This window comes from Sorex fumeus, unplaced genomic scaffold, assembly GCF_029834395.1.
Source record: "Sorex fumeus unplaced genomic scaffold, SorFum_2.1 ptg000051l, whole genome shotgun sequence".
Lineage (NCBI taxonomy): Eukaryota > Metazoa > Chordata > Mammalia > Eulipotyphla > Soricidae > Sorex > Sorex fumeus.
The window spans coordinates 38,917,647-39,039,542 of NW_026606108.1; the positions used below are offsets into that span (position 1 = coordinate 38,917,647).

The following is a 121,896-nucleotide window of genomic DNA, read 5'->3' on the forward strand; positions in this document are numbered from 1 at the left end:
GGGCTTGTGGGGGAGAATGCTGACCTGGGAAGACTAGGGGGGGGGGGGGTCTCTGTTCCTACAGACTAGCAGCCTTTTATCTTTCTCCCTCCCATCGCTCGCTTCTCTTTCCTCCCCTCCCTCCTGCCCTTGCTCTCTCCTTCCCTCGGTCCCACACCTAGCTCTGCCCTGTTTAGGGGCTGGTCTGTGCTAGGGGGTCAGTAGCTCCCCCCATGGTGTTTGCAGGACCATGTGGTTCTGAGAATCCAGCCCAGACCTCCTTTGTGCAGAGCATGTGTTACCCTGTGAACTATATCCCTGGCTCTCTCTCTCTCTCTCTCTCTCTCTCTCTCTCTTTCTCTCTCCCTCTCTCCCTCTCTCTCTCCCTCTCCTTTCTCTCTCCCCTTTTCTCTCTCTCCTTCTCCCTCTCTCTCCCCTTCTCTCTCTCTCTCTTCCCCCTTCTCTCTCTCTCTCTCTCTCTCTCTCTCTCCCTCTCTTCTCTCCCCTTTTCTCTCTCTCCCTCTCCTCTCTCTCTCCCCTTTTCCCTCTCTCCCTCTCCCTCTCTCTCCCCTTCTCTCTCTTCCCCCTTCTCTCTCTCTCTTTCTCTCTCTTTAAAAAATATTTCACTGTCATTGTCACTGTCTTCCCCTTGTTCATTGATTTGCTCGAGTGGGCCCAGTAACTCTTCATTGTGAGACTTGTTGTTACTGTGTTTGGCATATCGAATACATCATGGGTAGCTTGCCAGGCTTTGCCGTGCAGGCGAGCTACTCTTGGTAACTTGCCGGGCTCTCTGAGAGGGGTGGAGGAATCAAACCTGATCAGCCAGGTCGGCCGCATGCAAGGCAAACACCCTACCCGCTGTGCTATCACTCCAGCCCAAAAGAAATATTTATTTATATATTTTTTTGGGGGACCATGCTTAGTGATGCTCAAGGATTACTCCTAGCTCTCCATTCAAGAATCACTCCTGGTGGTGCTCAGAGAACCTTATGGGATGCTGGGGATTGAACCTGGGTGGGCCATGTGCAAGGCAAGTGTCCTCCCTGCTGTACCATCTCTCATTCTTTTCTTACTTGTTTTTGGACCACACTTGGCAGTGCTGGGGATAAGTAGGGCTACTCCTAGTATGATGCTGTGGAATCGCTCTCAGTGGACTCAGGGCCAGTGGACTCAGGTGCAGGGGTCACTCTGAGGGTGTACACTCCAGTTCATTAAAACCATTCATTCTTTAGATCAGTGTTTCTCAACCAGGGGACATATGCTACCCTCACCCCTGTGGGGGCCCCCAGGATATTCCAAGGGGCCACAGGTGAAAAATCCTGTAAATGGGGGTGCCATGCACAAGACCAGGGACCATATGGAAGGATGGTGGGGGTGGGGTGGGGGAGAAGTGGTTGCTGGTCTGAGGGAAGCCTTGAAAAACAGGTGCTTGGGCCAGAGTGATGGTACAGAGAATAGGGGCTTTGCCTTGCATGTGATCAACCTGGAATCGATGCTTGGTATCCCCTATGATCCTTCAAACACCTCCAGGAGTGATTCCTGAGTGCAGAGCCAGGAGTAACCCCTGAGCATCATTGGGTGTAGCTAGAAAGAAGAAAACTGCTCAGACCACCTCTCAGCCCAATTCTGGGGTGCTCGTCTTGGGATTATTTCTCTGGGAAGTGGGGCCAAGAGACAGCCAATGGGAGTTGTGACTTGGCTTTGTTTCCTATGTGGGGGTCCCAGATGATGGAAATGGAATCTCTGGGACGACCTTTAAAAATGAGGAGTACTGGGTCTCTGAGTACCCAGCCCCCCTCACTGGTGTCGGGCAGGGCTGGCAGAAGTAACCAGCACTGTGGGAAAGCGGATGTCAGAGGAGAAACAGCACAGCCCCTCAAAGGCTCTAGTTTGGCTGAATGACTGCCCAGGGGTTCAAAAGCCCCTTTATGGGGAGATGTGGACAAACCCAGTTTAGGAGGGTGGCCTTTGGGTTCTCATACCTTCCTCTACATTTTCCAGTAGCCCCAGGGATGAGTGACAGAGTCAATGGTTTGGGGTGCCCAAGGGGAAAGAAACTCCTCAACTTTGTATGGAAGCCCTTACCTGTCCCTCTGGTATTGGGAGCTCGTCATTTTTATTTTATTTTATTTTATTTTTTGCTTTTTGGGTAACATCCAGCAATGCTCAGGGGTTGCTCCTTGCTCTGTACTCAGGAACTACTCTGGGCAGTGCTTGGGGGATTATATGGGATGCCGGGGATTGAACCTGGGTTGGCCGAGGGCCCACTGTCCTATCGCTCTGACCCCTGGAGTTCACCCATCTTAAAAAAACAAACAACTTTTGTTTTTGGGATACTCCTGGCTTGGGAGTGGCAGTTCTTGGGGTGCTTTGCGGTGCTGGGGGGTGGGAACCAGGGCCTCCTGTGTGGAGAGGACGCACACAGCATCCTGAGCTCTCTCCGGTCTGACCACCTATATGGAGTGGGAGACTGGTCAGTCAGTGTGTCATGCATAGTGCTATGGGCCATGTCCTTCCCCCCCAAAATATATCCTCAGGGAAGCTCTGGAGGGGCCTACCCTCAAGAGAGGGTGGCTATATCTGTCACCAGCTGGTTCTCTCTCGACCGGGTAGGTGAGGCTTTGAGTGCTCACAGGAAAGACCCCTAATTTGGTCTGAGGGCGGGCGTGGTAGTACGGGAGGAGGGCGCTTGCCTTGCATGGCAGCTGTTGACCCCACCTGGATTCGATCGCCAGCACCCCACATAGTTCCCTGAGCATGGCCAAGAGTAATCCCTGAGCTCAGGTTCAGGAGTAAGCCCTGAGCATCGCTGGGTGTGGCTCCCAAAACAGCAAAAACAAAATGAAGATGCTCTTAGCCCCGAGAACAGAGGGCTGCTGGGGGACACGGCAGCTCCCTTTGTGCCCCACTGCTCTGTGGGCTGTGCTGGGGCCGCTCATTGGGTGCTCTTTTGTTTTGTTTTTGGGCCACTCCCAGCAGTGCTCAGGGCTTATTCCCGGCTCTGTGCTCAGGAATCACTCCTGGTGGGCTCAGGTGACCATGTGGGGTGCCAGGGATCAAACCCAGGTCAGTCACATGTGAGGCAAATCCCCTGTGCACTGGACTATGGCTCCAGTGCCCACAGGTTGTTCTCAGGGCTGGTGGCCTGGGCGGCGGGGAGTCCATTTCCCCCATTCTGGGCCCAGGCAGGGCCTGTGAGTCCCTGTGGGCATTTGGCTGCCCAGTGAGGGAAAAACCCAGGTGTGGGGCGGGACTCTTTGAACATGGTCCAACGGGGAAACTTCCCCTGCTGGGGAGGGAGGCTCAGAGGGGGAGATGGCTCAGAGGACCGGGGCGCCGCCTTGGTCCCTTTGTCCCTGAGCACTGGGGCAAAGTGCTGGGAGTATACACACCCTCCCCGCCCCTGCCCAAAAAAGGGAACAGTCTGCATGAGTGTTGGGGTGGGGGAGACAAGCTGACTTGGAGGAGAAACAAAAAGACCTCGGAATGCTTATAAACTCCTGGGTCTGGAGCTCTCCGCCTGTGCTCTGGGGCTTTGCTGGATCCTCCCCTCATGCCCCAGCTTCAGCCCTGCTAGTGGCCTAAGAGGTTAAAGTCCAGTTTTGCTGCAGGAGCTGGGGATAGGGGCACCAGTTGCCCGGCCCCTCCCTCGCACTCCGGAGCCTGGAGGCTTTGGCATGGCAACAACACGGCCTTTGTGTCTGTCTGCGGGGCCAGGCACGTCTGACCCAGCCTCGGCGGCTGCCGGTTTCAATGCCCTGTGATCCTGGCAGGATGGGGTGGGCAGGCGCCTCGAGGATCCCCAAGGTGACTGTGTTGTGTTTCCTGCGCCCCCGCCAGGGCTCCCCAGCAGAGGGTGTCTGTGTCCCTAGTTTGGGGGGGAGCTGTGTGGGGCTGGCAGGTAGGCGAGTGTGCGCACCAAGGTAGGAGGGCAGCGGGGTGGGAATTGGGGGCTTCTGAAGGCTCTGGTCTACCACTGCCCGTGCCTGCGGGGCGCCCCGGGGGGCTGCAAGCCCGAGGATGTGCTTCGAGGTGTGAGGGTCTGGGCTGAGCACGTGAGGGCCCCCCGGCCTGTGCAGAACAGAGCACGGCTGTCTCAGCCACGCCAACAAGAAGGCCTCTCTCTGCGCGCATAATGTCCCCTCTGTATTGTCTGCCACCACGGCCACCGGCGGGCAGCATTTAAGGTCCAAATCCTATTCACGCTGTGTGTGTGTGTGTGTGTGTGTGTGTGTGTGTGTGTGTGTGTGTGTGTGTGTTTTGGGGGAGGAACTCTCACTATTCCAGTTCTACGTGCTGGAGGGGGGTTGGGTTTGTGGGCGCTGCCCCTGCACCCTGACAGGGACAGACGAGGGAAGTCAGGGATTCCTTTGCCGGAACCCCCACCCCGAAGTCAGGTGCCCCCCCCCTCCATTCTGAGGCCTGGGGGCTGGAACCTCTTCAAAGGAACGAGTCCTGCTGGCCCCTTTTGGTCACGCCTGTCTCTGCTGACCCAGATGTTTCTTCACGGCTCCCCCTGGCCCTTCCTGCTCTGGAGACTGAGGCTAGTCGTCAGCCCTTTGTTCTTAGGGCTCCTTTAATGATTTAGAATTATCCAGAGCACAAAGAGCTTTTGTTTATGTGTGTTACAAGCGCTCCAGACTGGACTTACTAGAAATTAAAATTTGGGCTGGAGAGAAAACCCAAGGACAGGCTGAGCGCATGCTTTGCATGCGGAAGGGCCTGGGTTCAATTCCTGTCTTTCTATGCTCTGAGCCAGGTGTACTCTCCCGCCCATCAAAAAACAAAGTCAGGGACTGGAGTGATAGCACAGCGGGGAGGGCATTTGCTTGCATGCGGCCGACCCGGCTTCAATTCTCAGTATCCCATATGGTCCCCTGTGCACCACCAGGAGTAACCCCTGAGTACAGAGGCAGGAGTAACCCCTGTGCATCGCAGGGTGTGACACAAAAGCAAAATAAATAAAAAAATAAATAAAAAATAACCAAAATCAAACCAGTACTTATTTATTTATTTATTTTTGCTTTTTTGGGTTACACCTGACAATGCACAGGGGTTACTCCTGCCTCTGCACTCAGGAATTACTCCTGGCGGTACTGGAGGACCATATGGGATGCTGGGAATCAAACTGGGGTGGCTGCGTGCAAGGCACGCCCTACCCACTGTGCTATCACTCCAGCCCAAACCAGTTCCTTTATTAGAACAGAGATCGGACTGGAGAGAGTATTGACTGGAGGGAGGCTCTTGCTTGCATGCGGCTGCAGTAGCTGCAACTCTGGTTCAAATCCCATACTGCAGATAGTTCCCTGAGCACTACTGGGTGTGGCTCTGAACCCCAAACAGACAATAGCCAATAATTTACCATTTCAGTGTACTCATTGTTTTGAGTGATCAGGGTGGGGGTGAGTTGGGTTGGGGGGGCACTCCTGAAGCTACTCAGTGACTCAGCCAGAGACACAGTGCTAGGGGCATCAGGCCCTGCAAACCGGGACCTGGGGGGCTACACCTGCCCGTGCAGTGCTGGGAATCAGACTGGGGTCATTGCTGACTCATGACGCCCTGTTAATTAAAAATAAAAGTAGGGGATGGGGACAGTAGCTCAAAGCAGCACTACCTGGCATGCATAAGTCTGCTCTGGCATTGCCCAGCCCCCAGAGCACCAGGGCTGCCCTGATTATCCCCCAGCACTGCTTGGCCACAGCAGAAGCAGGTTGCCGAATCTACACGCTATTGCTGGAGTAATACGCAATTCTTGAGTTCCCTGAACATTTTTGGGAGGTCCCCACTCCTCAAAATAATTCAAAAAATGCAATAAAAATGGTAATTGTATTTTTTTTTGTTCTTTTGTTTTTTTTTGAGTCCCATATAGCAGTGCTCAGGCATTAATTCTAGCTCTGTGCTCGGGGATCACTCCTGGTAGGGCTCATAGGACTATATGTATGGGGTGCTGAGATTGAATCCGGGCCAGCAACATGCAAGGCAAGTGCCCTACCTGCTATACTATCTCTCCAGCTCCTCATTGCTTTTTAAGTTGTTGTTTGTTTTGGGGCCGTACCCAACAGTACTCAGGACTGAATCCTGGCTCATGCTTAGGGATCACTGTTGGTGCTGCCCAGGAGACTGTATGTGGTACCTGGGATTAAACTGGGGTCAGCCATGTGCAAGGGAAGCTCCTTAGACCTTGCACTGTCTCCCTGGCCACGTTGCTGTTTTTTTAAGATAGATTCTTAAAGGGGGCCAGAGAGATAGTGCAGTGGGTAGGTAGGGTGATTGCTTTGCATGTGGCACCCATATGGTCCCCTGAGCACTGCTAAGAGTAATCCTTATGGGACCAGAGAGATTGTACAGTGAGTAAGGTGCTCGCCTTGCATGTGGCTGACCTGGGTTCCATTTCTGGCGTTCTATATGGTCCCCAAAACCTGCTAGGAGTAACCTCTGAGTACCACCTGACGTGGCCCCAAACAAAAGCAACAAAATTGGTTTGCAGTTTTTGAGCCACACTGGGCAGTGCTTAGGAGTCATTCCCAGCACTGCTCAGAGGACCCTCCGTGGTGCTCAGGATTGAACCTGGGTGTGCCGTGTGCAAGGCAAACTCCTTACCTCCCATACTAGCTCTCTGGGTTCCATATTAATATAGATCAGGTCATAATTTTTTTAACAGTCTTTTATTTATTTATTTATTATTTTTTGCTATTTGGTGATGCACAGGGTTTACTCCTGGCTCTGCACGCAGGAATTACTGCTGGCTATGCTTGGGGGACCATATGGGATGCTGAGAATCGAACCTGGTTTGGCCGTGTGCAAGGCAGACACCCTACCTGCTGTGCTATCACTCCAGCCCGCCAGATGTATAATTTTTAAAACTATTTGTAGTACTAGAGATCAAACTAAATAATTTGGGAATGTGGGGGCATCCCTTGGAGGTCTGGAGGTCATTCCAGGTGACCCTGTCTGGCTATGCAGGCCCGATGGTAAAGCTTGGGCCCAGGGCTTCAGTACTATTCTGGACTGATCTGTCTGGAGGCCACCAGGGCTACATCCCGTGGTGCTCAGGGGGTCACGTGGTGTCAGGGATTGAACTCAGGACTCTGTATGACAGCCATGCACTGCAGCCCTTTCAGTCATCACCCTTCCCCCTAATTAAAATATATTTATCTTTATGAAAAAAAATTTTTTTGTTTTTGTTTGTTTTTGGGTCACACCCAGCGATGCACAGGGGTCACACCTGGCTCATGCACTCAGGAATTACTCCTGGCGGTGCTCAGGGGACCATATGGGATGCTTGGATTCGAACCCATGTCGGTTGCATGCAAAGCAAATGCCTTACCTGCTGTGCTATCATTCCCTTCCCGCTTATGAAAAAATTTTGGAACAAAATGAACAAGAGTTTTTTTTTTGCTTTTTGCCCTACCTGCTGTGCTATCGCTCCAGCCCCAAGAGCATCACTTTTGTGTGTGGGTTTTTTTTTTCTTTTTAGATCACACTCAGCAATGCTTAGGGGCAACTCCTGGCTCTGAACTCAGGAATTACTTCTGGCGGTGCTTGGAAGACACTATGGGATGCTGGAGATTGAACCTTGGTTGGCCACTTGCAAGGCAAATGCCCTCCCCACTGTATTATCACTCCAGTTCCCTTTTTTTTGTGTTTTTTTTTTCAGGGGCCATGTTCAGCATTGCTCAGGGCTTGCTCCCACCTCGGTCCTCAGGGGATGATCCCAGTGCTACTCAGGGAACTGTGTGGTCTAGGGGATGGATCAGGGCGCAGCCCTCTGAGCCATCTCCATGGCCCACGAGTGGCTCTCTTCTCACATTTTTGTGACTCTCATTAATATCTTACTTAATGGAGCAAATAGACCCCATGGGGTTGAATTCTCATGTCTGCTTTTGCTTTCAGTCTGCTGTGGTATTCTTGGCTTTTGTTGTTGAAGTATATACAGAAATTCTGGCCTCACACAGATTTCTAGTTGGAAAAGTAAGGAGTATGTTTATAGTCCTTTCAGATAACTTGATACAACACCAAAATGTGACAACAGTGCTGTTATTTTGGAGGGGTGGGGGTGAGGGAACATGGTGCTGGGGATTGAACCTGGGTTGGCTATGGGCAGGATAGGTGCTCTACTGTCTATACTATCTTTCAGGCCCTTGTTACCTTTTTTTTTTTTTTTTTTTCCAAGGGGTGTGATCCCCTCCTGGTGATTCTCAGCTAGCTGGGGTGGGGGTTCAGTGCGGGTTCGAGGGTGTGGTGTGTGCTGTGAGGTTGCTTGGCCTTAACCCTTGTGCTGTCTCTGGCCCGTACAGTACTAGTTTCTCAAAGTTAGTGGCTGTGTGGAATCTGAAACCTAGCAATGGACTTTTCATATTGTTTCATTAAAATTCATTTGTCTGTGGGGCTGGAGCAATAGCACAGCGGGTAGGGCGTTTGCCTTGCATGCAGCCAACATGGCTGATACAGGTTCGATTCCCAGCATCCAGTATGGTCCCCCGAGCACCACCAGGAGCAATTCCTGAGTGCATGAGCCAGGAGTAACCCCTGGGCATCGCCAGGTGTGACCCAAAAAGCAAAAAAAAAAAAAAAAAATTCATTTGTCTGTCTTGCCCTGTGAATGAACCTTTTGCCCATTCATGATTTTTTAAAATGTAGGAGGAGTATTGCTATTTATTCAGCCATTGATTAGGCTGATAAAATTGGGCATGAACTCCACCTTGCTTATGTTTTTTCCTTTGTTATAATTTTATTTATTGAATCACCGTGAGAGCAGTTACAAAGCTTTCAGGTTAAAGTCTTGGTCATACAATGATATACCCGTCCCTTCACCAGTGCCCATTTTCCACCACCAAAACCCCTAGTATACCCCCCATACCACACCCTCCCCCTACCTGTGGGGCAGATGATTTCTGCATTACTCTCTCTCTACTTTGATTGCATTCAATATTTCGACACCAGACACACCATTATTATTTGGGATTTTACCCCAACACTCAGATCTGCTGAAAAGGCAACAGTAGACAATTTGTTTTCTGTTGCTGGTTATGAATAACATCTGATGTCGTGCAGCTGCAGTAGTGGCCATACAATTTTGGAATTCCGAAATTTTAACAATTATATCTGGAGGGATTTCTGCCAAAACCTGCTGGGTTCTGAGATTTGTTTCTGAGTCTCTGGGATCATGGCCATTAAGCAGCTTGATCAGGAGCCAGAGAAGCCGTTTGTGGGCTGCGACTTGGGGTCTCATTGGGGTGGGGAGGACAGGGCCGGCTCCATCCTCATCCCATGAGGCCCTGCATGTCTTGTCATTGCGGGCCCAAACCTAACTATCCTATGACCTCTGGAGGATGGTGGCCACCGAGTTGCCAAGGGGGAGCAGGTGGAGGGACAACACCCTTTTTCCCCTGGGGTGGCCTGGCAACAGTAACGTACTGTGGGGTCCGGATGTATTTCTGCCAAAAGCTGCTGGGTTTCGAGATTTGTTTGAGTCTCTGGGATAATGGCCATTAAGCAGCTTGATCAGGAGCCAGAGAGGCTGTTCGTGGACGACGACTCAGGGTCTTGTTGGGGTGGAGAGGAAAGGGCTGGCTCTACCCCCATCCCATGAGTCCCTGTGTGTCTTGTCACTGTGGACCTAAACCTGACTGTCCAGTAGCCTCTGGAGGATGGCAGCCACCGAGCCACCAGGGCAAACAGGCCAAAGCACAAAACCTATTCCCACCTGGGGTGACCTGGCGCAGGTAACTTACTGCAGGGATCAGATGCATTTCTGCCAAAAGCCACTGGGTCCTGAGATTTGTTTCTGAGTCTCTGGGATCATGGCCGTTAAGCAGCTTGATCAGGAGCCAGACAGGCCATTTGTGGGTGGCTACTCGGGGTCTCGTTGGGGTGGGGAGGAAAGGACTGGCTCCACCCCCATCCCTCGAGGTCCTGCATGTCTCATCACTGCGAGCCCAAACCTGACTGTCTAATGGCCTCTGGAAGATGGCAGCCACTGAGCCGCCAAGGCGGAGCAGGTGGAGGGACAACACCTTTTCCCCCCTGGGGTGGCCCAACGACGGTAACCCATTGCAGGGACCGGACGCATCTCTGCCAAAAGCTGCATGGTTCCAAGATTTGTCTCTGAGTCTCTGGGTTCATGGCCGTTAAGCAGTTCGATCAGGAACCAGAGAGGCATTGCCTCCAATTATCTAGCTGAGCCAGAGGTGGTTTGTGGGTGTGTCTCCCACATACCTAACTTTTGGCCGTTTACTTTCTTGGTAGCCCAGCGGGTAGGGTGTTCGCCTTACACGCGGCCAACATGGCCGACCCGAGTTCGATTCCTCCGCCCCTCTCGGAGAGCCCGGCAAGCTACCGAGAGTATTCGATATGCCAGACACAGTAACAACAAAGTCTCCAATGGAGACGTTACTGGGCCCGCTCGAGCAAATCGACGATCAACGGGAGGGCCTTTACCTTTTACCTTTACCTTTACTTTCTTGGTAAACTTTGCCCCAAGTTTTTGGGGTCTGGCCAAAGACACAGCAGCAATTTTGGGGTATCTGGAAGTCTGAAGGTGCCATCAGGCTGCTGATGCACTCACCTCACAGGTACAGATTTACCTGCTGGTGGCACCATACCCCCCATTCATGATTTTATAACATCACGCATTGGTCATTTAGAAAGTATTGCTTCAATGAGTTATTCAGATCTCTTCAATATTAACACATTTCATTATGTTAAGTACATCCATTTGATTATCACCATCAATGTCAATAGAAGTGTACCAGGAAAGGAACCAGAGAAATATAACACAGGGGTTAAGGTGCTTGCCTTGCACATGCCTGACCCAGGTTCTATACCCAGAACTGCAGTGGTCCCCAGAGCCTGCCAGGGAGTGACCCCTGAGTACAGAGCCAGGATTTAGCTCTGAGCACTGCTGGCAATGGCTCAAAAACCAAAAAAAAAATAGAGAATAAATATACCGGGAGGAAGTACAGAAGCTTACTGGTATTGTACATACAAGCTTTCCAAAATTCAAATCTTCACTTACAAATAGGATTTTATCATTGGCAGCAAATACTGTTTGTTGTTTTCCTTGACATGGCAGGCTCACTTAATTATTTTTGAAAGACTATCTGCAAATATCCTAGTCAATATTTGTCAGTCTTTCTTGTCAAGAAAAATAATGGTTGGGGCTCGAGTGATAGGACAGTATAAAGGGTGTTGTTGCCTTGCACACAGCTGACCCGGGTTTGATTCCAACCACCCCATGTGGTCCCTTCTCCAGGAGTGATCCCTGAGCATCAAGCACTGAGCACTGTCAGGTGTGGTCCCAAAACAAAAAAAAAAAAAAAAGGAAAAAGGTAAAAGAGAAGAAACGGACAGTACAGCTAGTACAGCCTGTAACTCAGACAACTGCACAAATACTCTACCTGGGGTATCAGACATACTGTGGTGCCTTGTGGTAGTGCTGTGGAAGCGCTGGTTATGAATTTTGCACCCCCCATTCACAATGTGAAACAGATGTATATGTAGGGAGAAAGACTGGGGGGGGGGCACGCCGTTTTTACTGCTTCCCTTCAATCAGGACATTCTTAAGTGAGACCAACTTTTTAAGAATGAAAATTCCTCATGGTGATGACTGTAATGATTCCTTGGTACAATTGGTGCCCCTGTTTTGATTCATGCCAAGGCACTCGCAGTTCCCCCCTCCCCCAACTGTCCGTTGGTTGTGCTGTAATGACCAAGGATCATACACACGGGACCACGGTTCTCTGGGTGCTCCTTTAGCTGCAGTGCATGGCCTGTGCTCCTGCTCCTGGGAGGATACTGGGTTGCATCCCACAGTTATGGCTGTGCTCACCCACGGGCACGGGCGGGGGGAGGGTGCTGTGGTGCTCACACATATGTGTCCTGGGCCACTTTCTGACTGGGGCAATAGCACAACTTTTTCGTGATGCAGCTTAGCAGGGCGCAAACACACCTTTTCTGTGGTTTCTGCACATACCTGGCTGGGTCGGAGGTCACAGACGGTGTCTCTGCAGAGTCTAGGACAGCAGAGCTGCCGGGATGGTGCTCGGTTTGTCTGTGACAAGGGGGGTTTGAAGGCGTGGCATGACCAGACACTTGCAAGGCGGGTGCCCCAAGCCACTGTGTAGTTCTAACATAATTTCACTACTGCTTCTTGCCATCAGTTTATATGTAAAGAGTTAAGAGGTACCCGATGTCTTAGGGGACTGGAGAAATAGAGCAGGTAAGGTGCTTGCCTTGGATGCCATGGCAGACCTGGGCCCAGCCTCACCAGAAGTGAGAGCCAGGAGTAAGTCCTGAGCAGCACTGGCTGTGGTCCCCCAAACCTCCTCAAAAAAAAGTCTTACGGGCTGGAGAGATAATACAGGGTACCTGCCTAGCATGTCTCCTGGGTATTGCCCATGCAGCCTGGGGTTGCTCTGGTGACCCCCAGCACTACCACGCCCAAACAGCGCCTTATCCTCATACCCTCACTGTGTTTCCAGCCCGGTTAGCTGGGAATATCCAGGAAGATCCCCTAGGCCCCCTGAACACTGCTTGGAAGGGCCCCAAAGAAATAATGTCTTGGGGCTGGAGAGATAGCACAGTGGGTAGGACGTTTGCCTTGCACGCAGCCGACCCGGGTCCCAGCATCCCGTATGGTCCCCTGAGCACTGCCAGGAGTAACTCCTGAGTTCAGAGCCAGGAGTAACCCCTGTGCATCGTCAGGTGTGACCCAAAAAATGCAAAAAAAGAAAAAGAAATAATGTCTTGGTCTCATTAGTAATTCTGCCATCCTCCTCTGCGGAGGTCTCAGAGACTTCCGGCACCCATGGGCCCTACTCTGAGAACTGCTGCTCTCCTCGCTCTGTTCTGGGGGAAGGAGCCGTCGCACACCTGTGCCCCGGGTTAGGGCACTGTGCCCTAGCAGAGCCCCACATAGACCCTCATCTTTCATTTTAGTGCTGAAATGGGATTTTTTTTCCTGGCAGGAAGTGGGTAGGCTTCTCAGGGGAGGTGGCACTGAGAGGACGGCCAGGCGGAATGCCAAAGGTGGGGTGGGTCTTGGGAGTGTGTTGTGTAGGGCGCAGCTTTGGCAAAGGCCTGGGAAGAGGCAAGTCAGAGGGAACCAGTAACTCCTGGCCTTGAGCGCTGGTCCAGGACAGAGGCCCCCACTGGGCAATGTGGCTGAGAGGGATGAGTGGAAACACAGTGTGGCCTCCAGGAGACCTTCCCAACATGGCTGCCCTCTGGCCCGTGTCATCAGGACAGGGCTGACCAGAACCACCTGATGAGCCCGCCTTCCGTGGCCCTGTGGTGAAGGCTATGCAGTGTGGTCTGTTGTCCAGAACTTTTTTGTTTGTTTGCTTGTTTGGGGGTCACACCAAGCTGTGCTCAGAGAGCACGCCTGGGGAAGCTTAGGGGCTGTATGGGGTGCCGGGGTTGGAAGCCAGGTGGCCTCATGTACCTTAGTACACTGTGCTCTGGCCCCTGCTGCCAGCACTTTTGCTGGAAGCTTTCTCCATTGACAGGCAGTTTCTCTTCCTTTTTTTTTTTGGATCACACCTGGCGTTGCACAGGGGTTACTCCTGGCTCTGCACTCAGGAATTACTCCTGGCGGTGCTCAGGGGACCATATGGGATGCTGGGAATCGAACCTGGGTTGGCTGCGTGCAAGGCAAACGGCCTACCTGCTGTGCTATCGCTCTAGCCCCGAGTTTCTCTTCCTTTCATGGGGGCTGGGTGCTCCCTATCATTGCTCAGGTTGTCCAGAGGCCCCCCCGGCACTATTCTTCTGTTTGTGCTGGGGATATCACCCTGGCAGTGCTTCGGGGTCCCCAGGACTCTCCCTGGCCATGCTGGAGTGACCATGATGTGCTGGGGAGGGAACACGGCACTGACCCTTTGGTGTCTCCTGCCCCCACTTTCTTTCCTTCACTTTGGCTTTTGTGTTGATGGTGCCTGGTCACCACTCCCGGGGTCTTTCTTGTGCCAGGTATGAGGTGAGGGTGATGTGGACAGAGGTGACAGCCGAGGGAATAATTGGTTGGTCGTGTGGACTATTACTTTGAGGGCCTGAGCCCGAGTCCTGTGAAAGGGGGGCTATAGAACTGATCCTTGGAGACCACTGCCTCATACCCCCACCCAGGGCCTGGTCTGTCCTCTGCCCCCAATGTGTTGGCTCCACTCCTGGCCAGGTGTGGTGGTGGCAGCAGATGCATATCTCAGTGCCCATGTCAGACCCCCCTCACATCCAAGTACCAAGGAATGCAGAGCCTTCCTGTGCCATGGCCATATAGTGTGGTGACGGAAGTCCCCTGTGGGGGTGTTCATGCCAGGCTGCAGCAGGTTCTGCAGTGCAGATATGCAGAGCCCGTGTACCCTGCTGTGCACACACCTGGCTCACATGGATGTTTCTGTATATCTTTGGGGGGGGGTGTCACTGTGGAGGGTCTCACACGGATGTTTCTGTGTATCTTTGGGGGCTCTGGGTGTCACTGAGGAGGATGCATGTTGGTGGGAGGGTTTGTCAGTGTATATATTGGCCCCGTCCCAGAAGAAGGGCTGCTGCGCTGGGGGCTGAGCTGGGACAGGGTGCCCGCAGTCGGGAGGTCTGACCAGGCGCCAGCGTGTCCTCATCTGCTCAGAGAGCGTGACTAGCCCTGAAAGCGCCCTGTCCCTCTTCACCGTGGCCAGTCAGGGTGGGGGCTGGTGGGAGGCGGCTGAAGGGAATCAAAACAGCCCAGCCCGCCTCCCGCGCTTTGAGCACAGGGAAGGTGGCGCCGTGCCCTGTGCTTGGCTTCCTTAGGCCCTGGCACTTGGTGCTGTGGGGGCCAAGTGGGGTTGGGGGCAGGGGATCGGCATGCGTGTGCCACAGAGGCAGATTCCACCCAACCAAGTTGTTCTGGGGCTGCAGGGGCAGCAAGCAGGGGCCCCCTGTGAGCTGGGCCTGATGCCAGATTCATCACATGTGTCACGCATTCAGCAAATATTTATGGGCCCTGTGCTCCGTCCCAGGCCCTGCATTTGGTGCTGGCAACACAGCAATCATCTAAGTGACGGCTGGCAGGGAGGGGACCCCGGTCCACATCTGAAACTGGAACCCGGCCTTGTTCATGCAGTGGCTGTCCTGTGTGGCCCACAGGCCCACAGAGCTGGTGGGGATGGGGCCGCTTAAAGCTGGGCCAGCCCCTGAAGTTCCAGCCTTTTGGCTGAACAGGGTAGGTTGAAAAATGGTATAGGGGTCTCCTAGTTGTTCTGCAGGGAAGGCAGTTGCCTGGGGTGGTCCCCAAAAAGCCATGTGTAGATGTGGTGAGGTGGAGAGTGATGAAGTGGATCTAGTCTGGAGGGGGAGAGGGTGTGCCCGTGTGTCTCTGACTTGGGCCCAGGGAAACCCCTTCTCTGGCTCAGAGACCTGGAGTGGGGGTGGGAGCTGTTTTATTCTGAGCCTCAGTTTCTACCTCTGTAAAGTGGGTCCATAATTTGCTTTTCCTGCTGGGGCATGGTGCCCAGCACACAGTAGGGCAGCTGGGGTATGGGGTAGAGCTGGAGGCTGGCAGGGCCCCCCCAGGGCTCTCTGCTCAGCCCCGGAAGTGGGTGGGGGTGGGGAGGAGGAGGAGCAGCTGTGCCCGCGTCTCTCAGAGCAGCCGTATTTAGCCGTGGAGTCGGGATTGAAATATTCCTGAGGGAGAAGAACCCCGAGGCTTCGGGGCGGCAACAGCTCGTCAGTGGGGAGCGGGGAAGGGATGTTGTCACCATCTGCCTCGTGTCTGTCTGCGACTAAAATAATACTGGGGTGAGACTCGCCGCAGGCACGGGCCCAGCCGCAAGGTTCCCCGGAAGAGGGAGGGGCCGGGAGAAACTGGGCAGCTCGTTGGGGGATCAGCCTCGTGAGTGCTCCCCAGACCCGGCTGAGGTCAGCTCCGCAGGGAGCCGAAGCAGGTGCTGAGGTGCCCCGGAAAGCCAGGACAGCACCCGCAGTGAGACGAGAGGGACAGCCAGAATCGCTGGATTCCGCTTCCCTGAGCGGATCTGGAATATTGAAACCAGAAAACGTAGCAGGGAGCTATTTTAATTTCAGCCGACGTGTACGTTTTGGATCCACGGTTTACTGTGGTTTTTATTTTGAATCAAATATGGAGGCTGCTCCATCATCTCCCCCGAGCTCAGGGCTCTGGGGATGGGTGGGTGTGCCACCCACTGAACTCAGCAGTCACATGCCAACTGCCGGGGCACCATAGGGCCAGGGCAGGTGCCCCCTTGGGTCAGGACCTGGCCAAGAGCCTGACGCTTGGCTGCTGGGTAGCAAAGCAGCCACATCTGCTCTTTTGCTGTGGGTCTCCCCAGACAGGATCTGTTGGGTGTTTGTGTGTTTGCAGAGAGGAAGGACCGTGGCCTCAGCAGTTTATTTTCGCCGCACGGGCCCCCTGTGGCCCATTGCTGTGCGCTGATGCGGGGCAGGCCTGTCATTCAGCCCCTACTGTGTGCAAACCCGAGGGGCAGGCTGGCCCCGCTCTGGCATAAAGGCTTGAGAAGGCAGTCAGAGCTGAGGGGAGCAGCCCCAGTGCCAGGGAGGGTGCTGGAGGGTTCCGGACAGACGTCGCGGGAGAGCTTGGCTGTCATTGTGCAGGAGGTGACAGAAGCATTCAGCTTTGATGAGGAGGCAGGTGGTGACAGCAGAGGGGAGTGGGGAGGATGCCTAAGGACGTGTGTGCATGGACCCCCACTTGGTTGCCATCTCTGGGGTGTCTGTTAGCGTTGCAGTTGAATGGCTGGGGGGTGGGGAGCACTTCCTGGCTCCCAGACCCACACCCCCAGCTTGGGGTATGTTTATCCAGCTGAGGTCCTCAGCACCACCCCATGAGGTAGCTGCACTTAGCAGCATCCTTCCCAGATGAGGAAACTGAGACTCAGAGATGTCTGGTCACTGATGTAAGTGGGCGCAATGGGCCCGGGTTACTGTTGTAGTTGCCCTGCCCTGCGTCCTCCTGGAGCAGTGGGTGCCTCTGAGCACCCACTGCTTACAGGCCCTGTCTGGGCTTCCAGCTGCACACTCTGGAGTGTCCTCAGATGGCTGGGGTGGCTTATCTCCAGCTGGGCCCAGTGACTAAAGGAACCTCTCTTCAGGGTGGGTGAGTGGGAGGATGTGGGGAGAGTGGAGCAAGACAGCTCCTTTTCTGAGCCTCAGTTTCATCATCTGTGAGATGGGGCTGCAGCCCCTGCTGTGCAGGCTCCAAGTGAGGATCAAAGATGATGGGCTGGGGTCAGAGTGGTAGTATAGCAGGTAGGATATCTGCCTGGCAAATAGCTGACCTGGGTTCGATCCCTGGCATCCCATATAGTCCCTGAGCACTTTCAGAAGAAGTTCCTGAATGTAGAGCCAGGAGTGACCACACCTCACTGGGTGTGACCAAAGCCAAATGACAACAACAAACTAATGAGCCTGCCCTGGGGACTGAAGTGATAGTATTGCAGGTAGAGCCACCCCCCAGCCCATGCCAGGAGTGATCCCTGAGTGCAGAGCCAGGAGTAAGTCCTGAGCACCCTTGGGTGTGACCCCCAAAGAAAGAACAAATGGGCTGAGTGGAATGCTTTGGACACAGGAGGCTTGGAGGCTTGGGTTTGGATCCCCAACCGTCAAATAGTTCCCTGAGCATTGCCGGGAGTGCTGGGCATCCTGGACACCCTTGGGTGTAGCCCCCAGACAAAACAAGAAGTGCATGCATGGGATCTGCTCACAGGGGTGGAACACATGCCATGCATGAGAGAGGCCCCTAGGTAGATCCCTGCAGAGCAGCACACTATCAGCGGCACCTGCGTGCTCGACCACTAGGCCCCACTGCCAGTCTTAGTATTTTAGCAGTGGCTGACCCCCCACCCCACCCCCACAACAACACTGGGTATAACCCCTGTGAAAAAGTGAATATTGGGGACAGATCAAGAGTACAGTTGGGGGGGAGCCGCAGGGCCGTGCATGCAGCAGACCTCGGTTCCATCCCCGGTGTTTCCTGTGGTCCCTGAGCACTACCAGGAGTGATTCCTGAGTGCAGAGTCAGGGGTAAGCTCTGAATGCCACTGGGTGTGGCACAAAAACAAAGAGAGTACCCAGTTTCAGCCTGGAGGAAGGGGAGCCAGCTGGTCTCTCCTTCCAGACCCCCTTTCCGGGCAGGGAGTGGTGTGGAGAGAGGCAGCCTTGGGGAAGTGGGTTGGTGATGGCTGGAGTCCAACGGGGCCTAGAGCCGCTGCCCTGTGGGGCTCAGCCCACTGCCCTGTGTCCTGGGGCTTCTTATTTCCTCAGATCCTTAGAGGAGGGGCCATCCCCTGACACGGTCACTTCCTCCTCCCTAGCTTTTGAGGGCTGTGAGTCCCGAACGATGCGACAGGGGGAGGGTTCTCTTGGATGTGTGGCCAGGTGGCAGCCCCCTCCCCACTATTGATAAGTGCCGAGGAGGGGAGCGTGGGCACTGACAGCCTTGCCGGAGGGTCCCCACCCTCTGTCCACCTGATGACCATTCCTGCTACACATGGGCCTTGCCTGGGGCTGTTGTCCAGTGTGAGGGAGGATGGGGGCAGGGACAGAGCCTGAGGGACAAGCTGGGCGCCTGTAGTGTGTACAGGATGGGTGGAGGCTGCCCCCGTGTGAGTGGGAAGACCTGGGGGAGAAGGTGAGGTGTGTTTGCATGTATCCCAGTACGTAGGTGTGACTGGCCAGTCTGTTTCTGTGTGAATATCTGCTGTGTGACCAGGTGTGACTGGTATTTGAGGGGTGAGGGCGGAAGTGCTGCTGTTTGTGTGAAGGGCATGAGATGATGGACAGGAAAGGGGCAGGTGGCAGCCACCATCAGCCCTGTGATTTTTGTCCTTCCTGGGGCTTTGCTGGGCATGGCCTGGCACCCTGCCTGACTGCACTGGGACCACACAGCTGGAAGGAAGCCTGGTTTCGACTGACAAAAGATTGGAGCCCATGACGGGGGGGCAATAAGGGAGGCAGGGTGAGAAAATTTTGGGGGTGACAGACAGAGCTAGGTCCACGTTGCCCATATTTGGAGATTGAGGCTAAGTGTCGGTGCCTCCACCCTCAGCTTTCTTACTGGAACAATGAGAATTGCGAGTCCTGAGGTATACACAGAACATGACCCCCACATATCCCGCGGGCCTCCCTTCTCCTCCTGGCTTTGGGGAGTTGGCCAGCTGGAGGCCTGGGCTTCGGGCTGCCAGAGACAGGGGATGGGGAGCTGAGTGCTGCCCTCTGGGCCCCTGAGGGCCCAACCGACCCTGTTGTGCTCTTTCTATCGGAGGGACTCGTGTTGGTGTGGTGGGGGCTCCTGGGAGCATGGACTGGTGGGGTCCTCCTAGTGTTCCCGCATTCTGTGAGGCCATCACACCGGGCAGTGTTTCCCATGCCCCTCCTCCTTCCTGTGGTCAGAAACGGGGTTTGGGGACAGTCCTGCTGTCCCTTTTCCTGCCTCCATTTCTCCCTCAGCACCGGGTGGAGGACCAAGCGTCCCTGCTGCCAGGTCTACAGAGCTGGCCCGCTCCCCCGGAGGCCCACACCCGCTCGCCTGCAGAGCCGTGGCCTGGGCAGCTGTCCGGCTGAGCGGGTTAGCAACACAAGACAGATGGCGAGGGATTAGCTCAGCTTCTCAGAGCGCAGTGGCGGCGACGGCAGTGCGGGGGGGCTGCGGGGCTCTCATGCTCTCCCGTGTACATGCACACACACACACACACACACGCGCGCGCGCACGCACACTCTGCACCTTGGCTCCAAACTCTTACCCCAGCTAGGTTTGGTGAGTCGATGAGAACTGTGGGGTTTGGCAGTCTTGTCCCTGTCCCACTTGCCTCCTAGGACCAGAGGCTGAACCAGCTGGGCCTGGGAGAAGGCCCTGGTTGGCCTCTGCTGGACTCTCGCCCTGCTCCTAGGGTTTCTCTGCAGCTGCTGGCCCTGGGAATGGAGTGTCCGGGAGAGCATGGCGTTAGAGAGAAGCAGGCTGCATCCGGTCACACAGCCTTTGGTTTATCAGCAGAACTCTAGGGCACAGTATAGAGTGGAGTTTCTCAGATGGCCGGGCCCTTCTGTGGGTCTTGTGTGAACAAGGTGTGTTTGCCCCCACCTCGCTACTACCACCTAAGCCCCACTGGGTTGTGTGCATAAGCTGTCATTGGTACCACTGCCATGCACACAACTACAAAATCAACCTTCAAATATTCTATTTCTTTTTGTTTGTGGGACACATATGGTTGTGCTCAGGGCTTTTTTATGCCTCTGTGCTCAGGGATTACTCCTGGTGGATTTGGGGGACCATACGGGATGCTGGGGATTGAACCCGAGTCAGCTGCATGCAAGATGAGTGCCCTACCTGCTGTACTCTGGCTTTGATTCCCACTTCACATATACTGTCAAGCTCTGGCTGAGGTTGTTTGTAGTACAGGAACAGAGCTGTGTCCAGGCTGTGTCACTGGGAAAGCATGGAGGCGGGGTTAGAGCCCAGTGGAGTGAATTCTCTCACCTGCCTTCAAATTCACCACAGGCAACTGGTTGGGAGGCTTTCTCTTCAGCTCCAGCAACAGAATTGTCCCCTCTCACCACCCCCCTCTCCACCCCAGTCCTACCCTAGACACCCTCCCCTTCTCTCTGGCCTGAGTCATCTGTGCCGGGCCCCAGGAAGGGGTGTGGGCCAGGAAACTGGTCCAGATTTGCAAATGGCAACCTCTGGGGACCCCTTTCCCAGCATGGGCAGGAGGGGGAGGACTGGGTGGAGACTCCTGACAGAAACTGCTTCTCTGCTCATAGCTGCCAACATCCAGACCTTTCCTTCCTGCCCAGGAGTGACTCAGGGCCTACCGGGGCCAGGAGTACAGATTGAGGGGAGTATAGTACTGGGCTGGAGCGATTGCACAGCGGGTAGGGCGTTCGCCTTACACGCGGCCAACATGGCCGACCCGAGTTCGATTCCTCTGCCCCTCTCGGAGAGCCCGGCAAGAGAGTATTCGATATGCCAGACACAGTAACAACAAAGTCTCCAATGGAGACGTTACTGGGCCCACTCGAGCAAATAGTACTGTAGGATGGTCTGATCCCACTCTCTGTTTTTTAATTTTTATTAAAAAAATTTCTTTGGACCATACCCAGGAGTGCTCAGGGATCACTCCTGGCAAGGCTCAGGTGACTACATGGGGTGCCAGAGCACAAAACCAGGTTGGCCTATCCACTGTCTCACTCTCTGGGGGAGGAAGCTCAGAGGCTTCACACTGGAACTGAGATCCCACGGTGCTGTGTGCATACCTATTGGACCCAAAGGTCAGATTGGCCTGGGTTTCAGCACCAAAACCACTGGGCCTATCTTTGGATCTTCCTTATTGATGAGCTTGAACAACTTGGTGACATTACTGCAAGACTCTGTGTACAGCAGCTCCCTGTCCTTAAGCCAGACCATCCCTTCTCTCCTGCCTGCCTCCAGTAGGAAACGACCCAAGACCACACAACTGGGCATCTGGAGCAGAACGGGTGAAAGGGCCCTGGAAGAGACCTGAGACTTGGGCTCAAGGCGACAGTCTTCATCTGTCTGTCGCGCCCCTCAAGTCTGTCATCTGTGTCGTGAGGGTTTGTCAGGCCCACGCCTCAGCCTCCGGCATCCCATAGACCTTAGCCCTTCATGAATTTAAAGGGGTTCTCCCCATCTCTTTTCGGTGGGACTTGTGAGTTTTCCGAAGGTTTTAAAGGAACAGTCTGAAGAGGCACGGAGGAGCCAATCAGAGAGCCCATGTAAATGAGGGCTCTCTGATTGGCTCGATGATTGGCTGTCTCCTTCACGCCCTTTGCGAAACTTCAACTTCATCAACTCAGCAAAGATTTTTCCCTCCAGCTTCTCTCGCCCTGCAGGAGGCGGGGTTGGGTCATCCACGCCAGCCGCCTGCTGCGTGGTGCCTTGTCCCGTAGGGTGGCAAAGGGGCCTGTGTGTGTGTGTGTGTGTGTGTGTGTGTGTGTGTGTGAGCCAGGGCCACGTTGCAGTGGGCAGTGGGAGGGGTTTATTTTGGCACACAATACTCGTAAGGGGAGGGGGGCCGCGCCAGAAGCACGCCCCCTCCTCTTTGTAGGACCTCGGGCCGGCGGAGCTGGCTGCAGACCGCGGGTATCGAGCTAGGCTGGGCCGGGATCGATATCTGCCCGCTGGACTGATGCGCGGGGGAGTCAGCTCGACACGGCGAGGCAGAGATGGCTGGGCGAGCGCACCCCCCCACCCCACCCCACCGCCATCGCTTTGACCGGGAAGTGGTGCTGGACTGGAGGGCCAGGCCAAGGGGCAGCAATACCCACTCCCTCTCTCTGGACCGCAGCTCTCTGGGGAGTGGGAGGGCGGGCACAGGGTAGACCAGGGCGATGCCGAGCCCCCCCACAACGCCAGCACCCCCCACCCCCAGGCAGCTCACTGCTGTTGCTTCAGTACCTCGACCCCGCACTCTGTCCCTCCCTTCTTCCCTTTCTCTTTGTGCTCCTCCTCTCTGCAAACTGGGATTCTGCCCTCCTCCTCTCCCCTTCTCTCCTGGTGGGTGTCTCTATGTCTGTCTCTCCATCTCCACGTCTCCCATTTCTTTCTCGGCTTGCTCTGTCTCTAGCTGTCTCTGTCTGTCCCCCGGTCTTTGCTTAGGTGTCTCCTCGCATTTTTTGCTCTTTTTTTTTCCTTTCTTTGTCTGGCTCTCACTTGCTTCCCTCCCTTCAGCGTCCTCCGCCCCCCCACCCAGCCCCCCACACCTCACAGCCCTGTTTACGACATCCCCAGGGCTGGCAGGTGGGCGGGGCTGCAGCAGAGAGAGGGTGAGGGAGGGAGACTCAGCCTCCCCCCCAGCTGTTAACCTTCACGCTTCAGGCCTCTGCGGATGGCAGAGGAGGGGGAAAGCCCAGCTGCCAGCTTGGCGGAGGTGACCAGGCGGGGGCTGGAGGCTGCCCTCTCTCTGGGCTCCTCTCTGGGGAGACCTGGGGCCGGAAGGAGTGTGACAGAGGGCGCCTCTGGCAGAGAGACACTATTGGCAGATAAGTGGCCTCCCAAAGGCTTTTTTGCTGGCCGGGGCGGGTGCCCAAAGGGGATTCTGAGAGGCGCTGGCCTTGCCCGGGCCGGGCCGGACGTGGGGGCCGGTGTGAGAATCCCGCCCATCTGTGAGCCGGCCTCACGCCGTCAGACCCAATTTATCTCGCCGCCAAAGTTTCACAGCCATCTGCTCGAGTGGAACGGCTTCCAGCGCTGGCCCCACCGGGCCCCCCAGCCAGCGCGGGGATGTTTTCCAATACGGCAGGATCGCAGCGCCCCCACCCCAAAGCGAGGAGGGGGTGCGGGGAGAGGCGGCAGAGCGCGGTGCATGGGGCTGGCAGGCAGCCCTCTCCAGCGAGCGAGCCGACCCTGAATTTTAAGCGATTGATCAGGAAGCGCAGGCCGTTCCCATCACTTAGAGCAGCCAAATGCGACGGCGCAGGGATTTCAAGGGGCCTTTGCGGAGGCGGTAATGAGGTCACCGTCACCGCCGCCAGCCCGGGGCAGGAGGGGGCGAAGCCTGTGGGCACACGTGTGTACATGCCCTGCGGACCCAGCCACTCCTGTGCGCACGCCATCCGGGCTCCAGCACTGAGCAGGAGATCAGGGTCTTTGCCTTCACAAGCTGGTCACTGTGTAACCCCCCCCACCCCCACCCCAGTAAACCCCCGCTAACACACACCGTGCATCTCCAGGGCTTTCAGGAAGAGGAAGCTAGAACCTAGCATACCATGGCCCCTCCGGGCTCGCCTCAGATGCTGTATGTAGCACAGGAACCTCAACCCTTCCTGCTGTGTGCCCAAAATTACAGCGCTGGTGCGCAGGCCCATTGCTTGCTGTGACAGATGCCCCGCCCCTGTGGCACAGGTGTGTACATATGGACGGTACACCTGACCTCAATACTTCAGCAGCATCCATCCCCCATCCAGGGGCTCCCCAGCCCAGCACTCCTCCACGGGATGCTCACACATGCACCTCGCTATAAAGACCCCGAGCTGGCTTGCCAAGTCTGCGCTGGTGGCACCTCTGCCCGCCAGGCAGTGCGGGTGCAGACCTCAGAGAGAACAAAGGCCGCTGGGGTGGGAGGGAGAGAGGGGGGCTCAGTCCCCAGCCTCGTCCTCCTTGGCGATGCTCGTCTGTCTCGGCTCCACGGCCACCGCATCGAGCGGCTCTGATTGCCGAGTAAATCACTGAGATGATCTGAATAATTATCGTCTCCTGAAAAGAGAGAGAGGAAAAAAAAACAGGGGAATAAATAAACAGGAGAGAGCAGCCACCTGATTTCTCAGAGCTCTGGGTGGGGGATGCATCAGGATGGGTGTTAGTGGTCCCCTGGAGAGCCTCAGGTCTCCTTGGGATGCAGCACAGGTGGGGTGGGGGGCTCAGGAGAGTCCTTCCATGAGGCGCCATTTAGGGTCTGGTCCCCTCCATTTAAACCCCCTACCCCCTGGGTGAGTCAGGCGGCCCCCATGCCCTCCACACCCCCAGCCATACCCCATGTGGCCTCACTCAGCAACTCACACCTTTTGATCCCTTGGCTCTGTTTGAGCTCCTTCTTGTCTCCAGACCTTGGCTCCCAGCCCCTCAGCCCCTCCTCTCCCATCTACACCAGCTTGTCACTCCCATCTCTCCTTACTCAGGCTCCTTCCTGTGGGAGGTTCTTCCTGACTGCTCAGGTGCCCAGAAGCTCCCTGCCCATGTTTCAATGTCTGAGTCCATCCTACGTGACTGATGTTTAGGGGTGGTTGGGTGGGTGGGGTGTTCGCCTGGTCTCAGTTAGATAGAGGCTTTGGTGGGAAGAAGCTGTTTAAAAAAAATTTGGGGGGTGGGGTCACGTGCAGCTCTGCTCAGGTTTTTCTCCTGGCTCTGTACTCAGGGATCACACCTGATGGACTCGGGGAAGGTTTCTAGGGATCGAACCCTGGTCAGCCACGTGCAAGGTAAGTGCCTTACCTTCTATCTCTCAGGCCCCTAGAAGTCATGTTTTAGGTTTTTTTGTTTGTTTTTGGGCCATACCTGGCAATGCTTATGGGTTACTCCTGGCTTTGCACTCAGTGCTCAGGGGATCATAGGATACTGGGGATCGAACTCTGGTTGACCATATTATGTGCAAGGCAAATGCCCTCCATGCTGTACTGTCACTCCAGCCTGTCCTTCCTCAGAAGCAGTTTCAAAGAGAAGAGTTAAATAGAGCAGTTACGACCCTAACCCAAGAATTTCTGATGCTAAAGCTCCATGCTAGGGCTGGAGAAACAGCCTAGGAGTTAAGGTGCTAGTCCGCATATGGCTGACCCCGATCTGATCCTTGATACCTCATATGGTTTCCCCAAGCTCTGACAGAAGTGATCCCTGTGTGCAGAGTTATGAGTGAACCCTGAGCACAGCTAGGTGTGGCCAAAAAATCCCAAACATAAACAAAAGTAAAAAGTAGGGATCGGAACGCTAGTACAGTGGGTAGGGCATTTGCCTTGCAACGTGACCGTCCCGGGCTCAATCCCCAACATCTCATATGGTCCACCAAGTCTCACCAGAAGTAATACCCCTGAGTGTAGTGACAGGAATAACCCCTGAGCACTGCTGGGTGCAGCCCAAAAGGATTTTATAAGAAGTAAAAAGTGAAAGATAGGGGCTGAAGCAATAGCACAGTGGGTAGGGCATTTGCCTTGCATGTGGCTGACCTGGGTTCGATTCCCAGCATCCCAGATGGTCCCCTGAGCACTGCCAGGAGTAATTCCTGAGTGCAGAGCCAAGAGTAACCCCTGTGCATATCTGGGTGTGACCCAAAAAGAAAAAAAAAAGGTGAACGATATTCACTATGGACCCTGAAGCACCATGAGCTGTGTGCCCCTCCCACTCCCCCCGACAATCCTGTGTGGTAAATAATATTCTCCCCAGTGGGGGCCCTGAGGCCAGGTGAGAGTAAGAATCTGCCCTTGCTCCAGAGTTAGAATCTCCTCCCTTTCTGGAGCTTTTCTGTAGTCTCCCTCCATAGCCCCCCAGTTCCTACAGGCTGGAGGAGTTGCATTTTGGGTCCTAGCACCATGACGTAAATAACCCCATCTTGCCCATTCCTTCCCCTCCCACCACCCCACTCTTGTTTTCCTATCCTCAGGAGGGGTGCCATCCTGCCTTATGACCCCCAAACCCCCAGAGGGCATGACCTTCCCCACAGCCCCAACATCAAAGGAGGGGCAGCTCAGCCCTCCGCTGCTCCTGCGTGAAACGGTTCCAGATGTGGGGGGGCAGGGCCCTGCAGAGGCCTGAGTGAGGCCCTGGGACAGTTCAGGGCAGAGGCTGCCTGGGCCAACCTGGCAGTCAGCAGAGCCTGAAAGGGGGAGAAGCCTGGTGAGCTCTACTATGGGGGCGGGGGAGGGGCAGCCTCTGAGTCTGGGCCAGACCTGCTTCCCTGTCCCCAAGTCCTTTATTTTTTGCTTTTTTAAAGGGGGGGTCACACCCACGATGCACGGGGTTACTTTTGGCTCTGCACTCCACTCAGGAATTACTCCTGGCAGTGCTTTGGGGGACCATATGGGATACTGGGAATTGAACCCGGGTCGGCCGTGTGCAAGGCAAATGCCCGACCCACTGTGCTATTGCTCCAGCCCCTTCCCCAGGTTCTTTAAGCTGTGGAAGGAGACCTGGGACTCAGTGATCCAGAACAACGCTACTTCAACTTTTCCATATAAGACCCCTTTTTACACAGGGCATTTTTGTTATTCTTGGGCCATACCTGGCAGTGTTCAGGGTTTTTATTCCTGGCTCTGTTCTCAGGGATCGATCCTGGTGGGACTTGGGGGACCATATGGGATGCCAGGGATCAAACTTGGTTTGGCCATGTGCAAGGCAAGCGCTCTACCCGCTGTATCATAGTTCTGACCTCATGCCCAGGACATTTTTACGTGATCCTGGCTGTATCATGGTATAAAATTGGTACACAAACCAAACATTTATTCATAATAAGTTATAAAGAAATTTATTCTAAAACAAAAAAAATTTTAAGGTCACGTGCCCCATAGTTTAAGAAACCAGGATCTAGGGACTGGAGAGATAGTGCAGGAGTTAATATACTGGCTTAGCACGCAGAGTACTACCAGGAGTGATCCTGAGCACAGAGCCAGGGGTAACCCCATGGGCACTGTAGGGTGTGGCCCCAAACATCTGTGAAGTGGGAGTCCTTATGGCTTGTGTCTCATTGCATGCCTGTGAAGGTTCTCTGAGTTACTCCAGATGTGAAGTTGAACCCAGAGCCAAGCCCCTGACGTCTGCATCTCACTGTTGGCAGTTCAGGAGGGAGGGAGGGAGGGAGGGTCGCATCCTGATGAGGCAGGGTAGCCCCTTAACAACAGAGTGAGTGTCCAGCCTCTCTGCTCACGGTGGGGACAGTTGGCCTATTGCAGGTCCTCTGACTGCATTGAACATCTCCCCCCCTCCCCCCCTCCCCCCCCCCCCGCCCCACAACCCCTCCCTCGCCCATCTACCTCTTTCTACCAGAGGGGCTGGCTTTCACTTTCTCTCTGCCTACCCATGATTTCACCCATCCACGGTTCCCTTACATACTTACATACTGGGGGTCTCTCCCCCATAAGCTTATGCCCCACAACCGGTTCAACTCATCAGGTCCATGTATGTGATACTGACAAACATATGAACCTGGGCTCACAGCAGCAAGGAGATGGCGCAGAGGCAAAGGGATGAATGTGAGCCATGTGTGCACCCCCACTGAGTCCCCCTGCAAGCACTCATATATAGGGACCCTGCATGGCACATAAAGGTTCAGATAAGTATGTGCAGACTCACATTTGGCATTCACGGGAATCCACAGGCAGTGGTGCTCGCTACCCGACTCCCCCCCACCCACCCACACACATACAGGTACACAGAGAGACATGCGTGTGCTTGCACAGAAAGGCACATGCGTGCACGTCCACGCATAGGCACACCCCCGCACTTGCCCCCACCCCCGCAGGGAGCTGGCCGCCCGCCAAACTCCTCGCTTTCTGCTGGGTGTGCACAACCTTTCACAGCTCTAATTGAGTCGAGGGTGATTTATAACGCGGCAGCGCCCCTGCCCGAGTGGGCTTCCCCCTCCCGCTGCAGTCCTGGCCAGAGCCTTTGCCCCCCTACCCCCCATGCACAGGGTCACACACACACACACGCACACACACACACACACACACATACACACCAGGCCTCTTCAGGGAGAAAGGGACCTTTCCCTCTTCATCACAAACCCCTTTCTTTAGCCTTGCCATTCTCCCGAGCCAGGCACTGGGAGGTTTTGCCTCAGCCACCCGCCCCATCCCTAGTGCTGCTGTATATCTGGGCGGGCATGCCTCGCCTGGCTTTCCCAGCTGCCCAACGAGGCTCAGCCCAGGCCTGACTGCAGTTCCCCCGTGTGCCCTGAGCTGCAGCAGAGAAATGGGGTTTAGGCAGGAGAAAGGACTTCCTGAACGAGATGGGGTGGGCTCCGGCTAGCAGGGGCCGGGACTGCCCTGTGACAGAGAGCAGTTGGCTGCTGAGAATCGCGTTTCCTGCCCCTCCATCCTTTTGGATAACTGAGCTGACTGACCTCCCTCCCCAGCTGTCCTCATGGCCTGTGATTAATCGCATTAATTAGACCCTGAGGTTTGACTCATAAAGTACCCTTGTCCACCTAAGAAGGAGCTGTGGGGAGAGCCTTTGTCTTGGTGTGTGGGGAAGTACACACCCCTCACCTCTGACCTCAGCTCCAGCCATGGCCCAGGAGCTCAGCCTGAGAGCTATTTCCCAGCAGCCTCTAGTGCTGGAGGCCATCGCCAGCAATGCTAACCCGTTTGACAGTGAAGGCACCCCTGGCTGAGAGAGGCCACGTTCTTACCCACATTATCCACTTGGTTCGTAGTGGAGCTGAGATTTGAAGTCAGACAGCAGAGCAGAGCTGCCTCTCCAGTGGCTGCCCCACCCCTGCCCCAGCCAAGGTCACTCCAGGGGGGAGCAGGAGAAGCTCCTTGCAGGGCCAGCCATCTCCTTCCAGAATCCAGCCGACTTCCAACGTGAAGGGTTCACATTTGATTCAAGCGGGAGGGGCTCAGCCACAGAGAACTTGGCTTGCACGTGTGACATTCTGGGTTCAGTTCCTGGCCCTGCAAACACAACTGAACATCTAGACTTAAGAGGTAGCTTCCTGGCACTGGTGAGATTGGGAGACTTGAGGGTGTGTGTGTGGTGAAGGGCCGGCCCCTGTCTGGCCCTAGAGTCCACATGGCAATGGCTGTCAACAGTTCCTTACGTTTTACCTCTCGTGTGGAAGGGGAACCAGACCCCTTATTTTACAGATGAGTCGGATTCTAGCCATTTAGACTCCTACCCTGGCCTCAAGGGCACAGGTCAGTTGTCTCCCTACCATCCCCCCCGCCAATCCTCTGTCCTTAAGCTGATGTCCCAATGAGCCCTCCTGTCTGTAGTAGATAAGCCGGGATTCATGAGTGAGGGTGGCAAGAAGGTGGTCCCGAGGACCTGGAGCAAGTGGGGGGCAGAGAGTTTGGGGGGATATTTGCACATGGATGGATGTGTGCTTGCATCCAGGCTTGTGTGTGTATGTGGGTATGCAGATGTGGGTATATATGGGTATGGGTGTAGTATTTGTATGTGTGTATGTGCATGTGTGTAGTATTTGTGTGTGTGTAGTGTGTGCATGTGTGTAATGTGTATACATATATGTGTGTAGTGTGTGCATGTATGTAATGTGTATACATATATGTGTTCATGTATGTACATGTGTATATGTGTGCATGTGTATGCATGCATGTGTGTGTAGTGTATATGTGTGCATATGTGTATATGTGCATGTGTGCGTGTGTGTATAGTGTGAATATGTAGGTATGTGTTCATGTATGTGCATGTTGTATATGTGCATGTGTGCATGTATGCTGTGCACGTGTGCATGTGTACATGTGCACGTGTGTGAGCATGTGTGTAGTGCGTACATGTAGGTATGTGTTCATGGATGTGCATGCTGTATATGTTCATGTGTGTATGTGTGTAGTGTGTCTACAAGTGTACATGCATGTATGTATGTGTGCATGTGTGTAGTGTGTGTACATATATGTGTATTCATGTATGTTCATGTGTGTGCACATGCATGTGTATGTGTATTTTAGACTCTGGATTTGTGTAGCCTTCCTTGTTTGCCTACAGATTTCAGTGTGCTTTTCTTTGTCGGCATGGCCTTTGGGATACGTGTGTGTGTGTGTGTGTGTGTCCCTGTGTGTGCATCTTTGATAAGTGTGTCTCTGTCCCAGCTTTTGGATTTGTTTGAGCATTTCGGGAGAGCCCAGCTGGTTGTGTGTTCATGTGATTCTGGGCCTGTTTCTGTAAGTGACTCTAGATGTGAGCACTTAGGATGGGGTCTCTGTATGTGTGTGTGGGACTCTGGCAGGGATGGGGTGGGTCGGTGACAGTGTCACAGCCCAGTCCTGTGTGATTGTCCCAGCCCTGGCAAGATGGGCACACAATTCTCCAGTAATCAGGAAAACTATTTTAGTGTAATGTTTTTCAAAAATCACAGTGCGTAAAATCCGTGATGGAAAAAAAGGAAAGAACATTAGAGCCGGGATCAGCCCGTGTGCGCGTGTGCGTGACTGTGGCGGGTGCGCCCCCTCCCGCGCCGCCAGGTGAGCGCCACCCCCCAGCCCCCCCAGTCACGCTGCGCTGGGCTGAGCCGCGGTAATTTCCTAGTCGGCGGTGGCTTTGTGTGCACAGGCCGCAGTCTTGAGGGGCGGGGATGGAAGGGAGGGTTATTTCTCCCCCCCTTCCTTTTTATTGGGTCATTAACAACAGCCCGGGACTGCGCGGCCCCCACCCCCTTTCATGTCTGCCGAGTCTCCCCCATTATCTCCCTCCGCAGCCCGCCGAGTAATTCGATGCCAATCAGGTTTGGGGCTGCGGGATCAAAGAGCGGCCCGGGCCCCCGGGGAGCGGGCGGGAGACCCGGAGTCCGGGCCCCGCAGCCGGCCCAGCCCAGGGCCTTCACCAGGCCCAAAGGGGTGACAGTGGCAGCATCCCCTGATCCCCCAGGGCCACAGGTGTGTGCGGTGGCCCTGCAGGGCTAGGCCTGGTGGGGTGGGTGGCCCCCAGCAGGTTTGGGTGGGAATGTGGAGGGGGAAGTTCTGGCTCCCGCTGAGCTGGGCAAAGACTGGGCCTTATCCATGGGATGGGGAGCTCGTGGGTTCCGAACAGGGAGGAATATTCCAGTTGGCCTTTAAGATTGCTGCCAGCTGACTGCAGGCCCTGCTGGAAGGCCCATGAGCTGGTTCCCTGCTGCTCCACAGAGGGCGCTGATGCCCCCCTCACCTCCCTTCAGCAGAGCTACACCAGTCAGCACAGCACCAGACACCCAGGAAGTTGGTTATCCCTGGGGGGGTTCGTGTCCCAGATCACAGGCCCCTCCTTGCCTTATCATCCTGAGTTTGGGGCAAGTCTCCTGCCTCCACCCCTCTCCCCCTTGCCCAAATAAAACCTACCCTAGTCTCTCTGCAAAATGGACTTAAGGATTCTCCTTAGCTTGTCCCTGAAGAGTCAGTGAGTGAACGTAGCAACGAGTGACTTGAACTTGAAGTGCAAGATGAATGTTGCTATGTTGTTTTTATTATTTTTCCATTGGCCAAAGATGGGGAAACAGTGGTGGTGTCACCCCATTCCTGGAAGAGGTTGGAAAGCTGTCTTTACCCCCAAAGAAAATGCCAGTGTGTATTTAAAGTTTATTTATTATTTTTTTGGCGGGGAGGAGTGGGTTGGAGCCACAATCAGCGGTGATAAGGGTTTACTCCTGCCTCTATGCTCAGGGGTCACCGTGGCCGGGCCCTGGGGACCCTCTATGATGCTGGGGTGGGACTGGTATTGCTGTAGGCTGGGCAAGTGCCTTAACCCTGGTGCTATCTCTCTGGCTCCCCAGAATGCTGATGTTTTAGACAGTGATTATGGACAGAGTTGTTCTGCTACAGCCATTCCTGAGAGGGCAGAAGGAGACTTTTCTTTCTCAAATAGCACTGGGTTGTCACAACTCTAAATTCTCCAGGGCAGGAGTAATAGTGTAGCAGGTGGGGCGTTTGCCTTGCATGCAGCTGACCCAGGTTTGATCCCCAGCATCCCATATGGTCTCCAGAGAACCACCAGGAATGATTCCTGAAAGCAGAACCAGGAGTAATTGCTGAGCATTGCCGGGTATGACCCCAAAAAGGCAGTAAGTAAGTAAATAATAAATGTCTCTGGCCCAAGAATGTTTCATGCAAACCGTGACGTAGAGCATGTCTGCATCTGCCCTCTACCCACCCTGACCATCACATCGGGGCTCCAGTAAGCCAGGACCATTGGGGTTTGAGGTGGGGGGCGAGTGGGAGACCCTGAGCCTTTGGCTTCCTGCAGATGGTTTTCTGAGTACAGGGGGCTGCGCTTGCCTTGGGAGACAGTGTAGGAGGCCCACAGCGCACCCACAGTTGGGGGAGCTGGTGTAGTGAGCCTGCCTCCTGTCGGGATCTCTGTCCCCATGGGTGGGGCCCCATTGAGAAGAATGAGTGGAGGGTGACAGGTGGGGACCAGGCAGGAAGCACACATCTGCCATGTGTGTGAAGCCCAGAGGCACCAAGTGTTTGTGGGGGTGGGGCAGTCGAAAGGGGGGGTGAACCCCAAAGGGGCAAAACAGGAAGGAGCTTGGAGGTGATGCCAGGATGCTGCAGAATGGAGGTGAAGGCCTCCTAACCTCTCCCCGGGTCAGTGGGGAAGGTTAAGTGGGTGAGAGAAGAGGGGGGCTGGGCAGAGATGGGGGCGCTGTGGCCTCCGTACCCCTCAAAGCCCTGGTCTGGGCTTCAGGACCAAGTGGGCTGTGACGGGTCAGGCATCTGCCCTGCAGAGGGCGTTCTGGTGTCTCGGGTCAGGCAAGCTGCTTCCCTCTGGGCGGGCCCTCTGCTGGCCCCGCCTCTCTCCCACCTCCTTGTGGAGGTGTGTTGCTTCCCCCTTGCCATTGTCCTCCCGCCTGGGGGGTCTCTGCCTGGCCCGAGCTGGGTGCCTTTGTGTGTGTTGGAAGCGGGTGGTGGCCGCCCAGCACTCTGCAGATCCCAGCTGCCTCTGGACGCTGAAAAATCCAATTTTCTTCCTAATTGCCACCGCCCGCTCTCTCTCCTCGCAGCCTACTTCTGCTCGGCGGCGCCTCGTTCCCCCCACGCTCCCCCTGATCCAGCCCACCCCACGGCGGACGCTGCCCCCCCTCGCGGTCACCCGTGTCGGGACGCTCCATATATCATGTCCGCGGCCGGGAGGGGTGGGGGAGCGGACAGCCCCCGCCCTGGGCTCCCTGACGAAATCGTCCTTTTCCAGGCGGATGACAGGTTGTGGGAACAACAGCTTGAATTACGGAAAGAAGTTTCCCCACTGAGTTAATCTGCAGTGGCTGGAGGTGACCTTCTGGAGACGGCGATTAATCACGGGCCGTGCGGGCGCCGCGCCACGCCGGGCCCTTCGGGGGAATACTAATTCCACTACAAGATAAATCATAATTTGACAATAATCATCTGCCCTAATCACTCCAATTCTTCCGTTTAATTATTTGTATACACCATGTTTCTTCCGTGAGGACCCCATGTGCCCAAGGGTGGGGCGGGGCCAGCAGCTGGGCAGCGACCCCCTCTCCGGCCGCTCCCGTGGGCCTAGTCTGCGGGACCCTGACTCCGCTGCCGGGAGAATGCTCAGACGTGTATGTGACTGGAGGAAACTGAGGCCAGGCCAGCCCTAGCTTCCCCTGCAAGTCTGGGGTCAGCAGGATGAAGGCTGAGGCCCCAACCCCTCTTCGCGTCACCTCTATGCGCTACTTCCTGGCCTCATCCCCAGCGGCCGGTGGCATCGTGTCCCACTGCACGTTTGCCCATGTGGGTGGCTGCTTCTGCTGCCCTGGGTGTACCCTGCCATTCGGGATGCCAGGCCTGGCCTGGGCTGGTGGGCATCTGCCCCCACCTCTGGGGGCTGGCAGTGGGGGCGCATCTCTCTGGGAGTTGCTGGGGGCGCCTGCTCTCCCAGGGTAGTGGGGGCCCGCCTGGCCCCAACTCCACAGGAGGTGCTCAGTGATGTGATCCCACGGTCCTTCCTGTTGTGTCAGGGCCCAGCCCCAAGTGCCCTGTATCTCCCATATCCATTCTTCCTCCTGAATCCTGGGGTGCCCTGGGGTGGGCAGCTGGGGAGCTGCAGGCACCTCGTGCTGCCCCTTGACTCCTGGAAAGCAGAATGATTTCTCATTTCTCTTCCCAGCGGCCCTGGCTCCCCAGGAAGGCAGTGGGAGCTAGTGGTGAGATGGTATGGTGGGGGCGGGGACCCCTGATGTGGGAACGGAGAGGACACCTTTGTGGCCATGTGAGGGGGGCAGGGGGGAGGGCAGGAGGGAGGGCCAGGGTTCCCCAACTGAGGGCCAAAGGCTGGCTGAGAGGGGAAGGCAAGGAGATAATGAGCTGGGGTGTAGCTCACTCCTGCCCCAGCCTGCCCTCCAGGTACCAGCGGGGGCCCCTTTGCTCAGCTCGGGGAAGAAGAAAGTGAGGGAAGTTTGAGGGGACAGACAGCAAGGCGGAGTAGAGCCATGCGTGCTGGCCTGGGCTCTGCCCGCTTCCCCTCTCCCGGCCCACAGATGAGCCCACAGATGAGTTGAGGTCCAGGCCAGAGCTCATCTTGCTCCTGGCCAGGCCACTGCAGGAGGACCAGCGACTTCCTGGTCAGAGGGCCTGGAGAGGCTCTTGGGGAAGAGGAGCTGGCCCTGTGGTGCAGGGACGCGCCGGGAGCTCTGGCTGCTACTTCCCTCAGGCCTCTGTGGTGCATGCCCCTCCCAGCTCAGACCAGCTCTGGACCCTTCCGGCAAGTGCCTCCAGCAGCCCATCCCCGAGGAGGAACGCTGGGACAGGCCACCACCTGTCTGTCGCCACCACCTGGTGACTCCTGGACATATTGGCGTGCCTCCTGGGCAGTGGGGGCCAGGGGAGAGAAGTGGGCCCTTCTGAGCCTCAGTTTCCTTACCTGCATGCCACCGGTAATTGTAATACCTGACATCATAATTGTCACCTATTGTTAGGATATAGTGTCACATCACACAGTGAGGTCACAGCAGAATCAGCCAATTGTCACTTTTCTGGGGCTGGTCCCAAAGTTGCCTTTTGTGGCAGTCCAAGAGGGGCAGGGCAGATAGGCCTCTGTGTCCCCCCTCCCAGCTGGCGCTGGCCCCTCCCAGGAGGCTGACTGGGGAGGGGAGCAAAGGTTGGCAGGATGGGGGGAGAGGCCAGGGGAGAGCGGCTGAGTCTGGGGAGGGAGGGAGGAAGGGCGGGCAGTGGTGGTGCTATAAATACCTCCCAGGTAACAGGACCCGTAAATGAAGGGAGGGAATTAGTCACATTCCGTGGCGCCTTGGAGAGAGGACAGGGAGCAATGACCTGGATCCATGGAAGGGAAAAAATTAGGCTAACCTTGAAGGGGGGTGGCCAGGGGCTGGCGGCTGTGCCTCCTCTGAGGGGGCGCTGGACAGGATCTGCAGGGCCTCGCAGGAGGGGCGGAGGCGGCGCCCACTTCACAGGGCCAGGGCTCTTTCCCAGGGTTCCCTGCTGGGGCTCAGCCAAACACCCAGCCCTCTCGTGTGCGCGCGCACGCACGTGCGTGTGCTTGTGCATGTGTGTTCGTGCATATGTGTGTACATGTGTGTGTGCGTATGTATACATTCCGCCCAGGCTGCTGCAGCTGGGGCGCCTGTGTGTCTGCATCTGTGTGCACGTATGTGTGCGTGCGTATGTGTGTGAAACCCTAGTGTGTGCCGGTGGGGGGGCGTACCGGCTCCCTGCTGTTCCTTCATGTCACTCGCCTGGGTCATGGCTTGGTTATGGACCGTCATGGGCCCCTCCCAGGTGATGATGCCCAGGGATCCCTCCTGTGCTGCCCACCTGCTCACCCTTTCTGAGTCTTTCGGAGTGGAGCCCAGACCCTTGGGGCTGGGTGCTGAGCCCCAAGTGCTCCCACTGCTGTGACCCTCTCCCGGCTCTCCCCCCACCCCCGTGTGCTGCCTTTAGAGGCTCCTCTGGCCCCCCTGTTTCATTTGCTCCAAGCCCCAGCTTAACCCTGGGATTCTCTTGGCTGGGCTGTGTCTGCCTCATCTATGAACATTGATCCATCTGCCAGTATTGGGGGTTGCTGGTGGTGGGTGAGGTCCCAGTTGGGGTGGCTGGAGAGAGTATCCAGGCACATATTGGGGAACTGGGTTAGATTCACAGCACAACATGGTCTCTCAGGTACCAGTGAGTGCAGCAGTTGGGTGATTTTGGGTGATCCTCAGCACCCTGTGGCCCAGACAGCACCCCAACTTAAACCTTCTACATTGATCCAGCTGGTAGATTGGCAGAGTCATGGGGAAGCCGCCCCTCTCATCCCCCGAGAAAGCGCCAACTTGGTAGACCAGCTCTACCGGCCAAGTGGCCCTGGGTGAATGTACAGGTTCTCCTGCCTCAGTTTCCTCCCCCGCAGAAAGGGGCTCTGCAGCGCTTCCCCAGAGCCCCTTCCTGAGCGCACAGCCAGCAGGTGACTGGTCGGGGTCACTATATAGATCGATCGCACTGTCTGTGTCTGCCTCCGCTGTGGGCTGAGTTGGGGGGCGGGGGTGGCGCTGCGTCCCCGTGTGACTCCTCCGCAGCCGCAGTGGCCAGCTCGCGCCTGGCACCGAGACGGTCGGCAAATGTTTGCTGAATTAATGAGTGGGGGCTGCGGGGCGGCGGGGGCTGCAGTTCCGCCCGGGCTGCTGCAGCTGGGGCGCCTGTGTCCGTGTGTGCTGTGGGAGTGGGAGTCGGGAGGTGTCTGTGGATGGGGGCCTGGTATCAGTGTCCCGGGGGTCTGGCGGCGCCGTGGGCAGCCTGGCGCGCCCGCTCCCTGGGGTCCCCGCCGAGCGCCTGCCTGGCTGCGGGACCCCGTTGCCAGGAGCAGTCAGGATGCGGCAGCGTCTCCATGGCAACGCGGCATCGCGAGCCGCGCGCCGCCCTCCCCCGGCGCCCCGCAGTGGGCAGGAGGCCGAGGCTGGCAGCCCCTCCCGGCCCAGCAGCCAGCAAGCTGGGCCAGGAGGCTGAAGCCTGGTGGGAGGGACTGAGGAGGGGGCTCGGTATTTTTCTAGAGACGGGGGCTGACCCGCCTTTCCGCGCCCCTCCATGAGGGAGGCGGACAAGACAGAGACTGTGTCCTCTGAGCTCTGGCCATTACACCCCCCTCGCCCACTCCCTATTTCTGGCTCCCAAACTGGGCACAGGTCTTGGTGGGGGTAGCGCCGGCACTGGCCAGGAGTCATCTCTGAGCTAAGTCCCAGCTGTGGACGCAGCGGGGTGAGCAGGGCTGAGGGGCACCGAGGCACTGCGGGAAAGTGCCACGCTGGCTCAGAACCTGCCAGCATGCCGCCTTTTACCCAGAACCCGTGCGCGGTGGGCCCACTGACCCCCTCCCCGCATTTCCCACCCAGTGCAGTGTTCCCGGTACTCCTCCAGATCTTCCCACGGCTGCCCAGTGCTGCCAAGTACCCACTTGGTGTCTCCAGTATCCCCTGTGCCTGCCCACTGTATTCAGATAGCTTTTCAGCCTTTCCCAGTTGCCAGCCAGGGGCCATCTGGTGCCCTCCTTCCAGTTTAGACGTGATGCCCCTTCCCGCCCACTGCCCCCACTACCTGCCTCATCGTTTCTGGCTCTCTTCTGTTTCCACCAGTATGTTGCTGCACACCCCGGTGGGTACCTTCCCGGTACTTCTCTTCGCCCACGTACCCACCGCCCGCCCTTCCCTTCCTTCCGGTTAACTGCCCCCCTCTTAGCCTCCTGCCCTCTCAGGTCTCAGCCCCAGCTCAGCCAGACTGTAGTGCTCACGGTAGCCAGGAGGGGGCGCGCGAGCAGTTAGTCCAAGACCCAAGCAGGGGCGCGGCCAGGGTGGAGGTCGAGGGGCTGCATCCTAGGCCCTTTTCTTACAGAGCCTGCGCCCGGGCCCGCGGCCAGGGTCGGACTTCATTTCAGGGAAGTCTCTCGGTGGGAGTGACTGCATCCCACCCCTAATCCTCTTGTAGCCTCCCCTCCTGCAGTCGGAGAGGCTTCTGCTTTGGCGGGGGCGAGCGCCCTCTGGTGTCCGCGTAGCGACGCAGCTCCCTGGGCGCTCAGGCAGGGGTGGTGCTTTCATTCCGGGCCTTACGGAGTCCTAGTTTATGGGCATGGCTGTGTACTGGTGCACAGCGGGGGTAAGGGAGGGGGCTGTGGGTTACTGGCAACCCAGGTCCCTATCGTGGTCAGGCAGAGGGGCGAGTCTGGAATAAAAGGGACAAAAGGAGAACATTGGGGTATTTTTGAAACAGTCCCCCCAGAAACACAGCGAAGTCCTGAGGCCCCCTCTCCCCGCAGGGGTGACCTGGGTAACCCCTGGCACCACAAGGAGGCTAGAGCCCCACTATGTCCTTGATTGAGTCTCTTGCCAGGGTGGCTGAAAAATCACAGGGAAGGGCCATGGATCTCCTGAATACAGCTTGGAGGCTCCCCACCTCCCAACACAGAAAAGAAAAAAAAAAAAACAACACTGATAAGGGGGTTGGAATTGAGGACCCATGGTGGGGGATGTGGGAAGAGAATGGTATGGTGGTGACAGATCCCAGGTCTATGAGCTCCACTAGGGGTGCTGCCTGCAAAGGAGGTGGCGGTGGAACGCTGGCGGCTGGGTCCATTCCTGGCCTGGCAGCTCCCAGTCCTTAAAGACAATGGGGCCTTAACCACTATCTGCCTGCTGCCAACCTTCCCTCCAGCCTTCAGCAGCCCTGGGGTCACGGGACTTCCTCTTCTCTTTGTATCGGGATGATGGGTGGGACTGCGACAGGAGAGCCAGGTCAGACTTCTGCAGTCTCTCCTGGATTTGGGGGTCTTGGCCAACCTGGAGGAGCGTCAAAGGTCAGAGATGTGAGGATTTCCCCCTTTGGTTTGGGGGGCCATGACTGTCAGTGTGCAGGTTTTATTCCTGTCTCCACGTTCAGGCATCAGCCCTGGCTGGGCTTGAGGGATTGTGTGGGGTACGGAAGTCAGGCCGGACCTCTGCAAAGCCAGTGCCCTACCCTCTGTAATCGCTCTGACCTGCACCTGTGATGTTCTTTTTCTTTATATTTTGGGCCACACCTGGCAGTACTCAGAGGCTACCCCCAGTTCAGTGCTCAGAGGGTTCAGGGGTTGCTCTTGGAGGTCCTTGGGGGAACATGTGGTGCAGAGGCTGAAACCTGGGCTGCATGTGTTGCACACACATCAGCCCTCTAAGCTGTTTCCCTGGTCTCATAGTTTCCTTCCTACCCTTCATTATTATTATTATTATTATTATTTTGCTTTTTCGGTCACACCCGGCATTGCACAGGGGTTACTCCTGGCTCTGCACTCAGGAATTACTCCTGGCGGTGCTGGGGGACCCTATGGAATGCTGGGAATTGAACCCGGGTCGGCCTCATGCAAGGCAAATGCCCTACCCACTGTGCTATCGCGCCAACCCCTCATCATTATTATTGTGACGGGGGTCGCATGCACGCTTGGCTGTGGTGCACGTACGGCGAGGGCACACCTGGCATTGTGGACTTCTGCTGCAGTCTTACCCTGCAGGGACTGTGCTTGGCACATGTGGGTGGCACTGGGGATCATCCTAGAGACCTCAGACTATTTTTTTTTCTGTCACCAATTCGTTCACAGGTCCCCAGAGATGTGAACCTGTGCTAACGTCTAGTCTGGCATCAGGCTGGCAGACCTATGTGCAATGGGCAGTGTGTGAATACCCCTAGGTGCCGCCCCTCCTCATCCTTACTGTGTGACTGGGGACGTGGAGTCACCCAGAAAGTAAAGGAGGATTCCAGGGTCACCCAAAAGCCAGTGGATAGGTGGCAAACTGGTGCAGCAACAAACATTACTAGTCTGGTCTCAGATCTGACACACGCTGGGGGAGCCTGGGCAAATCCCCTCCCCGCCTTGTTTCTCTCTTCCTGCTTTTTGGTCACACCTGGCGGTGCTCAGGGCTTACTCCTGGCTCTGTGCTCAGGAGTCACTCCTGGCAGCATTTGGGGTGCCGGTGATTCAACCTGAGTCGGCTGCATGCAAGGCAAGCACATGACCCCGATGCTATGGCTACGACCCCTCTGCTTATTTCCTTTGTAAGCCTCAGTTTCTTTCTTTCTTTTTTTTTTTTTTTTTTTTTGCTTTTTTGGGTCACACCTGGCAATGCACAGGGGTTACTCCTGGCTCTGCACTCAGGAGTTACTCCTTGCGGTGCTCAGGGGACCATATGGGATGCTGGGAATCGAACCTGGGTCGGCTGCATGCAAGGCAAACACCATACCCGCTGTGCTATCTCTCCAGCCCCAAGCCTCAGTTTCTTCATTGCCATGTCGGGTATAAACTCTTCTCTGCTTTCAGGGTGCTCGGGGGGATGCAGAGCACAGCCATGAGCCTGGGGTCTGGTCCTGTTAGCCGAGAGCACTCCCTTTGTGCCAGTTGCTGAGCTGCTGCTCAGCACGCAGGTCTGAGAGGTTCTGATCCGAGATAGGCCGAAGCTTGCTGGCTCCAGGCTCCCCTCACGGAAGCAGTAAGATGCTGCTCCTCAGCAGGGGCAAGACCCGGGGAGTGGGGGGCACAGCTGCAGACCACCAGGGAGTGCTCCTGGAGCATCTCTGCTGGGGCCTGGCCGGGAGGCAGAGGGAGGATTCACATGACCTCGGACTCTTCCCGTGCAGGACTCCTGGTTCCTCAGGCCTAGAGCAGATTTCCGGCCACCGGGGAGGACGAGGGCGCCAGCTGACGGAGGAAGCATGTGTCGTGGCCTGGGCAGCTGGGCCTGGGGGTCTCGCCTTGGACCTGGGGCCTTTCCTGCAAAGGGACTGTCCGAGGGCAGGAAGGAAGGAAGTGGGGAGGGGCCGGAAGCGCGGGGAGGGAAAGAGGCCGGGATGGCCCCAGCTGGGAGCCAGTTTTCTCTGGTCCTGGCCAGGGAAAGGGACCATCTGGCCAGCCTGAGAGGCCACACATGCTCTCGGTGACCCTGTGGGCGTGTTGTGGTGTGGTGGGGTCAGAGAGGGGACAAAGTCCCTCCCTCTTCGGTGTGACTGGTACATGAACCCCCCTCTAGAGGTCGGGAGGTCGGGAAGGGGGCGACGAGGCTAGGGCCAGTACTCGAGCCTGTGCGGCCCAGCCCGAGCACCACCATTGAGCTGCTATTGTGGGTTGGGAACAGGCGCCTTCACCTACCTGCCCTCACAGAGCCTCTTGTCGCGAGCGCTGAGGACTGGAGGTTCTGCGGAGGGTACGGGGTGCACAGAGACTGTGATAGACCAGAAGAGGCACTCCTCTGGGCAGCAGGTGGGGAGAAGGCCTGTTGGTTCATGCCAGGACCTCAAGGATGAGTGTTGGCCAGGAGAAGGGCCCCAGCGGGGTCAGGGCACAGCAGGGGCAGGGCGGGCAGCAGCAGATTGCTTGGCTATGCCTCTGGGTACCAGGGGAGGACAGGTCCTGGGGTGCAGGGATAGGGCCATGGGTTTTATCCTAAGGACACTGGGGAGACGCAGAAGCCCTAGGTCGGGCTGGTATGGTCAGAGCGTGGGTGGAGGACACCCTGGTCTCAGTGACATGGACAACCTCCACACTCTCCTCTCTGTGCCTCAGAGAGGGGCCTGAGCACTCACCCGCCCACCCCCATGCCCTTTTACTTTTCTCTTTCTTCTCCCTCCCTCCCTTCCTTCCTTCCTTCCTTCCTTCCTTCCTTCCTTCCTTCCTTCCTTCCTTCCTTCCTTCCTTCCTTCCTTCTTCCCACCCAGGCCATGCTCAGGTGTTACTCCTGGCTCTATGCTCAGGAATCACTGCTGGGCGGGCTCAGGGGGCCATACAGATGCTGGGGATAGAACCTGGGTTGGCCACGTGCAAGGAAAATATCCTTCCCGCTGTCCTATTGCTCCAGCCCTCCAAGGACACCCCGCTGCAGGGGTCACCTTCCCTGCACCAAGCCTTGCTCCTGGACTGTGGTAGCTTAATTTTTTTTTTTTTTTTTTTGCTTTTTGGGTCACACCCGGCAATGCACAGGGGGTTGCTCTTGGCTCTGCACTCAGGAATCGCTGTGCTCGGGGGACCATATGGGATGCTGGGAATCAAACCTGGGTCAGCCGCGTGCAAGGCAAATGCCCTATCCACTGTGCTATTGCTCCAGCCCTGTTAGCTTAAATTTTTATCTGTTCTGCATGTTCCCAGCCTTTCTGGGCTATACCTTAGTGCCTTGTGGTTATCACTGACGACCCCCCTTCTCTCTGGCCATGGTGGGCTTTATACCCAACCAGGCTGTCAGAGCTCTGTGAACTCAAGATGCTGATTGGGTCAGGCAAGAGTAAGTGACCAGAGTTGAGCCAATCAGAGTCCTCAGTGGGCAAGCCTGAGGTGGGGCTCTTTGTCTGCCAGGGCCTCTGCTTGATTTGTGGATTTTTATTTATTTATTTTACCCACTGATGCTCAGGGGTTAGTCCTGGCTCTGTGCTCAGGAGTCACTCCTGGGGTCTGGAGTGATAGTACAGAGGGTAGGGTGTTTGCCTTGCAAGCGGTCAACCCAGGTTCAATTCCCAGCAGCATCCCATATGATCCTTCGAGCACTGCGAGGAATAATTCCTGAGTGCAAAGCCAGGATTAACCCCTTAGCATCGCTGGGTGTGACCCCCAAACAAACAAACAAAAATAAAAGAGTCACTCCTGGTGGTGTTCCAGGGGACCATATGGAAAGCTGGGGATTGAACCTGGTCAGCTGCATGCAAGGCAAGTGCTCTATCGCTGTACAATCTCTGTGATTTTTGACTTTTGAAAAATATCTTAAAATTTTAATTTTAAAATTTAATAGAATCCAGGTCCGGGGCTGTAGAGGTAGCACAGCGGGTAGGGCGTTTGCCTTGCATGTGGCTGACCTGGGTTCGATTCCCAGCATCCCATATGGTCCCCTGAGCACTGCCAGGAGTAACTCCTGAGTGCAAGCCAGGAGTGACCCCTGTGCATCGCCAGGTGTGACCCAAAAAGAAAAAAAAAAGAATTCAGGTTCAGCACAGGCTGCTTGGTTTTCTGTTGTTGTTGCTTTAATTAGTTTTATCTCTGAGCGTGTTTGTTAGGGGATAGGATGGTGGATCCTGTCCTGGTGGCCGTGGGTCAGGAGCAGGCCGCTTCACAGGACCATGGTGGGGAGTTGAGGGAGACGGAGAGCCTGAGTGGGTGAGCGGGTTATAAGCGAGTTTTACCTGCAGTGGAGGAAGTGTCCATGTCCACAGCCTGAGAGACCACACTCTCCGTTCCCATCACAGCTGGCCAAGAGCAGGCAGACGACCCAGCACTCTGCGGGACTTGAGGGCCAGAGGCCGCCTGTCCCCACCCTCGCCAGCCTCATTTCCCCAGATACACCAGCACCGAGTGCTGACTGTGACCCACGTGGGTCTGCAGCGCCACCGAGCCAACCCTGCCCTTGAACCCCGCTCCGGAAGTGGACTGGGGTGGGGTGGGGGCAAGGTTGCAGAGTGTTTGCAAATCAAGCAAAACAGAATACAAAGAGAATCAGTTTGTGCAGGTTCCTGGTGTATATATGCGTGCTCCAGTTACAAATGACAAGTACCTTTTGGAGGATTTTGCCTGGGCACGAACTGCCCGCGGATTTGCACTTGAAAGTGGCATTGAAGGGCCAGGTGGACAATGGAGGGGTTAAGGGCCTGACTATAGTCAGTCCCACCCCACAGAGGCCCCTGCACGCTGTCAGGTGTGAGCACTGATAGCTTGTTAGTCTCCCAAGACAGAGCATTTCTGGAGGGGCCTCAGGATGACTGGGTGCCCCCGCCCCCACACAGACTAAACCACTGACAACACAGTTGTTACAAAGATAAAGATGAGTGGCAAAATTCATGCTCCTCATTTACCCTTTTATGGTTTCTTCACTTAGAATGACTTTACGTGGCCAGTACAGAAACCAATCCCAGGTGGAGGGAGCCCCACAGGTGCTGGCTCAGGGGTCGGCAGGACCTGGGGACTCTTCCTGGTACCAAAAAAAAAAAAATTACTCAAGGTCAAGTTTGGATAAAAATTTTACGCAGAGCCCAGAGTGATAGTACAGCGGGGAGAGCCTTTGTCTTGCACGTGGTTGACCTGGAATCAATCCCTGGCATCTCATATGGTACCTGAAGCTGGCCAGGAGTGATTCCTGAACACAGAGCCAGGAACAACCCCTGAGCATTGCTGGATGTGGACACAAACAAAAACAAACAAACAAAAAATGGTGCCGATTCCAGTTGGGTGGAGGAGATCATGCAGAGGGCTGATTCAGGGCTGATTAGTGTTGGTCCTGTGGCTCCTACGACCTGAGGCACTGCCAGAAGTGATCCCTTGCCCAGACCCAGCACCAAGTCCTTGAGCATGGCCAGGTGAGGCCACAATAAAACACCAAAAAACGAGTCTAATAAAGATAGGCTGCATAGAGAAGGCAACAACTTTATTATTTATTTATTTAGTTAGTTTTTGGATCGCACCTGGTGATGCTCAGGGGTTACTCCTGGCTCTGCACTCAGGAATTACTCCTGGCAGTGCTTGAGGGACCATATGGGACCCCAGGGATCGAACCCAGGTCAGCTGCATGCAAAGCAAACACCTTACCCGCTGTACTATCTTCCGGCCGGGTGACTTTATGTTCCTATACTTCCCTTTATATTTGAGTGCCTTTAGTACCAGGCACATTCCCCTTGATTTTCATTTTTTCCTCCCTGTGCCACGGGCCCTTCCTGGTGGTTCTGGCAGTTGGTGGCTGGCAGAGCCTGTCTCTGTCTCATCAGCCGTATCCCTGGCTCATCCTTACTTATTTTCTTGGGTGGGGGGGGGGGGGGGGACGGGGCACATTCACCTATGCTCAGGCGCTATTGCCAGCTCTGTGCTGGGGTGGGAGGAGCGGGTGGGCTGCGGTTGGTCGTCCTGGATTTGCTCAGGGAACCCACAGCACCAGGAGTTGAACCCCGCCTCCTGCGTGCAGAGACTGTGCTCAGTCAGCTGAGTGTCTCTCTGGGACTCTGTTACTTTCTGAAGAGGATTTCCGGTTCTTGCTTTGTGCTGGGCCCTGCAGTGTGACAGCCTGTGGTTGAAGACCCCATGGTATCTGTTGTTGGGTGGGGAGCCCTGGGGCGGACCAGGGGCCTGCCTTTTGGAGTCCATACAGCTCTGTGGGTGAGCCTCGGCCCCCTGAGTGCAGGCCGGAGAAAGAGCGGCTTCCTTTGGGAGAGTTTCCAGTGGGGCAGTTCTCGGCCATCCTGAGGACCCCAGTGGGTCTGGGACAGGCCTGGAAGCTCAAGACGTTCAGCCTCCATCTAGGGATGAGTGGTAGAGGGATGGGGTAGTCACACTGTATGTCCAAGGCAGTCTCTGGTGCTATTGTAAAGCAAGGTACCTCAATAAAACCAGTACATGAAATAAAAAAAAAAAAGATGTCAGCCCCCTAAGCACTGAGGATGCTGTGAGCTGGACCCTGGAGCGTCTTCACTGCCGGCAAGTCCAAGGGATTCTTGGCCTTTCCCCCGCCCATCCTTAGGTGGGGCTCCCCAAGGCGCTTTGGAAACAAGCTCTTGTGGAGTCAGAATGAGCTTGCGTGAGGCCTTTCCAGGGCACTATGCAGCGGGGTGAGGGAGAGGGGCTGGATTCTCTCCCTGTCCTTCCTTTGTTGGGGAACAGTGACTGGAGGAACGGACACATTAGTCACTGGGCGGGGGAAGACTCGGGGTCTTTAGACTCGGGGTCTTTAGACTCAGGGTCTTGGGATGGGGAGCAGGGCATGAGCAGGCAGCGTGGGACCCCTTTTCCCACTTTTGAATTTTTGGATTTTGAACAACATCTGGCTGCATCCAGGGCTGACTCCTGGCAGGACTGGGGACCCCTGTGAGTGCCGGGAGATCAAATCTGGGTTGGCTGTATGCGAGGCAGGAAACTTTCTCTCTGTACTCCCCCGTCTTTCTCTGCGACGTATTCACAAACCCAGTATCTCTGATCCTCATTCTGTCTCAGAGGGCACCTGCACCTTGTCCATTGCCAGAGCTCTCGAGCTGACCCACAGAAGGCATGGAATGAGGAATTGTGACTTGCGCTGCCACTTCCAGATGCTCACGTGGGAGCTGGCGAAGAGAAGATAGGGCCTTCCTCCCACTGGGCCTGTTCCCCCTCCCTCTCTCTGCGGTGTGCCCCATGTGCCAGGCTCACATGCACCTCAGGACCTTTGCACATGCTCTTCTCTCATCTTCACTGGTCTCAGAAGATTCTTCATGGTGATTATTGCCTGGAACATTTTTTCTCCCCTGTGCTGGTGATCAGACCTAAGAACTAGTCCTGGTTCTGCTCAGGAGTTCTCAGGGCCTATGTTTCATTCATCTTCACAGGCATAGACTTTCACCCTGGGCCGCATCCCCAGCTTGGTTCTTGGATCCTGGCATTAAAGGTGCCTCCTCCAGGTTGGCATGTTGGACCGTCTAGCGGTTTCTCCAGTGGAGCCACCCTGTGACACTACGCTCTTAATTATTTTATTTATTTATTTATTTATTTTTATTTTATAAGGTGGTTCACAATATTTGATTACAGTTAATGTTCAAACACCAATCCCACCACCATTACACCTTCCTACCACCAAATTTGGGATATTTCCATCCCAAGCCCCAATCCTTGTCCCAAAGCACACCCAAAATAATGTATTTTGTATTGTCTGTTAAGGAAAACTGCTGAAAATGTTACAAAAAAGTATCCATAGATGAGACAGTGTGAAGATTGTTCTATTTTGGCAGAGGCCATTAAGACATTCTTTAGAATATCACTAACATGTTGCTAAAGATTGAGTGATGTGAACTTTCATATATATCTGAAACTATATATACATGTGGGGCTGGAATGATAGCACAGTGGATAGGGCATTTGCCTTGCACGCGGCCAACATGGCCAACCCGGGTTCGATTCCTCCCCCCCTCAGAGAGCCCGGCAAGCTACCGAGAGTATCTTGCTCACACGGCAAAGCCTGGCAAGCTCCCCGTGACATATTCAATATGCCAAAAACAGTAATAACAAGCCTCACAATTTGTTGTGAGACGTTACTGGGCCCACTCGAGCAAATCGATTAACAATGGGAGAACAGTGGACAGTATACATATGCATATATATATATATATATACACACACACATATATATATTTCCCTCTATGATTTGTTGCCTACTATTTGAACCCCATCAAATGGAGAATGGGTAGGGAGTGTCTTATGATGTGTTGCGTGGCCGCAGATGGCACCGCATGGTCCAGGAATACATTCACTCATACAGCAGTGCATGAAGGTGCCTTTCTCACTGTATCCCTGCCCACACTGGCTGCTTCTGGTCTCTCTGATGCCATTCTCACTAGCGTGAGATAACAATGCTAATAAAGATTATAATAATAATAATACCCTGATAATATATGAAGATGAGCACTTTTTTACTTCACCTTTGTTCTTATTAAATTTTTTTTTTCATTTTCCTCCCCGCCCCAACGAGATCCTGAGTCGATGCCCACGAATGGCCTCTCTGGCTCCTGATCAAGCTGCTTAATGGCCACGATCCAAGAGACTAAGAAACAAATCTCAGAACCCAGTGACTTTTGGCAGAAATGCGTCCAGTTCTGGCAGTAGGCTACCAGCGCTGGGCCACCCTGGGGGGAAAGGGTGCTGTCCCTCCACCTGCTCCCCCTTGGCAACTCAGTGGCTGCCATCCTCCGGAGGTCATTGGACAGACAGGATTGGGCCCACAGTGATGAGACACGTGGGGCCTCGTGGGATGTGGGTGGAGCCGGCCCTTTCCTCCTCGTCCTAACAAGACCCCAAGTTGCCACCCATGAACGGCCTCTCTGGCTCCTGATCAAGCTGCTTAACGGCCATGATCCAAGAGATTCAGGAACAAATCTCAGAACCCAGCAGATTTTGGCAGAAATCCCTCCAGATTTATTGTTAAAATTTTGGAATTCCAAAATTGCACGGTCACTACTGCGGCCACACAACATCATATGTTATTCATAACCAGCAATAGAAAACAAATTGTCTACTGTTGCCTTTTCAGCAGATCTAAGTGTGGGGTAAAATCCCAAATAATAATGGTGGGTCTGGTGTCAAAATATTAAATGTAATCAAAGTAGAGAAAGAGTAATGTGGAAATTATCTGCCCCACAGGTAAGGGGAGGGTGTGGGATGGAGGATATACTGGGGGTTTTGGTGGTGGAGAACGGGCACTGGTGAAGGGACAGGTGTTTCATTGTATGACCGAGACTTAAACCTGAAAGCTTTGTAACTGCTCTCATGGTGATTCAATAAATAAAATTATAAAAAAGGAAAAAAAATTTTTTTCTTTTTGGGTCATACCAAGTGACGCTCAGGGGTTACTCCTGGCAGTTCTCAGGGGACCATATGGGATGCCAGTGATTGAACCTGGGTTGGTTGCGTGCAAGGCAAAGGCCCGCCCACTGTGCTATTGCTCCAGCCCCTTACTCTTTTTTTTGTTTTGTTTTTGATGCTCCTGGGTTACTCCTGGCTCTTCACTCAGGAATGACTCCTGGCTGGGGGACCATATGGCGTCCCAGGAATTGAACTTGGGTCAGCTGCATGCAAGGCAAGTGCCCTCTTTGCTGTACTATGGCTCTGGCTCTTCTTTCTTATTTTTCAGTCTCTGTTTTTGGACTACACCAACTGGTGCTCAGGGCTGACTCCTGACTCTGTGCTCAGAGATTATTTCTGGGGCTTGGGGACCCTGTGTAGTGTGGGGGGTGCCCCATTCTGTGTCTCTGGCCTGCACACTTTCCCCTCCGCCAGCTGGGTGCTGTATGTCCTCTCTGGGGATAGCCTCTTCTTCTCCTCCCACTGTTTCATGGGGTTGTTGTTTTGTGTTGCTCCTTGTGAGTGCGTGGGGGGTGGAGTTTGTTGGCTTGTTTGTTGGATGTCCATCTCTGTCCCTCAGGCTGGGAGCTGCAGCAGGCAGGCTAGCTTATCTTGGGGGTCTTCAGTGGCCTGCAGTCGATAGTAGGCGCCTTCCTTATGGTGCTCCCACTGAAAGGTCTTGTGGGGTTAGACAAGCAAATAGGAATTTTTTGTTCTTTTTTTAAAAAAAAATTTAAAAATTTTATTTTCATGAAGGGCTGGAGCAATAGCACAGCAGGTAGGGCGTTTGCCTTGCACGCAGCCGACCTGGCTGACCCAGGTTCGATTCCTCCACCCTTCTCGGAGAGCCCGGTGAGCTACTGAAAGTATTTTGCCCTCATGGCAAAGCCTGGCAAGCTACCCGTGATGTACTCGATATGCCAAACACAGTAACAAGTGTCACGATGGAGACATTACTGGGCCCGCTTGAGCAAATCAATGAACAATGGGAGTGACAGTGACAGATTTTCATGAAGTTGTTCAAAACAATCGATTACTTTCAGTATTTCAACACCAAGCCCACTACCATTACACCTTCCCACCACCATTATTTTGAAATTTCTCACCACCATTCAAGCCTGTCCCACAGGCAGATGCCAGATAATTTATTTTGTATTGCTTGTTATGAATAGTATAAGATGTCTGTAAGGATTTATCTCACAGTCATTCAACAAAAGAACGAAAAAACAAAAAAATAGTATGAGATATTTTTTAAAGCAGCCATGCACTCCTGGGACTCTAAAAATTTAAATTATTGGGGTCTGGAGCCATCCCTGCGGCGAGCAGCTCGGTTTCAAGGTTCATTTGTGTCCCTGGATCATGGCCATTAATGTGCTTAAAATGGCACCCAGAGGCAGTTTGTGGGTGTGACAGCCAAGACCCCAGAAGGGTGGAGAGATGGGAAGGGACAGCCCAGCCCCTCCTTGAGGCCTGGTTAAACAGGAATTTTGATCATGGTTATGGTTTACCATCTTAGATTGTGGCAAAATCCACACAGCATACAAATTGCCCTCTTGATCATTTGTTGATTATTATTATTATTATTATTATTATTATTATTTTTTGGCCACACTTGGTCATATTCAGAGCTTCCTCCTTGCTTGGTGCTCAGGGATCACTCCTGATGGGCTTAGGGGACAATATGGGGTCCCAGAATTGAATCTGGGTCATCTGAGTGCGAGGCAAGCGCCCTCTCCCAGTCCCTCTTTACCATTTGAAGCTCAGTTCCATGTCACTTGGTCCTTTCTCACTGCTGTTCCCTGCCCCACTGGCCCTGAGTGGCGCCTGGTACGGAGCCTGCTCATCCCAGGAGACAGTGTCTCCCGCCCCCTCTTCTCCCGCCCCTCCAGCCACCATGTTACTTTCTGTCTCCATGACTGAGACCAACCCAGATAACTCACTGTCAGATCAGCAGAACCACTCTGTCTTTGCCTTTGTGACCAGCCAGCGACTTTGCTGACTTAGCGGAATGTCACGGAGGTTTACCCGTGTCTCAGCAGGTATCACAGTTTCCGGCTTTTGTTACTGTTTTGATTTGGGGGCACCCAGAATTGCTCAGGGCTTATTCCTCGCTCTGCACTCAGGGATCACTCCTGGAGGTGATGGGGAGGGAGACTATATACGGCACCAGAGATTGAACCCAGATCAGCTATCGGCAAGGCAAGTGCCTACCAACTCTATCTCTCCAGCCCAGTCTCCTGTTTAAAAAATAAAGTTGGGGTTGGAGCAATAGAACAGTGGGTAGGGTGTTTGCCTTGCATGCGGCTGACTCGGTTCAATCCCCGGCATCCCATATGATCCCCCAAGCACCGCCAGGAGTAATTCCTGAGTGCCAGGAGTAACTCCTGAGCATCGCTGGGTGTGACCCAAAAAGCAAAAATAAATACATTAAAATAAAAAATAAAGTTGTTTATGGGGACTGGAGTGATAGTACAGCTCATAGAGTGTCTGCCTTGTACATGGCTGACCTGGGTTAAAAAACCAGCACCCATATAGTCCCTTGAGCAATGCCAGGAGTAATTCCTGAGTGCAGAGCCAGGAGCAACTTCTGAGCACCGCTGGGTGTGGCCCAATCCCCTAGCACATTCCCCCCCACACCAAGTTATTTATGTATTTTTAAAAATTATAGTCGTTGTGATTTATAATTTTACAATACTTTCAGTATCATGGCTTCATGAATACAGCATTCCAACATCAACTCACCACCAGAGTGTCTGTTTATTCCCCTCAGCATTGTTTCAGGGCCTCCCTCTTGCCCTTACCCCGCTCTGCCTGACACCCCCTTGCACCTCACTACCATGATAAGCCGATTCTGTAGACCAGTTCTTAGGTTCTGTTGCTCATGGCTGTCTCCTGCCTTTTAAAGGCTGAATAACGCTCTGTGAGCGTAGACTGTATTTGATTCTTCCTTTCATCTGTCAGTGGGCACCTGGGTGGGCTATTGTGATTAATGCTCCTAAACATGGTTACCCCCCCTTCCCTCCCTCTCCCCTTCCCCTACCTCCTCCCACTCCCCTCCTCTCTCTTCTTTCTACTTTTGTGCCACACACTGCAGTGCTCAGGGCTTACTCCTGACTGTTCTCAGGAATCATTCCTGGCAGTGCTCAGGGGACTTTATGTGGTGCCAGGGATCAAACGCACGTAGGCTGTTTGCAAGGCAGGTGCCCTACCCTCTGACTAGTGCTCTGGCCTACCTATAGCTTGACATCAGCTTTGTAGATACCCAGAGATGGAATATTTGAATCAACATTATTTAAATGTATAATTTTTTTTTACTTTTTGGGCATTATCCCTGGCTCTGCACTCAGTAATTACTCCTGGTGGTGCTCGGGGGACCATACGGGATGCCGGGGATCAAACCTGGGATGGTCATGTGCCAGGCAAATGTACTGCCCACTGTATCATCACTCCAGCCCTTAAATGTATAATTCCGTGTAAACATTTTTTCCCCAGGACCCTGGGGCTTAGTTCCTGCTGATGCTCAGTTGTACTTTCACGCTGCTCAGGCCAAGAGATGGCACCAGGACTATACTTGGGGGTGCCAGGAAGCGAACCCAGAGCTTTGTGCTTGTGCCAATTCCCTAGTCCTACTCTTAATTATTATAATTATTATTTTCATTTTGGGGTCACACTCAGTATTGCTCAGGGCTTTCTCCTGGCTCTGCACTCCTGGCAGTGCCCAGGGGATTGTATAAGATGCCAGGGATCAAACCCAGGTTGGAGGCATTCGAGGCAAGCGCCCTCCCCTCTGTCCCATTTCTCCAGCCCCACAGATCACAGATCATCCTGTTATTCGTCGATTGCCTTGAGCAGGCCCCAGTAACGTCTCCTTCATCCTAGCCCTGAGATTATATTCAAGGCTCTTTAGGAGAATGAGACCCATCATTGTTACTGGTATTTGGCATATTGGGTATGCCACGGGGAGTTTGCCAGACTCTGCTGTGTGGGCAGGCTACATTCGGTAGCCTGCCAGTTTGTCAAAGTAGGAATGAGATGTCATAATAAGAGAGAGCTGGTTTTTTTTTTCCCCCTTTATTTTATTTTAATTTTTTTTACAGTTATAGATTTACAATTTTTTGTGCTTGGGTTTCAATTATACAATGATCAGATACCCATCCCTCCACCAGTGCCCATTTTTCACCACCATGGATAATATCCCTCCCACCCCCATCCCCCTATCCCCCCCGTCTCTGTGGCAGGGCAATGAGAGAGCTGGTTTTTATAGTCTCAGAGTCTTGGCCGCTGATGGGATTACACGGCGCCAGGGGGCCAGTTGGTGGGTGTGACCCCCGCCTACTGGAATTTGGAGGATCTGGGTGGAGAATGCTCGACTCTAATCCGAGTAGGCTTGGAGATCTCGGCCCCGGAACCCACGTGGCTTTGTCCCTCTGCCAGTACCTTCATGTGTGCGGAGAGTGGTCTCAGCATGGTGGTGGCTGGTCCTGGAGGTCTTCGGCTGCCACCATGCTGAGACCACTCTCCGCACATCTGAAGGTACTGGCAGAGGGACAAAGCCACGTGGGTTCCGGGGCCGAGATCTCCAAGCCTACTCGGATTGGAGTCGAGCATCCTCCACCCAGATCCTCCAAATTCCAGTAGGCGGGGGTCACACCCACCAACTGGGCCCCTGGCGCCGTGTAATCCCATCAGCGGCCAAGACTCTGAGACTATAAAAACCAGCTCCCGGAGGAGAAGAGCGCAGTCTCCTGCCCCCGTGCCTGGCTATTCCTCGCTGGGGCCCTTGGAGGGGAGCGGGTTGAGCTTTCCTCCCCGCCCTGGCCAGGGCCCCGGCAGCCGAAGACCTCCAGGACCAGCCACCACCATGCTGAGACCACTCTCTCCAGATCCAACTGCTTTTAATTTTTTTGAGGCTCCCTCTATTCTTGTCTCCAGCTGCCCCATAAGGATTCCGGTTTCCTCACCTGTATTTCCCCCCTTTGATCAGTCATCCTCCTGGGTGTGAGATGATTCTGCTGAGCTTCTCCAAGGTCAAGGCGCAGCCTCTCAAGGAAAGTGTTTCCGAGTGGAGGGAGGGAGCCCAGGGTGGGAATCGTGTTTGAAATGGAGGCCTGAGGGGAGTGGGGGCGGCCACCCTGAGAAGGAGTGTGGGGGATGGTAGTGGGTGAGTCATCTGAGGGTAGGCAGGGCTGGGTGGGGCAGTCCTGGGAAGAGGGTTTTGTATTTTTGTATTTATACAAAATATATTTTTGTATTTATATATTTTGTATTTATACAAATACAAATATACTTGTATATTTTTGTCTGTCACTGTCACTGTCCTCCCGTTGTTCATCGATTTGCTCGAGAGGGCCCAGTAACGTCTCCATTTTGAGACTTGTTGTTACTGTGTTTGGCATATTGAATACGTCATGGGTAGCTTGCAAGACTTCACCGCACGGGCCAGATACTCTTGGTAGCTTGCCAGTCTCTCTGAGAGGGGCGGAGGAATTGAACCCGGCTCATCCGGGCTGACTGCGTGCAAGGCAAATGCCCTACCGCTGTGCTATCGCTGCAAATATAAAAAATACAGCCAGGTGAGGCACCTGGCTGTCCTCACCGGGGCTCCTTGGAGGGAATAGGGTTGAGTTTCCCTCTCTGCCCTGAGCAGAGCTCCAGCAGCTGAAAACCTCTGGGACCCAGCCACAGCCATGCTGAGACCACTCTCCACATGCTAGGATGAGCCTCACACATGAAGGAATCGTCAGAGGAACATAGGTGTGTGGGCCCAGGGCTGAGATCTCCAAGCCTGCTCGATTCAGGACTGGGCCTTCTCTACCCAGATCCCCTATCTTCCAGTAGCTAGACAGTTACACCCACCAACTGCCGTGTAACCCCATCAACAGCCAAGAACCAGAGACTATAAAACCAAGCTCCCAGAAGTGCACGGCCGAGGCCGCGTGATCTCTTATTTTCTAGTTCTCACTCTCAGAGAACCTGGCAGGCTACTGAGAGTATCCTGCCGGCATATATGCCTGACTGGGAACACCTGTAAAGGTGATTATAGGCTGCCCCAAAAGCCTCCATCCCTCTTGGAGAGCCCGGCAAGCTACAGAGAGTATCCCACCCATATGGCAGAGTCTGGCAAGCTATTCGTGGCGTACTCGATATGGCAAAAACAGTAACAATGATGGTCCTCATTCCCCTGACCCTGACAGAATCCCCAATATGTCATCGGGCTACTAGCATGTGACAGGGACGAATGGAGATGTTACTGGGGTCCGCTGGAGCAAATCGATGAACAATGGGGTCAAAGTGATAGAGATGGTGATTTATATTTTAGGGTGAGGGTGGCGGTGGGGTGGGGGATGGGAAGGATGGGTGGAAGCAAAAGCAGGTTCCAACTGGGAGGAACTGCCGGCTGGAGGGTGTTTGTGGCTGGGCACTAGGCACTGGCCTTGTGGGTGCTTACATCAGGTGACTGCCTTAGGATGCCTGGGGCAGCCTCCCCGACCCCAACTCCTGGCCTGGAACCAGTAAAAAAGATCTGGAGTCAACGTGTGAGGGGTTGAGGCTGGGCCCCCCAAATGACAGCCAGACTCTTACGATTTGGGGACAGGGACTTGCCAGCCGAGGAGAGACCGGGACATGACTGCCCATCTTCAAAAAGCCGTGGTGGACTCGGGGACCCCTGGATGGCTGCCTGCAGTACTGAGAAGGGCCGCACGGGGGCAGCTGAGGACGCCGAGCTGCGCCGCTTTGAGGAGCCGCGCAGGAGGGGCGGGCGCGCTGGCGCTGTTTTGTTTGTGCCTCAAGTGGGGAAAAATAAAACCGTGTAGGAGGGATTAAGATGAGGCCTAGAGCTCATGGCCTTGGCGTTCGGAGACTGGCATCCTCACAGAGCTTGAGGAGTGGAGTCACTTGCCTAAGGCAACTGAGCAGGAGTTGGGGCCAGGCCCGCCTGACCTCTCAGCTGGGCCCTCCTGCGCATCTTTGGGTCCGGGGATGATAGGTGGGAAGGTGGGGGTGCAGTGTGACTTCGGCCTTTCCTCACCCCCCTCTCCTCAGAGTGCCCTCCCACTGTTTTTTTTTTTTTTTTGGGAGGGGGCCATACCTGGCGGTGTTCAGGGCTGACTCCTGGCTCTGTGCTCAGGGATCACTCTTGGCAGTGCTCAGGGCACCATATGGGATTCCGGGGATTGAACCTGGACTGGTTGTGTCCAAGGCAAGCGCCCTCCTGACCGTACTAGCTCTGGCCCCAGCTTAAGCAGGGACCTTCTGGGCAGGCAGGTGGTGACTCAGACACCCCCAGAGGTCCCTGGAGGGCGAGTTTAGAGGGTTCCACCATCAGCACCTCGTGGGTCTGGCAGCCTCCGTTCTAGCTTCCCCTCAGGACTACAGCATCCAAGGAAGCCTTTGTGCTCCCTGCCTGTCACTGGGCCTGTCTTCTCTGCTGACTCTCTCCTCCTCACCCCTCTTCAGCGTGGGACTGGCGGTTGGACCGACCTGAGGAAAACACAGGACTGAGAGAGGGCCCGAGAGCCGCTGGGGCAGAGCTGGGAGGGGCCGAGCACTGCCCAGTTGGGCTGGACAGAGGTTGGCTTCAGGTTTCTTCAGAAAGGGCTGAAGGAGCCCCAGCTACAGGGAGAAGCCTGTCAGCTGCTTGGAGATTGAGGGGCCAGAGGGCAGGGCTGTGGCTTCTTCCTCCAGGAAGGCCTCCTGTGCCACTCGGGTCAGAAATGACCTCTGAGCCCTCTGGTCATGGGGGCGAAAAATTTCCTCTGAGTGGCCGTGAGGCCTCGCAGAGACCCTGAGCCGTCTCTCCATCAGCCCAGAAGCCCCTTTGCCTGCGGGGGGTGGGGGTGGGGGGGAGGGGCGGGCGGCTGCCCTTGTGCTTCCCCACCTTGTGTGGCAGAGCCCAGGCTCATGTGCTAAGGAGCCCAGCTTCGCTGTCCCCACAGAGAAGTCCCAGCCTGCCACCTCCTGGGCAGCACCTTTGTTCTGGGCTCACAAGAAAATCAGTCACTGGGGCTAGAGATGTAGCACAGCGGGTGGGCCATTTGCCTTGCACACTGCTGACCCGGGTTCGATTCCCAGCATCCCATATGGTCCCCTGAGCACCGCCAGGGGTAATTCCTGAGTGCAGAGCCAGGAGTGACCCCTGTGCATCTCTGGGTGTGACCCAAAAAAGCAAAAAGAAAAAAAGAAAAAAGAAAAAAAAAGAAAATCAGTTGCTCCTGGTAGAGAAATGAGAAGATGCAAACTAGGGGAAGCCCCCCCTCCCCTGGCCTCCTGGTCCCACCACCCCTCCACTCCACGGGACCCTCCTCCCAGAATGGGGGGGTGTGTGGGTGCTTAGCACGTGGGAGCCCTGGGTTTGATCCCTGAGCACCTCTGGAAACAGCGCTTGAGCATCAGATTGGGAATAGCCCCGGAGCACTGCTGGCTGTAGCTGGAAGGACAGGCAAACTGTGTTTGGGGCGCAGTGCTGCCCCCACATCCGCTCACCCTAACCCTGCAGCCCCTTTCGTCCGCAGAGCCGCCCTGGCAGGAGTGGGGTGGGCTGGGCCCACTCTCCAGTTTGGAGGAGCGGAGCCACAGACGCGCCACTAGGAAAGCCCCCTGCTGTGGAGGCCAGTGACCCCCCCCAGAACCTGCCCAACCTGCTACCTGGAGTGCCATCTACTTCCGAGTCTAACTGGTGGCACTGAGGTGTGAAGGAGGCAGGAGGGTGCCTGTGGCGGGCGGGGCAGTGTGTGAGGGAGCAGAGGGCCCCCCAAATGCAGGGTCGCTGTGTTGTGTGATCCCCTGATGTGTGATTTTACTTGTTGAATTGTACTCCGCAGTTTTTAAAAAATATGGTGCTGGGACTTGAACCCAGGGCTTCACATGTGAGTATGTACCTTACTCCTAAGCCACATCCCTGGCCACCCAGGATTCTTTTTTATTTTTGGGGTGAGGGCCACACCTGGTGTACTCAGTGGTTTACTTCTGGCTCTGCACTCAGGTATTACTCCTGGTGGGACTTCAGGAAACCACATGGGGTGTTGGGGATTGAATCCAGGTTGGCTGCACGCAAGGCAACCATGCTACCTGCTATACTATCGCTCCGGTCTCCAGCAGGAACATTTTAAAGACTTTGTTCCATGTTGGAAAATCACTTCCCTGGGGGTATGGTGCCACCAGCAGGTCAATTTGTATCTGTGAGGCAAGTTCATCAGCAGCCTGATGGTGCCTTCAGACTTCCAGATACCCCAAAATTTCTGCTGTGCCTTTGGCCAGACCCCAAAAACTTGGATCAAAGTTTACCAAGAAAGTAAACGGCCAAAAGTTAGGTATGTGGGAGACACACCCACAAACCACCTCCTGCTCAGCTATGTAATTGGAGGCATGGCCTCTCTGGTTCCTGAACAAACTGCTTAACGGCCATGATCACAGAGACTCAGAAACAAATCTCGAAACCCAACAGATTTGGCAGAAATGCATCCGGTCCCTGCAGTAGATTACCGGTGCTGGGCCACCCCAGGTGGGAATAGGTTTCGTGCCTTTGTCTGTCCCCCCTGGCGGCCTGGTGGCTGCCATCCTCCAGAGGCCACTGGACAATCCGGTTTGGGCCCGCAGTGACGAGACACAAGGGGCCTCAAGGGAAGGGGGTGGAGCTGGCCCTTTCCTCCCCACCCCAACAAGACCCTGAGTCGCCACCCATGAACGGCCTCTATTGCTCCTGATCAAGCTGCTTAATGGCCATGATCCCAGAGACTCAGAAACAAATCTTGAAACCCAGCGGCTTTTGGCAGAAATGCATCTGGGCCCGGCAGTAGGTTACTGTCGCTGGGCCACCCCAGGGGAAAAGGTGTGCTGTCCCTCTGCCCGCTCCCCCTTGGCGGCTTGGTGGCTGACATCCACCAGAGGCCATTGAATAGTCAGGTTTGGGTCCACAGTGACGAGACACGCAGGGCCTCACGGGATGGGGATGGAGCCGGCCCTTTCCTCCCCATCCCAACGAGACCCCGAGTCGCCGCTCATGAATGGCCTCTCTGGCTTCTGATCAAGCTGTTTAATGACCATGATCCCAGAGACTCAGAAATAAATCTCGAAATCCAGCGGCTTTTGGCAGAAATGAGTCTGGTCCCTGCAGTAGGTTACCGGTGCTGGGCCAACCCAAGTGGGAATAGGTTTCATGCCTTGGCCTGTTCCCCCTGGTGGCCTGGTGGCCGCTATCTTCCAGAGGCCATTGGACAGTCTAGGCCCGCAGTGACGAGACACACAGGGCCTCATGGGATGGGGGTAGAGCCGGCCCTTTCTTTCCCACCCCAATGAGACCCCGAGTCGTTGCCCATGAACGGCCTCTATGGTTCCTGATCAAGATGCTTAACGGCCATGATCCCAGAGACTCAGAAACGAATCTCGGAACCCATTATGTTTTGGCAGAAATCCCTCCAGATTTAAGTGTTGAAATTTCGGAATTTCAAAATCGCGCAGCCACTACTGCAGTCATGTGACATCATATGTTATTCTTAGCTAGCAATAGAAAACAAATTGTCTACTGTTGCCTTTTCAGCAGATCTGAGCATTGGGGTAAAATCCCAAATAATAATGGTGGATCTGGTGTCAAAATATTGACTGTGATCAAAGTATAGAGAGAGTAATGTGGAAATCATCTGCCCCATAGCTAGGGGGAGGGTTTGGGATGAGGGTATACTGGGGTTTTTGGTGGTGGAGAATGGGTACTGGTGAAGGTACAGGTGTTTCATTGTATGACCTAGACTTAAACCTGAAAGCTTTGTAACTGCTCTCACGGTGATTCAACAAATAAAATTATAAAAAAGGGGAAAAAAAGTAAGTTGGAGTTCATGCCCAATTCAATCAGCTAATCAGTGGCTGAATAAATAGCAGTACTCCTACATTAAAAAAAGAGAGAAAGAGGGGCTGGAGCGATAGCACAGCGGGTAGGGCGTTTGCCTTGCACACAGCCAACATGGCCGACCCGGGTTCGATTCCCAGCATCCTACATGGTCCCCTGAGCACCACCAGGATTAATTCCTGAGTCCATGAGCCAGGAGTAACCCCTGAGCATCGCCGGGTGTGACCCAAAAAGCAAAAAAAAAAAAAAAAAAAAAAAGAAAGAAAGAAAGAAAGAAAGAAAATCACTTCCAAAAAGGTGGCACCACCTTTGACTCCACACAGGTAACAGATATGCCAATGTGCTGTTACATCTTAACCACCAACTGGGTTTCACAACATTTGTTATTAAAATAAATTTTTTGGAGTCTCACTCAGCAGTGCTCACAGCTTACTCATGACTCTGTGCTCAGGGATCACCCCTGGCAGGGCTTAGGGGACCATATAGGATGCCAGGGATCAAACTTGACAAATGCCCTTGCTGTTCTCTCTCTCTCGCTCGCTCTCTCTCCCTCTCTCTCTCTTTCTCTGCTCCCCCCAGCTCGATAAATTTTAAACAAAAAAAGTGGGGCATATTTCACAGTGAACCCATGTTCAAGTTGCCACTGCCAAGTCTTGCAGTTTCCATGTTACGTGTTGGCTATGTGGTACTCGGTACATCTCTCCCCATCCTTTACTTCATCTTTTTGATGCATCAGAGCAAGTTGCAGGCGTCAGTGCACATCACGCCCCAAACACGTTGCTATGCATGTTCTAATTAGAATTCAATAGTGGCATTGGGTTCTTTGCTTTTATGAGGTAAAGTTGATATATAACATACAAATATTGTTTCACCCCTTCAAAAGGGACTCCACAGATTGGAGCTGGGGAACTGGGTCACTTTCTGTGACAACAGGACCAGCACTCCCAGTAGTGCTGATAGAGGAGGTGCCAGGGCTGTGCCCAGCCGTGCCTGGCGGGACCGTGTGGTGCCAGATACCAAACTCAGAGTCTGGCGATGCAAGACATATGTTCTCTCTCTTGGTCTGCCTTTCCAGCCCCGAAATGCACATTCTCTTTCTTGGGCTGACTTTCCAGCCCCGAAATGCATAAGTACTGAGTATATTGACTGACAAGTGCATTTACTGCATTTCCTATCAAGGTTTGGACATTTCCAGAACTCTAGGAGTTTTCCTAGCCCTTCCCTGTCTGCACCATTTTGATTTCTTCCAACCATAGTTTTGCCTATTTCAGAACTTCATGAGCCGCCAAACCATATCTGCTCGCTGGCATCTTGGTGTCCGCTCTGGTTTATTTTATTCAGCACAATGCCAGGGACACTCAGGCATGTCGTTGTGCATATCAGGAGCTTGTTTCTCATATTGCCGAGCAGAACTTGGAGCGTGGATGGAGAGCCCTTTGTTAATCGTCTGCTTCTGACCGGACTGCAGGGCCCTTATAACCAAGGCTGCCCGGGACGTTCTGTGCCACCCTTGTATGAGTCTGTTTTCCTTTCTTTGGAGCACGTAGGAGTGGAGCTGATGGACCATTAGATGTCCGTGGAGCTCTGTTAGAAGCTGCGAGACCATTTTATAAAGTGGTTGTAACCGTTTTACTCTCCCCGCCCCAAAAATGGACTTGGTCTGAATTGTCCTGCATTGCAGGGGTCACCCTGGTTTGTTTAGCTGGGAAAGAGGATGAGTGACGAGCCAGGCCCTGCTGGCCCTAACTGACTGCAGTGATGTTATTGGAACCTGGGCGTCAGCTTTTCCGTTCATCCTCACTAGAGTCCCACTTGCTGGCTTTAAGGATAGAGAGGAACAAACTCACCTCCACGCGCCCTGAGCCAGACAGACACCGATCCAGACCCTAGCCCAGCCTTACTCAGCACCCCCGTTTTGAGATGAGGAGGTAGAGGCAAAGGAGGTTAAGTAGCTTGTGCTCTTGGCCTAGTCCTGGGTGAGAGTCGAGTTGGTTCAGGACCCAGTGTGCCTGGGGACAGACACTGTCATCTTTTGTTTTTCTTTTCTTTTTTCTTTTTGGGTCACACCCGGCGAATTACAGGGGTTACTCCTGGCTAATGCACCCGGGAATTACTCCTGGCGGTGCTCGGGGGACCATGTGGGATGCTGGGAATCAAACCCGGGTCGGCTGCGTGCAAGGCAAACGCCCTATCCGCTGTGCTATCTCTCCAGCCCCTAGACATTGTCATCTTAACCAACCACTCTCTTGTCCTTTTCCACACTAATATCTTCTCTGCCTGCTACTTCCTGTGGCCACACGAGCCTTCTCTAGGTCTCCTTTTTAATTATTGGTTGAAAAGCCGAACAAACTTTGGGCCAGATGAGGCCAGGGTGGAGCCTCGGGAGGCGGCAACTCTTGGGAATCCCTGCAGCCTTGGCCTTAGTCACTTACTAGCAGTTACTGGTGTTGCAAAGTCCCAGAGCTAGGGTGCAGCTGCCATGGTACCCCGTTCCTCAGGCATCTCTCTGAAATCTCCATGTGGCCAGTATATCTGACCGGATTTATCTACCCAGGGGGCTAAGAAGCAGGGCTACCCTAACCCCACGGAGACACCCTAGGAACAACAACAACAACAACAAAACATAAAACAAAACCCAAAAAACCTATTCTATAATTTTTTTGGTGGGGGGGGTGCACATTTGGTGTTGCTCAGGAACTACTTCTAGCTCAGTGCTCAGGGGTCACTCCCAGAGGACTGTGCCAGGGATCAAATCCGGGCCTCCAGCATGCAAAACATGGGCATCCTCAGTCTTTGGAGCCATCTCCCTGGCCTCTGGATTTTTTTTTTTTTGGTTTGTTTTGTGCCACATCTGGAGATGCTCAAAGGTTACTCCTGGCTCTGCACTCAGGAATTATTCCTGACGGAAGTCGGGGATCATATGGGATGCTGGGGATTGAACCCGGGTCAGCTGTGCGCAGGGCAAGCACCCTGTGTGCTGTGCTATTGCTCCATTCCCATAGCCTCTAAATATTTCTTGAAAATGGAAGCGGACAGCATTTACCTTTTGGTGTCCAGCTTATTGCCCTGAGTATAATAATTATTCCTTTTGTGACACGCATCAGAATCTTATTATTATTTGTGTGTGTGTATGGGTGCCTCCACAGTTGTGCTTTGGGCTCCTAGAGCTACTCCAGGCAGCATCCTTCTGGCTGTGTGGACCTGACGGTTCAGGCCACGGCCCTGGCCCACATTCTTCTTTAAAGCTGAATAATATTTCACTGTAGCCTGTGCCACCTTTGTTTATCCACTTGTTCCTTCCAGCTTGTTGTCTCCACCTGTTGGCTGGTATGGCAGGCTGCTTGGAGCTTGTCATTCTGCTCTCACAATCCCTTTCCAGCTAGGCCCACCTGAGTCTTTTCCGCTGTAGTTGGCAAGGCCTGGGGCCTGTTTGTCACTACATCCAGGGTCCCGCTCTGTCACTGTCTCTAGTGTCTGTCGGCCTCCTTCGCCTCAGTCCGTCTCCCTGGGGCCTCAGGACTGTTTCTGCATTTGGTTCACGGACCCCACAGGCTCCTGTTTGAGCTCCAGCTGGCTCGGATCCCCCCTTTCACTTTCTCAGGCCCTTAACCCAGAGGTCAGGGTGGGGGTGGGGGTTAGGGGTGTGTTTCTCTCAAACATCCAGACATCCAGACATGTGCCCGCACCCCAGGTGGCCTCATTCCATTCTCCAGAAGGGGCTTCTGCCCAGACCCCCGCTCACATGCGGTCCCCTCATCTGCCCTGGGAATCTGGGTACCCAGTTGCTTTCTCCAACCCCGTACCTCATCAGACTCATCTGTGCACCTTTCCTTCCTCAGATCCTGCCTACCTCTCCCTCTGGCTGTTGAGGCCCCCAAGTTCCTCTTTCATTCTTCTTTTTTTTTTTTGCTTTTTTCCCCCCATCAATGTCCCCAATTTCCCTCCCGCCACCACACCACCTTCCCAATAAAAAAAAAAGTTCTTAAAAGGACTGGAGATAAGAACTGGAGATACAAGGGCCAGGAATATTGCTCCATAGTTGGAAGCCTGCCTCATGAGCTGGGGGAGAAGGCAGTTGGTGTAGAGAGGGGATCACTAAGTCAATGATGGTTGGAGGAATTGTTCGAGATGGGAGATGTGTGCTGAAAGTAGATAAACGACCAAACGTGATAACTTCTCAGTATCCATATCACAAACCATAATGCTAAAGTAGAGAGAGAGTGTGGGGGAAATTGTCTGCCATGGAGGCAGGGGGAGGGTGGAAAGGGGGAGGTATACTGGGGACATTGGTAGTAGAAAATGTGCACTGGTGGAGGGATAGATGTTTGATCATTGTATGAATGAAACTCAAACATGAAAGCATTGTAACTGTATCTCACAGTGATTGAATAAAAAAAAAAAAGAAAGAAAATTGTGGATACCTCCTACACACTTGCTCTGTTGGAGAGGAGAACATAAGATAATGTATTACATATTAATCCCCCCCCCCAAAAAAAAGGACTGGAGATATAGTACATTGCTTTGCATGCGCTGGTTTGAATCCCCAGCATCGTTCTGGTCCCTGCTAAGGGGTCACTGCTAAGCACAGAGCCTGGATTACCCCCTAGTGCCACCAGGTCTGGATCCCAAGACAAACAAGAACTCTTTAGCTGTAGGACTGGGAGATGGCTCAAAGGAATGAGTTCATGCTTTGCATAGGGGAGGCCTGCATGTGGTTCCTATGACCACATGGTCCCCTGAGCTGGGAGTGACCGCTGGGAGTGACCCCCAAGCACCTAGCTCAGGAGCAACTTGGTGTGACCACACACATACATACACAAACGCGCACACACATGCACACACACTATTTCTCAAGTCAAACCAGCTTTTGGCAGCTCCTCATGTCAGCCCCAGGGTGACCTACAAGGCCCTGTGCCCCCTGCCTGCTTGTTCTGCCTTTTGCAGTCCCCTGTTCCATTACTCCTTACTGTTCTAAGAACATCCTAGATGCGCTTTGCCTCAGGGACTTTGCACTGGCTCTTTCTGTTCATTGGAAACCTTCGCCAAATACCTCCGTGGCAGATCATTGTAGTCATTTTTTTGGTCTGGGCTCAGACGCGATCCTTTTCAAAGTGTCTACTGATTTATACCCTACTTAAAGCTGAAGTAGTCCTCCGGCTGTCCACTCTCCTGACCCCTCTGGGCAGCAGCGGCCATTTTCTGGGGGATCCTTATCCCCAGCTCACTGTACTTGTTGCTTCTTTGGAAAAGCATGGATCAGGCAGGCAAGGACGTTCATCATCGTCTTTGGTTTTCTGATGTCTGGAATAGTGTTTAGGAAATGTAGGAGTTCAGTAAAAGCTTGCGTGTGAATGAAGACGGGAAAATGTGTGATCAGTTAGGGAGAGCGAGTGCGCGCGCAAATGGGTTTCGGCCAAGAAAGGGCGTGGCTGGGGGTGTGGGCATGCTGCTGCCAGGTGGGGCAGAAGGGACACATTTTACTGGCTGGGCTGACAGTGAGTGCAGAGGCTCATGTTTGCATGCAGGATTTTTCTTTGGGTATCTGTCCTGGGCACTTATGTGGGCGCCACTTTCCCCAGGGTGCAGGGTTAGGAGTGGGGATGCCTTGGTGCCTTTTGGAGAGAGTGGCTGAGCAAGCAGAGAGCAGTGTGCGATCCATGCTGGGGACGGTTCCTGGGGACATGTGCTCTGGCCTGGGCAGGGAGAGGACACAGGCACTCTGGGGTTCCTGCTGAACTGTGCAGGGCTGGGCGCCCTTCCCACGGAGCTCCTCCCCGAACTGCCTCAGTGCAGGGGCGGAGCAGGTGACCGGGTGCCCAGCCCCTCCCCTCCTTCCCCCAGGGAGCAGCATCTGGGCCTTGCGGGCGAGGGAGGAGCGTCCCACTCTGAGCGCCGGTGACTGCGTAGGTAGAGCGGGACCGATGTTCATCCTGGAGGCTTGCGCTGAGGATGTGTGAAGTGAGATCATGCCAAGAACTTTGCATGAACCTGGTTCGCGGAATTCTCCTAATAAAAGTCAGCTGCTCCCATGATTGCTCTCCTGCCTCTCCCCGGCCAGTGTGGGTGGGCCTTCGTGGAGCAGTGCAGTTCTTGCAATCACCAGCAGGTGGTGCCCTGACCTCAAAAGAGCTGGTAGGCGGCTGGCGGCTTCAGAAGGGAGAAGGGGTTGGGGAGAGAGGGGTGGCATCTGGGGTAGAACCCGTCTTTGCCCCTGCGGTGAGCAGTGTCACCTAAACCCTCTTCAGCTGTCTGTAATCGATCTGTAAGTCCAGGAGGAGGCGCCTGGGTGGCCATGGGATAATCAGCCTCAGTTTACCCCCCTTGAGGCAGGGCATGGCCTCCTGAAACAGGCTGTAGCACTGTAGCACTGTCCTCCCATTGTTCATCGATTTGCTCGAGCGGGCCCAGTAACGTCTCCATTGTGAGACTTGTTGTTACTGTGTTTGGCATATTGAATACGTCCCGGGTAGCTTGCCAGGCTTTGCCATGCCGGTGAGATAGACTTGGGAGCTTGCTAGGCTCTCCAAGAGGAGGAGAGGAATCAACCTTCGGTCGTCCTGGTCCGCCTCGTGCAAGGCAAATGCCCTGCCCGCTGTGCTAGCGTGGACTAGTTTCCAGGATAAATGAGAATCACAGCGGGGGGCTGGAGCCTGGGTTTGACTGATGTGGTGTTCAGCTGGGGTGACCCGTGGGCGCTCGGCTTCCTTCCTTTCCAGATGGGAGTGTGTAGGGTGACCCCTCACTAAGGGCCGAAGCCTTTTTCTTGAGGGGGGCGAAGGAAGGGGTCACACCCAGCTGTGCTCAGGAATCGTTCTTCTTGGGCTTGAGGGGGGACCATATGGGATGCCGGGGATCAAGTCCAGTGTGTGCAGGGCAAGTGCCCTCCCCACTCTACTATCTCATTTCAGACCTCCCGGGTCTCTACTTGCTTGACTTGGGACCCTTGCAGTTCTGGCTGTGACCAGCAGAGGGAGGCAGAAAGCCTCGTGGCTGGCTGAGGCCTCCCAGAACCTTCTGGCAGCTGACTCCCCCCCACCCCCTGCCACCACAAGACTCAGCCGGGGGCCCTCTTCCCCTCCTCCCCCCCAAGACTCAGCGTGTCAGCTTGTCATTGTGAAGGGTTTGCCCTTCTTTCTTCCTTTCTTCTGCTGGGCTTGGCATGGGGGAAGGGTGTGTGTGTGCTGTGCCGGCCACTCTATCCCTAATGGCCCCTCCCGCGCCTCAGTTATCAGGATGGAGCAGCCACCTTCAGGCCTTGCAGCGCTGGCCACTTGGGGCCGGGTGGGGTTATCTCCCCAAGGGCAAGGATGGGGATCTCTAACCTCCCTTAACCCAGGCCTGGATGGCCGGCCAGACCTCCGGAAGCAGGGGAGTGCCCACCCCATCCCACCCTGCCCATTCCCGGCTTGCTTCTGGACAGGCTCCCAGAGGTCCACAAAGGCCCTCAGACTAAGTTCTGGGCCAGGCTTTGCCTGTGCCCCGGGCGGGCAGCCGGCTGGCTCTGGGCACCGCAGGTCCTTGGCTCTCCTTCTGGGCCTTTGTCCATCGGCCCAGGACCAGTGCTGACACGGCCATGCTGGCTGGGAGCAGGGGGCGGTGGGTGGCCCTGAGTCTCCATCCTGCTTGCCGCCTGTGACCTTCCCCCGACCTCTGTCCCTCCCTGGGCTGTGCCTGCTCCCCTCCACCTGCCCTTTCCATCCCTGTCCTCTCCTTCAGCCAGTGACGCTAGCGTGCCGACAGCCCCCTGTTTGGGAAGAGCAGACCTGCTGCCCAGGGCATGCATGGCAGCCTTGGTCCCCGGGGAGCTGAGGAGGGGTCAGCCAGGCTCCCAGGAGGTCCCTTCTGCCCACACTGCCCCCAGCTGCCAGGCAGGACGGTGACAGGGCTTATGACTCTAGCTGTGGCTTCCATACTGCCTGCCCTGCTTCTCAAGGGTCACATCCCTGCCCAAGGCCACCAAGTTCCTACCAGGCCCAGCGCACCCCTGCCCAGGCTGTATCCTCGGCTCATACGTGGCTCTCTCCAGGGCTTTGGGTGCCTGACCTTCCTGTGGTGGTTGCGCGGGGGACCCAGACAGCCGGGGAGATAGTACAGTGTGTAGGGTCCTTGGGTTCAATTTCCTGGCATTCCATATGGTCCCCAAGCACCACCAGGAGTGATCCCTGAGTGCAGAGCCAGGAATTACCCCTGAGCATTAATAGGGATAGCCCCTCCTAAAAAAACAAAAAGAAAAGGTAAATTAAAAAGAAGGGCCCTTGGGATCGGAGTGATAGTACAGTTTGTAGGGCATTTGCCTTGCACGTGACCGACCTGGTTTCGATCTCCGGCATCCCATATGGTCTCCCAAGCACCGCCAGGAGTAATTCCTGTGTGCAGAGCCAGGAGTAATCCCTGAGCATCACTGGGTGTGACCCAAAAAGCAAAAATAAATAAATAAATAAATAAATAAATAAATAAAATAAAAAGAAGGGCCCTTGCCAGCCCTCACAGCACATCAGTTCCAGAGAGGAGCAGCACAGTGGACGCTCATGAACAGGCTTGAGGGGCTGGGGGGGCGGCACCTGGGAGGTTCCCCAGAGGTGGTCATCCCACATCATTTGTGCTTTAGTCTTTGAGGGGATTGGTGGGGAGGGGTGGAATTTGGGTCACATCTACTGATGCTCAAGGCTTACTCCTGGCTCTGTTCTCAGGGATCATTCCTGACCAGCTTGGGGGACTGTATGGATTGGCAGGGACCGAACTCAGTTGGGCCACGTGCAAGGCAAACACCCTACCTGCTGTACTATTTCTCTGACCCTCAGTTTTCTTTTTTAAAATTTATTTTATAGACTGGAGCAATCGTACAGAGAGTAGGGTGTTTGCCTTGCATGTGGCTGACCCAGGTTCGATTCCCAGCATCCCATAGAGTCCCCTGAGCACCACCAGGAATAATTCCTGAGTGCAGAGCCAGGAGTAACCCCTGTTCATCACCAGATGTGACCCAAAAAGCCAAAAAAATAAATAAAATTTATTGATAACACTGTGGGTAGGGCATTTGCCTTGCACGCTGCCGACCCAGGCTCGATTCCTCTGCCCCGCTCGGAGAGCCTGGCAAGCTACCGAGAGTATCCTGCCCTCATGGCAGAGACTGGCAAGCTCTTGTGGCGTATTCGATATGCCAAAAGCAGTAACAACAAGTCTCACAATGGAGGTGTTACTGGTGCCCGTTTGAGCAAATCGATGAGCAACGGAAGGACAGTGCTACAGACAGTGCTATTTTATGAAAGCGCCATGATTTCCCAAGTCATTCATCGCCAAGTTTCGGGAGTACGTTGTTCCAGCGCAGATCCCCACCCCCAGCATCAGCTCCCTGCAGCCAATGTCCCCAGGTCCCTCCCCCCCAGACTCCTGCCCCCTGCCAGCATCTCACAGCTCCTTTAAATTTGGTCGTTTCCTTCTTTATCTCTGGTTGCCCCCTGTGTGCCAGGCACAGTGCCAGGCCCTGGGGTCTGCAGAGACAGGACATGTTTCCTGTCCCTGTGGTGCTCTCAGTTCAGTGAGGAGCTGGTGGCAAAGAGAGCCAGTGCCCGAGTAGCCAGCACAACTGCGGACATGGACACAGACACACGTCAGGGGGAGCATCCAGGGCAGGTCTGAGTGGGGAGCTCCTGGGGGGGCTCTGGCGGGGGGGGGGGGCAGCAAGGGCTCTGCTGTGTGAGAGGCAGTGAGAGAGACACAAGGCCGGAGAGGCCCAGGTGGCACGGGGTGGGCCACTGTAAGGACGTGGAACTGGGCAGACCAGACTGACTGACTCCTCTCTGCTGGGCATATTGTGGAGGAAGGGGACCCCAGCGAGGACCCCTCCAGCAGTACTGTTACTGTTTGGCCCGGGGTCTGTGTGTGTGTGTGTGTGTGCATATGTGTGTGTGTGTGTGTGTGTGTAAGCAGGGTGGGGCTGGCTCCCAGTGTTGCAACCTGTGCTGTGGAAACGAAGGACCAAAGAAAGGACCGAGGGGACAGTCCAGCTGCAGGAGGCCCTGGGACACAGGGACGTGGGGGGGGCAGGTTCATCTGGAAGGCAGCGGGGAGGGGGGCTGTGTGTGGTGGGGCAGGGGGCAGGGTCCTGAGGGCAGGGGAGCTGGCAGAGGAAGAGGAGGTGCCCGTAGCAGGGAGAGTCCCAGGAGTTCAGGGCGGGAGTTTCTGGTGGTAGCTGAGCCTGGGGCAGGTGCTGTGGAGAAGTTGGGGTGAGGCTTCCCCGGGCTCTGGCATCCCAGCAGGGCCTCTGAGGGGCCCCTTTATGGGATGGTGTGTACCTTGCATGCAGCCTGCTGCCCTGCTCAGGGGTCACTCCCCGTGGGGCTCAGGGGACTTTATCTGTTCCAGAATTGACTCACCCTCCCCGTTGCACTATCGTTCCCACTCCAGCACTGCATTTCCTTTGAAGAGGCAATATTAGCGGGAAGGGACCGTCACGCAAGTGGCTCTCCAGAGTCAGAGTCCCCAGCAAGCTCTCTGCATAGGCCCCTGGCCTGGGCCAGCTTTAGGGGCCAGCTGCAGAGGCTCCTTGATGGCTCCTGTCCATGCTCACACACTCGCGCTCACACACACACACCTGTACGCTCACACACACACACACCTGCGCGCTCACACACACATACACCTGCACTCAGTCACACACACACTTACACACTGGCACTCATGCACTCGCACTTACACTCACACACACACTCACCCTAGCACTCACGCTCTCGCACTTATACTCACACACACACACACACACACACACCCCTGCACTCACAGTCACACACACACACACTGGCACTGATGCACTCGCACTTTTACTCACACACACACAACTGCACTCACAGTCACACACACACACTCACACACTGGCACTCATGTACTTGTACTTATACTCACACACACATACTCATGCTAGCACTCACGCACTCGCACTTATACTCACATACCTGCACTCACAGTCACACACACACACTGGCACTGATGCACTCGCACTTAAACTCACACACACACAACTGCACTCACAGTTACACACACTCACACTGGCACTCATGCACTTGCACTGATACTCACACACACACTCACTCATGCACTCGCACTTATACTCACACACACACATCTGCACTCACAGTCACACACTCGCACTCGCAGAGCCAGATGCTCAGCGGGTCCCAGGCAGCAACTAGGTTCTTGGTGCCGGGCCTCAGGTGAGGCAGCTGTCCGGCCCACTGTCCTCAGCCATCCTCCCACCTCTGTTGCTGAGTTGTGCTGTGTGTCAGGCCCTGGATTAACTGTGATCCAAGCCGCTCCTGCCCTCAGGGAACACGGAGTCAGACTGGGTCCTCTGAGGTTCAACCAAGAGCTTGTGAATGGGTGGCTCGTTCCTGTGGGAGCCGTGTGGGGCTCTGAGTTCATCGGGGTACCCAGCAAGTGCATCTGAACACCTCAGCTGCTCTGACCTCCAGAAGAGGCTGCTCCTGCTCTGGCCAATAGGGGTGAAAAGAAGGAATGCCAGAGAGGTGGCCCAGGGCTGGGGGCTCAGCAGAGAACGCAACAGGTGAAAAACTCGGGTTGGGGTCCAAGGACAGCATGTCCCCACCACCTCCTGCATCTCTCCCTCCACTTCTCTGCTACAGAAGCAGGGGAATAGCGGCTGGGCTGTGAGTGTGTCCTCTCTGGAAGACACTTGTTCTGGGCTCCGTGGTGACGCCCGTAGGTGGGCCGCTGGGTATCCCAGTGAGGAGCGTGTTAGGGCGTCTGCTGCCTCCCTGCTACATCTACAGGCCAACCCCCTCAGGGCCTCAGCAGGTCACTTACACCCTAGGCACCCCTTTTTCTCATCTCTAACATGGGTGGGAGGTTGTCTTACTACGGGTTTGTGTCACACCTGGAAGCACTTGCTGTGCACCCCTGCTTACTTTTGCCCCCCAGGGGCCAGAAATTCTCCCCCCTCACTTTCTCCCTAGGAGAGTGTCCCTGATTGCGTGTGGGGGAGAGCAGGTCAGAGAAAGCGTCATGGAGGAAAGGGGCGTTTGAGGGGGGAGTTGAGGACTGAGTAGGAGTTCACTGGGCAGAGCAGATCAAGGCCAGGCAGAGGGCTTGAGTGGAGGGACTAGGGGCCCGTGATCCCTGGACAGACTGATCCCAGCTGGTTTCCGGGGGCCTGGCCTGCCACCTCTCGCATCCCTGGTCGGACCTCCTTCCGGCCCTCCTGGGCTCTGAGCCTCCGCTGGGCAGGACCCCTCTCTGAGAACGCCCTCTGCACACTCCCCAGGTGGATTTGGGGTTGCAGGGCAAAGAGTCAACAGGCCTGAGGGCCTTGGACCCACGCCCTCCCTCACCTCTGGGAGGACCAGTAGCTCCGGGGGATTGAGTCTGGGAGTCACTTGAGGTATGGTGAGCGACAACCTGTGATTTGGTCTGGCCTGGCTCAGGGGACAGCTGAAGCCCAGCTGGATTGCAACTGGAGGGGGGTGGAGAGGAGGCTAAGAGAGGGTTGAGGGGTGGAACCTCGGATTGCGCCCCTCCCCCCTTTCTTAAAGGGTTGGGACCGGGGGCGGCGGGTGCAGGAGGCGCTGGCGGGTGTGGGCTGCGCCCGACACGGTGGCACGGTGGGTCCCTGGATGGGGGCGGTGGCGGGGCGGGAGGCGGCCTCCCACTCGCTCCCTGGCCGCTGCTGCCCGCAGTCGCCCCGCCCTTCCCCGCCCGTCCCGCTCCTCCCTCCTTCCTCCCGCGGCCTCCTCCCCGCCCTCCCGCCTTCCTCCGGCTCCCGCGCTGGCTCCTCCACTGCCCGGCTGGGCTCCACACCTGAAGGGCCGTGGTCGCGGCCGCAGCAGCGAGGGGCCGGGCCGGTGGGCGGGGGGCCCCCGCATGGCCCCGCCGTGAGGGGCTGCACCCCGAGAGTGGACCAAGACCGGTGAGTGGGATCGCGGGCCACCTGGTCCCCGGGCGCCGCGTGCTGGGGGACCCGCCCCTCCGCCCATCGGAAGCCGGGCTGGGGGCTGGGACGGGGTGCAGGGGGTGGCGTGCTGGGTGGCCCGGCGCCGCCCTCCGCCCTCCAGGCCTCCCGGGTCTGCTAACAAAGCTGCGTTGGGAGCTGCGCTGGAGCATCCGAGGGATCCCGTTGTCATGGAGATGGGGCCGAGCGAGGAAGCCCGGGCTGGCCTGGTGTGGGCCAGCGAGGAGGGGGGCAGCTGGGAACCCCAGAGCAGCCTGTCCCGGGCTTTGCCCCCCCAGCCCTCCTTTTGTATCATCAGTGTGTGTGTGTGTGTGTGTGTGTGTGTGTGTGTGTGTGTGTGTGTACGCGTGTACGCTCCTAGGTGGGGTGCAGTGGCTGCTTGGCGGCCGTGCACCTGGGTTGTAGGTGCCCGCGGTGCCACCCGCCGCCTTCACTGCGGAGCAGCTTGGAGGATTTATTTCTGTTTCCAGTTTCCCAACTTTGACAGCGGGGCTCGGGCCTGCCTCGCTGGGCTCTGCCGGGGGCGTGGCAGGCAGCCCTGGAGGCTGGGGAAGGAGAAGGAGAAGGAGCCACATAATGGCCGAGGCCGCCGCAGGAAGGGAGGGGTCCTCCCCGCTGCTGGCTGGGGAGGGGCAGGGCGTCCAGATGTGGGCACCCGCCTGCCCAGGGCCCTAGGAGGGGGAACAGTTTTGACTCCGGCTATCCCTGGAGGGGCTGGGGGGATTTCCAGAGTTAGAACTGGTCGCATTGTCTCTGCACAGACCCAGGGGGTTTCTGTCCCAGCCCTCCCCTTTGTCTTGGGGCCGATTTAGGGGTTGTGGGAGAGACCGAGGGGCAAAGGCATCAGCCCCAGGGGAGAAGGCTGAAGGTGAAGGGGCAAAAGGGCAGCCGGCGTGCTGGGGTGCTGGGGTGCTGGAGGTGGTATTTGGACTTTGTTGGTCTTACACTTCTGCCTTCCAGACCCTGGACATGAGAGCTACTTAATGGGCCGTGGGGTGGAGGAACGGGGTGGGGGTGTGGGGAGGGTGGGGGCGGCTTTGAGGAACAGTGGTATAAAGCATCTCCATCCCCACCTCTCCCTTTGGGGGAGCGCTAGATTCTGCACCCCGAGCAGGAAGAGGCAGGGGCTTCTTGGGGAGCATGTGCTGAGCTCATGTTTAGGGGTGACCTCGAGGGTTGCCAAGTGGTGGTGGGTGACTGGGCCTTGCTGGAGGGTCTTCCCATCTGGTGCCCCCTGTGGGGGGCCGTGAGTTCCTCAGAGCCTTTCAACTGCCAGAACCAGCGGTACCCCCCTACATCTCTGGGGCCCATCCTCTCCGAGGGCCCCAGCAATGCCTCCTGGGCTCTCCTGAGGAGGCCATCGGCTCCTGGGACTTCTGTACCCAACAGACTGAGGGAAGGCTTGTGTGCCCCTGGGCCTGACTGCCTCGGGCTCTCATGAGAGGGATGCAGGCCACCAGCCCCCTTCTGTGGGGGACCCTAAGGCTCAGGGCACAGCTGCCATAATTTGCACCTGAGAACGTCCTGCTGCTCAGCCATGTGGCCCCCAGGCCCACCATATTCCTAGGGGGTGCGGTCAGGAGGGAGGTGGGCCTGGAGTCTTTCCATCTGGGGCTAGGGGGGCAGTTTCGGGGAAAGGGCTCCGTGGAGGGGTGGGGGCTTCCAGGAGGGCGGCGTGCTGTGCCGTGCTGTGCTGGGCGCCCGCTTGCTGGATTCCGGCGCTGCCTCTGGCGACAGGCAGGGCTGGAGACATCCTGTGCCAGATGGTCTTTTCCAGGAAAATCTGTTTGGAGCAGCATCTTCTGTCTGGCTCCTTATTTAGCCTGGCTCCTCCCATGAGAGGATCCCGCGGGCTGTCACCGCCAGGGGTGTTGGGGAGTCAATGCTGGGCCCGGCCAGACCTGATTCCCCCTTCCCCCTTCCCAGCAGTGGTGGTGCAGGGTTCGCCCCGGCCCTGGCAGTATGGTTCCTAGGGGAGGCCTGGCATGGACCAGCCACACCAGGGCTGGGTCTGCCTGGTCCTGGGGTGATGCTGGTGTCCCTCAGAGCAGCTCCTCTGACTGCCCCTATGGACCTTCAGCCCGAGCACTCCTTTCTGGAGTGTCTACCCCCCTCCATCCCCTCTCCATCCCCTTGCCCACAGCCTTCACTGGTCCCTGGGTTATCTATGTGGCCTCTGCTCCTGACCGGGCCCCTCCGATCCAGGCGTCCCGAGCTGAGTTCTGGTCTTGCTCCCACCTTACCACCCCAGGATCCCCACCTCAGCAGTGCAGCTCCGGCCTTCTGGGTGCCGTGGGCGACCCTGTCCTCCCCAGGGAAGTGGCACTGGCCTAGTGGAGGGACAGTTTCAAACATGGGGCAAATGGAAGTGCCCACCACAGCCCAAGGAGACCTGGACCTTCATCACACCGTATGCTGTCTCCCGAACACAGAGACAGGGACGGAGAGGAGAGGAAGGAGAAGAGCGAGAGGGCATGGAGACTCCTGGAACTGTCAGAGGGAGAGCGGGAGAAGGGTTTGCTGGGGTGGGGTTGCAGGTATGGGCAGTGAATAGATAGTCTAGTGCAGGGCCCTTTGGGTACATCCCTCTTGGCTATTGTTTTTTTGTTTATTTCGGTTTTTGGCCTGCACTTCCTTGAGTAAGTGCTCGGGCTTACTCCTGGTTCTGTGCTCACACCTGATTCCCCCTCCCGAACACAGAGACGGAGTTCCAGGGACCACAAGGGAAGCTGAGAATTGAACTGGGATTATCCTAGTGCAAGGCAAGTGCCTTACCCACTGTACTGTCTCTCCGGCCCACTCTTGATATTGAGGCAGCCAGAGAGAAACACTCAGACAGAACCCCCAGACCCAGCCTTCTAGCCAGAGCAGGACCAGTTGGAAGGACTGGCACTCAAGTCAGTCAGTTCAGCCTTGCTTGGGCTTCAATGCTAGGCTGCCAGCCTCATGGGTCAAAAGAAGGGTGGGTGCCTGAGGACTGTTGGAGTTTTAGGGGGGCCCTTATCCAGAATAGCCTGGGCTTTTAAGGTCCACAGGACTGAGGGATCCCCTGTGGGGAAGTCAGTTGGGGGGACAGCCCCGGTTATAAGCAGGATCTGGGATTTGACAGCAGGCTTTGTGAACCTCATCAGCGATGAGGGCTCTCTAAACCTGCATGCAGATGTATGCAAATGCTAAGCAAGAAGTAGGGCGCCAAGTGGCAGGGGTGGGGGTTGGGGGAAGTGGGGGGATGGAGAGAGAAGCCAGCTAGGAGATGTCAAGGAATGACCTTTGCAGAGCTGGACCCAGGGGCCCCTGCAAGTCCCAATAGGCTTTGGGGCATATGCAGATGAGATGCAAAAGAACACTGGGGACCTCTGCTGGCTCCCTGCAGGATGCAGGTGACCCCAGGGACCAAATTGAGAAGAGGGCAGAGGGTGCTGGGCCCTTAAATAACCCCAGCTGGCATCATCTGAAGGGGGCATGTGCCTCTTATGGAGGGCTCTGGCCCTTGCGCCTTGCCTGGCAATGTGGCTCTAGTGCCTGAGCAGGGAAGATGGGAGTGAGGGCAGGGTAGAAGGGCTGGTGCTCTTGCCTGCCCCCAGAGGGGATTTTCTCCCTGCTATCCCTCTTACTGGGCCTCTGGCAGGCTGCCAAGGACACTTGGTTCCTGGCCCCTGAATGCCCTGTGGGCAGCCTGTCAGCTCCAGGAGGCGATGCTGGGAGCACTGGTGGCTTCACAGGGGCGCACTGCACTAGAGGCTCAGAGAGGCAAAATGCTTCCCTGAGGTCACACAGCCTTTGGTGGGAGGGTGGGAACTAGAGACAGGATGTTCTGCACCCCACCCTGCACCGTCCTGGATGGAGGCCTTCTTCCCTCTGCCACCTGGAGCACAGTTCTGAAGCTCCTGTGTGGACATTCCCTCCATGCTCCCTGGAACCTCCCGGCACTCTGGGCAGTTGAGGCCTTGAGGGGGGTCCTGAGGGCTCTGGCTCAACAGAAAGGTTTTGCCTTTGGTTGGCGAGACTGTGGGGAGCATGGTGAGACCCCACACACGATCCTTCCTGTGTACACCCCACTGCCCTGCTGTGTGGTTGGGGTTCCTGTGAAGTCCCGGAGCACCCGGGCCAGCCTGAGCTCGTTCTTACCCCCTGTGCAAATGACCACAGGCCATTCATCAATCGAACCTTCCGACCCATGTGCCCAGATCAGCAAGTCACTGTAGACTGGTGGAAGGGCAGGAGGACCCCTAGGGTATTTGGAGTGGGTTTCAGGGGGTCTGAGAATGAAGGGTTTCTGAATTCCTTTGCTTAGTGGCCCTTGGAGGCTCCTGCTGAGGGTCTGGTGTCAAGGTGGGAGTTCCTTGAGGTGCTATGGGTAGGGCTCATGCCCACAGCCGCCACGAGGCCCCCTTAGAAAACACAATATTTTGCACACATATGAGGGTCAGTCTCGGGTAGGACTCACAGTTCCATTGGATGTTCAAATAGGTCTAGACTGGAAAGTCTCCACTGCCCACTGGGAAACGTGGCTGGACACGGGGGCAGTTGGTGGAAGCTCCCCAGTGACACACATTGGAGGGAAACCCCGAGTGTCCTGGAGTCAACTCGATGCCACACTCACTCCCAGGGGCTCTGGAGCGATGGGTGCAACTGGGGGCACTTTCTGTCTGTGCACTTAATTAAGGGCAAGTCCCAGGGTGCTGAGTGATTTCTCTTTCCTGAAAAGGGGGCAGAAGGTCCAATAAGTTCGAAACCCTCTGGTCTACAGTGATATCCTGAAATGGTTTTCTCCCATCCTAGCTCTCTCCGCACCACCCTGCATGTCACATGCCCTTGGCCACCACAAGGTGCTGACTAAGGATTTGTGTCCTGGGAAGTGCCCAGTGTGTGGACTGGTGTCCCAGTTCCGCCTCCTGCACCCCATTCCACCAAGGGGGGCTTGTGCTTCTCTCTCTCCTGCTACCTGGGTCTGCTGATAGTATGGGACCCTTTAACCCTGGGCATGCCTGTGGTCAGCGTGGGACCATTCAACACTGGGCATTGGGCACTGGGCTGCCCATTCCCTGTTCCTGTCCCTTCCAGCCCCCCCCCCCCCCCCCCCCCCGTTTCTCCTGAAGTAGAGCAGTTTCAGCTCAGGCTAACAGTGGTGTAAATCTTGCTGCCTCCAACCTTGTCCCTAGGGCTATAGGTTCCTCAGTGCCACCTCAGCACCCAGGGGATTGCTTGTCTGCACCTGTGTATGTATGTGTGTGTGTTTATGCTGTGAGCTCACATGCAGATGTGTGTATGGGCCCTGTCCCCATGCCTCTCCCCTCTGTCCTCTCAGGCCTGTGAATGTGGGTCCCGTGGGAATGCATTGTGGGAGGGTCCCCAGAATACCCCCAGCAGAGCCTGGGTCTGTCCCTCAGTTGTCTTGCCTCCAGGGGGATGCTGACCATCTCCAGATCCTTCACGATGGGTACTTGAACACTGCTCTGGGAAGACAGAAGTGAATGTGACAGAACCCCGGCACTCCGAGCATCCTTCCTAGAGAGGGAGATGTGCAGGAAAAAAGGGCACTTAGGAACGAGGATTTCCTGTGCTGGGGGATGCTTAGCAAGTGGCTGGATGGGAGGGTGGTAAGGGCTGAGCAACAGAAGAGGTGTCTACTAAAGGCTCTGGGAAGGAGCATTCTAGGCCCAGGCCACAGCTGGTGCAAAGTCCCTGAGGTGGGCATATGCTCAGGGGCAGAAAGAAAGTGGGAGTGGGCAAAGTGATACAATGATAAGCTTTTAGTATCTGTATTGCAAACCTTGATGCTGCCTGGTGGTGAGTGTGTGTGTGGGGGCGGGGAGCGAGAGAAACTGGGGACATTGGTGTGGGAAATGTACACTTGTGAAGGGATGGGTGTTGGGACATTATATGACTGAAACCCAATCATGAACAACTTTGTAACTGTCTTTCACTGTGATTCAATTTTAAAAAAGCATAAAAAATACCACAAAAAAACAGGGCAGAAAGTGTGTGTGCTGCTGTGGCCGGGTACCAGCCCCCTGGGACCTCACCTGGCCATGCCCCGGGGCTGCCCGGAGGGTCATGGATGAAGGGTGGTCGGGCATTTGTGAGCTCTGGGCTCCCTCCAGCTGCCAGGGGGAGTGTGGGGGGAGGGGCGGGGTTGTCTCAGGAGTGTCTAAGACCCAGAAAATGCCTTGTTTGGCATCCAGCCCTGAGCCAGCCCCGAGCCAGCCTGGTTGGTGTTGAGAAAGAGGCTGTGAAGCTCAAGGGCACGTCAAGGGCGCGGAGCAGGAGCCCCGTGCGGAGAAGAGGCCAGGGGTCTTAGCCACTGCCAGCCTGTCACTTGCAGCTGTCTCCTGGGATGGCTGCCAGTGACCCGGCTGTACCCACCACCCTGCCCCCCAGCAGCACCGGAGGGACCACCTCCCACTGCTTTGAGGATGAGAGCCCTTGACCCAGTGGGAGGGGCTGGCCCAGGGCCTAGGAAACTGCAGATCTCCTGGTGTGGAGAGACTCCTCTGAGTTCTACAGTCTGCAACTCATCTGTGAGACCTCAGGCAAAACTTGGCTTGTCTGCCTCAGTCTCCCCTTAGGTCAAGGGTGGCAGCCTTCAAACTTGGTCTCTGGGGAGTCAGTCTTCGGTCCCTGCCCTCTGTGCACTCCAGGATGTCAGCTCCTTCCAGCCCTCCACGGGGAGAGCCCTGGTGACATCCCCAACCGCAGACCCCGAGGTGCCTGAGACCCGAGGGGCTGCTGCAACCCTGGTCTCAGGGTTCCATGCCTCTGCCCTGCGTCTCCCTCTCTCTGTCTCAACGAGGAGAGGGGGGCTCCTGGCTCAGCTGTTTCTGGGCTCTGCTGGCCCTCAGCCCAGGCAAGGACTCTGGGCCCCCGCCCAGCATGCAGCTCAATGCCACCCCTTGTCTGCTCACCCATAGAAGCCCAGGACACGGCCCTTTGCCCAGTGTTGGCAGAATCTCCCAGCACCCCCTCCCCGTTTCCCCCTCAGCAGGTAGGGCCGGAACCAGCCTGAGGTAGCTTCTGGTGGTGGTGGTGGGGGTGGCCGGAGATGGGGCTCCCCAGGGGTCCTTGATTTTTGTCCTAGACAATAATCTGGTTTGGGGCTGGTGCAGACAGGACATCAGCCGCAGCTGTTTCTTTTTTTTTTTTTTTTTTTTGCTTTTTGGGGTCACACCCAGCAGTGCACAGGAGTTACTCCTGGTTTATGCACTCAGAAATCTCTCCGGGCAGTCCTCGGGGGACCATATGGGATGCTGGGAATAGAACCTGAGTCTGCCGAGCGCGCAAGGCAAATGCCCTACCTGCTATGCTATTGCTCCAGCCTCCGCAGCTGCTTCTGCCCCCAAATCTCAGGCTTTGTTGGGAGCTCAGGTGGAGACCCCCGTCTCCCAAGGTGGGGAACCCCTCCCAGCAGGGCACAGCTTCTCGAGGGAGTGAGGAACTGGTGGAATGGGGTGGGGACCCCGAGACCCGCATCCAAGCCAGCTCTCCCACGCCCTCCTCTAAGCAACCCTCCAGGAATCTTACGGAGCTGACCTGCTCCCCCTCCCTGGTGATGGACGGAAATAGCACCCGCACCTCGGCAGGGATTGAGGACAGGCCCGGAAGAATCCCTCCGCACTGAGTCCCGTGGGGGCCCCGTTGTCCTAGCCGGGCCTGGAGAGCTTTGAGCTGGCTTTTTTCGATTCTTACCTTCGTGGAAGTCTTTGGCAAGAAAAAAAAAAAAGGTATGAATTTTTACCCCCCTTGGCCTCTCTCACTGTGTTCAGAACTCTGGAGGGTGAGTGGTTTTTCCCGCTCACTCCTTTCCCACTCCAGCTTTGGAGACGGGGAGTGAATCTGAGTGTTCTGAGGTGTGAGAGACCCCTCCCACTTGAGGGTCCCAGGAGCCCCGGAGAGGCAGACCCCCTTCCTCCCTGGGCGCGTTTTCGCCAGTGGGATGCAGCTCCCTCCTCAGCCTAGTTCAGGGTTTCCCAAATCAGTGTCTGGGTGAGGGTTACCTTCCGCGCTCCCTTCCCTGGAGTCCTGGCGCGGAGTGGGGGGGGGGGGGGGGGGGGGGGTTTGAGGGGGAAGGGGGGGTGCTGTGCGCATGCGCGAGGGTCTCTCGGCCCTTGCCCGCTTGTGGTGGCGAGGTTGCTCTTGCCTCCTCCAGCCCTCTCGACTCCCAGCATCCCTTCTCCAGAGGAGAGTGGGGGTTCCGTGGGCAGCTCATAACTGAAGAGAGGAGGACAGGCTCGGTGTCCCTGGGGAGTGGGTGAGGCCCAAATGGTCAAGCCTGGGGGAGGCCAAGAGCCCTGAGAGCCGAGAGCGCTGAGTAGGGTGTGGAGCCGGAACACAGAGAGCCCTGGCTAGGGGCTGGGAGGAGGTTGGGCTTAGCCCTCTGGGAACTGTGCGTGGGGGCTGGGGCTGGCTGGTCGGGGGTCCCTTCCTTTGGTAGATGCTGCACAGCGTGTGGGGGCCCGGTGTGGAGCGGCAGCCGGAGGTGGGGCTCGGACTGGCCGCAGAGCTGAGCGAGGTCAGGATTGGCCGAGCCTTCTGATGGCTCCTCAGGAGCCCTTTCGCAAGGCCTTGCTGTACATGAGGCTAGCAGGGTGGCACCGCCCCTGCCCAGCACCCTGGACAGCGCCGCGGGCCCCCGCTTGGCCAGGCCACCGTGGGGCCTTCCCGCAGCTGTGATGCTGAGCTTCTGTGGACCTCCCTCAACCTCCCGGTCTCAAGGCAGCCCCTGCCCAGCTCCTTCTCTTCACCCAGTGTCAGAGTTGGGCTGGAAAAAGGAGCAAGTCAGGCTGGGAAGGGCCTGTGGGGCTTGTCTTTAAAAAAATTTTGTTTTGGGTTTGGGGGCCACTCCCAGTGATGCTCAGGGGTTACTCTGGGCTCTGCATTGAGGGATCACTCCTGGCATTGCTGAAGGGACCAGATGGGATGCCGGGGATGGAACTAGGTTGCCGCATCTGTGCAAGGCAAACCTTTCCCCGCTGGACTATTGCTCCAGCCCTGGGTTTTGTCTTTTTGTGAGTGTCCTGGGGGCAGGCAGGGCCTGGAGCCATGCAGGGAGGAGCTCACAGCCTGGAGCCACACTGGGTGAGTCCCAGCATGCCCCTCGTAGCTGTCTGACCCTCTCCTTGATTCCTCTGCCCCTGCTAGGTGCAGAGGGGGCCTGGTCGGCCATTAATGCTGTGGATGTGATGGATGAGAAGCAGCTCCCGTCTGCACTGCCTGAGGAATGCGGTGCCTCCCGGAACCCCAGCCTGGAGCCCACAGAGGAGACTGGGATCCAGAATGGAATAGCAGCAAAGAAGGATCTGGGTGGTGTCCACAGCAGCGCAGGCCATGGGCCTCCAAAGGGCCCGGACATGGCCCTTCCCGTCCTCAGCCTTGGCCTCAATCTCACCAACGGCCTAGCCCTGGGGCCGGACTCCAAGGTTCCAGAAGATGTCACAGAGCCCATGCCCTGGAGCGCTGCCGGGTTGGCAGAGGGGGCAGATGCTGCCGCTGGGAGCCTCTCCGCAGACCTGGAGGGCCCTCAGCTGGGGTAAGTGGGTGTCCCAGGTGGCCGCCCGGGTTGTGGGGCCCAGGCCTCATCCTATAGCATCTCTGGCTATTTTTGGCTCTCATAAGATGGGAATTTGGTGTCCCTTTCCTTTGGGGAGTCTGAGCCCCCCTTCCCTTAGTCACTGTGCCATCACAGCTGTTTATGGAGTGACTGCACCTCTGGGGGAAACCTCTGCCCACACCCACGGAGGCAGGGGGCCTGGTGAGCAGGAGGAAGGAGGTGGGAGGGGAGTGTTTCAGGGACCCCAGAGGGGGCTGAGAATGGGAGCAGTGCGTGAGTCTCAGGGTGTAGGGCTGCATGCCCTGGCCTGGACAGGCGGGTGGCGCTTATGTCTGTGAGGGCACCTGAGTGTACAGGAGGGCTTCTGTGTGCCCGGTCAGTGTGTTTGGGGGTACAGGATGAGGTGTGCCAGATGTCCGGGTGGGAATGTGGGTTTGGGAGGACGGGAGCCGTGTGCTGTGGCATGAGTGGGGTGCAGCTGCCTGGAGCACACTATGTGTAGGGGGTTTCCTGGCTGGGAGCCGGGGCGGGGGGAGGGTGAGTATCTCTCCAACCCCGCAGGGGTGTTTGGACACTGAGAAGGTTGTCTGTGCTGCTGGGGAAATCATCTGAGGCTCTGACAGGAGGGGAGAGCCCCCCATGGCCTGTGTCATGGCCGGGGCATCTACTGGGGGGAGCAGCACCCCTACACTCTGCTCCTTTCTTACCCCAGAGGTTGGTGTGGACAAGTTCTGCTCCAGCCCCCTGCCCCAAGGCCTCCTCCCTCTGCCTTCTCTGCAGGAGACCTGGAGGAGACCTCCCGGGACCTGTGGGGCTTGAGGGAGAGTCACTGTAGCTGTCACACACACAGACACACTCTCTCTCTCTCTCTTTCTCTCTCTCTCTCTCTCTTCTCTCTCCCCTCTCACCTCTCCTTTCTTTCTCTCCCTCCTCACTTCTCTCTCTTCCCCCTCACTCTTCTCTCCCCTTCCCTCTCTCTCCACTCTCTCCTCTTTCCCTGTCTCTCTCTCTTCTCTTTCTCTCCCCCTCTCCCCACCACTCTCCTCCCTTCCTCTCTCCCTCCCTCCTTCCCTCCCTCCCTCCCTATCTCTCTTTGTCTCTCTCACACTCTCTCTCTCTCTCTCTCTCCACCACCCCCTTCCATGTGCTTCTGCAGGAGGCACTCAGACTAGATCTTAGGTTCTGGAGGCCCGTGGAGGTAGATGCTTGTTTGTAGGGTAGGGCCTTTCCAGTTTCAGCAACTCGTGGTCTCAGCCAGATCAGTGGGAGGGAGGGGTGTCTATCCTGTAAACAATGGGCCTAGATTGACCAGGTCCAGGGCTCAAACTTGGGACTGCCTTTATTTGTTTATTTTGTTTTGCTTCATTATGTTTTTAGGCCAAACATTATGTTTTTAGGGGTGCTCAGGGCTTCTTCCTGGCTCTGCGCTCAGGCATCCCTCCTGGCCGGGTTCGGCAGACCATCTGGGATGCGGAGAATTGGTTCCAGGTCCCCACGTGCAGGACAGGGTACCCGCTGTCCTGTCTTCTCTCTCTACTTTTAGGCTCACTTCTTGTTTGTCCGCGTTTCTGGCTTTCTCTCTGCTACTCTCCGACTCTGTTGCCTCTTTCTAGTCGTTTTCATTTCTCATCCTCCCCTTTCCTCCCACCTCTCGTTTTTGTCTCACTTCCGGTCTTGCTCTTTTATCCTTTTCTGCTTCCCTGTTCATTGCTCAGGCATCCTGAATCCTCCCAGGCTCGCTCTGTCTCTGCAGGATGCTCTGTTCCACGAACCAACCAACACAACCGCCCACTTTATGTGCTCATGGCCCAGTGGGGGGCAAGAGAGCTGTAGGTTAAGGTAGCACCTCTGTGCTCTAGAGGAAAGAAGGTGGGGAGAGGGGCTTGGCGGAAGCGGGTCCAGCTGCCAGCAGAGTTGTCAGGGACGCAGAAGCTTCAGCTGGGGCTATTCCCTCCCTGCCAGGAAGGCCTCTCTCACCTGGGGCAGCCCTGGGTCGTTAAAGTGTTCTGATTGTGGTGGGCCGGGGCGCGACTGCCTCTGTGCCCACCTTTTGCCCCTTCAGTAGCAGGATTTATTGTGCCTGCTGCTCCATGCTGGGAACACAGAGAGGGGAGAGCCAGAACATCCTGTACACTGTGGGCTGGGAGGGAATGGTGAGGCCTTGAGGGTGTGTGTGTGTGTGTGTGTGTGTGTGTGTGAGTGAGTGAGACCTGCTTCCCTCAGTCAGCCTCACTGAGGGCGTCCTGAAGGCATCTGAGATCTAGAATGGGGTCAGCTCCGTTAGGAACTTCCCAGGTTTGAGGGGGACATGACCTCTATGGCTCCCCTCTTGGTAGGAAGTTTCACCTCCACCCTGCCCCCCCCCCCCCTTAGTGCCTGGAGGAAGGAGCCTCTGTTCATTCCTTCAGACAGTTGATGCTCTTGGAAGTGGGCAGGGAGGGGGGCAGGCCCACCCCAGTCCTCACTGCCATACTCCAGTACCAACCCAGGCCCCGGGGTGTGTTGTCTGAAGAGCAGATAGGAGTGGTCTAGCCCTAAGTGTCACCTCCAGGGCACTCCCCGCTGGCAACGGTGACGGGATTCCCCTCCCACAGGCCGGGTGGCCCCGGGGAGCCTGACGTGCGAGACGGCTTTAGCGCCACATTTGAGAAGATCGTGGAGTCGGAGCTGCTGCGGGGCACCCAGTACAGCAGCCTGGACTCGCTGGACGTCCTGAGCCTCACAGACGAGAGCGACAGCTGCGTCAGCTTTGAGGCTCCTCTCACACCCCTCATCCAGCAGCGGGCGCGGGACAGCCCTGAGCCTGCCCTCGGCCTGGGCATGGGCGATCTGGGGCCTGAGGGAGATGTGGGCCTGGCCGTTGGCGGGTCTGGCGGCGAGCTGGGCAGTCCCCTGCGGCGCTCCATCTCCTGCAGCCGCTCTGAGAACGTCCTGAGCCGTCTGTCCCTCACCTCCGTGCCCAACGGCTTCCACCATGACGACGAAGACGATGATGGACTCCAGGACCCTGGCAGGGAGGAGGAGGATGAGGAGGACGAGGAAGGAGACAAGTTGCTGAACTCGGTCAGGTGAGCCAGGCCCAGGCTGGGAGCAGGGACGGGGCGGGGAGCATCTGAGGCCCAGGGGCATATCATTGAACCCATTCTCCATGCCCAGACACCCCCATCTGTCAGTTCTCCGAGATCTGCCTATCCTGGGCGGGGGGGGGGGGGGGGGGGGGGGCACCGCCTCTCCTGGCCCTGCTACCTTCTCACTTGAGGTGTTCTTTGGAGAAGCTGGCTCAGTTCCCTCCTGCTGCCGGGGTGCTGCCGGTGCGCGGCTCCTTGCCCTGAGCACCTGTCCCCTCTGTCTGCAGCGAGCCGGGCCTGTCGGACTCAGACTCCGAGTTAAGCAGCTCAGAGGGGCCGGAGCCCACCAGTGTGGACCCTCTGGCTAACGGGTGCCCGGGGGTGAGCGAGGCAGCCCGGCGGCTGGCGCGGCGTCTCTACCACCTCGAGGGCTTCCAGCGCTGCGACGTGGCCCGGCAGCTGGGCAAGAAGTAAGTGTTGGGCGAGGGCTGGTGTTAGGGCCCCTCCTCCTGCCCTGTCCTCATTCCTGGCCTTGGCCTAAATCTGTTTCCTTTCTGGGCTGCCTGGGTGCAGGCTGCTTGCTCGTGCTCGACAGGGAGCCCCCCTGGGGCTGGGGGAGGAGGTCGGGACTGGTTTGGGGCCCCAAGGTCGGTGAGGACAGTGCCTAGGCAGAGCAGGGGTGTGGCCCCCCAAACTGGAAAAGGACTCCTATCTCGGGGTGTCTGGTGGGAGCGGAGCAGCACCAAGGCCTGGCTGGGGTCAGGGGCTTGATGGGTGAGTGGCAGGAGTTGGGGGGTGGGGGGACTGTGAGGCTGTGACACCCCTGCCTTTGCCTGCGGCACCGTGGGAGGTTCCCGGAGGCGCCCAGAAAGCTCAGCGGGATGGGACTGCGCCTAGGCTGGGGAGGTGCTCTGCATCGCACCCTCTTCTGTCCCCCAGAAATCACTTGGATGCCCCCATTTTTCTTGCTGGGCTGTAACCCCCAACTTGATTACATCTAGGAGCCTAACCTAGTCCCTCACTAGGAGAGTTTCTCCTCTCCATCCCAGGACTGAGTTCTCTCTCCCCTTAGAAACCAATACCACCCCCCCCCCCCACCACCACCACTCTCACTCCCTGCAATCCCCCTCCCCCTCTGCCTGACTCCCTTCTTGGTTCTCTTGGGGCAGGCACCCTGGTTTACAGTTGGTTCTTACATAAATCTCCCTGCGCCTGCCCTCCACCAGTGCCCACTTCCCTTCACTGTTGGTCCCGGTGTTCCTTCCCCCATTACTGTCCTCCTCTCCTGCCATTCCAGCTCCCTGCCCCATGGTAGGCGTCTTACTGAAGACCAGTTCTGGGTTTTGGTTGCTTTTGGGCATTTGTTATTCCACTGTGTTGTTCTTGATATCCCACTTAAGAAGAGAGATCCTTCTGTCTGTCCCTCACCAGCACGATACTCTCCAGATCCATCCACATAGCTGAAAATTGCCCGATTTCATCTCTTCTTATAGCTGAGTGGTATTCCATGATGTATATATGCCATGGCTTCTCTGTTTACTCGTCTGTTCTTGGACCTCAGGTTTGTTTCTGAATTTTGGCTCTTGTGACTAGTGCTGCAGTGAACATAGGGGTGCAAACGACTTTTCTGAATAGAGATTTTGGGCCCTTAGATAGATACCAAGAAGTAGAATGGTATGCTAGGGATTGAAACCAGTCGACTGCATGAAAAGCAAGCACTCTGCCCACTGTACACTGTCTCCAGACTTTCAATTCCTTTTTTTTTTTTTGAGAAGAGTTCATATTGTTTTTATGAAAGATTGGACTAGTTGACATGCCCAGCAGCCCTGAATGAGAGTCTCCCCCACGTGCACACCAACACTGCTTGTTTCTGTTCTTTGTGGTATGTGCCAGTCTTCTGGTGTGCGGTGATATTTTTTGCATTTCCTTGATAAGTGACATAGAGCATTTTAAAATATACCTTTTGGCCACTTGTTTGTTTTCATCGAGGAAAGTTTCTTTTCATCTTCCCCTCCCTCCCTTTCCCCTCCCCCTCCCTCCTCCCCTTCTCTTCTTTTTGTTTTGGGTTACACCCAGTGGTGCTCAGGGCTTATTCTTGACTCTGCACGCAGGCATCATTGCCAGCAGAGCCTAGGAACCATATAAGGTGCTGGGGATTGAACCTAGTTTGGCTGCATGCAGGGCAAGTTTTTTTACCCACTGTAGTGATCCCTCTGCCCCAAATTTTTGGTGAGGTTCTACTAATGCTTTATATATCTTGGTCTCTCTCAGGCTGTGAGGTGTCTTTTTTGAATCTGGTCATATTTCTTTTACACTGCAGATGCTTCTTAATTAGATGTAGTCCACCCTGCTTATCTTTGCATCCATTTGGTTGGCCAATGGCATTGAATCATTAAAGAAGCCCTCTAGATTCATTGTCATAAAGTTTTCTACCTATGATTTCCTTTATACAGTTTATAGATTCAGGTCTAATATCGAGGTCTTTAAACCATTTTGATTTGACTTTTGTGCATGGTGTTAGAAAGGGGTTTGAGTTCATTTTTTTTTTATGCATGTGACCACCCAGTTTTCCCAACTGTTTGTTGAAGAGGTTTTTCTTGCTCACTTAATATTTCTTGCTCTTTTATCAAAGTTTAAAATTGTCCATATACTTGAGAATGTGTCTCTGGACTTTCAATTCTATTCCATTGATCTGAGAGTCTGTCCTTATTCCAGTACCACAGTTTTGATTACATAAGCTTTGTAGTATAGTTTGAAGTTGAGGAAAGAGAAACTTCCCAGCTTCTTTTTTCCTAGAGTGCTTTGACTATTAAGGGTTTTTTTAAAATTAGTTTATATAAATTTTAAGTGTTTGATCTATGTTTTAAAAAAAATGTCATGGGTATTTTTATGAGACTGCATTGGATCTGAATAATGCTTTGGGCAAGGTTGTTCTTTTGACAATATTAATCCTTCCAATCTACGAACAGGAAATGTGTTTTCTTCTTTTTTTTTGGACCACACATGGCTGTGCTCGGGGAATGTTCCTAGATCTGAACTCAGGAATCACACCTGGTGGGTTCAGGGGACCATATGGGGTGCCAGGGGTCTAACCCAGATCAACCACTTGCCGTAAGCCCCCTTACCCCGCTCTGTACTATCACTCTGGATCTGCTTTTATTTCCTTTAGTAGCATTTTGTACTTTGTACATTTGTATAAGCTTTCGCCTCTTTTGTTAAGCTAATTCTTAAGTACTTGATTTTTCTGAGGCACAGTTGTGAATGGGGATGTTGTTTAAAAATTTTCTCTCTTTTCTATTTCATTATTTGCATATGGAAAAGCCATGGCTTTCTTCAAGTTGATTTTGTAGCTTGCCACTTTGCTGTACAAGTCTATTATTTCTAGGAGCTTTTTGGTAGAGTCTGTAGGGTTTTCCATGTATAGTATAACATCATTTGCATATAGTGGGAGTTTGACTTCCTCTTTTCCAATCTGGATATCATTAATAGCTCTCTCTTACCTAATTCTATGGGAAGAACTTACATTACTACATTACTACATTGAATACTAGTGGTGGGAGTGGATAACCTTATCTTGTGCCTGAACTTAGAGGGAAGGCTTTAAGTGTTTCACCATTGAGTATAATGTTTATTATGGGCTTCTGGTAAATGGCTTTAACTATGTTTAAACAGTTCTTTTAAACCCAATTTTTGTTTTGTTTTTGGGCCACACCTGCTAAGGGTGTTTATACATCCACATCTTCATAATCTACTCATCTGTCTTTGGACATCTAGGTTATTTATTTATTTATTTTTATTTTTATTTAATTTATGTATTTTTATTTTTTAAATTTATTTTATTGGACAAACTGGCAAGCTACCGAATGTAATCTGCCCACACGGCAGAGTCTGGCAAATTCCCCGTGGCGTACCCAATATGCCAAATAACAACGAAGGTTCTCATTCTCCTAACTCTGAAAGAGCCTTGAATATGGCACTTTTTAAAAAAAAAAATATCAGGGCTAGGATGAAGGAGACGTTACTGGGGCCTGCTCGAGGCAATCGACAAATAACAGGATGGTCGTGATTCGTGATTTTTATGTAGGAGTACTGCTATTTTTTCAGCCACTGATTAGGCTGATTGAATTGGGCATGAACTCTACCTTACTTTTTTTTTTTTATGTAGGAGTACTGCTATTTATTCAGCCACTGATTAGCTGATTGAATTGTGCATGAACTCCACCTTATTTTTTTCAATTTTTATAATTTTATTTATTGAATCACCATGAGAGCAGTTACAAAGCTTTTGGGTCTAAGTCTCAGTCATACAATGAAACACCTGTACCTTCACCAGTGCCCATTCTCCACCACCAAAACCACCAGTATACCCCCATCCCACACCCTCCCCCTTCCTGTGGGTCAGATGATTTCCACATTACTCTCTACTTTGATCACATTCAATATTTCGACACCAGACCCACCATTATTATTTGAGATTTTACCCCAACACTCAGTTTTGCTGAAAAGGCAACAGTAGACAATTTGTGTTCTATTGCTGGTTATGAATAACATATAATGTCACGTGGCTGCAGTAGGGCCATGTGATTTTGAAATTCTGAAATTTTAACACTTAAATCTGGAGGGATTTCTGCCAAAAGCCACTGGGTTTTGAGATTTGCTCCTGAGTTTCTGGGATCATGGCTGTTGAGCAGCTTGATCAGGAGCCAGAGAGGCCATTCGTGGGTGATGACTTGGAGTCTCGTTGGGACGGGGAGACCAGGACCGGCTCCACCCCCATCCTGTGAGGCCCAACAAGTTTCATCACTTGGGCCCAGACCTGACTGTCCAATGGCCTCTGGAGGATGACGGCCACCGAGCCGCCAAGGGGGAGCAGGCGGAGGGACAACACCCTTTCCTCCCTGGGGTGGCCCGGCGACAGTAACCTACTGTGGGATCCGGATGCATTTCTGCCAAAAGCTGCTGGGTTTCGAGATTTGTTTCTGAGTCTCTGGGATCATGGCCGTTAAGGAGCTTGATCAGAAGCCAGAGAGGCTGTTTGTGGTTGATGACTTGAGGTCTCGTTGGGGAGGGGAGGACAGGCCTGGCTCCACCCCATCCTGTGAGACCCAAAATGTCTTGTCACTGCGGGCCCAGACCTGACTGTCCAATGGCCTCTGGAGGATGACAGCCACTGAGCCACCAAAGGGGAGCAGGTGGAGGGACAACACCCTTTCCTCCCTGGGGTGGCCCGGCGACAGTAACGTACTTTGGGGTCCAAAAGCATTTCTGCCAAAAGCCACTGGGTTTCGAGATTTGTTTCTGATTCTCTGGGATCATGGCCGTTAAGCAGCTTGATCAGGAGCTAGAGAGGCCATTCATGGGTAATGACTTGGGGTCTCGTTGGGGTGGGGAGGACAGGCCTGGCTCCACCCCCATCCCATGAGGCCCAAAATGTCTCATCACTGGGGGCCAAAATCTGACTGTCCAGTGGCCTCTGAAAGATGGCGGCCACTGGGCCACGGGGGGGAACAGGTCAAGGCACGAAACCTATTCCCACCTGGGTTGGCCCAGCACCGGTAAACTACTGCAGGGACCGGACACATTTTTGCCAAAAGCCACTGGATTTTGAGATTTGTTTCTGAGTCTCTGGGATCATAGCCATTAAGCATTCAACCAGGAACCAGAGAGGCCATGCCTCCAATTATATAGCTGACTTGGAGGTGGTTTGTGGGTGTGTTTCCCACATACCTAACTTTTGGCCGTTTACTTTCTTGGTAAACTTTGTCCCAAGTTTTTGGGGTCTGGCCAAAGGCACAGCAGTAATTTTGGGGTATCTAGAAGTCTGAAGGCGCCATCAGGCTGCTGATGCACTCGCCTCACAGGTACAGATTGACCTGCTGGCGGCACCATACCCCCCTTACTTTTTAAAATTTTTTTAAATAATTTTATCGGCTGGAGCGATAGCACAGCGGGTAGGGCGTTCGCCTTACAAGCGGCCAACATGGCCGACCCGAGTTCGATTCCTCTGCCCCTCTCGGAGAGCCCGGCAAGCTACCGAGAGTATTCGGTATGCCAGACACAGTAACAACAAAGTCTCCAATGGAGACGTTACTGGGCCCGCTCGAGCAAATCGACGATCAACGGGAGGGCCTTTACGTTACGTTACGTTATTTATTGAATCACCATGAGAGCAGTTACAAAGCTTTCTTTTTCTTTCTTTTTTTTTCTTTTTGGGCCATACCCGGCAATTCTCAGGAGTTACTCCTGGCTTTGAACTCAGGAATTACTCCTGGCAGTGCTCAGAGCACCATATGGGATGCTGGGATTCGAACCCGGATTGGCCGCATGCAAGGCAAACACCCTACCTGCTGTGCTATTGCTTCAGCCCCCAAAGCTTTCGGGTTTAAGTTTCGGTCATACAATGAAATAACCATACTTTCACCAGTGCCCATTCTCAACTAACAAAAACCTCAGTATACCCCCACCCTACACCCTCCCACTACCTACCTGTGGGGCAGATGATTTCCACATTACTCTCTCTCTACTTTGATTATGTTCAATATTTTGACACCAGACCCACCATTATTATTTGGGATTTTACCCCAACACTCAGATCTGTGGAAAAGGCAATAGTAGACAATTTGTTTTCTATTGCTGGTTATGAATAAATATGATGTTGCGTTGCAGTCGTGGCTGTGCGATTTTGAAATTCTGAAATTTTAACAGTTAAATATGGAGGGATTTCTGCCAATACCTGCTGGGTTCCGAGACTTGTTCCTGAGTCTGTGGGATCATGGCCGTTAAGCAGCTTGATCAGGAGCCAGAGAGACTGTTCATGGGTGGCTACTCAGGGTCTTGTTGGGATGGGAAGGAAAGGGCCGGCACCACCCCCATCCCGTGAGGCCCTGCGTGTCTTGTCACTGAGGGCCCAAACCTGACTGTCCAATGGCCTCTGGAGGATGGCAGCCACCAAACCACCAAGGGAGAGCAGGTGGAGGGACAGTACCCTTTCCTCCCTGGGGTGGCTCAGTGACAGTAACCTACTGAGGGGTCTGGATTTGTTTCTGAGTCTCTGGGATCATGGCCATTAAGCAGTTCGATCAGGAACCAGAGAGGCCATGCCTCCAATTATATAGCTGAGCCCGAGGTGGTTTGTGGGTGTGTCTTCCACATACCTAACTTTTGGCCTTTTACTTTCTTGGTAAACTTTGCCCCAAGTTTTTGGGGTCTGGCCAAAGGCACAGCAGTAATTTTGGGGTATCTGAGAGTCTGAAGGCGCCATCAGGCTCCTGATGAACTTGCCTCACAGGTACAGATTGACCTGCTGGCGGCACCATACCCCCTAGGTTGATTTAAAATCTCATCTATTGTACCGAATGCAGCAAGGAATAATGGTATACATGTGTCCTTTTGAATAAATGTTTTTGTGTCCTGAGGGTAGATGCCAAAAAAGTGGAATTGCTGGTCATATGGCTGCTCAGTTCTAAGTTTACCGAGGACTTTCCATACTGTTTTCCACAGGGGTTGAAACAGAACAACACACCCGCTAGCAGTGGATGTGAGTTCCTTTTTCCCCTGCATCCCTGCCACATAGATTGTTCCTACTATTTTTTTTATATATGTTATTCTCAATGTTTTCTTGATTTGGATCTCCCTATTATTGATAGGGATGCTGAGCCCTTTTCTAAGCACCTGTTGGCTCTCCTCCTGTCTTCCTCTGAGAAGTGTCTCTTCATTTCCACTTCTCAGTTTTTGATAGGGCTTTTAAAATTCAAACCCTATCTTTTTGAAAGTTTTTGTCATAAACTGGTGTTGGGTTTTACCAAGTGCTTTTTATGCATTATTTATATGATCATACAGTTTTTATTTTTCCTTGCATTGATATGGTATTACATTCATTGGCCTGCGTATATTAAACCATTCTTGCATCCCTGGGATGAATCTTACTTTATTATGGTATATGATCTTCTTGATGTATTGTTGGATTTAGTTGGCTAAAACTTCATTGAGGATCTTTCCATCTATGTTCTTGTAGGTCTGTAGTTTTCTGTTATTGTGAATTCTCTGCCTGGTTTTGGTGTCAGGGTAATGTTTGACTGGGAGGATTCCTGTTTCTTCAACTTTCCCAAAAGGCCTAAAATGGAAGGGAAGTAGGTCTTCTTTAAAGGTTTTGAAGAACTCAGTAGTGGCCTGGGTTTTTCTTTTTTTTTTTTTTTTTGGTGGGGGAGACTTTTGATTATCATTTCAGTTTTTTAGAGAGGGAGCCACACTCAGCAGTGCTCAGGGTTTACTCCTAGTTCTATGTTCTGGGATCACTCCTGGAGGGGCTCAGGGGGCTTTATGTAGTGTTGGGGCTTGAACCCAGGTTGCTAGGTACAAGACAAGCACCCTCCCTACTGTACTATTATTCTGCCTGCCCCCTGCCCTTTTTTGCCCCTATTACACTCAGTGGTGCTCAGGGATAGCTCCTGGCAGGGCTTGGAGGACAATTTAGGGCCGTGGTCTCTCCACTAGTTGTAATTAGGGTTCTATGATTTCTTGCTCCCACAGTATCTTCTCTGTGTGTTTTATTAGCACAGCTGGGGCCAGCAAGGCACTCCAGTTTGGAGGAGTTCAGTGTAGGAGTCCCAGGAATACACTTGAGGTAGGAAGGGTGGAAGTGGGGAGATGACTTCCTTCCAAAGCTTGTTGCCGTGGGTTGAGGAGAAGCTGGCCAGGTGGAGCTTGGTGGGCAGGGCCATGCTCCTGCTGGCCTGTGGGGATGGAAGGAGCAGTTTCCCACAGATGGTTTCCAGTGACTTTCTCCTCTTGTTGAATCTTCTCTGCCTTTATTTATTTATTTATTTTTGTTTATTTGGGCCACATCCAATGGTGCTTGGAGCTTACTCCTGGCTCTGCAATCAGGAGTCAGGGGTCACTCCTGGTGGGGTCCAGGGGACCATATGAAGTGCCAGGGGTCAAACCTGGGTCAGCCACCTGCAGGGCAAGCTCTCTGCCTGCTGTGCTGACACAACTGCCCTCTGCCTCATCTCTTGCCCCAGTGCCTGCTCTTGGCCCCCAGGCCACAACCCTTCTTGCACATGTGTGGTCTCTTCAGCAGGGGGCGCTCTGCTCCAGCCCTCCCTTCTCCCCCGTTACCTCTTCCTTCCCGTGGATGTTGGCTGGGACCCCTCTAGGATGCCTTGTCACCTCTACTAGGACCCCTTGCTCGCCTCCTTTTTCACCCCTCCGGCCCCACTGGCAAGGAAGTCAGTGCCCAATTGGCAGCAGCGGAGGGAGTGGGTGAGAGGCAGGGAACGGGCAGGTCTGGCTGAAGGTGAAGGTACCTGGGGCCCACTCTCCACATGCCCCCCCACTGTTGGCCATGTCTGTGCTGATGGATGCCCCTTCTCTCCTGCAGCAACGAGTTCAGCAGGCTGGTGGCTGGGGAGTACCTCAGCTTCTTCGACTTCTCGGGCTTAACCCTGGACCGAGCGCTCAGGTCAGTGGGCAGGAGGGGTCAGGACTTACGTAGGAGCTACGCGGTCCCTGACAAGGACTCTCAGGGGCTTCATCTCCCCCTGCATCATCCTCTAGAACTTTCCTGAAGGCCTTCCCGCTGATGGGGGAGACACAGGAGCGCGAGCGGGTCCTCACGCACTTCTCTCGGCGGTACTGCCAGTGCAACCCTGACGACAGCACCTCAGAAGGTAAGCCCAGCCCCTGTACCCCTGAGCTGGCCCCCAGCCCCTCCCCCACAGCTGGGCCCCCTAGCCCCTGTCTCTCCTGGCCAGCCTGGAACTCCCAGCCCCTGTCTCTCCTGGTGAGCCCCTAGCCCCTGTCCCACCCAGCCGGGCCCCCAGCCCCTGTCCCTTCCGGCTTGGGCCCCAGCCCCTGTCCCCCCCAACTGGGCCCTCAGGCCCTGCCCTTCCCAGATGAATCCCCCCCCAACCCCTGTCCTTCCCTGCCACCCTCCATCCCCCACCCCCACCCCAGACCCTACCCCTTCCTCTTCCTGCTCAGTAAATGCCAGTGATGAACCATGGCCGGGAAGGGCTCTGCCTGCTGGCCTTAGCTCTTTCCTCCCCGCCCCAAAGCCCTTTCTGGACTTCTTTGACTTCTAGCAGGCCTCATCCTCCTGGTCCCTGATGGCAGTGGCTGCTTGGGTGGTGGGAGTCTTGGTCTGGGGGTCTGGGCTGAGCTTTCTCGTGGCTGGACCTGGGTTCCAGGAATTGGGAGATTAGTCCTTTATTGGAGGGACACAGGCCAGGCCAGGGCCATGGGCCAGGGATGCCTGTCCCTGAGGTTCCAGGTGTTTCTGGCCCCAGGAGGGAGGTGTCCAGGCCAGAGCAGGCCCCAGGTGTTCTGGGAGCCCCCGAGTCTCACAGATTCTGGCTCCTGAGGTGCATCTGGCCTCTTCCTGTCTGGGGCCTCCCAAACACTCTGCCAGGGACAGGTGGCGACAGGGCGGGCGCTCACCCCAGGTGCCCCCTCTCTGATTTAGACGGCATCCACACGCTCACCTGTGCCCTGATGCTGCTCAACACGGACCTGCATGGACATGTGAGTTGGGGGTATGGGGTGGGGGGTCCTGTCTTCTCACTGACCTACCCCGCTCAGCCAATGGCCTTTCCCAGGCCCCTCCTGAGACCTTTTAGCACTTTGCTCTTTAGGCTACTTTTGCCCCAGTTTTACTCCCTGGGATCTGCTGGGTCTCTGACCCCAGGCAGAGCAGTGACAGCAGCCTCGAGCCTGAGTGGGGGGGGGGTGGTGGTGGTGGTGGAGGAAGGGCATGCCCCTCCCGTGCTCATGTTGGCCACCCATTCCTCCCACCTCATCCCTCCAGCCCTAATGCTGCCCCTTTGAACAGCCCCTGACCCCCGGGCCACTGAGGTGGTTCCCTCAAGAGACATTCTCGTCCCCCTGTGCCCCAGCCATAGGCACTCTGAGGGGGCAGGTGCCAGGGCCCTGAGGTGTCTCAGTAACTCCTTCTTCTCTCCTCTGTCTGCTCCGGGGACCCCTCTCCCTCAGGTGGTAAGTGGAGCTGGTGGGGTGCATGCCCATCTCCATGCAGCCCTTCTGTGTCGCCCATCACACCGTCCACTCTCCCTTGTCACCACCTCATCATTGCTCACCCAGGGGTGCTCACGGCCTCTGTGTGCGGTTGGGAACAACTGGCACCATCCTCAGTCTGGTGCACAGAGGGGTCAAGGAGTGTCTGGGCGACCTGCCTGCAGCACCCTGGGCGCACCCCCGCCCCCTCTGGGTTCCACCAACTCCCCAAGGTCCTGGGAAGAACCAGGAGCCAGTGCCGGGTCTGCCCCAGTAGAGAGTTCACTGGGACCCTGTTCCGATGGGAGAACAACAAAAGTATTCATATTGATATGAGGATTGAAATGATGGGGGGCCGGAAAGCCATTCTCAAGGCCCCACGGGGCCCTGGGAGGTGCCTTCACTGGCTGTGGCAGTTGTGTGGGGCAGGGCCCAGGGCTGTGTGGTGGGAGAGCACAGTGAGTGTGCGTATCCCCCGCACCAGCCAGGAGGGAGGCATGAAGCGTGCCGCTGGCTCCTGTCCCCACCACTTTGGGCCCTGCTCTCGGGCCCAGGCCTTCTGTGCCAGCCGCATGCCAGTGAGGACAGCAGCACTGCTTGGTGAACCCCAGGCCGAGAAATGGCCAGCTGCTCGGCCGCGCAGCCGAAGCTAATGAGCAACGTCGGGAGTCTGCTGGGCAGGCTTGGTGGGTGGGACCCCCGATTTCTCCCCGGAGGTGCTGTTGTAGTTCAGTGACTGGAGCAGGGCCCCAGATTCTTTGTCTTTGCACTTAACTGTGCAGCTGGGGTGACCTGCTTCCAGCCCCAAGCCTCAGTTACCCCTTCTGCAAGGCTGGGCATTTAGGCAAGAAGCAGCCCTGCTAGAGTGCTTGGCCCAAGCTCAGGGTGTTGCAGCCCTGTGGACTCTGCCAGGGTCCCCACACCCCCTCCCTGGCTCTGCTCCTCATCGAGGCCTGCTGCGGTGGGGCCTCTCAGGAACACGCATCCTAAGGTCCCCAGAAGCAGCGCCCATCAGAAGGGGCCAGGCAGAGGGGTGGGGGCTAGGGTCCAGCAAGAGGGACCACAGGAGCCCTGTGTCTCTCCCGGTCCCTGGATGGCACAGAGGGGAGCCCCCACCTCAGGCCCGGCTGCTGGCCAGGGGGATGGCGCATGAATAGGCCCTGGAAAAGCCAAAAGCTCCTGAAGGCAGCGGGCAGGGGACTATGCTAGGGGCCTGCTGGAGTGGGGGCAAGGTGCCCCTCCAGGGAGGTAAGGCGGGGGCAGAGATGGGGTGGGGTGAGGGGAGTGGGTACCTCCCCCTCTGCGAGCAGACGGTTGTGCACACCTGTTTTTAATTTTGAGGACATGCTCAGGAGTGGCTTGGGGGTCACGTGGATGTTCTGTTGAACTTCCAGAGTGACTGCCAAAGCGTTTCCATAGCGGCTGTTGTGGGCGCGCGGGTGGGGACAGGGCCTCAGAGAGAAGTGAGGTGTCCTGCATGGGGACTGGCAGAGGACGAATCTCATAGGACTGCTCATGGAGGGTCGAGTGGAAAAGGGGAGAAAGGACGGCCCAGCGTCTGACAGATGGAGGAGCCACTTTCTTACATGTGGAAAGCACGTGTGTGTGTGGTGTTTGAGGTGCCAGTTGGCATTACCAGAGGAAGCCAGTAAGGATTGGGCACTGCCATCATGAACAGGTGAGATGTGGGGGGAGCGGGGGCAGCTGAACACTGGAGAGATGCAGTCGAGTAGCCTCATCTTGGGGTACAGTGTTGTGGCAAGTTCAAGCTGCATGGAGACTTGAGGAATAGCAGGGCTGTGTGGTCTCTGAAGGCAAGAGCCAGAAGTGTGGCAAGACACAAGCTGGAAGACACTGAATGATATAAAAGACAAAGTGAGGTCCACATCCTGGGGCCACTGATGGATCTTTGTCACTAGAGTCGTTTCCTTGGGACCTAGTATAAAAATCATTTAGAAGGAACTGGACACCATGGACGGTTCTTGAGAGTTGTCAAAGGCCGTGGCCGTGTACCCCAGGATGTGCTGCTGGCTGGAGGAATCTAGGATGGAATGTATTGAGTTCTGAGGAAGGTGTGTGTGCATGTGTGCATGTGCGTATATGCACGTGCATGTGTGTGTGCACTCCATGTGGATCCACAGAGCTGGCACAGAGACAGGGCCACTGCAGGAGAACTATGGCACCAGAACTTCCCTGGAGCTTGAGCTTGGGGTGTGGTCAGCCCCGGGACTGGGTCAGTCTGAAGGTGGCTGATGGTAGTTCCAGCCTCCAGACAGGAGATGGCAGTTTTGGTCAGAAATGGAGTCAGGAGGGAAGTGCAGGATGGATTTTGATGCAGAGCCAACAGCAGTGTCAGTGGAGTGGCTACGGGGGTGGGGGGGGGGGGTGAGGGAGGGTGAGCAGGCGGAGGGCAGAGGTGGGGCTTTGGAGAGGCCTTTCCCTGCCACCCAGTTCCCTCTTGTCCCAATCTGCTTTCTTCCTGCTTGGCCTGTCTCATTCTGTTTCTGGGGGGGAGCCTTAAAGATGGACTGGGCTTGTTCCAGGGATGGCAGTAGTCACGCAGCCTGGTTTTCTGGATCAGAGGCTCTGATGGTTTCCTGGATGACAACCCTGCATGTTCTCTCAGTCCCGGCCAGGAGATGGGGCTGCCTGGCCCAATGGAGCTGGGGCTCAGGTCTCAGGATGAGGCTGAGCCAGACCAGCGATGACTCTTTTCTGCTGGAGACAGAGGCTCTGGGGAGAGGCTTGAGGGTCAAGGGCAGGTTGGGAGGCCCTGCTGATGGGAGCGGGGGTGGGAGTGAGGGAGGGCTGGGAGTGAGGCGGTCCCTGGGCCTTGAGTGATCTGCATGCATGGCTTCTGCCTGGTTGTTGTTATATTTTAAATCAGATAATTTACCCAGAATGAGTTCACTTCTTTGCAATTTGCTGAGTCTCACTTTTCCATTTAGTGAGATCCATCTGAATTGATGTTTCATGTGGATTTGAGCAGAGTGTGTTTGTAGTTGTTGGTTTTGTCCTAGATGTGTTGATTAGGTCAAGTTTTTTAATTGTATGGTAAAATCTTGTTCATTCTAGTGATTTTTTGAAAAAAATTTGCTTTCCAAGCAGTACTGGGAGTCTGGGGGTCACTCTGGAGATACTTGGTCATTTGGGTTCAGTGTTCAGGCCTGGTGCTGCTATGCTAGGGGGCCCTGGGATTCGGGGGATTAACCTTAAGGCTCCCGCACACCAAGCTGGTGCTCCCAGCCTTTGAGTCACCTCTCTGGTCCTGTCAGTGACTTTTTAAAAATTGTGTTCAAAGACACAGAATCTGAAATGAACAATTTTAGCTCTTTTGAAGAATGACATTCAGGGACTTCAGTACATTCACATAGCGTGTGAGGTCCCCACTCTATAGTTCCAGACCTGATCACCCTGGAAAGGAAGCGTGGGCCCTGTGGCAATCACTTCCCATTTTTTGCCCCAGCTGTTCACCACACCTGTTTGCTCTGTCTGGGACTTTCCTGTCCTGGGCCCTGCAGTGTGTGGCTCTCCCCTGTCTTCTGCCGGCTGGCAAAAGGTCCAGCTGTGTGTCGGCCTGTGTTGGGACTCATTACCTTTCGTGCTGAACAATACGCCACTGCCTGCCTAGGCCTCTTGTCTTCCTTCATTCCGTGATGGATCCACATGTTGTTTCTACCTTTAGTGACTCCAAGAACATCTGCTCATATTTTTTTTCTGAAGACCCGTTTTGGTTCCAGGAGCAGTGTAGGTCGTGTGTGTATGTGTATGTGTGTTGTGTGTGGTGGGTCAAGGGGCAAGGGGGCAGATGGGAATTCGGTGTCATCGTTCTCTCTTGCCTTCTCAGGGGTGCTGTACTTGGAAGGTTTTTTAGGTTCATAGGGTGGAGGACAGTGGGGGTGGTGTGTGCACACAGCTGCCTGTGTGCAGTGGACCTGTGTTCTGTCATGGCACCAGCGGGCCCCCAAAGCCGAGCCACCAGGCCTGTTCAGTACCTCTGGGCAGTGCCGGATGGGGCCTGTGGTTGCCAGCTTGCAAGGCAGGGCTTCCAGCAAGCCACTGTGGCACTGGCATTTTGAGGAACCGTTGAAACTGTTTTCTGTGCTGGTTGGACCTTTCAGGCTCCCTCCAGCTATGTAGGAAGGTCCAAGTCTCCTATGCTCTTACCAGTACTTCTTTTAATAGTTGGTTGGTTATTTTCTGGGGGTTGCTTGGGTGCCCAGGGTCCAGGCCTGGCAACACTCAGCCCCATGGTTCAGGCCTGCTGGTTTTGTGTTTGGGCTGGCATCCCCTATGGCTATACCCAGCAAAGCTCAAACACGGCATCCTGAATGTGTAAAGCAGGTGCTCCACCCGCCGAGCTGTCTCTGTGAATTATTTCCTAAATGGTGGCTGTCTTGGTGGGTAGATTTTGTTTTGCTCTGCATTTCCCTGATGACTAATGAGTTTGAGCATCCTTTTATGTGCTTCTTGACTCTGTGTCTGTTCGTGGGAGGGATATGTATTCAAATCATTTGCCCACTTAGTTATTTGTTTTTGTTTTGGGGCCATCCCTAATTGGTGCTCAGGAATTGCTCCTGGCAGTACTCAGAGTGTTTGGGTGTCTCTGTCAGCAGTGCTCAGAGAGCCCTGTGGTATCGGGGATAGAACCTGGGCCTCTTGTAGGCAAAGCCTCTACCCCAGCCTGCTGAACACTACCTGGGATTCTATCTTTGGACCCTGGGGGCACCTGCTGTTGAACACGTTGGTGTGCAAGGGTTTTCTTTCTTTTTTTTTTCTGGTTTGGGGGCCACATCCTGCAGTGCTCAAGGATCACTTCTGTCAGGCTTGGGGGACCATATGGGATGCCAGGGATTGAACCAGGATGCGGCCATGTGCAAGGCAAGCACTCTTCCTACTGCACCCTATCACTCTGACCCCTACACATTTTATGTTTTGATGAAATCCAGCATATATATATATATATGTATATATACTCTTTCTTTGTTGCTTGTGCTTTAAGTATCATTTCTTAGAAAACATTGGCTCCTCTAAGATGAGGAGTAAAGATGTACTTTTCTGCCTTTAATTTCCACCCCCCTTAGAGTTTTATAGAATTGACTCTTTTGTTTATGTCTTTGAACTCTTTGGGATTATCTTTTTTTTCCTTTTCTTTCTGTGCCACACCCAGTGGTGCTCAGGGAGCATTGCTCTGTGCTGCAGGGTTGCTCCCAGTGCTGCTTTGGGACCGCGTGGTGCTAGGGGATGACACCCAGGCTTCCTGTATGCAGAGTGTGTGCTCTGTTCCTTCATGCTCTCTCCCGGTCCAGGGTTCAACTTTGTTTTTTACTTGGTGTGGCTGCAATGCTGAGACTTGTACTAGTTACAGTGCTCAGGGGTTGCATGCTTTGTTGCAGCAATCACAGATGTGATTGAGGGATGCTGGGGTGCTACACTGTGAGTCACATCTGCGGCAATGTGGGGCAGTGTTGGAGATGGAATCCCATCCCTCACACCTGCAAGGCAGGGGCTCAGCCACAGCTCACCTGAGTCCTTTGCTTCATGCTTCTGCTTCCGGATGTCCAGTGGTTGAAGAGACTATTTTTATCCTACTGGATGGTCTTGGCACAGTTCAAAAATCAATTGACTATTGATGTATATGCTTCTGTACTATTAATTCTGCTCCATTAATGTATATGTCTATTCTTGTGCCATTGCCTCTTCTTATTAAGTTTTAAAATCAGGAAGCAGGCATCTTCTAGGAAAGAACTTGTTCTTTTCCAAGATTGTTTGAGCTTTGGGATCCCTTGACATTCGGTATGAATTTGAGGATAAATGTACATTTCTGCAAAAAGCATCACTGGGATTTTGGTATTGTTTGCTCTACCTCTATAGGTCATTTGGGGAAGTATTAACTTCCTACTATATTGAGTCTTTCAAACACAGGATGTCTGGCTATTTTGATCTTTTATTTGTGTTTTGTACTTTTCAATGTACATGTTACTGCCTAAGTTCAAGTATCTCCTGCTCTTTTGTTTAGGGGCCACATTCAGTGATGTTCAGAGGTTACTCCTGGCTCTGCACTCAGGAATCACTCCTGGCAGTGCTTGGGGGACCCTATGGGATGCCAGAGATTGAGCCTGATCTGGCTGTGTGCAAGGGGAAATCTTGCCCACTGCACTATCTCCCCGGACCCAAATATTCCCCCTTTTTAAAAAGTTTGAGTTGTCACTTTCTTACAATAAACCTACATTAGTACCTGTTTTTGCTAACCAAAGAAAATCCAAACAGGATTCTGCTTTTAGGACCTAAGGTAAAAAGCCAAAAATAGCATTCAGTGTTCATTTTACAGCACCAACAAAGAGGCAGCTTGAACCACAGCCAGCCCCTTCCCCAGCAGCAATTTCACACCGACTGTGTATCTGCCACATCATTTACACTTTCACTGTCCCTTAGTGTTATTTTAGATTTTATGTGTTACTTGGTATGATTTGGTAGTTATTTTGGGGTTTGGGAATGTTGTGAAATTTTTTTTCAGGTGCAGCGGGAAGGACATTTGCCTTGCACGCAGCCAACCCGGGTTCAATCCTTGGCATGTCATATGGTCCCCTGAGTGCCACCAGGAGTAATTCCTGAGTGTTGGGAATTATGTCGGGTGTGACCAGAAACAAAAAAAATATTTCAGGGCCAGAGAGATAGTACAGTGGGTAAAGCATTTGCTTTGCATTAGCAAACCTGGGGTTAAATCCCCAGCACTGCATATGGTCCCCTGAGCACTGCCAAGAATGATCTCTGAGCACTGTCAGGTATAGTGCCCTGCAAAAAAAAGCCCCTACATATTTTTCCACATAAACTAACTGTGATTACCTTTTTGTTTTGTAGCATCTTGGTTTAGGAATGGTTTCATAAGAATGCTCTACTTTTGGAGGACGAGACAAACACAGATTTTATTTCTTTCCAGGATATTATTATTATTTTTTATTTTACTTTATTTTATTTTATTGCATTTTGGGTCACACCTGGTGATGCACAGGGGTTACTCCTGGCTCTGCACTCAAGGAATCACCCCTGGCAGTGCTTAGAGGAACCATACGGGATGCTGGGAATCGATCCCGGGTTGGCCGCGTACAAGGCAAACGCCCTACCCGCTGTGCTATTGCTCCAGCCCCCATTCAGGCTATTATTAATAGAATTATTTTTCATTATAAATAGAATTGTCCAAAAATTTTATTTTATGATGGTTTATTTATAACAGAAAAACAGTTAATTTTGTGTGCTGATCTTATATTCTACAACTTTACTGAATTGTTTTATTAGTACTGATGATTTTTTTTTTTTGTAGACTTTAGACTATATTATGTTTTCTGTGATGGAGATATTTTATCTCTTTCTTTATAATTTGGATGCCTCTTACTTGTTTTTCTGGCCCAGTTGCTCTGCACAGAACTTCTAGTATTTCATTGACTTGCCAGGCTGGTGGTTGTACTTGCTCTATTCCTGATTCCAGGGCTGAGTGTTCAGTGTTTCACCATCGACTCTGATGCTGTGACATCAATACCTGGTGGCAATGCTCAGAGTTACTCCTGGCTCTGCACTCAGGAATCACTCCTGGCAGTGCTCAGGAGACCATAGGAGGTGCTGGGAATTGAACCTGGGTCAGGTGTGTGCAAGACAAGTATCCTTATCCCATTGTCTTATAGCTTGGGCCTTCACTTTGTGGTTTTTTGGGTTTTTTTTTTTTTTTTTTTTGCTTTTTTGGGTCACACCTAGCGATGCACAGGAGTTACTCCTGGTTCATGCACTCAGAAATCTCTCCTGGCAGTGCTTGGGAAACCGTATGGGATGTTGGGAATCGAACCTGGGTCTGCCACGTGCAAGGCAAACATCCTACCCACTGTGCTATTGCTCTAGCCCCTCACTTTGTGTTTTTTATCGGTGCCTTTTATCATGTTGAAGGATTTCTTTTCTATTCCTAATGGGTGTTTTTAGAATAAAAGGAGGTTGACATTAATGCTTTTTGCTGAGTGGAGAGGATCATGTGTGTTTTTCTCCTTCATTCCATTAATATGATGCATTATATTGGCAGGTCTTTGTATTCTGAACTTCCCTTGTGTTCTTTTTAAAAGCAAGTTTTTTCCCCTCTATTCAACTTTTATTGTTGTTGCTATGATTGGTGGCTCCAGAGCTCGCACACAGCCTTATCTGGTGCTTAGGAGATTGCATTTTGTGGCAGCACTGGGGATCCCAGTCAGCGGTATTGCGGGGACCCAAATGGCATGTATATGGCGGGGGGCACTGGAGATTGAACTTGTGATCTCATGCCTGCCAGGCAGGCACTTTGCCCGGAGCCACGTCCCTGGGCTCTCACTGTGCATTCTTGGGAAACCCTTCGCCTGCTGCTGGATTCCATCTGCTGGCATTTTGCTGAAGATTATTATATCATAGGCATAAGGGAGGTTGTTCTGTAGCTTTCTTGTGACATCTACAGCAAGTGCGCTGTCAGGACAGTCTTGGCCCTACAGAATAAGTCAGGGTGTATTTTCTTCTTTTCAATGTTTGGAAAGAATTTCAAGAGTGTGGTATTAATTTTTCTTTAAATGTCTTTAAACTTTTCTGTGAAACTGTTTGTTCCTGGAACTTTGTTTCTTGTGAGGTTGTTTACTGATTCTATCTTTTTACTTATTACAGTTCTATTCGGATTTTCTATTTATGCTTTAGAAAGTTTGGGCAGTGTGTGTGTGTGGCAGTGGGTGTGTTTTTCTAGGAATTTATCTTTTATCAAAATTATCTAGTTTTGTTGATATCGATTATTAGCAACTAATTAGTATCTTGTTAAAGTATCCACCCAAGATTGTGAATATTTCTGTTTCCTTTTAGTTTCATTGATTTTTAATTTTTATTTAATTTACTTTTATTTGATATGCCAAAAACAGTAACAACAAGTCTCACAATTTGTTGTGAGACGTTACTGGTGCCCGCTCAAGAAAATCGATGAATGTCCTTACTTTTGTGTGTCCCATACCCAATAAGTACTCAGGGACCACTGAGTCTGGTGACCAAATCCAGGCTCTTACATATTTTATGTCCTTCGGCTCTTTGAGACATCTCCCTGGCTTCTGTCTTTCATGTTTTGAGATTATGTGGTTCCATACATACAGATTGAGTATGTTTAAATTTTTGAGTGGACTGACCCCTAGATTTTTTTTTTCTTTTTGGGTTACACCTGGCGATGCTCAGGGGTTACTCCTGGCTCTGCACTCCGGAGTTACTCCTGGTGGTGCTCAGGGGACCATATGGGATGCTGGGAATTGAACCCGGGTTGGCCGCATGCAAGGCAAATGCCCTATCTGCTGTTCTATCTCTCCAGCCCCCTAGATGTTTTTGAATAGAGGCTTCCCTGGAATTCTCAGGGGCCCAGGGTCTGTCCCCAGTATTATGAAATAAATCTTTTTTTTTCCCTTTTGTCATGCCTGATGATGCACAGGGGTTACTCCTGGCGTATGCACTCAGGAATTACTTCTAGTGGTGCTCAGGGGACCAAATGGGATGCTGGGAATTGAACTCTGGGTTGGTCGCATGTAAGGCAAACGCCCTACCCACTGTACTATCACTCCAGCCCCCAAAATAAATGTCTTTATTTGATCTCCCATAATGCTTTTTGATTTCAGCCTCTGTCATCAGATTGTAGTATGGTTCTAATGGGGTTCTTTCGTTTGTATTTGCATTTACTCTTTTCTCACCCTTTTGCTTCCCCTGTTTATGTTCCCTTGTATTAGGATGTGTCTTTTTTATCCCGTATTTAAAAAAAATTCTGAGCATCTTTTGATTTGCCCAAATAAGGAGTCATTAGCATACTTGAGTTTAAACATACCGAGTTAATATTTGTTTTCATATTCATTCATCTGTTCTACATTCCATTTTTTGATTCCTTTTTTGGGTGAATTGAGTGTTTTTCTGAATTCATTAGCTGCTTAGTTGGGCACTCTTAGAATTCTTTTTGTGGTTTTCACTTTTCATCCCAGACTTACAGCGTACTTGCACTACTTCCTGGGCAATGAAAGTAACTCTGGGCACGTGAACTACATTGATGGTCTTCTGACTACTGCTCGGTCACGTTCTTGACTGTTCTTTTTCACTCTATACTTTTATTCATACAGTCCATATTCATTGTTATTGCTTCACACAGTCCATATTCATTGAGACTCAGACACTTTCCTTTCTGCTTCTTTGTGCTTCCACCGGAGATAATTTTCTCTCCTTCAGAAGAGCTCCCTTTAGTAGTTACTTTCATGATTCAGACTTCTTTGTTGAAGAATCACTGGGGTGTGGCCCAGGACCCCTTGTCCCCAGCAGGTCTGAACTCTGGATTTGTTCTCTTGTTTTCTGTAGTCACTCAGACTCAGCCTCGGGACAGCATTGGTCAGTGCACGGGGACAATGCGCCTCGCTGGCTTCCTCTCTGCCTAGCCCTTTCTTCCCTGATTTTACCTTTGCCTTCCTCACAGCTGCTCTCTCCTGAGTGCCTTTGCCCTGATGTTTTATGCATATTTAGACCAGCATTGGTGTCTGCTGGGAAGGGCCACCTGCAGCTGGGAGCCTGTGAATTATTAGAACAAAGATAACAAAGATCTTGCCATATTGCTTTCTGGATTTTGCTCCCTGTCTCAAGGCTTGGGAGTTGTCTGTGTGTGTGTGTGTGTGTGTGTGTGTGTGTGTGTGTGTGTGTGTGAGAGAGAGAGAGAGAGAGAGAGAGAGAGAGAGAGAGAGAAACTTAGAATTGCTAACATTACCCTCCTATACCTGTGTTATGAATGCACACACATACATGGCTATATACACATATAATCATATGTACACATAACATATGCATATAGACATACGCACCCCTGTGTCAAGACATGCACAGAACCTCTCCCCTTAACCTTTATAAGAGATGTTGAGAATTCTTTGTCACTGATGGTAAAGCCTTTATAATTTTGTTTTCTGCATTCATCTCTGTGGTGTGTAAATGTCCCATATGCTCATAATAGATTCTCTGCTAAAGTGGCATTCAGGAATTTAGTCCTATACTAAGTTCTCCCCCTAAGTTTAAAAAATAAGGGGAGTTCCTTTCTTCCCCTTCTACTTTACAATAAACTTTTGTATTTACTTTTGTCATGCCTGGTGATGTACAGGATTTACTCCTGGCGCATGCACTCAGGAATTACTTACATATATTAATATATATAATAAATACAAAGGTTTGTTTTATATATATATTTACAAAGTCAGTAAGTTGAACCTTGACCTTGTAAATAATATGACCTTGACCTCGTATGTGAAGTCTTTGCTTAGAGACTTCCCAAACTCAAACACACAAGGACTCTGAAACATGTCAACACACTGATTTGATTATGAAATCCTTTTTTCTTGGGCAGGGAGGGGGGTGGTGTTGGGCTGTGCTCAGTATTTACTCATGGCTCTGAGCTCAGGGTTTACTCCTGGCAAACTCACGGGATATTGTGGAATGCCAGAGATCAAATCTGGGCCAGCCATGTGCAAGGCGAGTACCCCACCTGCTTCTTTGGACCCATGAAATCCATTTTTGTTTTTGTTTGTTTGTTGGGTCACACTCAGTGGTGCTCAGGCCTTATTCCTAGTTCTGTGCTCAAGGATCCCTCCTGGTAGTGCTCAAAGGTGCCAGGATTAGGTTGGGGATGGCTGTTTGCTGGGCAGTGCCTTAGCCCTCTTGCTGTCTCCCTGGTCCTGACATCCATTTTGGAGGGATGCCTCTCTTTCCCTCTGTGAGCGTATCTGGGGGAACAGCGCCGGTAGCAGAGCTGAGTCCCTGCAGCAGCGCGGGGCCTGTGTTTGTCTCCATCTGCACAGAGGAGCAGAGCCAGACTGTGTTTGTTGTTGGGGGAGCTTGGAAGTGCAGCAGTGCATGTTGGGAATTGGTCTGCGGGCCTGGCCCCTTTGCTTCTCTGATCAATAAAGAAGGCAGAACCGAGGGACAGATTTTCTTGTCCTGTGTATTTCCTGAAGTAAAACCTACGCAGGTTCCTTAGCACATGGTGCCCATGTATGTTGGTGGACATTGATTTTGGAGGGACTTCCCAAGCAGTGCCCACTGTTAGGCGTGATGATTCTTGGCCAACGGGATCATGCAGTTCACCATGGCCAGACCTGATAAAGTGGTGCTCGTGTGCCCAGCAGTTCTGGACACCCCCTGGGCTATATTCCGCAGGTTTTTGGGGTCTGGTGGGGGTGCTTGGGATTGAAGTTGGGGCATTGTGCATCTCCCCTGATCCTTGGGCTGTCTTCCCATGTTGGATGTTGGGTTCTCAGTATCTCCTTCAATTGAATGTTGGAGGGCTCTGAGGCTGTGGGTAAGAGGGTGATGCAGGAGGGACGGAGCAACCCTGGGGCAGTTGGCGTTGGGGACTGGAGCAGTGACTGCCCTTCCACAACCTTCTTATCTCTGCACCTCCTTCCCCTCAGTTTCCTCATGTGTGGGATGGGACACTGCCAGCACCCACCTCCCTTCCTCTGTCAGTCGTGCATGTTAAGCCTGTGGTGGTGGGGGCACCTGGAAAAGGCCTTTTAGCTGGACACCCTCATCTAGTTCAGAGAAGAACCCTGTGATGGTCTCCTGATGTTCTCATGGTGCTCGAGGATCATATAGAAACTTTTTTATTTTTTCGAGGTAGGGGTGGAGTGGGCTCATTTGCTGGTCACTGGGACTTAGTCCTGACTTTGTGCTCAGGGATCACTCCTGATAGGACTTGGGGGACCATATGGGGTGCTGGGGATTGAACTGGGGTTGACTGTGTGCAAGGCAAGCACCCTAGCCCACTGTACTATCACTCAAGCCCTGATCATATAGAATCCTGAAAGTGAAAAAGAGTTGGGAACTTGTGGAGTTGATGCAGGTCGTTTTTTCCCCCCTCACTACCCCTGCTGTTGCTCATTTCTCTGACTGGGCCGGGCTGGGCTGGCTGGTGGGGACCTCACAAATTTCCATCCCTCCTCTCAGCCACAGTATTTCTCTGTTCCAGAATATCGGCAAGAAGATGTCCTGCCAGCAGTTCATTGCCAACTTGGACCAGCTGAATGATGGCCAAGATTTTGCCAAAGACCTGCTGAAGGTATGGGCTCTGCTTGGCTCCCCTGCCCCCCTCCGTGCTGCCCTCTCAGTCTGTAGTCCTGGAGCCGAGGCCACCATGATTGGCACTCTAGGGACCACACAGCTCTGCACGGGGTTCCTGCGCTCCCTGCGTCAGGCAGATGACACAGGCTTTGTTGTCATCATCACCATCCTGGAACTCTTTACCTTTGCCACCAGTTGTCACAACTTCACCATCACCTTTGGGAGACACCCCCTCATTCCTTCAATGCCACCAAGAATAAGAGGAATCCAACTTTCTTGGAGAGGAAACCCTGACCTTTCAATTCTGGCCACTTCTTCTTCTTCTTCTTATTTATTTATTTATTTATTTTTTTGCGGGGAGGCACACCTGGATACTTAGGGGTAACTCCTGACTATGTGCTCAGGAATCACTCCTGGAGGGCTCAGGAGACCCCATGGCATGCCGGGGATCGAACCCAGATCAGCTGTGTGCAAGACAAGTCCTCTCTTCGCTATCTCTTCAGCCTCTCTGGCCAGTTTTTGATGTTGGAGGAATTGAAATAGGATTTGGGGAGGTTGGTTAATGATGAGTTTGGTTCTACATAGTGAATTTGACGGATCTGGTGATACCAGGTGGGCCATCATTGAGTGAGTTTCAAGGTCAGAGGACAGAGTATTGTCTTCATCCATCATTCTCTATCTTGTCATTAACATCCCTGCCATGGCCAAGCACATAAGGTATTTGTGCCTGTGATTAGTGTTGCCATGCACATATCCATCAGCCCACCAGCTCTTCACTCACCCCCACATCTGCTTCATACCCCAGAATGCTCCACACACCCCTCCACAGCCACTCGCTCATCTGCCTGCCCACCTGTTCCCCGACCTGTCCACCAGATCTGTCTATTCACCCACCCCCAAACAAAGAGGAGTTAAGCTCCCGCTTTGCTCCACTGGCTGAGAAAATGTGCCCGCGCACTCCATTCACACTACTTGGGGGTCAATGATTTCCTGACTCTTCACCTGCACTCTCTCTCTTTACTCCTTCTCCAGACCCTTTACAACTCCATCAAGAATGAAAAGCTGGAGTGGGCCATGTGAGTTCGCCACAGGGCCCACAGGGCCGGGTCTGGGAAGGTGACTGGCTGGGAGGGGGCAGGGAATAGGGAAGGGGGTGGGGAGGGGGTGGGAACATTCCTGCCACTCTCCATGGTGCTGATCTCCCAACCCTGGGACCTGGGGACCTCGTCCTTCTGGCCAGGACACCATACTGATGCCTGTAGGCCAGTTTGCTGCCTGGATTAAAAGGCTGCAGTGCCTCCACTGTGTGGAGTAAGCCGTCAGCCACCTGTGGCTGTGACTTTAGTTTTGTGATGCTCACAGTGGGTGATTTGTACTGGGGACATTGCCACTGTCCCAGTGATGTCAGAGAGAGGCAGGAGGCACAGGGAAGATAGAAACTGCATTCTTTACCCATGGGGAGGACGTGACTGCCCACTGATTCTTCCCCTATGAAGCCGGCAGGTGCTCAGCCTTCTAGAAAGAGCCGTGGTGAAATCTCTGGGTGGGGAGAAAGAGGTTTCTGGGGAGAGTGGCCGAGCTTTCCTGCTGTGCTTCCCAGGGCGACTGGGTCTTGGGGTCTCAGGCCCCAGGAGGGGGCTGTCAGGAGCACCATCCCATGGGGAATTGCTAAGCCCTGGCTCCCGCAGACTCTCAGCTCTGTGTCCACAGTCAGAGGGCCTGGGGAGTGGCTTCACTGTGCCATGACTCCAGCTCTATGGGGCCTTCAGGGAGAGGAGAGGGAGGACCAGCAGGGAGAGCTGGAGACAAGTCAAGTTGCCAGCTCTGTGACCAAGGGTGCCTGGAGACCTGAAGGCAGAGTTACGGGGTGAGGGGTCAGGCATAAGGGGATCTTCCTCATCTCATTCCTCACCTCTGAGCGGCTTCCTGAGAGGGGTAGTGGAGGGAGGAGGCAGAGGATTGTTGATGGGGGGCGGGGGGCGAGACCTCCCTCCTGGCACGGTCCTCAGGCTTCACGCTCTCCCAGTGATGAGGATGAACTCAGGAAGTCTCTGTCGGAGCTGGTGGATGACAAGTTTGGGACAGGCACGAGGAAGGTGACCCGGATCCTGGACGGACGCAACCCTTTCCTGGACGTGCCGCAGGCCCTCAGCGCGGCCACCTACAAGCATGGGCTGCTGACGCGCAAGACCCACGCGGACATGGACGGCAAGAGGAGTAGGTGGCGGCAGGGCTGGGTGGTGGGGAGGGAGGACGCCAGCTCAGGGGACCTGCCTCCCCTCAGCTGTTCCTCTGGGGCTGCTGGGGAAGAGAGGCCACGGTGGTTGCAGCCACACTACCTGTGCCCCTCCCCAGCACCCCGTGGGAGGCGTGGCTGGAAGAAATTCTACGCAGTGCTCAAAGGGACCATTCTTTACCTGCAGAAGGTGAGAGGTGCTTTGTTGTCCCCGCATGGGGTTGGGGGCCCAGGCATCACCCGGTCTGAGGTGGAGGAGGCGGGTCAGATTTGGGACTCCACAGGGGCACATTGGGGTGCAAGGAGTGTCTAGTGTCTGACGCTTATTGGCGCTTACAGGGCCTTGCTGTGGCAGGAGCTGAGAGATGGGGGGAGTGGGCAGAGGGTGGTGTGGGGCCAGCACTGTCCTGATGGCTTGCCTGGGCCCTACCCCCGCCTATAGGATGAGTACAGGCCTGACCGGGCGCTGTCCGAGGGGGACCTGAAGAACGCCATCCGCGTGCACCATGCTCTGGCCACCAGAGCGTCCGACTACAGCAAGAAATCCAATGTGCTCAAGTTGAAGACAGCTGACTGGAGGGTCTTCCTCTTCCAGGCCCCGTAAGTGTGAGTGGGACCCTGCTTCCTAGTTTGACCCCAGGGTCAGGATCGGTGGGAGCGAGCTGGTCCTGCAGCTGCTTTGGCCTGGCTTCAGCCCCACACCACAGCCACAAGAACCTTGACATTGGCACAGAGCCATGGAGTGTGTGTGTGTGTGTGTGTGTGTGTGTGTGTGTGTGTGTATTTCGGGTGTTTCTAAGAAATCATTGCTGCCTGTAGGAGCTGGCAAGCGTCACCGGCTATCTAGTCACACAGGCAAAAACCAAAGACAAAGGAGAGCACTGACTGTTTCTCTGTGATGAGAATGTGTGAGAGTTAATGCCAGCAGCGTCCTCTCACCCACGGCCTGTGCCCCTGTGCCCATCTTGGGCTCAATCCTCTCAACTGGAAGTGGGGCCTTCTGTCACGCTGCTCCCCAGACTTCCAGTCTGATCTCTTTTAAATTTATTTGGTTTTGGGGCCACACCTAGCGATACTCAGGGGTTACTCCTGGCTCTGCACCCAGGAGTTACTCCTGGGGGTGCTTGGTTGACCGTATGGGATCCAGGGATCAAACCTGGGTTGGTGACATGCAAGACAAACGTCCTCTTGGCTGTGCTAGCACTCCAGCTGGTCTTATTGTTTCCTCCTAGTTGTCTTTAGAGTCCACATGTCCGTGAGACCTCACAGCATGTGTTTTTCTGTCTTGGCCCTTCCCTGCTGTGAGGGTGACAACTGAGGTCACCCTCTGCCCCTGCCTGCCCTAGGGTTCTGGGGATACCTGCAGTTCCTACAGGGGGGCAGATGGCATCTTTGCACTCTGTCCTTCCCTTTGGGGGGCTGTGAGGGTGGGGCACGAGAGGCTTTCTGTCCACTGGCTGGGCCCTGTCCTTCGGCACCTGGAGAGTCTGTGGTCTCAAATGAGCTCTGAGGGAGATGAGGGCTGGGAAAATGGTAGAAATAGGGGGCACACACCCTTGCTCAGTTGCTGGCCCCGCCCGCCCCTAAGGAGGGGTACCAGGAGGACAGCTGGGCATGGACATGCTGGGCGAGGTCATGGGGAAGCGCTAGCAGGGAACCCTCGCCTCTGCAGTGCCTCTCTCAACCTGCCCTCACAGGACCCTTCGCTTGGCCCTGGGAAGTACCTGGACATGCCCATCTGCCATCTGGTCTGGCCTAGGTGCAGGGACAGCGTGGAGGCGGCCAGGTCCAGCCATTCCCATCTCACCCCTCCCTCCCTCTTATGCCCAGTGGAAGAAGGTTTCTATGTCTGCTCTGTGCCAGGCTTGTGCTGGGCAGTGCGGGGAGTCAGGTCCTTCTCTCCCCCATGCCAGGAGCAGGGAAGAGATGCTCTCCTGGATCCTGCGCATCAATCTGGTGGCAGCCGCCTTCTCGGCCCCAGCCTTCCCCGCTGCTGTCAGCTCCATGAAGAAGTTCTGCCGGCCCCTGCTGCCCTCCTGCTCCACTCGTCTCTGCCAGGTGCGGCCCTGTGGTGTGGGCGGGCGGTGGGGGCTGCTCTGCAGCGGGGGCTCTAGCGGTGGGTACAGATGTGGCCCTGGACACTGAGTGTGCATGTTGGCATGGGCATGAGGGAGTGTGAGCGAGTGAGTGTGAGCCATGGGGAGTCAGGGTGCGGCGGGCCTTGGCTGCCTCCGCCCGACTCTCTGGCTTCCCTCTCTACCCTCCCTGCTTCATCCAACACCTTGAGAGCCCCAGCACCATGTCTGTGGATTCCCAAAATGTCTAGAGAAGAAATGAATGATGAATCCTGCCTGGGGGCGCATCAAGGCTGTGCCCCCAGTGCACAGACATGCCCCCTGGGCTGGCGTGTTTCACACCCTCCCAGCCCTGCCCCCTCCCCCCATTCAACCACATACCCTGCATGGTGGGTGGTTTCTGTCTAGATGTTTCTTTTTCTTTCTTTCTTTCTTTCTTTCTTTCTTTCTTTCTTTCTTTCTTTCTTATTTTTCTTATAATTTTGCATTTGGGGGTCACACCTGGCAATGCTCAGGGCATACTCCTGGCTCTGCATTTAGGAATCACTCCTGCAGGTGCTCGGGGGACCATATGGGATGCCAGAGGTCGAATATGGGTGGGCCGCATGCAAGGCAAACACTCTCCCCACTGTACTATTGCTCCAGCCCCCACTCTCTGCTCATGTTTGTGTGTGCTCCTGACTCTGGCCATTGGCTTTGTCTGGGCTGGAATCTCAGAGAGTTTGCCGGAGGTTTGTATGTTTGTGATGTGTGTAGGATATATATGTTTGTGTGGGGTGTGTGTTTGTGTGGGTATGTAGTTGTGTGGAGTATTTGTGTGATGTATTGTGTAGATGTGTGTATATATTTGTGTGTGTTGTGTGTGGTATGTATGATGTGTGTGTTGTGTGTAGGGTGTGTATGTTTGTGTGATGTATGTTTTGTGTGTGGTATGCGTATTGTGTTGTATGTGTGGTGTGTGGTATATTGTGTATATATGTGTGGTGTCTGTAGTATGTGATGTATGTCTGGTGTGTTGTGTGTGAGGTATCTGGTGTATAGTGTGTGTTGTGTGTGGTTTGTGTGTGTTGCATGGGGGGTGCTGTGGAGCTTTTGCTAAGGAACATGGGAGGGAAGGGCAAAGGGTGGGAGTACCCCTTTGAATTCAGGGCCTGGATTTACCCCAACATCCATGATGACCCAAACAAGGCCTCAGTTTCCCTTTCATGAAGGAGACCCCAGCAGGGTGGGGGTGTCAGGAGTGGACCCCTGAAGGCCTACAGCATCTTCACGGTTTGCCTTTGCAGGAGGAGCAGCTGCGTTCTCATGAGAATAAGCTGAAGCAGGTGACTGCAGAGCTGGCTGAGCACAGGGGCCAGCCCCTGGAGAGGGGCGTCAAGTCCAAGGAGGCGGAGGAGAGCCGGCTAAAGGAGCATTACCTCACGTTTGAGGTGAGTGCTGGGGGAGCCACGACCCTCTCTGTCACCGAAGTCCCAGCCGGACCCTTAGTCAGGCCCTGTGGCTTTGGGGATTCCTGTGAGGCATGGGCAGCCTCCTGCTGGCCCATCTGCACAGGGCAGTGGGCAGTGGTTTATCAAGTAGCTGTGCCCACACATGTTCCTCCCGGAGAACCGCCAGGCGCCCCTGTGCAGGGAGGCGAGCTGTTCAGGCCCAGGCCCCACTGGCTCTGAGCCCTGGGCTAAGTGTGTAATCAGTACAGTCCAGCGGAGCCACGTGATGAACGGGAAGCGTGTGCTGTCAAACGGATGCAGCGGGGGCCTCCAGACAGAGAGCTGCTTCTCCCAGTCATGGGGAGTCTTGAATTGTAGCTCTCTGGGCTCTTGGGCAGGAATCTTCTAGTGCATGAGTGAGTTCATTCTGGGAGGTGGGTGAGCGGGAGATGGGTCAACAGTTCTGGAAGTTGAGCAGCAGAATGAGTGACAGTGGGACCCATGGGGTCTCCTGGGCACAGCTGCTGGTATGAACAGGCGCAGCAGAGCTGACAGTGCTGTCAGGGTTGTGCCTGGCCTGACCAGCCTCTAAGACATGGACTAGGTGCCTTCTGGGGGGGGGGGGGCTGTTGCTTGTCCACTTCACCCAGGAGCACCGTCTGTCCTTCTCCCCCCTTTCTAAGCCCTTTCCTCACCTTCTCCAAAGGCCCCACTTCTTCGCTATCTTTACAGCCATGCCCTGACCCCAGTCTCTCTCCTCCCTCATGCTTGTTACTCAGCCGGCACAGCAGGTCCTCTCTCCTCCCTGGGCTTCCTCTGCGTACCCACTGCCCCTGCCCAGAACCCCGATTCTCCCCAGGCAAATGGGGCTGGTAGACATTGCCTTGGTCCGGTGGACAGGGATTCCACTGACCTGCACTTGAGGGAGACAGGCAGACAGACTCAGCAGGAAGTCACCAGCCTCAGTCTCTGGGTTTCTATGATTTCTGGGCGAATGTTCGAGGCAGTGTGGTGGTGGTGGTGGTGGTGGGGGTGGGGGTAGTGTCCCCAGGGGAGGAATGAGAGCAGAAAGTTCCACAGATTTGGGGTCTTCTTAGCACCACTCCCCCTCCCTGAGTGCGTGGTTGAAGCAGCACTTACCCATGTCAGTTGTTGGAGTGGGGTAAGGGCTGGGACCCTCATTCTGGGCGTGGGGGCCTTTGTCCCCATTTCCCATTTTGGGAATTTAAGGCTTAGAAAGGTTGGGTCTCTTGCGTAGTGAAATAGTTAAGAAGTGCAGGATCCAGCCTGCCCTTCACACCCTGCTCTCCCTTGAACATGGGTCTCCCTTGCTTGTCTCTCTGTTTTCGCCCGCCTGGCTCCACTCTATCTTGCTTGTCTCTATGTCTCTTTGTCGGCCTATTTCCACTCTAGAGAAGCCCGTGTTCTCTCTGCAACACATTTTGCCTCTTTCTCCCCTCTTGCATCTTTTTCTTTCTTTCTTTCTTTCTTTCTTTCTTTCTTTCTTTCTTTCTTTCTCTCTCTCTCTCTCTCTCTCTCTTTCTTTCTTTCTTTCTTTCTTTCTTTCTTTCTGGTTTTGTTTGTTTTTTGGGCCATATCTGGAGGTGCTCAGGGTTTTTATACTCATGGCTCTGCACTTGGGAATTACTTCTGATGGTACACGAGGGACCATATGGGATGCTAGAGATCGAACCTGAATTGGCTGCATGCAAGGCAAGAGGCTTCCATGCTGCAGTAGCTCTCCAGCCCCTCTTACATTTTTCTAAGCAACTTTCATTCAGTAGCAAACATTTTGCTTCACACACACACATACCTACACATACACACCTACACACGCGCGCACACACACACACACACACACACACACACACACACACACACACAAAGTGCTCCTCCAGGGATTGCTTGAGGTTCCAGTGTTCTGCCCTTTCTCACTTCCACTGACTTCCCTGTGGGGTGGAGGGAGGTGAACCCCCCCGCCCCATGGCCTCTTCCCTTTGCAGTGCGGGGACAGAATAGGGCCTGTAACCCACGGTCTGTAACCCACCCCACTCTGTGGCCCAGAGCCAAGGCCCCAGCCACTGTCAAGACCCCTTCTGAGTATTTACCAGCTGCAGCTTTTAATAGCTCATTCCTGTTCCTCCTCATTCCTTCTATAGCCTTGGATATTAGTGGATATTTTGTTCTCACTCATCTGTTAGATTGTTTTGTTTGTTTGGATATCATATCCAGAAGTGCTCAGGGCTTACTCAGGACTTACTTGCTCTGGTCCCCTGTGATAGGTTTGAAAAGTGATGTCTGTGAGCTGGAGAGCTAGTACAGCAGGGAGGGAGCTGGCCTTGCAATCAGCTGACCTGGGTTTCATCCCTGTCACCGAATATGATCCCCTGAGTATCATCAGGAGTAGTTCCTGAGTGCAGAGCCAGAGGTAACCCCTGAGAATCACTGGGTATAGCACCAAACCTTCTCTTCCCCCCCAAAAATTGGCATCTCAGTACTATCTTAATTTTGATGAAAATATTTTGAAAAATTGTAATAAAATACATATAGCATGATGTTGATCATTTGACCATTCTTAAATGCGTTGTTCTATAGTGTTACTATTCACTTTATTGTTTAAGCTCTAGAACCTTTTTATCTTTACACATAGAAACTCTACACCCATTAAACAGTGACTCCTCAATCCTCCCCTTCCCTGGGCCAGATCTGGACAGTGACAGTTCTATTTCTTCCCCTCCCCCTTATTTATTTATTTAATTTTTTAATTGAGTCACCATGAGATACACAGTTACAAAGTTTTCATGATTGGGTTTTAGTCATACAATGTTTCAATATCCATTCTTCCACCAGTGTACATTTTCCACCACCAATGTTTCCAGTATCTGTCTTACCATTATCCCCCAGCCTGCCTCTATGGGGCACTTCTATTCTTTTCTCACTCTTGCTGTCTCTCCTTTTGAACATTTTGGTTTGCAATACAGATTCTGAGAGGTCATTATGTTTAGTCCTTCACCCTCTTTCAGCACACATCTCCCATCTATAGCGATCCCTTCTAACCATCATTGTCATAGTGGTCCCTTCTCTATCCCAACTACCCTTTCCCCCAGCAATTGAGGCAGGCTTCCAACTGTGGACCAATCCTCCTGGTCTTTGTTTCTTCTGTCCTTAGGTGTTAGTCTCATATTATGTTTTTTTTTTATATCCCACAAATGAATGCAGTCATTCTATTTATGTTCCTCTTCTTCTGACTCCTTTTACTCAACATGATAATTTCCATCCATCCACTTAAGCGAATTTCATGAGTTCATTTTTTAACAACTGTATAGTATTCCATTGTGTAGATCTACCATAGTTTTGTTTCTTTTTTGCTTTTTTTTTTTTTTTTTTTTACTTTTACACCTAGCGATGCTCAGGGGTTACTCCTGGCTCATGCACTCAGGAATTACTCCTGGCTGTGCCGGGGGACCATATGGGATGCTGGGAATTGAACCAGGGTAAGTTGCGTGCAAGGCAAACGCCTTACCTGCTGTGCTATCGCTCCAGCCCCTACCATAGTTTTTTTAACCATTAATTGGTTTTGGGCACTCAGTTTGCTTCCAGATTTTGCTATTGATCAGTACTACAATGAAAATACAAGTGTAGATATCATTTCTGCTGTGTGTATTTGCATCCCTGGAGTATATTGCCAGAAGTGGTATTACTGGATCATATGGAAGCTCAATTTTTGAGGAATACCCATATTGTTTTCCAAAAAGGCTGGGCCAGTCAGCATTCCCACCGAAAATGAATGTCAGTTTTCTTTCCTGAATCTGTGCCAACACTGTTTTTTCTTGTTCTTTTTAATGTATGCCAGTCTCTGTGCTGTAAGGTGATATCTCATTGTTGTTTGGATTTGCATCTCCCTGATGATTAGTGATGTAGAGCATTTTTTCATGTGCCTTTTGGCCACTTGTATTTTTTTTTGAGGAAGTTTCTGTTCCTTTCTTTTCTCCATATTTTGATGGGATTGGAGATTTTTTTCTTGTAAAGTTGTATCAGTGCTTTATATATCTTGGATATTAACCACTTATCTGATGGGTATTGGTAAATAATTTATCCCATCCTGTGCGTTGTCTCTGTATCTTGGTTATGTTTTCTTTGAGGTATAGAAGTTTCTTATTTTAATGTAGACCCATTTGTTTATCTTTGCTTCCACTTGCTTGGTCAGTTGTACTTCATTTTAAAAAATGCCTTTAGCTTTAATGTCTTGGAGGGACATTTTTTACTCCGTATTCCTTATGGATTCAGATCTGATATTGAGGTCTTTAATCCATCTTGATCTGTTCTGACTTTTTTGTGCCTGGCATTAGAGAGGTCTTTTTTTTTTTTTTTTGAGTTATTAAGTTATTGAGTTTTTTTTTTTTTTTTGCACGTAGCTGCTCAGTTTTCCCAGCACCACTTGTTGAAGAGGTTTTCCTTGCTCCACTTCATATTTCTTGCTCATTTATCAAAGATTAAGTGATCATATATTTGAGGGTTTGTATCAGGATATTCAACTCTATTCCTTGGCCTATGGGTCTGTCTCTATTGCAATATCGTGCTGTTTTAATTAATACTGCTTTGTAGTACAGTTTGAAGTTGGAAAAGGTGATGATTCCTATCTTCTTTTTCCCAAGGATTGCTTTCGCTATTTGTGGGGATAAAACCATATGAATTTAGAAATGTTTGATCTGTTTCTCTGAGAAATGTCATGAGTATCCTTATAGGGACCACATTGAATCTGTATAATGCTTTGGGAAGTATTGTCATATTGACAATCTTCCCAATCCATGAGCAGGGTATGCATCTCTATTTCCCCATGTCCTTTTTTATTTCTTGAAGTAGTGTTTTGTAGTTTTCTTTGTACAGGTCCTTCACGTCTTTAGTTAGGCTAATTCTGAGGTATTTGATTTTCTGAAGGCACAATTGTGAATGGGATTGCTTCATAAATATCTCTTTCTTCTCTTTCATTATTTGTATATAGGAAAGACTTGACTTTTGGGTATTGATTTTGTAAACTGACACTTTACTATACAAACGTATTGTTCCTAGATTTTTTTTTTAGAATCTTTAGAATTTTTTTAGTATGTCATCTGCAAATAGGGATTGCTTGACTTCTTCCTTTCCTATTTGGATGCCCTTGGAATCATTTTCTTTCCTAACTGCTGTACTTAATAGAAGTGGTGAGAGTGGACAACCTTGTCTTGTCCCCGATCTTAGAGGAAGACATTAAGTTTTTCCCCATTGAGAATAATGCTTTCTGTAGGCTTGGGGTAGATGGCTTTGACTATATTGAGAAAAGTTCCTTCAACTTCCATTTTGTTGAGAGTTTTTATAATAAATGACTGCTGGATCTTGTCAAGTGCTTTCTCTGCATCTATTGATATGACCATATGATTTTATGATTGTATGCAATCATCCCCTTTATTTAATCACCATGGGGGGGGTGGAGAATGCACTGGGAAACACATGTCAGTGCTCTGGGACCATGTGGCACAGAGGTGAGCCTGGGTCTCGCCCTCTCAGCCCAGGCACTCCTGCCCTTTATTCAGACCTTTTAATTTGTTTTTTGGGGGGCTATACCCAGTGGTGCTCAAGGCCTACTTTGGCTTTTAAATATCTAATTCACTGAAGCTCAAATATAACATGATAGTAGTAGAAGCATGTGTGGGGGGGATGAGAGGGGAACAGGCACATAAGTTATTAATAAATGTTTGTAAAAATGAACTAATAGGTGCTAGTTTTAGGACCTTACCAAAATCAAGGTAAGGTTCTCTGGATAATACATTAATTCTGGATCTTCAAGGCAAAGATAGAGGAAATATCAGGCACAGATATCAGAAAATAGTTCAACACTTCTTTTAGTGCATCTTTATTCTCTGCCAAAACCAAAATTAAATCATCTTGGCATGGTCAGTTCTGGCCTTTGCTGGTATGGCTTCTCCCTACCTGCAAGTATCCTGTCCCTTCCTCTGATGTATGCCATCATCTGTACCTTTCTTTTTTTTTTAACTGTGCCTATTGTTTACTGGATTATTTATTTCCTTTTTCTATTGATGTGTTAGAGCTCTCTGAATGTCATGGGATTTAGTCTTTGGTCATAAAATATACTACACTACACTTGATCTTAGCCAAAAGGCCGAGAAGCGATGGCAAGCTACCGAGAGTATTCGATATGCCAGACACAGTAACAACAAAGTCTCCAATGGAGACGTTACTGGGCCCGCTCGAGCAAATCGATGATCAACGGGAGGGCCTTTACCTTTACCTTTTACCATAAAATATACATGTATTGTTATTATTATTATTATTATTTTGCTTCTGTTGTTGGTGTTTTGACTTTGTATTTTGGCCTTTTTCTATCCTTTCCTCCAGAAAAGCCGTTATGAGACCTACATCCACCTCCTGGCTGTGAAAATCAAAGTGGGCTCAGATGACTTGGAGCGGATCGAGGCCCGACTGGCCACTCTTGAAGGGGATGACCCTTCTCTGCGCAAGACACATTCAAGCCCGGCCCTCAGCCAGGGCCATGGACCTGCGGCTGGCAGCAAAGCTGGGAAGGACAACCAGGGATCTGACACCTAGCTGGCACGGCTGGGCAGGCCCCAAGGCTGGCAAATGCCCCCAGTGGGGTCACTGAGCACAATGCAGTCAGGGGCCACTCTGCATACATAGTTGAAGGGCAGGTGGAGGAGTGTGGAAGGTCCCAGGGGTCCAGGAGTTGGAGAGGCTATTCATGGTATTGATCTTGATCCTGGGGCTCCTCTGGGCCACAGCCTCTTCCCCCAGCCCTGGTGTTCCCTACACCATGGAGCATCATTTTGTAGTGCAGTATGTAGGTGCCCTAGATACCAGGTAACTGGAGGATCCTGCAAGGAGTTTACTTCCCACACTGCTCCTTACAGGACAGTTCTCCTTGTTCTGAGGATAGCACCAACATCGGACCCCAACCTGTTCTTTCTCCTCTTGCTGAGCCAAGCAGTGGGGCTGCAGATCATCAGCACGGCTCTCTCCTCCCTCCATCCTTCAGCCTCTAGAACTTGGACCTGGGCCTGCTCGCTTGGTGCCATGCTCTCGTCAGGGCCCGCCTCACCTTCCATTCATCAAGGGCCCTGCTAGTGGCCTTTCCATGGACATAGATGTACAGATGGAACAATGGCATACTTAAGAAACCCCGTAAAGG

General features: G+C 53.8%; 1 protein-coding gene across 1 annotated transcript; it reads left to right on the forward strand.

Annotated features, from left to right (window-relative positions):
• Positions 1-71,880: 71,880 nt before the first annotated feature.
• On the forward strand, positions 71,881-121,573 carry PSD2 (pleckstrin and Sec7 domain containing 2). The gene is made up of 15 exons (XM_056124830.1): positions 71,881-72,180; positions 81,361-81,748; positions 84,364-84,837; positions 85,125-85,307; positions 94,217-94,297; positions 94,393-94,505; positions 95,300-95,358; positions 108,863-108,952; positions 109,987-110,030; positions 110,981-111,171; positions 111,310-111,380; positions 111,633-111,790; positions 113,104-113,248; positions 114,552-114,695; positions 121,089-121,573. The coding sequence occupies exons 2-15, from the start codon at positions 81,402-81,404 to the stop codon at positions 121,296-121,298; spliced, it is 2,310 nt and encodes a 769-aa protein (XP_055980805.1). The 5' UTR covers positions 71,881-72,180; positions 81,361-81,401; the 3' UTR covers positions 121,299-121,573.
• The last annotated feature ends 323 nt before the right edge of the window (positions 121,574-121,896 follow it).

What these genes read in the sequence shown, in the direction of transcription:
- PSD2 (XM_056124830.1), top strand. Translation starts at nt 81,402, where the DNA reads ATGGATGAGAAGCAGCTCCCGTCTGCACTGCCTGAGGAATGCGGTGCC. An exon ending in GGACATGGACGGCAAGAGGA is followed by an intron (nt 111,172 to 111,309) that starts GTAGGTGGCGGC and finishes GCCCCTCCCCAG; the next exon opens with CACCCCGTGGGAGGCGTGGC. An exon ending in GTCTTCCTCTTCCAGGCCCC is followed by an intron (nt 111,791 to 113,103) that starts GTAAGTGTGAGT and finishes CCCCCATGCCAG; the next exon opens with GAGCAGGGAAGAGATGCTCT.